This window comes from Crocodylus siamensis, chromosome 15 (assembly GCF_052110815.1).
Source record: "Crocodylus siamensis isolate JL-2025a chromosome 15, ASM5211081v1, whole genome shotgun sequence".
NCBI lineage: Eukaryota > Metazoa > Chordata > Crocodylia > Crocodylidae > Crocodylus > Crocodylus siamensis.
Window position 1 is genome coordinate 4508273 of NC_143409.1, and position 144179 is coordinate 4652451.

Sequence of the window (144179 nt, forward strand, 5' to 3'; positions counted from 1 at the left end):
AAGCACCCCCACCACCCTTTTGATGCTGAATACACAAGACACTGCAGGTGTTGTAATTAGAGCGGCTTCCAAGAGCCACTCGAATTAAAGTGCCCCTCCCCTCCACCCCTGAGCATGCCTGTAGGTGCCTTAAAGACTAATGGTTTCCCTGCAACTCTTGTAGTGAACTCTGGAAATGTGATCTGTCTTGCTTTTAAAGCACTTCCCTTCCAATCACCACATGCAGCCCCAGTACATGCAAAAACGTGATCAGGGAGACAACAGCAGTTTTCCTCCCCTTAATCGTTTTCCTCTGAATCCTCTACACTTGGCTGCCGTTGGATACAGGATACTGAGTGCATGGACCAGGGGACTCCTGCATTCCTATCTCTCTGGCTTGCTGCTTTGTGTCATTTGGCAGAGATTTACCCTTGAGTTTCCTGGCTTGTATTGTTAACAACATTGTCAGGAGCACCTACAGCTGAGGCAGTACCTTTGGAAAGGTATTTATCGATTGTAATAAGCAGCCAGCCTGCTGCGGGGGGGTTGGCACCACACCAGCTAGCCCATGGCTGTTCGGACATGGCCCATTTGGCCATTCTCCTTAGAGCGGGCAAGGGGAAATGGGTACTGGTGGGGCCAGGAGACAAGCTGCTTGGGCTCCACTGAAGTACACCTCGTTATTACCCCCTTTCAGTGTATTAATTGATTGAAGGGTTGGACACTGCCGCCTTCTAACACGCCGGCTCTTCCGCATTCAAGGAGTGCAATGGGAGCGCTGCTGAAGGGACGCATGTTGGAGTAACTGTTGCAGGACTGGGCTCTGGCTGCCCATAAGGAACCAGAACCCCTTCCCTCCTTCCTCAGGACCACCCCGCTGCTGCATTTCATTACATCGTGTTTCCGAAGCCAGCTGGGTGGATCAGGCATACTGCTGTAGTTCGAAGCGTGCCGAAAAGCAGTCCAGGGGAGGGGATTTTTGCCGTGGGAAGGCAAGAGCACCAAAGATTTTCCGTGACCCGCTAGGCTTCATCCGCATCAGCATTGTCAAGCAGCACTGGGAACTGAAAGACGGTGGGTAGCAAAAGCAAGTATTTTGGGCACTGGCAGCGCTAAACCGCTGACTTAGACCATGACTGGCCTTTTGCATTCCCTCTAATGCTATTTTGCCTGGCCAAGCTTGCCTGGACTAGCAGCCCTGGGGCAGACTCCATCCGACTTCTCCAAGTTGAAGTCACAGCGTGTGCTGCTCAGGCCGCCCCTTGGAGGCTTTTTTTTTTTGCCTTTGTTGTTCAAACGTGCAGTCTTGACTTCATCCCAAAAAGGGCGCCGAGCTCCAACCGGTCGCTGTCAAAACAACTCCGCTGGGGAGATAAGAGAGCTGGGACTTTGAAGAGGCTCCTTCCTGCAGGCTGCTCACTATCTCTTCAAGACGCTCGTCAGGCCCTCGAGGAAGGGCAGCAGACGCATGGAAAGCCAGGAGCCAGCCCCTTCCCTAAGCCTCCCGTGACATCACAACAGACTATTTAGCAGGCTTGTGAATCCCAGATAAAACACCAAGCGATTACTGTCCAGAGGAACCTCTGGTTTCTATCAGCGGATGGGGCCCGTTCCCATCAGGGTGGAGATTCATTCATGAAAGTGCAAGGATTTCTGCCCATCTCCCCCAGATCCCTCCATTTCTCTCGGATTTCTGTCCATTCCCGCCTCGTTCCTCCAAGCCACCTTCTCCTGAATCAGATTAGGCTGAGGCTTTGGAGTGCTCCCAGCTCCAGCCCAAGAGAAAACGAGATTATAAAGGGATGTTATTTATTTGCTAGGTTTCCTTTCCAAACAGCTCAAATCTGCCTTTGAGGGAAGCCTCCCCAAACAAGAGCTGGCAATTGGCAACCATCTGGTTTTTTTCCAGAGGGGCCAATTCAAGATATCCTTTTCCCTCTCTGGTTCTTGATTCATCTTGAATTATTCACGTTCCAAAGTGATTTCTGGGCATGAGTGCAGGACTGAATCAGGGCCTTGCAGCTCTCTGACCACAGCCCAAGCATCCAGCAGACCTGGCTCTGCTAGCCACGCAGTTACGCTAGCTTTGTCCCTTTTATTGGATGGGTGAATCATCTGCAAATCAACCCCAATTTCTGCCAATGGGTTCATCAATCAGAAATGCCCAGTGGCTCGTGCAGATGAGTAACTTCCTGGCTGTAGGCTGTTCAAAAGAAAAAAAACAACTTTGCTTTGAACCTCCATCGCTTCTTGGTTACTTCCGTTACGCCACTGGCCACCGTGGTGAGTTTGGCGCTTCTACTCCTCGACTGGCTGCAATTTTTAAGCAGTGAAACATTTTTCTCTAAAATACAAATGCTAAAAAGCCCCCTTTTAGGACAAACCCTCCCCCCGTGATGCTAGGGAATGTGGGAAGCGTTTCACCGAGGTCATTAAGGTCCTCGTGATCAAGGAACGATGCCATGCTGAATGCAACACTTCCTTCCCAGAGCAGCATTTTCCTGGCAGAGCCTGGCTGCAAAGCCTGTTTAAACTAATGCCGGACCAGGAGCGACAGTCGGACTGTGGCTGGCTGCTGGTGAGAACGGGCCACAACATCACACGTTTTATTACGGGGAACCTACCTCTTCCTGCCACTGTTTCTTGTTGCCGCAAAGTCTCTCCTATTCGCATACCCTCCACGCGCTGGGAGGAGGCAGGGCCCTGCCACCAAACCCACTGCTGCTGCAGCAGGTGACCTGTTCTGCTCTGTCCCGTCAGCCCCTGAGTTTGCCCAGGCGGGGGGTGACAGGAGAAGCCAGGGCCTCATCCCTGCCTCCACTGCTAAAACAGCAGCAGGCCCACCTGCTCACGCGATACTGGACAGGGGCTCAAGCCCCAACACTTAGAAACCTTCCTTAGAAAGCAGCAAGATGATCACGGGACAGAGGTTGCCCCCAGTTCATCCTCACGTGACGAGAGGGAAGATGACGTAAGAGGTAAAAGATGGGTGCAGCTTTGGCACCCTGGGGGTCTAGACACAGTTTGCTGGGGGAACAAGAATAATACTGGCCTCTCTGCAGCCTCCTTTTCAGCCGGGAGGGCGCTCAGCATTTCCTTATTTTAAAAAAACCTGAGCAAATAAAACACTGGAGTCAGAGCAAGTAACAAAATACAGAGGTCTGAATTGAAAAAAAAAGGAAAAAGAAAAAAAAGCCATGCAAAGAGCCTCGGACTAAGCGACTTTCTTTTGCTGCAGCCCATTGTTAATGCAAGGCCTACTGTCCCTTTCCCATGCCAGTGAAAGATTTGCCTGGAGCCGGCCAGTTCTTTGTCCCACTGTGCAATTAATACAGCTTCCCTCAGATAAACACGGGCTTGTTTAACTATGTCTGTTGATAGGTCCCAGCAAGGCTTGATAACATGGATGGTCGGATGTTGTCAGGACGAAGGAGTCAGACATGCTGGCAACAACCTTTTCCCTTTCAAAGCACACATGTTTAGAAAAGAAAAGGGCTGAGGCCGTTAGCTGCAGAGAGCGACTGAAATCTATTAGGAGCATCAAACAGGAGTCAGAAAGGTCCCAGGGAATGGGCTTGCCCAGACGGAGCAGGAGCCCTGCCTTCTTCCCACCCAAGCAAGGAGCCAGGCCAGTCTCCCCACGCTATCCGGACCTCACGCCACCAGCCCTGCCAACTCCCAGAGGCCTGAGCCCTCAGCCAGCACCCCTACCCCTGCAATCAGAGGATTGCCTTCAAAATCGTGATACTTTTTAAATCAAAAACAAGGAATTGGAGGGTCTTTTCATTGCTTTTTTTCAGATTTTTAAGCTTTTGCCTACTGTCAGTTCACTTTTTCAAAATCCTCCCTGTTGACTGCAAGGGCAAGTTGGTTGCTTGCTTTATCAAATGAAAGCCAAGGTGAACCAAACACCTCCAGGCCTGATGCTCACCATCAACTATCCAGGCTATCGAGAGTCGACAGTCGTACACCATGCGCTGAAGCTCATTAAGGGGCAGTGACGCAGGAAATACCCATCTCAGAAACAGATTGGGCTAGGGGCAGGGTTTTTTTAACTGGACTCAGATGAGTAAGTTTTAACACACAATCTTTACAGCCCCCGCTTTCCAATGAGCCCAGGGGGCCTGCCAGGGAGCTGACTGTCCTGCCTTGTTCTACACGACCGCACAACGTGGCCTCTGCTGCAACCCAGAGCGCTGTCAGGGGCCTGTCCTCTCCCACCGTCCGTCCCACCTGCACCACACAGGGAGGGGAAATGGGGAGAGCACCCTCCCCATGTTTTAAGTACAAGAGGATGAGCCGGACTGGCGGGGTGCCCTAATAATGCACCTGGGGGTAATCAGAGGGCTCAGTTTATAGTGCAACGATTGTCCTTCCTGGTGCCTGTACCCGAGGGGATAATCAATAAAAAAAAAAACCCTTTGTCTTCTTTTTATGTTGAGTCTGGAAGAGGTTTCATCTCCCAGGTGCTGAGGATGGCTGGTCTCAGGGTTAAGGAACTCAACTAGGGGCTTGATTCAGTTTCTGGCTCTGCAACAGATTCCCTGCATGGCCTTGGTCAAGCCACTTAATCTGGGTTCCCCTCTGGTATAACAGGGATACCCATCCTCCCTTCTGCCGGGCCACACAGACCATACGCTCTCTGGGGCCTGGACTGTTCCCTGTGATACGTAAGCACAGAGGCAGCACAAAGGGAACTTGGTCCCACTGGAGGCCTGTGGCGCTAGTAAGTGAGGGTCGTTAGTTTACCAGCAGTACAGCGAAAATAATATTGCAGAGCTCAAGTAAGGGAAAGGCCAGAGCCTGGGTTAGGAGGAGAGACCATCCAACCTCATCCCTGCACACAGTCTTCTAGATCACAACAACTCTCCGGCGTGACACAGAGGCTGGAGTCTTTCCACAGCTTCTCCCTATGATTCCCTCAGTTGACACGGGGATAATACTCCTCAGGATACCGCGAGACAAAGCCAGAGCGGACGTACCATGCACAAGGTGACAGAATTAATGGTCAAAGTGCCTACAATTAAGATCCTTATTCTTGCAGGTAATTGTCTGTGATGTGGGGCTTTTGTCTATCCCAGGTTACGTTATTAAATGCCAAGAATGTCCCAACCACGACGTGAAGGCCATCTCTGTCTGCAGTCAAATGACCGTAGTATGTGCACTTACACGCACATGCATGTTGCTCATTGCTGTGCTCAGTCACTATAGTTCACTGCAGGGTAATATGTCTGTGCCCAAGCACTGACTAGTTTACTTGGTCAATGGGTCATGAGCCTTTAATGTTCCCTACTTAATAGCTCCCTAAGACCACGAGGTTGTTCTGCTGTTGGCCAGGCCTGCGTGGCTTCCTCCGACCAAGACACTGCACCCTATGGTGCACTGCACTATAAATGCCAATACAGGGTGAAACCCACTCAGCTGCCCGATGGGTGAATTTTCTGGAGAGGCAGTGGGGAAGGGACTCTATGCTGTCCGGTATCTGATAATCCCTTCCTGGCCCAACATATCCTGGCTGTCATTCGCCTCCAACTCTCTCTGTTTAGAAGCACAAGGAGGGAGTCTCTATAGACCGTGTCCCATGGCACAGAGAGACTTGGGCTCCTGGACGGTCTTCACCTATCCTTTCTCTCCAAGAATCACTCGAGCAGGCAGCAAACAGGGGTCTCCCTACCTGCCGAGGCAAGCCTGGCTCATTAGATATTATAACCCAGGCTCAAGCTCTCGATGTTGATCAGCCAGACAGTACAGTATATTCCTTCCCTAGCACCAGGGGCTTGTGTTCTCCTGTCTTCAGCCCTTGTGCTTCAGTCTGAATATTTTACTCATATATATCCTTTAAGCTGTCCCTGAATTAAGCTGTCCCTGAATCACGCTGAAGAGATTAGTCTCTTTTAATAAAGTCCTCTGATCCTGTTTAAATTGTTTCACCAGAGAGGAATGAAGCAAGGTCAACGAAGGGAGTGGTAAGAACCACCGTGCTCTTCTTACCACACATAATTACGAGGAAGTCATTACGAGGAAGGCCGGGGGGAGGGAGGGGAAAATGGCTGACAGAGTCCTTTCATTGATCAAATTATTTTTAGAAAACAAATTTCCCTTAATGGGTTTCTGGTTTCAGCAAGGATCGCCGCCAGTGCCAATGTTTACTATTCTGAGTCACGGCACCGAACCTCGACGTGGCGGAAAGTCTTGTGAGCCGCAGACAATTGTTCCACTGAGCAGTCTGCCGGGCCGTCTTGGCAGGCGCTGCAGCCACGTGCTGCCCCACGGACCCGAGCCTCTCCGGACGCCGAACCCGGCGGTCGCTCCTGGCTCTGGGTCTGCGCCTCGGTAGGGCAACCGCCTGCTTTCTCGCTGCCAAAAAACCATGTGGGGTCCTCATCAAAGACGATGCGCAGGGAGGGATGAGTAACTTTTCGAGGGAAGGAAGCGAGGCCACTTTTCATCTCGCCTATTTATTTCTGCTCTTCCCCTGTGCCAGTTTTACCCCTGCATTTTCCCCACAACCCTCCTTTTCCAGGTTGCAAATTTTTAATTTTGGTAATATTAACCTAAGATACGTTTTCTCCTCGTGGCTGAGCTGATCGACACCAGGCTACGGCCCCAACACTGTTGCTCAGACTGTGCCATACTAAGAGGGGCTTGTTATCGTGATTCGCCTTCCACACAAGCTTCCTTCACACTGGGGGGGTTCCCCACAAGAGGTGTATGGTCCCCCAAGCCCTGCTCTGGAAGAAGAAGTGGGTACAAAGATCTGGCCCACTCAATTTTCTTCATTAGCTCCCCACTTCCCATCCTTTCTGCTTCTCTTCCCACACTTTCACCTGTCAGGAAGGTGGAAAATATAAGCAGCTGCACCTGCCAAGCCCCAACCATCACGGAAACCACAGTCAATCCCAGTCTAACTAATTGCACCCCTCTGCAAAACGCCAATTAATTCTGCCCCCCACCCAGCAACTGATGCAACTGGCACAGCGCCCCTTCCTTCTGCACAACCCAGCATGGCCCTGAGGACGGCCCCCGCACAAGGCAAGTCACCACCATCGCGGGCAGACATCCCCTGCCCTCAGGATTACGCACATGGTGACGAAGGGCCTCCACATTTCATGGCCTTTGCTAATGCTACAGACCCCTTGTCACACCCGCACACAGCCTGTTATAAATGAAACGGCCCCATCACACAGAGCTGCACCCAGTGGGTACAGAACTCCCCACCGACCCACACGGGCCCCTTCCCAAGTCACAAGCCACAGCCACACTCAGGCCCCCCCATACCATGGACTGATACATCTTCCTTCCTATCCCACTGACAGCATAGGATCATCTCCAGCCTCCGAGCTAGTATCTCCTGGCCTGCTCTGAGCTCGTGCTCTCCAGCCCTAGCATTCAGCAGGGGCACAGGAGGGAGTGCTTGCTACCTGTGGCACAGCCTGAGGAGCAGCTTCTACATGGATCAGCTCTGATGGGGATGGGGTTCAAATAATGGCAGGCTGGCAGAGGTGCCAATACAGAGCACCCGCATCTTGGAGCTGTTCTGGAGCCCTGCATTGCACTGAAGCTGAATGCCCAATAAAGTTCAAACTAACCCAATTTCTTATGATCTTGAAAACCAAAGACCTGCTCCAAAGCCCATTTTCCTTGGCTTCAACAAGCTAATGACCAGGCCACAACACTGCAACCATTTTTTGCCCCTAAGGAACCAGACCAAGACTTTGACCAGCGCCCCTATTTATTTTCCACTGAGCTGAGTTTGCGTTTAGCAGATTCTAGGCCATTTTTAATGTCACTTGAAAAAGCTCAGTTATTCAAGCCCAGAAGGTGAAAAATTGAAAGCCTACAGATTATAAAAATCATGAGATAAGACATGAAACATCATGAGATTTTCTCATTAAAGATAAATATGCCATTCTTTTTCCTTGCCCTCTGGTTTCTGAGCCATAAGGCTACATGGAAGGTACATTCTCCTGCTTTTCTGCACAACCACAAGGAGTAATAGTGGCTCAGTGTTGCCAACTCTTGCCATTGTATCACAAATCTCTCTATTTTTTCTGCTTTTTTTTCCCTACAGCACAAGCTGCTGCTGAAATCAAAACATTACAGGAATCTCTCAACCTTCCTTTAACAAAAAAGGTATGTTTTAGACCATCTGAGTGACAGAGGGGCTTGAGAATGGGAGACAAGTACTGCTGAACTCAAGTGGCAGAAAGCCTTAAAGACAAAGGAGAACAACCCCCCCCCACCCCCCCCAGGCCTGTCACCTTTAAGACTCTCATTGCTTTTAAACCAGTATCATCATTTCCAGCGTCTGAGTTTAACTGCAGAGGAGAGAAAGGCCCTTTCCTCTCTGAACGAGGCCTGGGATCCTCACATCACAGTGTGGCTCTGGCAGTCGGAGCTTGAAGAACAGCACCGGATACTGCAAGACTGAGAATGAAACTGGGACTTGGCAACGCTGGGTTTGGTGTCGGTGCAACAGCTGGGGCAACATTATGATTAAGGGGACAAGTCTGCTCTCAACAGGCATCTTTTTTAACCAGCCCGGTGCACATACCAGGGGCTCCTGGCACCGCTTCAGCCCTGCCACAAGCTCCTCTGGTGCCATCCTGCCTACCCACTCCACCTCAGGGACTTCCTGCAGACCAAGGAGAACAATGCAAGGTTTGACAGACCAGGCTGGACCACAATGCAAACCAAGCTGAGGGGAAGGGGTGTTGCTGTCTGGAACAGCGACGGCCTGCACGTGTCTGCAACGGGAGCCTCGACACAGACTGGGAGCTCCCGCGTCCCGAACCGGCTTTGACACCAACCCACGGCCCTTCCCCTCGCAGCTGCTGCTTGTCCATCTGTAAAAGGGGCTCTGTAGAGAATGAGTGAATGGATGTTTGGTCCATGGAAGTGTACCTCCAAACTACTGTGAAGCTTAATTATACTACGTAAGGACTCCTTTTTTCTTGTTAGGCACGAATGCAGCTTAGAGTCCTGTCTGTCTCCTGGTTGACAGTCGGGAGGAACTCCCACACATTTTCCTCCTTTCACTGAAGTAACCGGCAATACTCATATTGATTTCGATGCGAGCAGGGATCAGTAAATTTCTTCCTATGCCACAGGATTATTGAGCGTCTACATGTTCATTAATGTGCTTTTCCTAACGCGCATTAAATTTAGTACCTCCATTGTGAAGTACTAGAAAAAGGCATTTTAGCTTATTTTAATGCACATTAGCAAAAGTGCATGGTTTTTCTGCAGTGCTTTCATGCACATTAAAATGAGTTAATGCGCATTAAAGCACGCATGTAGATGTGCCCAGTGTGTTACAGGATGCTGGCCCTCATCTGGTTTACCTAGGCAGTCAAGCTCTGAGCCTCCAGCGCTGCTGCTCTGGTTCCCCACGTACTATTACTGCTAATGCCATGATGGCACAGACTCAGCCCATGAGGACAGCAAGGCCAATCAGTTCTGCCAGACCTTTCTCAGGCTTTCATTGATGGTTACCAGTGATCTGCAGCTTCAGCCCAGAGCTGTGTGGAAGGCTTTTATGAGACCAAAGCAGGAGCTGAGAATTCATCATGTACCAAGACAAATAAGTGTGTCCTTGGCTCATTGATATGTGATATCCTTATATCTCATCCATTCTTTTCACATCCAAGGAAGCTGAGTGGCTCCAGAGAAAGGACGTTCCTAGACTCACTGCAGGGCATGGTATTCATTAATGATAGAGTCCCATAACTCTGCCCTGGCACCATCCTGAGGCTTGAATGCAAATGAGACCGATGTCCCTAACACACTGTTTTGATGCTGTAGCAGAGGTTACAGCCAGCTCTCTTTAAAACAAAGTTTTAGGATAGAGGGGATTTCATTTTATCCAGTACAACTTAGCAGGGACAGAATTACTGGGCAGATCCTCTTCCTCCTCCTGGAAGTTCAGGGCTCTGCAGGATCCAGCCTTCCCAGGGCGCTTGCTGCGGAGCTGGTCTCTGATGTGCTGAGCAGCTCTGGAGGGAGGCTGCAGGGGAGAGGCAGGCAGGCAGCTCCAGCAAAACAGAAGCCTTTTCTATTGAATAAATATAAAGATACTGTATATGAACAAAAATGAAACACGCTCCACAGAGGATTTTAAAGCGTCCAAAAATATTCCCGCAACCTTTGCCAAAGTTAATACAGCCAGACTTTCCATGGAAGGCATCGTTGTGCATGGGGGTTCACGGAGGCTACACGGTTTGAAGGCACAAATAGCAAGGAGCTGTCCCCTCCCACACGCCCGCTGCCATTAGGTAACAAGTGGCCGTTCTCTTTTTCCATAACTTTCCACCTCCTCCCTGCAAAAGGTAGCAACACTAGACACAATTCATCCCAGCTACTCCCTGGTAGCAAACTGGAGCTTGTGTTTACTAGAAGGCCCCTTAAGAGGACTTTGAAGGCTATTTACATTTAGCCCTGACATCAACAGATGTGCTCATGGGTTTCTACACTTTGGAGAGTGCGCTAAGCCCCGCTCTTCCTCTGCAAAGCAAAATGAATACAACAGATCCCGTAGTGAGTAGGTTGGAAATACGCTGAGATGTGACTGCTACCAAGCACTTTACTGCATCTGTCTTGGAGAGCTGGAAAACAACCTCCTTTTCTAAGGTCCCTGCTTTCCAACTAATTATCCCTAAAGCTTTGACTTGTAAACACCTGACCTAATTCTTTCCATGGGCAGTGGCGCTTTTTAATAACAAAAATTCTTCAAAAGTGTCTTTATGATGCATCATACTGTGCTACCTTATAAATACACGAGCCAGCCGAACATTACTGTGCAGCCAGAGCGGCTTAATTACAGAGTGCTCGTCATTAGGGATGGGCAAAATAAGCAACAGCTAAGTCCTCCAAGTCCTTAGTTTTCATTCAGGTAAAAAATTCCTGCCGAAGTCAACAGCAGTTTTGCCTGAATTAGGAAGGCCCCGACCTCAGGACTTGTCCCATGAACAATACTGTGTGTGTATGTGTTTCCTCTCCCCTGAGATGCTCAAAACTCTCTGCAAACAGACGTTAATTAAGCCATACAGCACACCAGCTTCTATGGTAGGATGTACTCAGCACCTCAGAAACATCGAGTCACTTGTCTAGATGCCTCATGTTTGCAGCCTAGGCATAGAAATATTAGGCTGAATCACTAAGCTCAAAAAAACAGCATGGCAAGCCAGCGGCAGAGCTGGGTAAGGAATCCCGATCTCCCTCGCTCCCAGTCCCAGGCAGGATGTTATTTTGCCTCCAAAAGCAAAGATGATTTCTTTTTGGAAGCATTTGGAGCTAGTCTAACTAAGCTCAGCAGCGGCAACATCGAGGTAAAACAGCTACTAAGCATGGCCACATGAATAGACAGGCACAGGCCTACCTCGGGGGGGCATTTTGGGAAGGGAGAGGCACAGGCAGGTCAGGGAGCAGCGGAGGGGTCAGGAGCAGGTAGGTATCCCTGGACACCGGACGAGAGATGTCACTGTGCCAGCCTGTGTAGGCAAGGTGTCACGGCCACCCTGACCAGTGGAGAAGCAATGTCCCAGCATAAGAGAGGGGATCCAGAGGCTGGCCAATGGCAGGGTTGCAGACACCAAGGGAGCTCTGCAACCCCTCGGTATCTAAAGTCTCCCTGGAAGGTCACTAATGATGTCTGAAGAAAAAAGATTGAAGACTAAGCATTCTGGGGACAGAGGAGGAGAGGCCATTTCAAGGATTATGGCCGTCGCTCTGGAAAGAGCGATAGTCTCGACCGCACACAGGTGACGTAAACGCTCGCTGCGAGGCCCAAGGCGCACGTTCGACAGGCGGGCGCCTGCACGCTCTATCACGCTGGAGGAAGTCGAGAACCTGCGTTTCTCCGCAGGACGCCCTTCGCCGTTTAGCCTTTCCCAAGAGTATCAGTTGTACATGCTGCTCCGTGCACGAACAACAGTGATGGGAAGAACGATCTCCCTGTACCCTGCACAGGGCAGCCCCTGCCAGCAGCCTTCTCGGCACCCGACGGTTTGTGTTCCCTGCAACTGTGTATAACTCATTAATACTCTAGCCAGTTTGAACAGCATAGTCCTCGGGTTAATCTGCTTGGGATGAATAAACCTCCGTTTCATCCAGGCAGCTAATTAAGGTGGTTTTCTTTGAACTCGTTTTAATGAATTTCTTCATATCGTTCAAAGCTTCTTTTTTGGAGCTGCAAGCATGGCCAGGTTATTCCTGAGAAGAGGCCAAACATGTTTTTGAAGGAGTCCTATGCTCTGTGGGCCCAGATCTGCCTTTGTTTCAACATTGTGCACCTTTACCTTTTGAAGACTTCTGGAGAAAACAACTATTTTGTTTCACAGATTTGCCGCAGCCTCTGAAGACTTTGGTGCAACGTAGAACAAGCTCAAGAAGGAGCCCAAAATAAGGAATAAGCATGCTTATTATTAGCAACGGAAAAATATAGGTGTAGCAGGTCTGCTGCTCTGAAGTACCGTCGCTACCACCGTTTCCCTCAGATGAATGTATGTACTTCCTAAATGCTTTCCACAGCCTGGAGATGTTATGCCAACATGCACCAACCTGGAGCCTGGCACCCGGAGCAAGGGTATGGCACTGTCCTTACAATAAACCCCCCCGAGCTATAACTGAAATAGATGGAAATGTTTCGAGATTGGCTCTCCCAGATACTTTCAGCGGCTAATGCACCTGAGAAGCTGAGCATGGTTCTCCCTTGACTTTTCATGGCTCTTTTTTTGATAGTTTCCCCATATGGGGAAGGTTACGAAGCCTGGCAAGACTGCAGTTGAGGAGGACTGGGAAATATTTTAGCTTATTAGCTTGGCTTTGTTACAAGCTGGTTTGGACTAGGGTCTGTGTTTGATACTGTTACGTGAATGCTCATATGAAGTTGTTTTTCACTAAGCTACACAACGCCTAGGAAGACAGACACTTGGCTTGGTACAGATCTCCCACTCCACTCTCTTGGTGGTCACTGCTGAATCCCATGCCCCCAGGGAAGGCACACATGGCTTTCACTAAAGAGCCCAGGCTTGCAAATTACACCTTTCCCCCAAGACACTACGCTTTACAACTACCAGACTCTTCTCTTTTCCACCAATGGGAGGCTGCTTCCAAACCCAAGTCCCTGGGCATATGGAGTGCGGATGCTGCATTGCTGGGCTGGCTTGAATCAACCCTTTAATGAATCCTTACTCAGATGAAATGAAAAACCACAGGCCCCATCTCTTCCTTAAGTCCCTCAACGTAAATAAAATAAACACTCAGTAAACAGTTCTATAAAAACCTATTTCCAAGCATCTCATAGGTATCATTCAGAAAAAAATGAGGACTATGAACCTTTTTTTTTTTTTTTAGTAACCAGCCTGTAATAGCAGTAGGCCAAGGTGGAGTTTATTTATAAGTTCAAGTTTATGATGAATCACAGGAGGAAATGCATGCAGACTGGAGACAAAAGTCTGCAGTTGCTAAACCAAATAGGAAATGCTCTTCAGATCTGCCTCTTCAATTGGCATCCACTCCCCTTCATCTTTTTTATTCCATTTAGCATGCCTGTTTATTTCAGTTGACTTTTGTTTGCAAAGCTGGATAGGGTATCTGAATTTTTTCCCTTTATACACAAAACTTCTCAACTTTTCAACCCCCAGATTTTGAACAATAGAAATCATATCACCTTCCTGGGTGGAGCTATTTACTCTCTTGAGGGAAAACAAATCAAAACAGAGGGTAGTGTGGAACAATCTGTTCTTACGAGAAGTTTAGACATCCTAATGAGACCTCTACAAAGATACAGCCTGTGAGGCAGCTATCTTGCTTTTAGTGAAAAATCTACATTTATGCCCCACTGCATTGTTTATTTAATTTAAAATGTCAAGATATGTATTTACAAGATGTACTTTAAGGTTACAAAATTATAGAAATTAATAAACCAATTAAAAATAAATGAATTCCATTTAGAGCTCAGTGGTAAGTGATCATTTATTATTCAAGAACTACCTAATTAATTTTATTCATTTGTCCAGAAATTGCTGGTATCCCAAGACATCCCGCCCAGAAGGCACAATGAGAGCAAACAACGCTTGTATCCTGCTTTCCACCCAAGAAGCACAAGCTACTCCGTACAGGTGGGGACATCTTTTATAGATGCAGAAACAGGGTAAAAAAGACTCCCGTTGATTTATTTCCAAGTAAATTGAGTCAGACCCATGTGATTCACCCGAGAGAATCAGTGCAAGAGCTAGGAGTAGAACCCAGGCCTCATTAGTGTACCACATCCTCTGTAATGAATCTGCACAAGCCCCGTTTCTGGCTTCCTACCTGTATAACTTCAGTGGATTTAAGCTTGATTTCCATGGGCATTGATGGATGTGAGATCAGAGTTAGGCCCATGGTTCATAAGTCTTTCGTTTTATTAGCCTGGGAAAATTTCACTTTTGGGGGCTTCCAAAGCCCACACGTTGGGTATTTGATCACCACTACTTGTTTCAGCGTTTGCATTCAGAAACCTGGCACCCGCTTCCCCTTCATGAGATGTTAAAATCCTTCCAGCCCTACTGGCTACAGAATTCACACTGCCAGTTTTTTCCAAGGGTTTTATAGAATGTGCAATGTGTGCAAAACGCGGCCGTGAGCTGTTAGCAAAATACAGGCACTGGAAATCAAAGCAACAAAAACAGACCCGCACCAAAACAGAGCAGAGCACTCCGTTCTGGGATGGTTTTGTCCACTCCTAACACTTACATCTCACTTATACAGTGCCCACTAGCACCTCTTATTTGTGCTCTCTTTGTGGTAAGTTAAGAAATAACAATAATGCAATGGAAAGATGACACAAGCAATAACGCCGTGCTGCTAAAACAATTCCAGCAACCGAGGCAAAGCTGAGGAGGACCTCCACAAGTTACAAAACCTCCCATTCTTTTAGGTTGCAGGGCACAGGACTTCTGGAGTCTGTGGTTTGCAGACACTGAAGGGATACAGTTCATGCTTTTGCAATCTTGGCCCTGTGGGATGCTCTGCCTCTTCTTGACCTTAGGAGTGTGGGTCTGGCTGTTTGAAATAATGCTTAAAAGGTTTGGCTTATTCCAGAAGATATTTGGCGTGGCGAAGCTAAGCTTACCTGTGACCAGTGTAATGCCTCACCGAAGGCAGTAGGAGTGTTTTGCCCAACTTCAGTACCCACCAGATCTAGTCTTTGCAAGGAGAGGGAAGCGAGGGTGGGCTCAGTGACTTGCATAAGCTCTCTACAATCAGTGGCCCCAGTGCACCGTATTCACAGGAAGGGCTTTAACACCGAATACAGATTCTTCAGGGACTGAGCCCAAGCCAGTGCCAAAGTCAAATACTCCTGACTTCAATGGTCGCTGGACCAGTCCCTTTACTTGTGGGTATTTGGAGAAATCTGAATGTTTCCAAAGTGAACAGGGACATAATTAACTGAAAGCAAGCCCCCAAACTAAGGAAAAGCAGCAGTCTTTCATTACTGGAAACTGGTGAATTTGTCCAGAAATTTCTTAAAATAAAGTTGTCGCGGGGAGAGAGGCTTGGGGGACTACTTTTGGTGCCCCTTTTTGACGCTGAGAGGAATTTGCTGAGTGCCTTTTTTTGTGTGAGACCAGCTTAATTTGAAGAAAAAGTTATTTGATAAGAAGAAAGCAGCTGAAACTTGATGAGTTTGCTCTAATGCAGGACTAATGCTCAATTCCAGGTATATATATGTATTGGTTTAAAGGCACATACCGGTCTGTCTAAAGCTGTGATCGCTGCCCAGTTTATAACACCTTTGTGGCTTTTAGTTTCTCACCCAGAAACATCAAAGCAGAAGACGGGTAGCCAAGGAAAACTTCATTGTTAGTATTAACTGGATCCAAGAAAAAGATTTTTGGAAGTTTGAGAATTTTTCACTTCACGGCAATTGTTGATTAATGAACCTCAATGGACTGCCGTGTAAAAGAGGACTTTGTTAATAAAATATGCTAAGCAGTTCAGGCAGGGTAAGGAGATACTTGCTTTGAACCTAATTGATATAAAGTACATATATAAAACAAGAGCTGTGAAGATGAATTTATTCAGTGGGGTTCTGGTTTTTTCCCAGTTGCCCCAGGCTACTGCCACAGGTAAAAAAAACCCAGTGACTGAGGACAGAAAAAGAAATTAAAGACTCTTGCTACAGCTGGAGATATCTGGGAAATGTTTAGAAACAGATAGTTAAGAAAGGAATAGCTGTTTCCCCCTCCACCTCCTCTTCTCTTTCCCTCGTACTCTATGCATGGGAGTAACAAAGGGCAGAGTGTCTCGTAGTGGCAACAGGGGAATGGGAGTCAGGATCTGAGTTTCACTCTCCAGCCTTCCTGCTGACCGGCTCGGGCCAAAGCACAAAACCTCCGAGCCTCAGTGTAACCACCTGAGATATGGGTTTAGTAACAGACCTACCCCGTCTGGATGTTCTGAGGCTTCGTTAGTATTTACAAAGTGCTTGGAGTATCTCAGATGCTGCTAGGAAACTGGTGATCTGGGTTTGAGGCTATTCATAAAGAAATGGGACGAGAGGGAGACATATTATGTGCAGACCTAGTGCCCACTTGGTATTACCATCTCTGAGGACAGCATCAATTAAATGTCCAGGAACACCTCAGCACATGCCCAAGGGGAAGAAAAGGGCTCCAAAGTACATCTGAGATGAAAATGGTAGGAGCCACCACCTACCAGGAGGCAGTATGGGCCAATGGTTAGGGCACTGCACTAAATGCCAGGGAAGCCTCGGTTCTATTCCTGGCTCTGCTGTGTGACTTTGGGCATGCCACCTACCCTCAGGGCCTCTCCGTCCTGTCCCACTCCACCAGTGGGCTCTTTGGGGCAGGTGCCAGCACGCTCCCAGTGAGACCTCCTATAGACTATTGTCACACGAACCACACTGACCCTGTGCTGGACTTCAGCTAAGGCCCCTCCCAGCCAGCTGGAGCATGCTTGAATGCTCAGAGCTCCCCCTGCCAGAAGAATCAATCCTTTCCTTTGACTCATTTTCCACCTTATTTTGAGGCGAACAATACACAGAGGGAAAGCAGGATTTTAACATGTCAGTGAAGGGCCTTATAGAAAAAGAGGTGAACTATAGTTAGGGAGCCAGCATGGCATGCAAGAGGAAAGGAGGTAGCACTCAAATTATGGGTGCAGAAAAATGTCTGTGCACTGCTGGCTGATCTCTTCGGTGTTAAGTCTTCATTTGTGAGAATGGGGAAAAGAGACTGATGTTTGTTGCAGAACACCCTGGCATGGCTCTCAGGACCAGGCGCTGATGGTGGGCTTCTATTAAATCTGGTACGTGTACCCTGAGCCATGTGATAAGGAGCACTCTCCAAATCCCCACTCAAAACAGCTGTAAACCATCATCTGTACTATTAAACCCTCCTGGATCTGTAACAGATTTCCTACCCTGCTGGCTCAAATGTTCAGTCTGAAATGCTTTTCCACAGCTCAGTGATTCTCAACCAGGGTGCCACATTGTGCCTCTCAATATTTGCACTGTTAGGTGTGCAAACACGATAAACCCGGAGATTTGAAATAGCAATCCATAGCGTCAAAACCATTCTGGCCGGTGTGGTCTGTGAGTTTTTTGCAACAAAAAATTTGCTCTAGTATTTTTCTGTAGTCAAAAGATGAGTGAAAGGTAAAAGTTGGCATTTCCCGAGGGGTGCTTCAAGTCTAACAAGGTTGAAAACCACTGTCCTAGCTCTTATCTTTCATTCAGGATGGAGGTCTGAATTTAGAGCAGATCCAAAAGAGCATTTACCCCAACCCATGCTGCAAAGCATCTCTGTATTACCACGCCCGTGAACTAGAGGTGCACTGATACATCAGTCCTATATCATAGTTTCATAGTTTCATAGTAGCTAGAGTCGGAAGGGACCTAGGTAGATCATCTAGTCCGACCCCCTGCCTTAGCAGGAAAGAGCACCGGGGTCAGATGACCCCGGCAAGGTGCTCATCTAACTTCCTTTTAAAAATCCCCAGGCTAGGAGCCTGCACCCTAGCCGCCCTGACTGTGAAGTAGCGCCTCCTAATATCTAATCTAAACTTACCCTCCGCCAGTTTGTGACCGTTATTCCTGGTCACTCCTGGCAGCGCACGGGGGAACAGGGACTCCCCCAATACCTGCTGATCCCCCCTGACCAGTTTGTAGCAGGCCACAAGGTCCCCCCTTAGCCTTCTCTTGTGGAGGCTAAACAGGTTCAGGTCCCGTAGCCTCTCCTCATAAGGCCTGCCCTGCTGACCCCTGATCATACGAGTGGACCTCCTCTGAACTCTTTCCATATTGTCCACGTCCCTCTTGAAGTGTGGCGCCCAGAACTGGACGCAGTACTCCAGCTGCGGCCTGACCAGTGCCGCATAGAGGGGGAGGATCACCTCCCTGGACCTGCTCGAGATGCATCTGTGGATGCAGGACAGGGTACGGTTGGCCTTCTTGACTGCCTCCCCACACTGCCGGCCCATGTTCATCGTGGAGTCAATGACGACTCCAAGATCCTTTTCCGTCTCCGTGCTGGCAAGAGGGGAGTTCCCCAACCTGTAAGTGTGGTGCCGGTTCTTCCTCCCCATGTGCAACACCTTGCACTTATCAGTGTTAAACCCCATCCTATTCTCATCCGCCCACCGTTGCAACCTGTCAAGGTCAGCTTGTAGCCTATTGCACCCTTCTAGTGCACCCACATCCCCCCACATCTTAGTGTCATCAGCAAACTTGAACAGGGTGCTTTCTACCCCCTCATCCAAGTCACTGATGAAGATGTTGAACAGTGCAGGCCCGAGGACCGAGCCCTGGGGGACCCCACTGCCCACATCCTTCCATGTCGAGAAGAACCCATCCACTACCACCCTCTGGGTGCAGCCCTCCAACCAGTTGGCGACCCATTTGACCGTGTGGGCATCGACACCACAGTCTCTCAGCTTTTTGATGAGGACAGGGTGAGAGACAGTGTCGAAAGCCTTCCGGAAGTCCAAAAAGACTACATCCACAGCAACCCCTGCGTCTAATGATTTGGTGACCTGATCGTAAAAGGCCACCAGGTTGGTCTGACAAGACCTGCCACTGATGAACCCATGTTGGTTGCCCCTGAGCATGCATTCCCCCGCAAGGCCCTCCTGGATGTGTGCCAGGATAATTTTTTCAAAGAGCTTACCCGGGATTGAGGTCAGACTAACTGGCCTGTAATTTCCCGGGTCCTCTTTTTTTCCCTTTTTGAAGATAGGGACCACATTGGCCCTCTTCCAGTCCTCCGGCACCTCGCCAGAGCACCACGAGTGCTCATAGAGCCGCGCCAGGGGTCCCGCAATGACCTCAGCCAGTTCCTGTAGAACCCTAGGGTGAAGATCGTCCGGACCAGCGGACTTGAACACGTCCAGCCTCTCCAGAAGTACCCTAACTAACTCCTCGCTAACCCTTGGCCCAGGCGTGTCTCTCTCAGGGCCCGAGGGGGGCCCAGCAGGGAGGTGGCTGAACTGGTCCCTACTTAGGAAGACAGAGGCAAAGAAATCGTTAAATATGTTAGCTTTGTCATCTGGCGTGATGACTAAGTTGCCCATCGTGTCCTGCAGGGGCCCCACATTACCCGGGACCCTCTTTTTACCCCCTATGTATTTGAAGAAGGACTTCTTATTGTCCTTGATCCGGGAAGCTAGTCCTATCTCCAACTCTGCCTTGGCCCTCCTGACTGCCCCCCTACATCCTCGGGCGACTATAACATAGTCCTTCTTGGCGATGACCCCATCTCTCCATTGGGTATATGCCTCCCTTTTAGCAAGGAGACATTCCCGGATGCTCTTAGTGAGCCATGGGGGTTTATGTGCCCTCCTGCTCCCTTTGACCCTTGTTGGGATTACCTCCCTTTGGGCATGGAGGATCGTCTCCTTAAGGAGCAACCACTCACCTTCGACATCTGATTCCCTTCCCCTCTGGGTCCTCAGTGCTTCCCCAACTATCCTCCTTAGCTTGTTGAAGTCAGCCCTCCTAAAGTCTAGGGCTGTTGCCTTGCTGCAGCCCTTTGCCACCTTACGCTGGATGGTGAATTCCAGCAAGCGATGATCACTGTCTCCCAGGTGGCCCATCACCCGCAGCCCCCGGATCAGCACTGATATAAGGAAAAGTGACAGTATTGGCAATCGGCTTTTTTTGGCTGATGTGACTGATAACGCGGCCGATAAATGCCCTGTGCATTCACAGAGCCCCAGTGCAGCACGCAGGCAGCCAGGAGTGCAGCCCGGCAGTGGGTCCGGCTAGTAAGTCTGTTGTGAGGGAAGGGAGGGGGAAACGCAAATCGAGTCCCCCACGGTGAGGGACGGAGTGGGACTGGGGCAGGGGCTGGTGCTGTGCAGCTGGGGTGGGGCACAGGACAGAGCCATGAGCGGCTCATCGGGGTGTATAGAGGGGCGGCTCTCACCACTGTATGCACCCCAGGAACGCATGGGAGATGTGCTCCCACATCTGCGTGTGAGATGAGAGCAGGCTGAGACTAAGGGCTGTGCTGGACTCTTCCCAGCAAGGAGTTGGGCCAGGCTGTGCTCCGGATGGGCAGCGGCAGCACTGGAAGGGGCATTGGGGGGGCTATGACGAATTTTGGGGTGACTTCAGCCCCCCGCCATAGCCATTGCTGCCCACCCCATGTGTAGCCCTGGCCCAGCCCCAGCTGGGAAAAGCCTGACGCAGCCCCAGTCCCAGACCACAGCAGCAACCTGCCCTTACCCCATGCGCAGATCAGGGGGCACACGCACCCCTTGCCCTCCCAGGGTGCATGCAGTGTCAGGAGTCGCCACCCCCGCGCCCCCCCGGATGAGCTCCATCCCCCACTCTGCTCCAGCTGTGAAGCACCTGCCCCAGCCATAGCCCCACTCTCTCCCTCACCGCAGGAGCCTCGATCTGCACCCTCCCACCCCTTCCCCTACAACAGACTTACCAGCTGGGCACTGCTCTCCGCGCTGCCTGGCTGCATGTTAGAATTGGATCAGTATTGGCCGATATGGCTTGCTAAAGATTGGCCGTCAGTATGGGCCCAAAAAAACCTCCATCAGTGCACCCCTCCTGTAACCCCTTTTAACATGCATCCTTTTTCCACCACGCTAAGAAGTATGACTCATGAACAGGACCATGTCAATGAAGCACGGCTGCAATGGTGGGACAAGTCAGTAGGAAGCATAAAGAGGCAGAGGAAATGCTGGATGTCAGCACCAGTCCTGCTGCCCCTGAGGTCTGTGGGAAAATCGCAAGGGGTTCAGCAGATGCAGGACTTGGCCTTGAGACCAACTGGAGATGAGGAGAAACCTCAGCAAGTGAAAAGTTATCACCTTGCTAATGTTTGTGCTGCAAAACTCACAGAGTCAATGCTGCCCCATCAGACAGTCCTGTCTGGGGAGCGGTGCTCTCCGGAACCCGGGAGGAGCAGGAGCGTGGGAGGCAAATGTTACGATCACCAGTTAAAACTGAAATATGAACACCTCTAGGTTTGCCTTCTCCCAGCTCCCAAACCTGCAACACACGGGTTCAGTTATGCTTAATAAACCAGACTTCACTTTCCATTTCCCTGGAATTCCTGATCTGAGCAAATCCCTCCTTTAGCAGAGGTTTTTGCATGCAGTGAGGTAACTGGACTTCTAGCGCTCTGCTTTTAGCCCAGCATTCCTGTTTGGGTTTCCATTTTTATGCCCACAAAAATAGATGTTGATCCAATATGCAAACACTGTGTGCACAAGACCAGTCTTCTATAAAGTAACTGAGTGGCGTATGAAGACGCACTTAACCTTGTGAGCACAAAACAAAGCTGCATGCAGAACAGTTAGTTGCGGTCTACAACCGGAGATAGGCAAAGTCCCAAGCCAGTTTGGTCCTCCAATGGCATCTAATACCAAAGCAAAACTGTGGCTCCCACCTAAACAAGGATACAACATGGAAATTCTCAGACTATACAACACACATAATATTTCAGATAGTTACATACAGACATCAGTCTTTGCATCAAAAACCCAGGCACTATAAACATGGCTAAGTAGCCTTCCACTGTGTATGCCAATGTTTTAGGCATTTGTTGGCACAGATGTGGAATTTATTTAGAATATGGCCCTGCCAAGCCTTTTATCCTTTCCTTTATGTATTAGCAAAAGTACATGCATGACTACTTTTCCAATTGAATGAATGTACTTTTTAGCATCTTTACCTAAATTATTCTAGTCCACAGCACTCAAGCCAGAGGAACAGCAACTGCCAGCAAGATATGAAAGTATGTTTAAAAAAGAAAAAGAAGAGGAAGAGTAGACCATGGGGATTACGTAAGAACCCCAAAACTGCAGATCTTCAATGACTGCCCTTAGGAAAGCACTGGGTTCCAGCAGTATTTGAGGAGCTGCCTCCTGATAACGCAACTTAACCTCTTCGATGCACCAACTGGAAATGATAACATTTAGGAAACAAAGCCCAAGGATTTGCTACAAGCTACAAGCATTTTTGCCAAGAACCAAGGAAAGCTTAGCCATTGAATGGCTTATCCTCTGCTTCAGACTTCTCAGGATCAGACAGGAAAAGCCTTTGGCAATACTGGTCAAAACCCCAGAGACAACTTCTAAGCCAAGAGAAAGGAACGAAAAGGATTTGATATTTATAGGACACTGAGGACCTGCTCAAGCTAGTCAGCACTGGGCATATCCACACAAGATGTTTGCTATACAGTAGACTACTTAGGTGCTCAGTAAATTAGACTGGAGTAAATCAATACATTGTTTACTCCGCGGCAGCAGCACACGTGGAGACAGTGCCCTAGCCGGCTGAGGCGCAAGGGTGCTTCAGTGCAGGGACTGCCTGCCGGCTAGCCTCGCACTAAAGCACCTTCGTGCCCCGGCCAGCCCCTCTGCCACACACTGAGCTGGGAGGGAGCAGCCCCAGGCTGGCAGGCTGACCCTCTTGGCCCCTTGCCAGCCGGAGCTGGTCCAACCCGGCTCAACATGCTGAGATCCAGGGCAAAAATGAAGATGAGGCACGTGGGAGCAATCAACTCCGCAGCAATAAGCTCCAGAGTTATTCATGTGCGTTAACTGCACATGTAGAGGTGCTCACTGAAGCATTTCTGGTTGAAGCTTCCCCACCAATAACCTCCTATCTTTAGACCAAATTCACAGAGGATACTAAGATGATGGTATCCAAGGCCCAATTTACAAAAGACACCTGTGTCAGCTTAATTCCAGTGCAGTGGGAGTGTTGTACGTGGGGCTAGAGTTTCACCAAAAGTGGATCCACAAAGGTGGCTCCACCAATTAGACAAATTCTGTGTTAAACCAGTTCAGTTAGATCATGAAAATGTTCTTAGGTAGATAAGCACCACTTGCACCCCAAGCAGCCATATGAAGGTGTATTTTAACTCTCATCTTCTGTAACACTACTGCTAGCTGTTTTCTCTGCTCTACTTCTCCTAGATAGCTTCTAGCCCCTCTCTTGTAGCTTCAACATCGCTGCATCCCCATCAGAACAAAGGCATGTGTAACCAACCCAAGGCAAAAGCCAGTGTGGACAATAACAGTTGTAGTTTTAAACACATGTGAGCAAGCAGCCACATTCAAGCTACAACTGTACCTTCACTGCCCAAACAGTGGGTTTTCACAATGAAGTGATGAATGCAGAACACAGTCGCTGTTATCACAGCGTACCCGGGGGGCATTCACGATACCCCCATTGAATGGCTGACCTTGTTTAGCTGCAGCATGATAAGAATCGAACACCTTTCCCCCACAATGATTTTCCAGTGAAGCCATAAACACACAATAGCCTTACTATAGAAGCATGACTTCTTTGGCACGAAGGGCACAGCCTTGAACTGCCAGGTTCATGCCAAGATTTAACACATTTCTTTATCTTTTTTGCCCTTCAAATTACCTATGATTCATTGGTTTAGGCATTAAGCTAATGACCACACGAACCCTGAGAAGGCTGAACCACCAAATGGGTTAAGAACTAATAACTTGATGACTAAAATCCAATAAAGGGCAGTAGGAAAAAGAATTTAATGTTCAGTAGATAACAACTGGTGTGAGAGATCAGCCATAAACCCATTGACTGGTGGCAGAATTAGCTCTGTGATTGACCTCTGGGGTGAACCAACACTGTAAAAAGGATGCCTGCTTTCAACACACAGGTCACTCTAGGCAGACAATCTCTCTCCATCACAGTTAGTGCCATGGCTTAGCCCAGGCCTCCCCAACTTCTAAGCAACTGGGAGACAAATGCCCCACGGGCTATTTGGTGGTGAGCCATGGGCTCCAGGGCACATGCCAAGTAGACAAGGGAGCCCACCTGCTGCATGGGTGCCACACATGGGTACCCCATGGCTTAGCTATGAGGGCCCCACAGCCCACATCCTTTCAAATGGATTTGGATTGCCAGCTTGGGACCAGAGAAATAAAATATATTTCATGATGGAGGAGAGACTGTGATCCTGTTATTAGGTGCTGGACTGAGAATGGGTCACTCAGATCTGCATCAATCTGCTGTGTCACCTTGGCACTTGGACACGTCTCCTATCTGGGCTTGTTCTCACTTTTGCCTCCCTTGTATAAGGGTAGGTTTACATGCCAGACTGCTCAGTAGTGAACTGGACTCAGTCTGGCCATAGCTGGCTAATCAACTCTGTTTCTTAGGCAAGTTTTATAGGCTGCCCTGATTATCAGGCTGCCACAGCTTGGCTGTTATCAATGCCTAAGAGAGGTCATTTAAAGTTATCTTGGGTATCTCTACACTGCAGTGGCTGAAGCACAGACTTGTCCCAGGTGGTGCTTTCTTAAGAGCAGGGACTGTTTTCTAGTATGTGTTTGCTCTTTAGACAACTGGGCCCTGATCTTGGTTGGACCTGGCAGGTTCCTACTCCAGAATAAATACGAAAAGCCTTCCTATTATTTCTCCTCTCAACTGAAAGCTTCTCCATCAATGCCACCTTTGCTAAATCAGCATGCAGCCAACTGGCAACGCCATACTTTCTCTTTTAACATAACCCTCTTGGAAACATACCAGCTGGGCTGCAGAAAACAACTTCAAAGCAAAGCAGTAAAGATGGAGGGAGGCATATGCCAAGCCAAGAATGCTTTACTTAGACGGGTTAAAAAGAGGTGAGATGGGTGGGGGGGGCGAGGAGGGAAAGGGAAGAAATACCTTCAGCAAACTTAGCTCCCAGTGTTTTAATGCAAAGACACCAAATAAATTAAACAAAAATGTGGGAGCCTGAAATGCACTCCTGCTTTATTTATCCATAGAGAACTGCCTACCTCTGGGGAACCGCAGGCAAACTCTTAAGACACTTGATCCAAACTCCTCTCTAGCTCAGCCTCACAGAGAGTGCAATGGCACTGCAGAAGACAAAAGTTCACTCCTTGCTTTAAGAGGGATTAGAAAGCCCTGAGGAGCAGAGAGTTGGATGTGCTCCTGTGAGTGTCCCATTATGCATTTCCATCCTTCACCCATTATAGCCAGCTCTGACTCCTACTCCTACCATCAAGTTGAAAGCAAATGGGAAAGTTATTCAAGAACTTCGTCCAAAGGAGGGCCACATGTCTGATTAGAGGTCTAGAGACCAGGCCATACGAGGAGAAGCTGAATGACTTGGGCCTGTTCAGCCTGGAGAAGAGAAGACTAGGAGGAGACTTGGTGGCAGCCTATAAGTATATTAGGGGCATTCATCAGGGCTTGGGGGAGGACAAGAAATAATGGGCACAAACTAATTGTAGAACGCATCAGACTGGACATAAGGAAAAACTTCTTTACAAGTTGAGTGCCGAGGGTTTGGAACGGGCTTCCCCCCCACCAAAGGTGGTACAGTCACCCACCCTGGCGATCTTCAAAACACGTCTTGACACCCACCTTGCCCCCAGTGGTCTCTCCTGCCCAAGTGCAGGGGGCTGGACCAGATAATCTGTAAGGTCCCTTCCAGCCCTTAACGTCTATGTCATCTATAACTAGAAGAGACTATCAACAGGGGAGGATTCTGGCCAAGGCAGCATCCCTCGCTGACACAACAAAACACTTACCAGCTCTATACCTATTCCATTCACAGACCTGGCTAAACAGAAACCGGGGCAGGACTTTCAAAGTGCCTGCTGTTGTGGTGCTGTGAAATCTAGCCTGTTAAGAGAGGCACGTGATAGCGCCAATCCCTTCTCCTTTCAGCACAGAACATGCCAGCCGGCAGTTCCAGGTGTTCAGCAATAATAGTGCACTGCTTCAGTCCCAAGTAACACCTATAATTTGAGTCACTGGGACATTTCCTCTGGTATTTAAAAGCACGTGGAATGGAATGTGAAAACCCTTCATCAGCCGCAGACAGGCCGGCCTCGCATGCTAGAATTGCTCAGATGGGCGTTAAAAGTCTTCCAGAAAAATATATCGATACCGCCCAGTGCTGGCACCAGGTGGTACTGGAGACCATTAATGCGAACAACTGTACTTTGCCCCTGCCCTGCGAAAGAATCCCAAGCCAGGAGCATGGCAATCACACCACTATAATCCTCGCCTTCTAGCTCCAGTGCTGTCCTTTGAAGAGGGAAGGGAAAGTTTACCTGTTGCACACAGGTGAGCCTTTTTCTATTAAGGACGCACTGAGCACAGGTCACGTGAGTTCCCTTCTTCTCTGTTTTTGTTCCAGTCACCCCTGAGAGGATCTGAAGCATATCCAGTTCACATGCAGCTGTTGTTCCATGAAGAAGTACTGATATCTTTCCATGTACCACGGGCATGGATAGAAATTGCCAGATCCTGTGTTTACTGTGGGATTTCTATGCAGCTACAGGAATCCCTGTATTTTATAAGAAAGCAGAGTGGCCTACAGAAACATTCTTAGTGGCCTTTTATTTATACAATTAATGGTCAACAGAACATAATGTACTTTTATATACTCCCCCCCCCGCCCCCCGAAGCAGCCTGCTTTGACAGACAGTTTTGTTCACCAATCTCCTGGGGTGCGTTAACCTCTGCAGAGTCCACGGCTGAGCTCAGAATTGGCATCGTCACCCTTTCTCCTGCACAGAAAAATCAAGTGAGCTCAACACTGAGCCTCTCTTCACTCTTAGAAGGATTTCTTTGAACTGCAGCACGCTGCACAGCCCTACAGCCCAGCAGCAGTTTGAACGAAGGGTGATGGCCGCAGCCTTGACCGACACACCAGGGACCGTACGGGCCCCTCCAGAGCTACAAGAACTGCTCTAGCTGGAGCTAAATCCCCCAGAGTCCTTAGCTTGGGCTGTAAAAGATCAGTCGCCTTAGAAGAACCAGACTGAGGAGACTTTATAAAGGCAGGGGCTGGCTGGAATGATGGCACCAGTACCTTCTGTGTACAGCACGTTTCAACGGTACCATACTGCTCTGGGATCTGCCATAGCATGCACGGTGCCACATGGAAACCCCATCGGCAACGGGAGACGTGAACAAGAGCTAAGCAGGAAAGAGGGGACAGAATCGTGCCCTGAGTTGGTGAGAAGAGAAGTCATGGCTGCACTGGTTCGCTAGACCAATGGTTCTCAATCATTTTAGACTCAAAGCACCCCTCAGGAAATGCCAGCTCTTAGTTTTCACTCATTTTTTCACTACAGAAATATAATAGAGCAATTCTTCTGTTACAATGAACTCAGAAAGACCAGAACAGGGCAGCATGTTTTTAACACTATGGATTCCTGTTTGAGATCTCTGGGTTTATTTTGTAAATTATGTTTGCACGTCTAACAGCTAGCGCTGTTGTGTGGCTCCCTACAGCACCCTTGAAAGGATCTCAAGACTCCTCAGGGTACCTGTAGCAAAGTGTGGGGTCCAGGGATGGCTGCAATGCCCCCTTGGTGACCATGCAACCCGTGCTGTGCTCCAGCTTTAGGGTGCCCTTCCCTTCTCTCCTGCCATGCCTTGATATATTTGATCAAAAGGGAGGCTCCCAAAGGGTCCTAGAGTAAGCCCCAGTTCTTTTAGCAGCCAGCAGGCTCCTCCCAGGCCCCACTGGTCTCTTCTGAATCTCACAGGCTAAGTGGGACCTCTTGATCCCTTACAGGCTATTCCCAGCTTCGACGTCCTTGACAGCCATGTCCATGCCTCACAGTTGTTGTCTGCCCAACAACAAGTCACCCTTGTTGGGGTCTCGACCTACTTGGCCTCCACCCCTTTTCTTTTGCTGCATTGCTTAGCTCAGATCCACTGCATCCAATCCAACTCCTGGGCTCCAACACTTGACCGCCTAACCTGGCTTTCTCTTTGCCCTGTCCTGGGCTATACACTTGCTGAGCCTGCTTAGGCTCCTGTGCCCTGTCCCTTCCACGCACAGGGACCCTCCGCCCCAGCCCTGCTTCTGCCCTTCCTGGGCACAGGAGCTCCTGGCCCTTGCCTAGCTCCTGCCCAAGCTAGGCTTCAGCCTTTCTCTCTTTCTCTCTCTAGGCTTCAACTTCCCTCTTGGGCCATCCCTCAGGCAATCCACCATGGCCTCCACTCACTCCCCTTTCAGCCATGCTCAAACTGGTGCAAACTCAAACACAACATAAGAGCATTGGCTGCAACTTAATTCTAAACATCACAGGTTGTCTACTAAAACCCCCATTTACTCTGCATCTCTGTCCCCTACCACCACTCAGCTTCTTACTTGTGGTTCCCAGGTTGGGATGGTTCTTAGGCAGGCATCCTGCAACAACCACCTTGCAGCAGGGATCCTTCCCCTTTGGCCTCCAGGGCCAGGTTGACTGCTCTTTTCTGGTGAGGTTCCCTGGGGTAGCTGCAGGTGTTTCCCAGTCTAGTTTACTGGCCTAATTCCAGGGTAACTTACTGCTGCTGATCACTGCAGCAGTAGTAACCTGTCTCCTAGGTAGGGCTATTGTAGGTATTTGGAGCAGGAAAAATCCTAGGGACCAGCTAGAGAGCAGCTGCAATAAGCAGCCTTCCCCTCCTGAGGATCTCCTTGCTGCTCTTTCACCCTTAAAGTAACAGGAGCCCTAGGCTCTTTGCTACAGCACCATGAAACCCTGGCTGAGAATCACTGCACTAGACCCTGCCTCTACTCCCCATTTGCTGGTTATGTCACATAACCGTGTTAGGAAAGCTAACCCTTGTCTTTCTAGAATGATACAAGGTGTTGACTCTGTGCCAGGTATTGGTCCTAGACAAGTCAATGGGAGCAAGGTTTGACCTTGCAAGCAACAGAAGGAACAGGGCAGGTGAATAAATCTGGGAGGTGGCCTACAACCTGCGATCTCATTCAAAACCCCGATTTACGTAAGGGTTAAGCCAGTGTATGGGTGTCCACATGAGGGCTCTGGATCACTTTAAGGGGAACAATTTGAAATGGATGTAGTTAAGCCATTGAACATTTCATAATGTAGACCAGACCTTGCATTTTGAGCAAATTCAACCTCTTTTTGCGTCCGCTGGTTCTAACAGCGCTTCTCTCCACGCTCTTCTGGCAGACTCCTGCCTCCTGAGGTTTGTGCTGGAATGCAAACAATTCATTTCCATGCAATTCATACATTTTAAAGCTTTGCTGAGCTATCCCCAAAATAACCACTGATAGTAGGGGGCAGGCACCCTGAAATGATTAGGGTCATTCCTGCTTAGCAAAAGATAAGAAAAATAAGACCTTTGGTAAGAAGAAAAGCAAAGCTGATGGAGGAAGGATAAGCACTAAGGGAGAAGAGGCACGCACTGGAATGACCAATGGTTGAACTGAATGCCTCCGGACTAGTTAAATATAAAGTTACATCTGAGCAAAATGCTGAAGACTAGAAAGTCTGCATTGTTCTTCATTGCAAAACACACACACATTTTTGCTTAACTAGGGGCATTCACATTTCCCTCCTTTCTTCTTTCAGTGTCTCCTCCACCCTTGATTTTGCTCCCCTGCAAGCTAGGTTCACAATGGTAAGCACCAAGGGGCATTCTGGTTGTGCTGGCCTTGGTTCAACCATGCCCACACAACAAAGCACTTAAGCCCTACTGGGTGCATCTACATGCGCTAATTAGTTGACTAATTACCTCTGCAGTAAAGTGTCACTGTCTACATGTGTGCTGGTATTAAGGCACAGTAAATTAATTAATGCCACTGTAAGATAGTCCTATTAGGGACAGTACTATCTTACCATGCAGTAATTAAGTGTGATGAAACACACCTGCAGCCAGTGACAGGGGCTGGCAGGGGTACAAGGGTGCTAAAGTGCAGGGGCTGGCTGCTGGCTAGCCATATGGCTTTGCAGGTTCTGTACCCTCGTGCTCCAGCCAGTCCTCCCACCACGCAACCCAGAGCCTAGTGCTGACCCTCCTAAGGCTGCTCTGGCCTGGCTCAAAGTCCTGCTGTCCTGGGCACACGTATAGATGCTGTGCCCAGGAACTCAAACAGCGCAGGAGTTTATTTCGTCCCATTAACTGCACATGTAGATAACCAGGCATGTGTACTGGAACTGCAGCAAAGCACCTCCGTATGCACTTAATTCCATCTCACGAAGACAGTGAAACCTGTACACTGACTCTGTGCCCCTGCTCCTTGAAGAAGCAACATCAACCAAGAGGCTTGTATCTCCAGCAATGTCTGGAGCAACATAGTATGTTAGAAGCATATGTGTTCACTGGTCTACAGATACAGTGAGCAGCATTAAAATTTCCTTATATATATTGCCCTTAGTACACACAGTATCCCTGGGGTCTTCCAGGAAATAGTGATACAGCACAGTCACTGACGGGCATCATATTTATGTATTTTAACACTGGATGCGTCTCCACACAGTGAAGGATTAAACCATTATAAAACAGGACTTCCAATAGTTTGGACATTCAGTGCTTTTACACTGTGAGATTTAAAGAAGTTTCCCAAACTGGATGTCATGACCACTACAGCAGTCAAGAGGTCAGTCCAGGCAGGGAGTTGCAATTAAAGGACATTTTCCACCAAAAAAAAAAAATCTTTAAAATTTAAATGTATATACAACAAATGCAAACAAGTCCTTTGACATGGGGATTCTTTAAGTCTGCCATAACGCTGTAGCCTGGGAACCCATCAGTGATTCACCCACAAGACAGAATGGGAGTGTTTTGCAAGTGCTGCAGTCCTTCATATTTAAAGTTTCTGCCTTTTGACATGTGATTAGTCCTTTCTTCAAGTCTGGTTGTGGTTATAGAAATTTATCTGCTTATGGTCCAGATCTCAGGTCTTGGGAGAGGGGTTTAAGAATCATTTCTGAGACTAAAAGGGGGTCTTTTAGAGTTTTACACACTTGGGTTTCTTTTGGTAGCATTTGCATAATGTGCTAGGCTGCTGGTATAATGCACAGCAACGATGGAGCGGGGAGGTGTTAAGAAACTGTATTCTTAGCTAGTTATATTAAAAACTGAATGAACCAAACTGGCATGAGGAACACACAATGCATTTCCTAGACAGTGTTCAGTGAACCACCAGAATAATAGACACTTCAGACCTCCAGGTCTTTAACTGCTCAGGAATCAACTTCCAACAATTTGGTTTATTTTATTTACTTTTGGGTACTTGAATTTCCCTCATTTTGATCTAAGCCAGCAACTGAGAAGTCTACTTTCTAATCATTACAACTGCTGGGCTCCTGGAGAGCATTTTAGTGGATCTTGCAGCATTTCTACGAAACTTGGTGCATCACCAGTTCATGCTTTAATAACCCTGTTTAGAGTTTTATATAACTCCCTTTGAGTCTTATGGTTACACTGCATCTGGCATTAAGCAAAGGAGGATGAAAGACAAGTAGAGTATAATGGGATGCTATTGGCCTTGAATGCAGTCTGACAGCTCAGTACAAGCCTTTAAAAAAAAACAGCACTTGGGGATATTGTAGGAACTGTAAGCTGCAGCAGAGTACTGGGAACAGGAGCAAGAATAAGAGTGACCTGTCTCTAATGGGACGAGAACAGCAAAGAGCTTGCTGTTGGATCAAAGGGCACAGAAGGGGCAACAGTATGCTCCAGGAAAAGAGAGAGACTAGGTGGGAATAGGGATAATTTTCAGACAGCAGGAGCAGCCTGGAGGTCCTGCTGTGAAGAGAACCAGCAATGCTACCACACCCTGGAAAGCTGCTTCATCTACCTAAGCAACACTGGAGAGCGAGGGGGTAGGGCTAGAGGGGAGAGCAGGATTTGGGCACCCTCACACTGGCCTGCGGCCAGGGAACCAGCCGCTCCAAGGGAGACGGAGAAGGAAGCTGTTTGCTTTGGACGTTGCTCCTCGTTATTTTGCTACAATGCTCCAGGAAGACACAGCAGGGACTGAGCTGACCAATCTACTGCACTTTTGCTGGTCCTCTTGGCCTTGTATTACTCCAGTAGGGAAGTTTTATTTTTATATATAGCTGGAGGGCTAAATTAAAAATCTAGTGAAGGAGGTAGAGAATGGGAAGCCATTGTTACCTGGAGCCCAAACCTCATGAAAATGCAGGCAGAACTCCCCTGGGGCTAAAGTCAAATCCCCAGTGAAATCCAGCACGGAGGCAGAAGAATCTGTGCAGCTTTCCAAGGTGCTGCTGTCTCTGTACAAACACAAGGCTGTCGATGTACAACTTGCCCTCCCACATGGCATCCACCAGCACTCCTCACTGCTGGCCCTGGCACCGTATCAGTAGGAGGCGTGGATTTCACCCACCAGAGAACAGCAGTTGTGCCTGGTCCCTGAACGTCTAGCTGGGAAGTGGGTTGAGACTCTCCAATGTCAGGTGCACTTCCCACCTATGTCAGGCTGGGACTGGTTCTCCTAAAAAGAAATTCCACCAGGCCCAAACATGGGCATGGATGCTCCAGAAACATCTTCAAACTCTCATGCTTCCACGTAGGAACCACCCTTCCACGTAGGAGCCCACCCTTCCTTTGACTTCTTGCCCCAGAGCCTCACACAGGTGATGGATGCAAAGGTGGCAAGCCACTCAACGTGGCCTGGTCGCACTGTCCCTATGGAGTGATATTAATTGTCCCTGCACTGCTTCTGTGTAGTGGTTCCAGCTGCTGTTGTTCTCAGTGCACCTTTTCTCCCCACTCCCAGCTCCATTCCAGATCCTCAAAGCAATATAGAGCTTTTAAAGTTACTCTAATGCAGCTTTTGAGCATGGCAAGAATACCACTGGGTTGCCTGAGCCTTAAAACGTGCAAGTTTCTCAAGACGTGGAATCATGGGAGCAGAGGCTATTTACTAGCAGTGGGTTCTGCTTCATGCAGAACAGTCTGGACACTGACTGAGGTCCCTCCCTGCCCGCCGTAGAGTCTGCAGGGCTGCCAAGAGTTTCCACATGCTAACTCAGGCTTGCTAATATCCTGGCATTTCTGAATCAGGCAGGAAGGGAGGCGCAGAAGCTCAGAAAAAATAGCAAAACTCCCTTCTGCCTTAAAATCTCTTCATAGGTCAATTGTGGTGTGTACCTGCAGCATTGGAGGTTTCTTTCTATGAGAAATAAAAGGATCTTTCAATGCAAATCATGCTTAGCGCTCCAAAACCAACAAGTGGAGGGAGGAAGTTCTAAGATGGCAGATATTTAAAAGCTGAAGGCAATTCCCCATCTGCTACTAACGTGTGCGTTGGTAAGTGAGGCCAGATTGTTGATCTAAACTGAAGTCTACAATGTCTCTTTAATGGCCAAGTTGTTCAGCTCCACACAAATATCCTTTTCTGTGTATTTATGTGGAACAACACTGATACCCAGTGGTTGAGTAAGTTAATTACATTGGAGTGAATGGATATTCCCTTAGGACATCGGGAGGGCTCTGCCCCAGGGCCTGTTTCCTGTTTCAGCCGGGACTCCGCAAGCAACGGGATATTGATTTACTGCTACGTTTGGTCGCTTTTCTAGCAAGAAGCACTGTAGGAAATGGTTTTGGATGGAGAATCCACTACATATTATCATTGTTTTACAGAGTCAAAACATAACTTAAAGCAAGGATTTAATTCTTAATTATTCCAGCATGTTATCTGAATTTGCTTTGGCTAACAAATGTAACAAATGGCAGCTTAAAAAACAAACACAAAGAGTCCAACCTTGCTGTAATCGTATTATGCTTTTTTTTTTTGTGGCCGTTTCATGCTCCCAAATACCAGATTTACAACAAATTACTATGTTTCAGCAATTCTTTAGAGAGAAAAGGGATATTCAAGTCTACGTTGCTGGCTGAACCGGGTAATTCACAAGACTAGACAAATCTGGCTTACTGCAAACCTCGAACAAGAGAGAAATGTGCTGCAGTCGGTGAGAACAGTAAGATTTATTTTTCCATCAATACTTCTTTTCTTCCCAAGTATAGCTGATTTGAAAGAATTAATGAACAGACGAAACAAATCCCTGTATACCACAGACATTACACAGGGTACAGATCAAGCCTCGGGAGGTTAAGCCAACGGGCGAAGGTTGGAATTTATCAAAACACGATAGAATAAACTACTTAATTATGTTAGGGTGACTGCCAGAATGTAATCGCCCTAACAGCGCAGAGCATTAGAGTGCTTCTCAAATTGGCAGGAAGGCCGTGGCAGTTATGCTTTGCACTTTTATCTTTTAACTATTAATTTGGAGAAATCTCCTAGATAGAATTAGGTATCTGTTACTCCAAAGCGCTAATGGTTGTGATGCCAGAGGCGCTCTGCACTGACCCCTGATGAAACATGCCCCGCACTGCTGTTCCAGCCTTGGCAAATAACAGGAGCCCTGAGCTGGCCTCTCTTGATGCTGCCAGGCTCGAGGTGCTACCCTCCGCCCACAGGTATTCATCACAACACTGCAGAAGGCACTGTGCAGCAGCGTAGGAAGCTATGAAGGATAACTGGACAGGTTATCCCGAGGGTCTTGTTATGGTGGTGGTTTTGATGGGACTGCTCCAGGACAGGCCATGGCTCTGCAAAGGGCCCCCAGCCTAGAAGTGGGGAGGGTGCGAGTTGGACAGCCTTATGGGGACATAACCCCTGCCTCTAAGCCAGCAGAATGGCGCCTGCCCACCTCCTCCTCCTGCCTGGGGACGGCATCGACACTGCTGCACCGCCCAACAGAGAAGCACACTGCCCTTACGCGACCAAGCTGCTCTCCAGGTGGGGAACGCATATTCCTAACGTGGGCACAGCTCAGGAGAGCTAAGCTGCACTCTGTACCCACGGACTAACTCCCACCCTCACAAACAAGCCATGCCATACAGGTACCAATGTGCTTCTGCTAGCATAACTGCATCTACACAGGCAGCTTTTGCCAGCACAGCTGCGCCAGTCAGGGATCACACCTCACACCCATGACAGATACAGCTGGGCTGGATGAGGTCTGCTGTGCAAACATGGCCTCAGTCTAGGTTCACTCCAAAGAAAGTAGTATCCTCAAAGCACCTCAGACTTTGTCTACATGCACAAATTGAACTGCAACAGCATCCAGTTTAAAAATGCTAACAGCGGGGTAGCTTATTCCTGTAGAGGAAGGGGACTAGACTGTATGAAGATACGGTACCTTTACACCACAGTAGGGGTTGCACTGTTACAATTATATTAATTGAAAAATCACACTGGCATGGCGATGCCCACATAAAAGCTCTAAAAGTCAATGAAACTTAGGCTCCTGGCTCACTTCTGGTATGTCTGAGTGGCAAACTTTAAATGAGCTACCAGAAGCAGTGCGGCCACAGAGGCCCAGAGCTCAGGACAGGTGCTAACAGCTGGAGCATAAGCCGGCTCCACAGGCAAGGCCGGCGGTCTCACTGAGGTCCACGTTGCCAGGGTGAGGCTGTTTCTGGTAGGGGTGCGGGGTCTTTACACTACACCAAAGTCTCCCCATGAACAAACCATAAAGCACTTCTGGAGAATCTGATTCTCCTTCTGCCCCTTCTTACAGCAGCTCCTGAACCACTGATGGGGTCTGACTTAGAGCCAGTAAGGGGAGCAAAATGTCTGTCTCCTACCCATGGCCCTCCTCCCACGGCCAGCTGCACTTGTGTGGGGCGGGGGCTGGAGGAGGGGAAGGGAGAAGGTACATGGACTCCATGTTAGCGCACAGCTGGGCAGCTCGCGGGGTGGTTCAAAGCTGGCCGTGCAGCTCTGTTCCGATTTGTGCATTTCCTGTCCTCTTTACACATCTGCGTTACGCTCCTGTATCCATTTCACTAGAGTTTCAAGGGCCCAATCTGGATCCTGCTGAAGCCAATGGGAGGGTTGCTATTAGCTTCAACAACAATAGGACTGGACCCACAAATGCTCTGAACATAACAGCAGAGGCAGACAGATGCAGGGGCCCAGATGGTGTGCGGGTAGCATTCAAGGGCAGCAAGTCATGCCCCTCCCCAGCTCTTCTAGGCTGCACCTCAGCGCACAGAAAGCTCTGGTAACAGCAGGCGCAGGGGCTAGGAGCACAAACTCTTGGCTGTAGTGCTCCTGAGCCACAGTGCACTTGTGGGGGAAAGGCAGCACACTCTAGCAGAGATGCTCACCCATGTACCTACCATGCAGAGGCGAGTCCAGCACGCCTGCCCTGAGCTCTAATGCAAAGCACATGCAACTCCCGGCTCGCTCAGGACTCACTGGAGGTTTGCCCGGTGCTCTCGTTACAGTGGTGTGCAAAGGCCAGCGAGCTGCAGGTGTGCACCTCTGGAGCAGGTGATAATGCGATTATGAGAGGCCCGGCGCAGAAAGGCTGCGTCCATATGGGCTGAGGTATTTGTCCCCCAGGCACTATTGCTGCACAGTCAGCAGCGGACAGGGCCTTTAATGTGAGTTTCAGAGAGATTTAAGAATGCGAGCGCCTGTTCCTGAAGAGCCATCGAAGGACCCACAAGGGACCTGGAAAGGGAGCAAGGTTTGCCCACCAGCAGTGTAGGGCAAGATTGAGTCGCTACCGATAGAGGGTGAATACCACAGGTTACACCAGGTTGCTGCAGCTTTCTCCCTGGCCCATGGGTGCATGCAGCTCCAGACCATCCCCACACAGGCCAGGGAAGAGGCAGAGTTAGGTCAGTGAAGGGATGTGCTGATCCAGCAGCCAGAGGTCCTGCAGGAGACTGAAGCTGCCCACAGGAGAAGGCAGCAGTGGGAACCTCTGGGCAGCTGGAGCTCACCATGGGCAATTCATTCACACTGTAACTCAAGTCTGGTGCTAGGTCTCCACATCTTGGCCTCGCTGCTGCTCTGCTGGTGGTTGTGACCGCTCTGCAGGGCTTGCCAAGGTAGCTGAACTTTCTTGCTCAGTTGGAAACTTCCCCTCTTCTATGGTAAGACAACTTGAAATTGCACCGTCTTCTTTCTGCTTGCTTTGCCTTCTAAGTCCCTTTCATAAGGCGTTTAAAATGATCCCGTTTCATACCTGAACCTGTCTACGAAACTTAACACCAAAGACTAAGGGCCTTATTTAATTACTTTTTTTTCCACCAGTATAAACTGGAGAAAGGTAATTTCCACAGCTGTATTATTTACCCCTGATTTTACTAAGGCTGCTTTTACAGCAGGACTAGAGGTTAAACCCACTGTTATTTCCTACACGGCCTGGCTTTACTGTATACTACAGTGCATAGTATTCATTTAATCCAAGCAATAAAAAGATATACCAGCAGCACTGTTTTCCAAAAGAGGAATTAAAAAAAAAATAGAGAAGAGAAAAATGCTTTAAATCCACTAAGTCTGTCCCTGGAAGGAAAAACTCAGCATTTGGATAGTTTTTTTCAAGAGGCAATCAGTAGAAAAACATTATGTAAATGGCTAAAAATACCAGTCAACTGATTTGGGGCATTGCTCTAAAATAAATAACCCATCTGTGTAACTGGGACAAATACTGCCCAAGTGTTTCAACTCAAAGAGACCAGCTGACTCCCAACCCCCTATTACCTGGGGGTGCCCCCAAAAGCCTGCAAGCCCTTCAGGGAATAGCTGATCTTAGCCAACGCTTTGCTGCCTGCAGAAGGTAAGGCACGGTCCAATCCACGACCAGGAAGAAGTGGCAGGAAATGACAGCGGATAGTAGGTGGCACCCAGGAAAACTAGCAGGTCCTACAAGAGGTGAATTCCCAGTGAACCCAGCAGCTGCTCTCTGCACATCCCTTTTGCTGCAAACCGATCCAATTGATCATTAAACTGATGTGCTGCACGCTGCACTCGAGCCAGCCAACGCTGTGGGATCCAACATGCCTGAATGAGAGAAATCGTGGTATCTCCACCCTTGGGAGTTTTCAAGAGCTGGTTAGACAGACACTTGGCTGGGGTGGTTTAGCTAGCCTCGAGTCAGGGGCTGGACTAGATGACCTTGGAGGGCCTACGATCTGAAGACTCGCGCACGTTCAGAATGAAGTAGCACGCTTGCCCATCAGAAGAAATACCCCACTCCATCCCAATGTTCAACGAGGGGCAAATGGCAGCTCTCTCTGTCAGTTGGTGGTACAGGACTGTGCTCAGCCGCGTGGACCCCTGGCCAAACATCTCATGCCTCCAGTGGTGCCCCATGCTTCCCGCTGTGTCCTTTGTAGGCCTGCGCAGAGGCGTAAGAAGACCATGGCTCCTTCCCCTTGACACCGGCTCTAGGCTGACAGCAGAGGGAGAGACGTCACTCCCTTGAGGAAGACAACAGTAGGTCTAAAGGAGAGGTTGCCATTTCTTTGTAATCCCTCTGCAGTTTGGGGGCCATAGATACTTAGACTTTGGGGGAGGGAGTGGGAGTGTTCCCAGGCTTGTGGGGGGGGGCAGTTTGGGGGCCATAGATACTTTCCCTTTCTGATCCGGGGAGAGGGGATGGGGGTATTGCCAGGCTTGCAAGTTGCTGCTTCAAGAACTGTTTTGGGCGTCTATCAGCAGCAAAGAAAGCTCACTGCTTTTAAAAGCTTACACGCGGGAAGGAGCTTTCTTGGTCTATGCTTCTTTACAAAAGAGTTGAGCTACAGCTGGCAGCAGGGATGAGTGGTATAAACAGATAGAGTGTAGCTGTATAAAAAGCACACGACACGCTGGCCTGGCACACTTTCTAATAAGATCTCCCACAAACTGCGTCATAATGTCAAGAGGATTTTATTCCCTGTAATTGCAACTGTGTTCTTGTCTGTGTTCCCCGACCCGCCCTCCTGTGCTCTCTCCTCTGAAATTCTTTTGTTCAGCCTAAAGAGACGTTTCATTAAATGAGAAATAATTTCTGGGAGTGGTAATTACAGTCTCCCTTCAGACGGATGAGAAGTGGCTGTTCTGTTTTCCTTTCCGTTAGCAAAAACAAACAGAAACACAGTGTCTTTCATTAGGTGTCAGATTCAACCGCCGCTGCCATTGGAAAGCTTCAACGTGTCGGATCTAATCAAGCTCGATTTTTGTTCTCCAAAAAAAATGACGGGTGGTAAGCGGGAGGCAAAGACTTGTGTAGCGAAGCACGTGGTCTGCATACAGAACAAACTTCGGCTGTAATAAGCTGCCTGGCGTTCAGTCTTCTCCTCCGCTTTGCAGGGAGTTTGCTGCACGTGACGATGCCAGAAATGGTTCCATGTGGCAGGAGAGAAGAGGCAGGGCCCAGCTCCCTATGGCAGTCCTCCGCCGCTTGACGCCGCACGTCCTTCGCCTTCCTACACCTGGAATCCCCCAAAACCGACTCAGCTCCAGGGTGACTGTTTGCCTTGCCTTTGCCAAGTCATGCAAACTAGCCTGGTACATGTGCGGGGCTTGTTAGCGCAAGAACTGGCTGCGCTGCGAGCTTGTGATGTGCTGCAGAGTGGTGCGTCACGAGATAGCAAACAGCAACGATTTCCAAAAGCAGCTAAAGATTTTAGAGGCCAGATGGGAAACCCCTCGAGGCCGCCAGCGTTTCAGAGGCAGCTGTCAAGTGCTTTCAAAGTATCAGGCTGCTCTAGAACGTGCCTCTTTGGTGCGCCCGGGGCGGCAAGGCTCTACAAATGGCTAGCTAGCTTCAAAGCTCTGCAGATGGGAGCACTATGAGAGCTCTCCCATCCACAGCAGGGGCTATTACCATTGCAGGAAACATATTTGTTCCCAGGAGAACCAAAATTCTCCATGCACCTTTAAAGAAGTGCAGCTCCTGCTTCCTAACTGTGTCAGCCCAGCTGGGACAATGCCCACATTTACTCTTTGACCGCTACCTGGATACTTATGTGGCCTGTATCACCCAGGTACCTTGTACTGGCTTGTGGATTTTACCCACACAGCATCTTGTGAGGCAGGGAGACTTTATAACCATTTTACTCTGGAGGACTGGGACCAGCGTTGGCTCCACGTCTCATGGCTGGTACCTATTCATCAGACCCCCCAGCCAAGTGAAAGCAGAGCTGGCAAATGCAGCAGCCCTTATTCTTCCATGTCCAGCCAGTCAACTTATGGCTGTCTCCTACCTAAAGGTCACCATGAGAGGAAGGAGGAGGAGGATGCCCCACCAAAACCTGACCCAATTAGCATCCTGCATGTGGTATGAATTCACCCTGCACTGAAATGCTGCCATCCCCGCAGAAGAATGTGGCAGCTCATGGGAGGAAGAACAGTCCAGCTGTCAGGTGGACTAACCTGGCAGGTCAAGGCCTTGCTCCTTCATAAACTTCCTTTGTGACCTCGAGCAAGTCACTTCCAGTCACACAACATCCTAGAGAAGGGAGCGAAAAATGTCTCCAATCCAGTTGCCTGCACAGGACAAATTTTAAGGATTTGGAATGGAATCACCTAGTTGGGAAAGCAGCTGCAACACTGGGATTAATGCCTGAAGTGTATATCAGAGCTCTTTAAAGGACACAAGCGCTCAGCAATGAGACTTACATTTCAGCTGGAAGAGGGTCAGCAGCTGAAAAGCAGCAACAAAGTCATGCTTGGGCCAGTCTGAAGGATGCTGCTGCAGAACGTTAGTGTGAAGGTTTCTTAGCGGCCGCCTACAACCCGCTTGTGACGTGACATACAGCACACCCATCCCTACTTCCAGGAAAGATTAGACGGGGCAACGAATGGGTGAACCTGGGGATCTGGGAGAGAAGTTCCATAAACCGGCTTGACATAAATCAGTTAAATCTGATACTACATCCATCCAGGTTTATCTTAAACTGGTTTCAGCCACTTTGAAAGCAGTTTATACGCACTGAACTTCTGTTCTGTTAGGCTAGGGACAGAAGTTACATATAAACCAGTTTAAGTGATCAGAAACTGGTTGAAACCTGTAACAGAACAGAAGCTCAGTGCACATAAACCAGTTTCAAAATGGCCAAAACTGGTTTAAGATAAACCTGGTTGAATGTGGTATCAGACTTAACTGATTTAGGTCAAACCAGTTTACGAAACTTCTGTCCTAGATGCCTTCCTGGTTCAAGTTAAACCACAGTCCCCCCTTTGCAGCCCTCGGCTGTGCTGTGCTGTCTGCTCCAGAGAGCAGGGCCGCCCCCTCCCGCCCGACCCCGCTCTCGAGCCAGAGTAGTGAGGGCTGGCTGACAAGGGGACAGGGGTGGGAAACCCAGTTGGGGATGCAGCCAGGTCTGCCGGGGGGGAGAGAGCCCCTGCCAGATGTTTCTCCTCTGAAGGGGACAGGGGCATGGGGCAGGGCATGGGGTGGGGCGGAAAGCCTGGGAGGGGCTGCCGGCCACTGCAGGCGTGTGGCTGCATTTTCTGAATCAAAAGTGAATGTCTGTCCACTTGTTTTCCAGTTTAATCTCTGCAGCTGAGACTAACCCACAAAGACTAAATCAATTCGGCCTCAGGCTTTTTGACTGTCTGTACTTAGCCTCAGAGGTTAAATTGGTTTCTGATTGCTTAAACCGATTTATGTGAAACTTCTGTCCCTAGCCCTGAAGATCAGCTCTGGGGTGAGAAAGGAATCATTCCCAAACCCATCCATGAAGTCCAAAATCAAGGTAACTGCCTGCACCATACAGACAGAAATAAAATACATGAATAAGCCGATCGGTTCAGCCTGTTTATGCTCCACCAGCAAAGTTCAGCTGATGATTTCTGAAGGCTTTTCTGAATTCACTGGCATTTCTAAGTGCTTTACAGCACTGTGTGAGCCTTGTTACATAAATGCCATGAGTCATTTGAGAGCGAATGAACATTTTTAATGAAGGCGCCAGTGCATCAGTACTCTCTATGGTCTGAACAAGTCGGATGGTTCGAAGCAATTATATCCCTTGCAGAACGTGTTCCAGAAAGGAGCCACTAGCCAGTGGAACTGGGTGGAATCCCACTGCTCCGAAACAGATTTCAGTTCAGGTTGCAAGACACACAACGAAGCTGCCTGCTCGGGGTGCCAATGTAAGTAAGCTTCCTCCGTTGAACGAGTGGTTCCAAGCCCCCTCTTCGTGTAAAGATGGGGGGTGTTGCTTGTTTTCTTTGAAAACACATTCTCCCATTTCAGACTATGAGCAGCATCTAGAGCCAGATCCTCACCCTGCATAAATTCTCAATGGCGCTATGCCCACTTACACCCACGGGAGAACCAGCCCACAATAATTAAGCCAACCAATATTTGGCATGAGCTGGTGGCACGTTGCTGAGTGATGCCTCACTGGAGCAACTGGATTCCTGCTGTCAGACACCAATATGTCATCCAAAACCAGGGAGCTCAGAGGAGCGTGGGGACACCGACAGTCACAGAAGCGAACACTGAAAGAATAGCATGGCACTAACTTAAGGGAAGCGTGTGGTACAGATCCTGGGCTTTCTGCATTCAGAAGCAAATAGATATGTTTGGAAGAGAAATCTTCCACAAGCCAAGGTGTGAGATAACAGCAAGAGGGCCCAGGGTAGCAAAAGAAGTGCCCAAAGCTAGTGCCATTGCCTATCTTTCCAACTCTGCCCCACCAAACACAGAGCTTGTGGACTTTACTGAACAAGAGGCAGCTCTGAATCACCCTGCCCTGGTTTTAGTCATGCCCTGGTCTTGGCAAAGTCAAATCCCAAGCATCCAAGTGAGGCCTGTCTTCTCCCATTCCCTTCTAGGTAGCAATGGGCCTGGATATCAGTTAGTTTAACCGTTTGTGCCACGTAACCTTCCACTGCCCCCTCCAGAACTTGAACCCTGCATCTGTTCTTCAGCCAAGCAGCTGACACCTCTAAAAGCTCTGCACAATTAAACTTTAAAAGAAAAATGCTGCCTACCCTGCTGGATTATTTTTCAAACTTTTTTTGAAGTTAAAACTCAACATCGCTCTGCCTCCATTCCAATAGATCATGGATTAAATCAAGAGAAGGAAATGTACGGCTGAACAGTCAAGGAGACTGACACCTAGTCAAACAAAAACACCCTGGAGCTCTGCATTGTCATCAATCACCTCCCTCCCCACAACTTTCTCCTTGCAATTTCCAGTTTCATGCCCCTCTGGTTGTCAGGGAATTTAGTACCAGTAACAAGCACTTCACCCACTGTCTCAGCAAGGAAAGCCCAGCCACTCCAAATTTCAGTGTATTTATGCAATCCAGATTGGCTCCAGGCCCACGAGAGCTTTATTTATCCAATGTCTGTGCTGCAGGCTATGAATTCATAGCAAAGGTATTATGAGAAGACAAGAGATGGAAAGGCGGGGGGAGGAAGAAAGAAAGAAAAAGAAAAATTCAGTGCCCCAAAGTTTCGCTTCGCTTTCGGCTTTCTTTCGGAGGCAGGCTAAAGCAGGGACAGCTCAGTTTTATTTCAGACCAGACAAAGTTTCACCCCTTCAAGGTAGCATTCAGTTAGCCTCCCCTTGATCATAAAGTTGGGATATGGAGAGGACAGGTCCTCAGATACAACATTGCACTTTGGCACTCCATAAATACTGCTGGCCTTAGAGAGAGAAAGGGACCATGGATTGTCCTTGGGCACATCCACACTGCTGTCTCTCCTGTGACAGCAGCTCCTGTAGACAGCTGAGCTGAGCTGAGCTAGCATGGGTATCACCAGGAGCTGAACTGGGCAGCACAGAGTTCAGCAAGGAGAGCGGGGCAAAACCCAGCTTAGAAGAGAACTGATACTAGGGTCTACACTGAGGTCTGTGCTGCAACATCTCCCCTGCCTCTGGTACCCAAGCAACTGATTTAAGCTAACAAAGTATGTCTACCCTATGCTGCAGTGCAGAAATGCTTTTGCTGTTAAGGCATTTTGACTGGCGCTCAGGAAAAGCTGAGTACAGCCAGGAACCATGTAATTGCTTGGGCAGGCAGTTAGGTGTTTGGTTATTAGACAGTTGTCAAAATAAGTGGCCAGACTTAAAGGCTAAGTACAGACAGTCAAAAAGCCCAAGGCTGAATCGATTCAGTCTTACAGGTTAGTTTTAGCTACACAGATTAAACTGAAACAGAAGTGAACAAGCATTTACCTTTGATTCAGGAAATGCAGCCACTTGCCTGCAGTGGCTCAGACCAGAAGCCAGGGGTGCTAGAGCATGGCTCTTTGGCTGTGTGTTCACTTCCTCTTCCTGTTGCTGGGATATGCAGTCCAGAATTACAGTAGCAGGACTCTGCAGGGTTGCTCATAACTTCCTCTTCCTGCTACCTCTGGGATTTGTAGTCCACAGCTGTAGCCAACAGTAAGTTTGCGTGGGGAAAGAGGTGTTTAATCCCTCTCCCTGGCCCCACACCCCTGCTGGGGTTTGTCAGGTGGTGGGGGAGGGAACAACAGTTCGCCCCTGCAGACTGGGCTGCATCCCCAGCTGGGCTTTCCCCCCTGCCACCCTCTCATCAGCCAGCCCTCACTGCTCCAGCTAGGAAGCAGAGGGGTGGGGCTAGCCCTGCTTTCTGGAGCAGACAGCACAGTCCAGCCCAGGCTGGAAAGCATACTGGGGGACTGTGATTTAATTTGAACCAGGATGGGGTCTGGGACAGAAGTTTCATAAACTGGTTTGAGCCAAATCAGTTAAGTCTGGTACTGTATTCAACCAGGTTTATCTTAAACTGGTTTCAGCCATTTTGAAACTGGTTTATATGCAGTGAGCTTCTGGTCTGTTACTGGTTTAAACCAAATGCCGAACACTTAAGCTGGTTTATGAGTAACTTCTGTCCCTAGCCAAAGAACTCAGAGTGAGAAAAGCTGATATCTCTGACAGGACCAGTCACATACAATGCAACAGCAGCTGCTGGGTTCTGACTCCTGGACTTCACTCTCTGCCTAAGTTTCCCTGTGCATTTTACCTTGCACTAACCTTTTGCTCTGTCTTTTTAGAATGTAAGTCCCCATGGCTAGGGAATACCTCCAATTTATAACCCCAGTACTGTCTGCTTCTAATGCACAACCCTGGTTTTGTTATACAGCCTCACACATGGTGGAGCCCTGAGTCAAAACTTCTTGGGTGTTACCATGCTACTACTAATTCATGGGCAACAACTAATGGTGCTAATGGCCTCATCCCAGTCCAACTTTGCAAAAAAATCTGTGAAATTAAAAAGAAACTCCATGATGCTAACCCATGGAAAGGACCTGAGAACCTTAAATCAGTGTTCCTATAACAGTTACAAGTGTTTTTAAGGTCACTTTTAAAGTGGGAAGATGGCTCAAGCCACTGCTTCATGCTGTGCTGTTGGAAAAAAATTAATGTTTCCTAGAAAGAAAACCATCCATGTAAATTGGATAGGTACACAAAAATGTGTGGATTTCCAGTCTCCATACACCTAGAAGGGGAATACTCAGAAAGCACCACAACATCCACAGCATTAAAGATATTACATGGAGCTGAACAAATGCTTTGCAATGAGAAAGAGAAGGCCTCCGATGCACACTCACCCAGAGTCACTAGTGGTGATCTCCATGGCTAGGGGCAGACATTCAAAAAGCCTGAACCTGAATTGATTCAAACTTTACAGATTAGTCTAACCTGCACTGCTTGAACTGATTTGGAGGTGGATAGGCATTCTCTTTTCATTCCAGAAATGCAGGCACATGCCTGCAGTAAGTCAGGCTAGAAGCCAGGGGGCACTAGAGCAGCTCTCCCTTCCCTTCCACAGGGCTGAGCTGAGGGGGTTGTGGTCAGGTCCTAGCAGGATGCTCTGATTAGGGAGACCCCCCCAGGACACCAGCAAGGAGGTGATAACAGTGTTTATCACCCCTAACTGAGTGCTTATCCATCCATTATGAACTCTCATTATTTCAATCTCTTCTTAAACAACTTTTTCCAAGGAAAGAACGGAGGGACATTACCAGTTACCTGCTGATTAGCTCCAAAAATCCCTAAGCCAACACCGCTGTCTGCCTTTGTCCTGTCTGCCACAGCATGGACTGTAGCCAGCATGTGGTATGCTAGCTAATGCTGAGAGGTGTCTGTGTGAGGCAGAGGGGAGGAGGGGATCCCTGCTTGAGCAGGAAGTGGTGGGGCAGGGGGAGCAGGAGAAAGCCAGGCAGACCCAGCTGTACGTTCAGTCTCTGTCTGAGCTGCAGCCAGGGAGCAGAGGGGAGGGGCCAGCTCAGCTCACTGGAGCAGAGCCCTGCCTGGCCCAGGGAGCATGCTGGGAGGCTGGGGGACTCTGATTTAACTGAAACCAGGAAGGGGTCTGGGACAGACTTTGCATAAACTGGTTTGACCCAAATCAGTTAAGTCTGATACAACATTCAACCAGTTCAGGGTTGGGTTTCAGCCATTTTCAAACTGGTTTATGTGCACTGAACATCTGTTCTGTTACAGATTTAAACCAGTTTCTGATCACTTAGAGCAGTTTATGAGTGATGTCTGTCCCTAGCCCATAGGTAAAGAAGGAGCTGCTGGATCTTTCTAAACACAGTTCTGTTTCCCCACAATTATTCCTCTGGGGCTGAAGTTTTTGGAAGTGCTCAGAGCACTACCACGAGGATACAGAGCATATGAAGTGTCCAGATCCCTCAGGGCCGCCACTAACATGTCCCCGGTTGACGCTGCAAACGCCACTTTGAACCCGATTTGCGATTGCAGTGCCTTCATTTGCCTATCCCTAGCTTTGATCATTCTGCTGTTTCCTGTTGTTTTTGTGTTGCTGGTTTTAAATGCAGTTCACAATCCGTTACCCGTCTCTGGAGCAACATAGGGAAACTTTGTTCTACCTGTGGAGAAATTGGTAAAATCCTGCCTACAAGCATTCCTGACTAGACGTTATCTGATGAAAGATACTCGCCACTGAACACAAACTGCTGAAGAAAACCCCCTTTGTTAGTCATTAGCATTACCTCATGCTCCAGACTACAAAACATCTCCTTCCAGGCCCAGATGGTTCAGAAACAAAGTTACCTTTACGGTTGTCCTACTTGAGGAGCAAAATATTAGTGCCTATATGTTATTGCAGAAATGAAATTCAAGTCGTGCCTTCATGCCTTACTAATCTGACCCGTTTTTGTAAGCTTCAGATGGGGGGATGGGAAGTGCAGCGTAAGGGACATGCATTGCTGAGGCCTTAGTAATATCCGTCAGTAAACCTGTAATTAGATAGGGAGTAGTATTAATCTTGTGCATTGCCTGAGGGACATTGCCAGCATCCAGCAAAACCTCTATTGATGAGGAAAGATTCCAAGCATGCCTGTATGAAAAATGAAAGAAATGAAGTATTTACTTACTGTGCCCTTCTCTCCGCCACTCCACTCCTAACCAAGAAACACTGACAGACAAAATCGACTCTTAGCACAAATCTCACAATGTAAATGGTATCACAGACAAGCTTTGGAGCTCTTCCTTACCCATCAGTGGTAACGGGTCTCAAAAGAAACCCCTCAGGTTGAGGTACTTTCAAATAGAGATTTTTTTTTTTAAACTGTGTTCCTGGATAGGAATGGTTAATCCGCATGAAGAATATATTTGGTCAGCTGCGACCATGGACTCCTCATTCTCATGCATGATTCATAGTTCATATCTCATTAAGCTGGCATCAGAAACATGATTTACGGCTGATTCTTTCTCTGTAAACTCCACCCTTGCTGTTTGGGTAAAGCAGAATAAAATATTTTTACACAGATGTAGGAATTTTTGCCAAAGGATGATCACAATTACCATTTCTTATTAGACCCAGTTGACATTTTTAGAACAATTTTTCCCCCCATACAAGTGGGCTTTTATCAAAAATGAAACTTCATTGTTTTACCTGTTAAAAATATCTTCATCTTCCATGATATTTTTTGTAAGTTTTTTTTTCTTTTTTTTTTTTTGGCAATACTCTTCATGGTTTTGTTTATGTAAAAGCTTGGAACAAAAGGAAAGGTTGTAATTGGAAAAGGTCCCTAACCAGTTCTGTAACAGCTTGATGACATTTGAATTGCATCACAATTGAAAACATTCATGAAAAAAAAACGGGTTCAAAATTCCTGTCTGGGACTGGTTTCTTCCCTCCCTCCCAGATTTAAATCTCATGGAGAAAAGGGTTCATGAGAGGTACAATTACAATCACGCCTGCCTATGACCTTAGACCAATACAGCTACAACCAACAGCCCAGGTAACCTGTCTGCATTTTACCAGCTACATTCTTCTATCACCAGTTCAACGTTCACTCTTTCCCCCCACACCTACCTGTCTCACGCCTATTGTCTCCCATCCCTCTGATCCTCACTGCCTGCCATTTGCATTTTCACAGACCTGCATTTTGCATATTGGCTTCTATTCCACCAATATAGAGCACACAAACACCAGCAGACTCTCCCTGCGCCTGAAGAAGGGTGTTTGTGCCAGAAAGATTAATTTGCCCGGCACTTAATTTATCCCAGATTATATTTTTACAGGCTAGGGTGCCGTTTTGGACCCCCTGAAGTCAACAAGATGCCGATCCTAAGGAGGTCAGGATTTCTCCCTAGCATGAAAGTTAGCACTGTTCAGCATCTATGTAATGTGAACCATAAGCAGCAATCAGGAACCTAGGGCTTGATCTTGCAAGTGTTTGAGCAGACAGGTCCCATTCCAGTAAAGTATTTAAGCACACCCTTAAGTTTATGCTCTTACTGGTTTCAAGTTATACTCCACAGGCTTGCACGTAAGTCTCCTCCTGCTCGTGTCCAGCAAGTAGTGAAAAGACATCATTCATTTGCACCAAAATTGTCCATTTTTCAATGTCAAAGGGGGCAAACAAAAACACCACCAGCTTGCTTCAACTCAGGACGGAAAGCAGAGCTGCCTCTTCCCCTGTCCCTGGTAGAATCTCATCCCGTAGTTCAGAAAGTCACCGTTTCCATTACCTTCCAAGTAAAAAGTAATGGGTGTATGACCTGGTTATTAATACAGTGCAATCTGCCTCCAGGCCCATTTGTGGGATCATTGCAAGTGGACACCTACCATAAGGAGACACAATTACCATAAAACAATGCATGGCAAAACAAAACTGAAACTAAAGGGGCCAAAAAAAAAGTATTTTCTCCCATGCCGTAACAGGAGACGTTCTGGAGATCCACACTTCTAGTGGGACCCCCCTGCTGAGGCTCCCCTGGGACAGTTTAACCCTAAATGTGACTTGCATTTGACTCTATTACTCACATCAGCATGTGTGCTTCTATTTGGTGTCCAAATACTGTAGATCATGTCTTTAACTGATGTGCAGTGGCCTGCAGTTGCTCTGTATGCTCAGATGAGCCAGGTGTATGTTACATAGTTTAAAATATCTTTGCTATAAAAAAAGAAGTGAGCAGAATCAATCCAAAAGTATGAGCGTAGGGCTAATGGAGCAAGCAGGCGTTTGCAATCTGGACCTCACCATTTGGGATTTCACCCTCTGAGTCAGGCATGGAGGTGATTGGAGGTTCGTTTTCCCTTCCCTGTCTCCCTTGTGGGGCAGCAATCACGTTGTCAGGGTTAAGAGCTACCTGTATCCTAGTCCCAGTTTTGCCCCTCGTTCCCTGCAGGGCTGGATTAACTCATAGCTAAACTAGGCACGTGCCTAGGGCCCCCAGTTGTGCTTATTTTTCATATTATAATTACTGAGTGAAAAAAGTAAGATAAATATATAGTATTCAGTAGGGGTCCACAAGTTTGTTTGCCTAGGGCACACTAAAGGGTTAATCCGGCCCTGCTTCTCAGGGTCACCTGGCACAAGGGATTTAAGTGCCTCAGCTTCCCCATCCAACAAGACAGGGGTGCTAATGCTTGTAAGGCAGTCTGACAGCCCTAGATCAATGGGCTATGTAAGCACTGTGTGAACAGCATTACTGTGGACACAGGAGAAGAATGGAGTTCTGGCATCTGAAATGACTCATGAAATCATGGCCGGCCTCTCCAGGAAGAGACACTAGAGTGAGCTAGACATGCATGCCTGCCTTGGCTGTGCACTCATATACCTTGCTCCCTAGGTTGCACAGCAGGCAGCTACCCAGGCAGCAGTGAAGGTTTCCCCAGCCCTTTGCAGGCAGACTGTAAATCCCTATACCAGTGCCTCTCTGCTTCAGTCCAGAGAGGTCTACTACAGCTCCGAGCCACAGCACTAAAAACATCCCACAGCATTTTTCCTATAGGAAAAACATCCACCTGGGGTCCCTGCTATACTTGGTGCATAAGCCTTTATTAGCAATACAGCCAGAACAGAGACAGCTCACTGGAAACAAACATTTGTGCTCAAAGACTTCAGCCTCTATAAATATCATCCTTTAAAATTCCATATGCTCTCCTATCTTTAAAGGCCTGCATTGTCCCTGGAGTCAGTGTGGTAAGAATCTAAAATTGATCTTACTACTTAAAGCCTTCCACATCCAATTTACTGTCCCATATTTATACAGAAAGTTATTTGGGGAATCTGATCCACTAATCATTCCTGCACAGCTCTAGGATGGGGGAGCTGCTGTGAAGCACAACAATAATAGTATGCACCGATATAGCCTGGCTTTTCATCTGAGGATCTCAAAATGCATTGCAATTACAAACATGACTGAGCCTGCACAATGCCCCTGAGAAGCACAGTAGGTGAGGACTCATTCTGTGACTAGGGACAGAAATTACACCTAAACCAGTATAAGTGAATGGAAACTGGTTCAAATCTGTACCATGACAGAAGTTCAGTGTACATAAACTGCTTCCAAAATGGCCCAAACCAGTTAAAGATAAAGCTGCATGGAGGTAGCATCAGACTTAACTGATTTAGGCTAAATCAGTTTATTGAACTTCTGTCCCAGATTCCCTCCACATTCAAGTTAACTCACAGCACCCAAGCATCCCAGGATGCTTTGCACCACCCTCGCAGGTGGGCAGGTGGGCTAGCCTTCGCCCAGCTGTCTGCTCCAGCCGAGCCAGGAGGTGTGATGTAGCCCCCCCAGCTTCTGGCCTGGGCCACTGCAGGCACATGACTGCGTTTCTGGACTCACTCATGAATGTTGGTTCACTTGCTTGTCCATTAGCTCAGACTAACCTGCGAAGATAGAATTGATTCCGCCTCGGGCTTTTTGACCGGCTGTACTTTGCCTGCGTCCCACTGAAATGCATCGAAGTCTCAGGGTGGAAAGTAGCAGCTGTTCAAACATGCAGTGCAACACTATGCAGCACAGGAAGTAGGGGAGAATACCAAAGCACTTGAAACTGCAGAGGGAATATAAGGACCAGAATGCAATTCCTTGCATTGAAATGTGCAGGGCAGCAGTTGGATTTTGAGCCGCTAGTGATCGCAAGGACCTTTCACATTACAGTGGCTCCCTATCACTGGGCCCAGAAACTCAGGACAACATACAGTTGACCTTACGCATGTTAGCCCCAGTGAAATCAGTGGGACTAGGCAGCAAGAGCGAGGGTGAGAATATTGGGTCCCCAGAAAGAGGTGCAACCTCTTGAAATGACCAGACCTGCTTCTTGCAGCGCGTAGGTGCTGTCCAAAGGGGAGGCTCAGAACAAACCGCTGAGCTAGCCTGACCCTGTGTGGCTCCTTCAGTCCGGACAGAAAACATCTAATGCTTCCGCCAACCTGACACCAGTGACTGAGCTGGAAGGAAGCTTGTGACAAAGCCCATGACAGCCGGTATGCCTCCCCCCAGTTCCTGGCTTGAACCCTCTACTTTCAAAGCCCTTCTTCAAAAGATTTTCAAAGCAAAATGTGCTCCTTCTCATCCCCTTGGGTCTGCACATCCTATGTACAGATATGTGAGTAGCATCACTGGATGGCATGGCTCCCCACAGATCCTGCTATGAATATTGTCGGCATCAGTCTGCATATTTTTATGCTCACCGTTACAGTTTGAATATTTGCACTGTTGCTCGTATCACTCTCATCGACTCTCGTGGAAGCCTGTTCACTAAGTGGAACATTCCACCGCTTTAGCAATAACATTACATTAAGATTTTGCTCGAGATAGACAAATCAATTTAGAAACAGCCATTCTGAGCCTCCAATATAACAGGGTCTTTAACTTATTCAGACAGTCTAAATTATTAAGGGAAAATATTTACAGTGATGGAAGGCTAAACCTGTCTTTCCAAAGTCTTAGTAAGTAGAACATCAGTTGTACATTTGATCCTGTCATTTGATCGTTGGCAGTGGCTGAAATGTAGTGGCACCGCTCATATGAAAGGAAGGGAAAAGGAATGACAAAGCTCATCTAGATGGAGAAATTATTCTGGAATAAGAATGTGAATTTGAAGTGCTATCGCTAGTGCAGAGTAACTCCTTGTATGGGCATTCCTGCTGCAGCATCAGACAAGTCCCTCATTCTAGTATCGGCTCATCCCCAGAGGGAACTATTTGAGAGTATCTGTTGAGGAACAGCTTATTCCGCAAGAGCTATTCCAATCAATTTCCCCATGTAGACAAGGCTTTCGATGGATGGTTTCTGCTTGAGTGATTTCATTCCTCCAGCAAAGTGTATTTTCAGCTCCCAAACACTTTAAGCCACTCAGCCACTCCTTACAACTGAATCTGAACTTAACTCTGGTTTAGTGTTGAAACTTGAACTGCAAAGCCCAGCCTCCCCCAAATGTGGACACCACACCCTGGGCGGCTCTCACGTTCACAAGACCTGATCCTGTGAGCTGCTGCAGTACCTCCGTGCCCACTGGCTCCATAACACTGTTCAGGATTGGGCCCAAAGCTGCCCAGCACTGCATTCAGAAGCAGCAGCGTGGGGCATTCAGAGACATGGGACACGCACGCCAACTAACTGCGTTCACAAGCCCTCCTAGAACATACAGCCATTCCTTTCTTCACGACTGCCACCACCTCTGTGCCAGTTATGCTACATATTGGTTTATTTTAGGAAAGGGAAGCGAAAAAAATAACATTCATTTGAAACTACAGGAAGAAGTTTAAGTAGGAAGAATGCAATTATCTGAGCTGGAATCTGGCCAAGAGACAAGACCAAAGAATTCCTATGCCAGAAGCAAAGGACCATGGGAATAGTATTGCCCACAAGTCATCAAGCCTTCAGTCTGATGCCCCATCCACAAAGCAGTACTTCTGGCCGACCCATGCTTTCAGGAGAGCCTCTTATTTTTCAGTCTTCCCAACTGCCTGCACAGACCGAGTTGAATTCTTCAGATAACCATGCCACAAATGGAGAAGTATTAAACCACAGAGATCTATTTTAAATTAACAATCAACCCACAAAACCAAGGAAATACTCTAGCACCGAAACCCCAGGCTCCTTTTTCCCCAGAGCTCCATCCACAGTGGATGCTACACAAAAACCTTGCTCATCTTGCTTGGGAACGGTAACCATCCCACCCCCTTTCAGCTGACCCCTTGCAACCTTCTGCAGCTCCACCACAGAGCATGGAGGTGGGTGGATACAACCACAACCTGCAATTTTCCGGCACTGGTGTTTTTAATTTGGTTCATTAGAAGTTAGTTTTGAAAACAAACGGCATCTTCATTTGGTTTCTCCAGGCATTTTAACTGCCTATGCGTTCTTCCAAAAATCTTCCCTTCCTGAGAAAAACTGGGCTGGCTTTGGGAATGCACACAAAACCATGGGGAAAGCAGGGCCAAACCTACGGCTAAGGGCTCACACAAATGTCCACCAGAGTCCATGAGTCTTTCCATTGACGTCAAAGTTTCAAGGTCTTGGTCTGGATTTGCTAGCAGAATATGCCTGTAAAAAAGTTCTCTCAACAGAAGGGTTCAATTTCAGGACTTTCAAGCAGCTCCCAGCAGCCCTTGTCTAAACCACCCATGAGATCATAAAATTATGCCACCACCTTATTACATCATCTCAGTATGCAAGTGTCAGCCAGGAGAAGGAGACCCACACTGAAAAGGCTTTCGGTAGCCATCCAGTCTCACTCCTTGATAACCAGGTGAGGGAGCAGGGAGGAAAGGCAAAAAACCCATTTCAGGGGAACTTATCACCTGTAACATGAAAGTCTCCTCTACTCCTTTTTGCATAAAAGACTCTAGGGAAAGCAAAAGACTCACAAGACAACATTAGTGATTCACTGCAAGTGAAAATGGAATAACCAAGGTGGGGGGCAACTTTTACTTAAGGCATTTCTTATTTTGCATTTTGGTAACACCTGTGCAATCTTCGTCTTCTCATGTCCTGACACCATGTTCAAATTTGAGGCAAAAATCGGGCACATGCTATTGCTCGAGCTGTAGCCTTAGCGAGGTCCTTGTTGGTGCATGGTTCCCCCCCATGTGAGAAGGACGACAGCTGGAATTCATGCAAGCATTCTGCAGGGAGACACGCGCAAGTGACCACTGCCACACTCCCACCCCCGCCAGCTTAGCTGCCAAGGAACAAAGTGGACATAGCTGACTCCTCCACCCCCAGCATACACTGGTGGGGACCCACACACCCCCTTCCCTCCTTGCAGATGGGCAGCGTAAGGGCCACGTGCCAAAAAATGCGGAAAGGAAACGTAATGGATGCCAGAAATACATTATGCTTTTTAAAACACCATCAGGAGTCAAAATTTTCCCACTATCTAGCAGGAAACCTATTTCCTCACAGGGGTAGGCAGTATCTCAGAGCGCAATACGTCATGTGTTGGACTCATTTTAATGGCTGCAGCAAGGTATAGTCATATAAAACCAAGGAAATGGCCCAAGCTCAGGTTACTCGCCCTCCCCAGGCAGCTCTAATGTCTGCAGCACCCTTCTCTCTTACCTCTCCTCGCTAAACAGATACATATTTTGTGTGCAAGAGGCACTCTTTCCCCTCCTGGCAGTTTTCATGGCCCCGTGCACCTTTCTGGTCCATAAAGCACTTGGCCAGAGGCTTCCATCAGCAACAGCCACAGAAACCTACTGGTTCGGGGTGGGGTTCTCACGAGCCCTCAGCGCTGGCCTCGCTCAGCTCCCGTGACCTCAGTGGGGACCGAACGAAGCCAAATGGAGCGCACTGGAGAGCTCCACCCAGAATTGATCCTCTGACTCTTTGACGCTGCACAAGAGGCAGCCGAACTGCAAACTACAAATGCCATTTCTAGGGCACTGGGCAGGGTGGAAGCATAGTCTTTTATTCAACGGGCAACGTGTATTAAAAAAAAGACATTTTTTTCCAGCTTGTAACAATTAGATCAACGATTCTCAATCCTGGTGCCATGCACCCTTGGGTAAAGGTGCCATGTAATATTAGTACGGTTAGGTGTGCAAGCAAGATAAACCCAAAGATTCAAATAGGAATCCACAGTGCCCATAACATTCTAACCTGCCGTGGGCTTTCCCCATTTTTTAAAGAAAAAATAATGGAGTGGTTATTCTTACATAGTAAAAAAAAAAAAAAATGTTATTCTTCTACAGTCAAAAATACAAGTGAAAGCTAAGAGCTGGCATTTTCCGATGGGTGCCCTGCAATCTAACAAACTTGAGAATCCCTGAATTGGATGCAAAGAACACATGGACTTCATTGTGAAAAAATATACGTTTGCGTATGATGCGCTTTGAATACAAAGAGATGTAAAACAGCATTATAAAATAAACAGAGCTCAGCCAGAAGAAAAGAGCAAAAAACTAAATATACAGTGAGTAAAGAAACTAAGCCAAGGAAGTAATACTTCAGAAGAACAGTCAAATGAATGCTATACAACAGTACAAGACAAACATTTCTCTCGTTCAGTTCCTACCGCTGATGGTAAAAGAAATTCTTTTCATTCCCTCCCTGTTTTAGATATAAATTTTACAGCACCATACAGTGCTTTCCATACAGGTACAAAGACCTTCCCCTAAATGTTTATAATTTAAATATAATGTCCACTAAAAGGGAATAAATTCAACCCCCTTGTAAAAGTATCCTTTTAAAACTGCTAGCACTGGTTGAAAAATGAAACTCTGAAATGTGGTTTTGTCCTGAATCGGGACAAAAAGTTAAGATCTTGGACTTTGAGTAACTTTCAAAATGCTTCATTTCACTATGTCCGTATTACACTCCAGCAAAATGAAATATTTCAATAATTTCCTTTACACTTCTTTGACAAACATCCAAACGTTCCTGAAAAATGCCTCAATTCCATTGAACCAGTGTGCACGGACAGAAAAACTGCTCCCGTCTCAGTTCATTTCTGAACCCAGCAGGTCTAGGCCTAGGTTCTTGTTGTGTTGGCTGCATCCGTCAAGCGCTGTAGATGGGGAGTCCTCCAGTGGAGGCCAACACCTCTTTCGTTCAAATACTTTTTCACTGCCTTGCTAGAAGTAGGAAGCATCTCGTAAATTCAAACCAAAGAAGGAAAGAAAGAGTCACTGGGGCTTCACAAAGCAACCTGCAAATAAGGAATGGGGTCATTTCTCAGCACTCGTCAGGTCCTTCAGACCTTTCAAAGGAGCAAAAGAAGAGCTGGAGGCTATCAGGAGTGTCTTCCAGTAACACATGCCTTTGGAGGGAACCTATAAATTTTAGGCTGGTTTTATTTGAAGGAGAAAATGCACACAAAGACACTCCCTTGATCAACATAACTTGAGTGGCTTATCTTTAAATCAAATCCAAAAGCTCCCAGGCATGCATCTTTGAAATCTGAGCTTTAATGGCATTAAGAGACTTGGAGACCACTGGATTCAGCGTCAGACCCTGAGAGGCAAGACTTGGACCTAATTGGTTGATTGTATCCAGAACAGCATTTTTGTTTTAAACTTGGGGGAGGCTAGAGAGCGAAGGGTCAAGCAGGGCTGAGATTTATTTACTGGCACTGAATAGTAAACATGAGGCCTGGGGGCTGATAACAACGTGGCCCTGACAAAGGCCATCATCAAGGAAGAAAGCTTTCGGTTGGGAACTTCCTGCTTCACTAAGTGGGCGCCTAGCAAGACAGTGAAAATCTTTAACCAGAACTGAAGGAACCGGGGGCAGTGCACTCTTGGGCGCGAGGAGGTGGTAGCTGTGGGGAAAGCAGAGAGGACAAGGTACTAGACAGGTTAATTCCCACAATAAGATGATGCCCAAGTAGCCCAGAATTTCCCCCGGAACGGGCAGGCTCTGACCGGCTGCACTTACACCCAGGTCCCAAGCCCCAGGTTAAAGTATAAGGAAATCTGCAGGCTGTGCCGATCATCTCATTGACCAAGTACTCTAAGCACAGGGAACAGCTCCCTTTCTCTTTGTTTCGCGGTATACATAAGCAGTAAGCCATGCAAGCTGAAGGAGAACCTCTACGGTGACTCAGAGAAGAAGTGGGCCCACCAGCCGTCACGAGTCAGAGGGCCTGTCCTCTTCCTGGAGAGCCTTCCCTGTTCCCATCACACATGGGGAAACTATTTTCTTATTGCTATAACCATTTCCAGGGCTGAGGTGGTGAGGGACTGCATATAACCTCCACAAGCCCTAGCTCACCAGCCTGAGATCGCTCTGCAAAGAGTTAGGATTAACATATTTTGATTCTTGGTACTTTTTAAAAGAACAGTTTTCTCATCCCACATCACTTGCATAAACATTTAAACAATTCAACACCTCTCTTGAATACAAGCCCTTGCTCCATCTTTATAATGGGTCAAGGCACACCTGGTCCTCATTTTCAAACCATGGCCTATCATGACGCACCAAATACCCAGTGCTTGAAGAATACCCTTGGAAAGGCATGTACATCCTTTAGCGTATTTGAACAGTCACATGCAGACAGTCCTAGGAGAGCCCTCAGGGCTGAAATCTGAGGACCCAAGGGTGTCATTCTTACAAGTGCAAGAGTAGGAGAGACATGTATCCAAAATGCTGGTATGGGAAGATTCATAATAGACAGGTTTTCCTAACCCCGTTGGTAGACTGGCATGCAGTTGCACAAGCAGATATCACAACTGGGCGCACGCAGAGCCAAACGGACACCTAAGCAGTCACTGTAGGACGCTGTCACAGGAGTTGCTCAAGTATTCATTGTAGCTGCATACAAAAGGGTCTGGAAAATATCCCCTTAATACTTTAAGTATGTAGAGTGGGGGGAAATCATTGTACTTCTTGTGGTCTAATCCCCTCCTGCCTTGCTTTATGTAGGGGTTTATTTGGGCATCTTAGAAAGTTCCACAAAAGAGAAAGAGGTTGCTGTTTTCATGCCCCAAATTCAGAGCTAACAAGGAGGGCAGGGTCTTGCCCAGTACACTTTGTGGGGACTGTCCCAGCACTTTTTTCCATCTGTGCTGGCTTTCTCCTCTTCAAGAGAGGAACAATGTCAAAATTCATGCAGCGCCTTTTTTGATAAACCCGCGTCCCAAAACGGGCACTGGTTTATACTTTGTATAATATTTGCCATTTTTATTAACATTTGATGAAAATGTGCCTTGGCTCAGAGCCCAGAACGAACAACCCACCTGTCAAAAAAGAAGAGGCCCTTATACCCATCGCTTTCCATGTGGCATCTAAATGAATCATCCAGATTTGCTTTCTCCACAAAGAGATCTAAATATTAGATTCAAATTCAGTGCTGCTAAAACTATTTATGGGTGCTCCCACACAGCGAACAACCAGCTGTCCCGCTGAATGGACCGCAGTGTAATCTGTGAAATGGATTAGCCATCTTTACAAGTCATTTAATGTAGGTTGCCCGCCTTTCCTGCTGAAAACAGGTGAAAAGCGTGCTTGTTTGTACCAATGTACCATGAAAAACAGCCTCACAAAATCCTGTGCGATACAGAGGGCAAGACCCTGCTGGCCTGGTAAAACGGCAGTCGAGTACAGTCTGGTGTTTGTGCCATTCATATCTGAACAGAGAAGCAGAAATCCCTGCAACTGCTGCTGATGGTTAAATTTCACTTGTATTTCATCCATCTAGTTTATGACCTCAGGTGCCTTTTTGGGGCACGGGGGAGGCTGAATAATTCTCTTGCACCTAGTAGATCTACTGTGTTTAAATCACTGGTTTAGCTGGCAGCACTGGCACTTCGGAAATCCATGCAGCAAGGCTATTTGCCTAGAGAGAGGACTCTGCTAACTAAATCAGAGAAGTTAGAGATGGCAAAATCATTAAGCTGATCTCATGTGTCCTTCTGCCAACACAAGGCTGATTCCTAGGGTCTGGTTTCTAGTACACTGTCCAACCCAGAGCAAGTACAGCAGTTTCTTCTAGAGCAAGGGGGACAATTTCATAACTTAAACCCCAGGAAAAAATTTACACTGCCGCAATGCTACTACATTAAACCAAAATTTAACAGCTTAAACATCAGGCAAAGGCATAGCAGTACCACTCTGCACGGTGGCAAATGGCACCATAAAACAGGACTCCTTTAAGAAAGACAGTAGAGGTTTTACAGCCTGGCTAGGGCTTTGCTGCCTCAAGCCTTCGAACGGTGCCTCCAGGGACGGCTGCGGGCAGGAGGAGCCAGAGGACACTTCAGCATTTTGCGACCCAAGAACTGCGTTCCTGAGCACGGCAACAATGCGCGCTGTCTGCCTGCGCCGCTTTCCCATAATAAAGATGGCGTTGACAGGTGCTTGAGGGCTGTCTTCCTTAGTGAAAGACGAATGGAGATGGGGTGGGGGGAGGGATGTCAAGCCCATGCTGTTTCTCCTTTAGAGAAGGCCACGTGCAAGGAGCCAGAGCTGTAACACCAAAGGCCAGGCTTAAACAGGGAGCTGCTCTGTTCAAACATACAATCGCCCTTTTATAATTAAGTGTTTTGACATTTTTTCTTGAACATTTATTATCATTTGTTATTTAAAAAAAAGAAAAGAAAGAAAGGCAAAGCTCCCTGTTAGAGCTGTCAGCTCTCTGTGCATGGGATGCGCTGAGCACGGTCCCCACAGCACGTCTGCATTTCATGTGATTAGATGGCACGTCAGATTCTGTTTCTACGGGGGAAAGCATTGAAGTTATTGAAAGCCTCTGGGGCCAGATGTCCTGGGGATTCGGGGCCGGGGTGGATGGCTTATTTACAGTAGCCTCATTGACTTTTGCAGCGGTGGAAGAAAGGAGTTCACTGATTACAGCTCCAATCCAGCATGCAACCACCCTGGAAAGAATTGGGGTAGAACTGCACCCGTGAAGTTTCACTGGTGTCTGTCTGCAGCGAGTATAACCATTTGCTACAGGCAAAAGACATAACCTGCTCCCCACTTAATCGTGAGGTACTGTATAGTCACCTTCTGGATACAGCTATCCTGAGACAGCTGCACATCGGGCCACTCCTGATCCTGCCGTGATTTACATCAGTGTAAACATGTCCTGTGCATCCAGGTCCTTTCATAGTTATCTGCACCAGCACAAGAGGGGGTATAAATTGTTCTCAGATCAGACTGGTCTGGTTTTATACTCATTTTACACTAGTGTAAATGCTGACACAGGTTCAGAGCAACAGAGAGTGAATCCAGCCCTCAGAATTGTTCTTTATTAGTTTTCTTACTCTCCCACGGAGATGCTGTGAACTCTAGAGCTATTTCCTGTAGAGCTGGTGGGGGCACAAGGGAGGAACAGAGTTCAGACTTAATGGCATAAAGTAGCATTTCCAGTCCATGGAATTATTAACTATGTTAGATACAAAAGTGAACCACTCACCACCCTCTCTCGCTTCCTTTGAGCACCGTTTTACTCCATTCACATAAAATCCCCACTGCTTAAATTTCTGACACTGATGAACTACATTTCGCTGCAGGGTTTAAGGCAAGTCCAGGCCCGCTCCTACATACATATTACCAAATGCAGTAGGCAGCTTAAAATAAACTTTCCCATAATCCTTCTAAATCTGTCTAGTTTCAGAAAATCATTCTGGGTGGGAGAGCAGGGAGGTCACTCTTGGTAATAATGGCTGTCAATAAGCATTGGCAATCTTGGTCACCTTCTCTTTGTCTTCTCCCTTTCATCCCCTTGCCCTCCCTGGCCCTCACCATTTTTACGGTGCTTCTATCCAATTTGATAGTAATGATTTTTATGCACCTGGAAAGCACCCTGCATACCAATAAATAGTAGCAATACTGCATCCCCAAGTGCAGGATATGGTGAATATGTGCAGTGAGACCAGGAGGAAGTGCTGCTTGTACAGCCATGTGCACGTCAGACCAAATGGAAAATCTTCTCTCATCTGCCGTAGGGAGGACGGCCCAGCCCACTGAGACAAGAAATTGAGGGGAGGAGTATCAGGGGTCCCAGTGAATCAATCCATTCTTGGCTCCATCCTGCACTCCTGGCCCTGCCATTTTCTCATGGGGAGGCTTTAAAAATAACCGTTACAGGGGGAGGCTGACAGCATATTTTAGTACATGGAGAAGAAACACAAAATATTCTTATTGCTTGGGTCTGTCATGTAAAGGATTCTGGGAGGGGACAGGGGAGCCTCTGGCTGTCCAGAGGAAGGCGCAAAGACATCTCTGGAAAGCCAGCCTTGCACACCGTGCGAGACCAGCAGCAGGGAAGAGCACCAAGGCTCATTCCTCCATGTGGACCCCACAGGATTCGTCCACCCATTCAACTCTACCAGCCTTCCCACTGGCCTTGCCTTTTGTCTAAGTGGAGGGTTGTTTTCCCCCCTCTCCCCTCTAAAAAACTGTATCGCCTTCAGAAATGAATTCCCTTCCCCTCAGAACAGCACCTCGAAGCTGAAAAATGATGACGGCACGCCTCTATTCCCTTCCTTCACACCCAGCGATTAAATGCTAACCAGTGGCAGGATGGTTTTGTGGTAAGGATTAGCCACTGCGGCTCAGGAGGCCTTGGCTCATTTTCTAACTCTTCTATTAACTCTCCCTACAGAAGGGATCTTGGACAAGTCACTTAGCACACACCTACGTCACCCTGGCACCCATCCTGGCACAGATGAGTCCATGCACGCCCCGTCCACCTGCTCCCGCTCAGACTTTCCAAACCTGGAAATGCACTAGTGAGGCTGGGATGATTGTGCCCAGCAGCCACCCTCCAGCACACCAGAGACTGAGGCCACATTTCTGGGTTCGGAGCGTGTGAGCAGTGACTGGTGTGGTCCGGGGGTGTCTATAGACATACCCCAAGTCTCTCCCTGCTTTGGTTTCCAACCTCCAAAATGGAGCCAGATATAGTCCATTTATTTGCTTTGTCTAATTAGATTGGAAGCTCCTAAGTACAAGGGCTGCTAAGGTATTAAAGCAACTATTACGCTGAAGTCCTGATCTTGACTAGGGCTACAAGGTGCAACTGTACAGCACGACACTGGGGGGAAGTGGCTGTATTCTGTTAGCAGGTCCCTGTTTAGTTTCTTTTATAAGCGCTGGAAGAGCAATGCGCAAGGCCATATTGCAGCAAGTCCCACGGCATGAATAACCCTGCTAAGAGCATAACCGAGGCTCTGTTGTACTATTGCGCTGCAGAGCCAATAAACTGAAACAAAATTAATGAAATCACTTAACCAAAAGGAGCTTTCCCAGTCCCGTTTCATTAGACAAATGGAGCTCAGCTCTGGTCTCAAAAGCAGCAATCATGCTACGGTATTAATAAAATGAACTGCAGCCAGCTCAGTTTCACAGAACAGCACTGAAAAAAAAGCCCCAGCTAACAAAGTAAGGAAAAATGTGTGTCATGTACTGATACCGCTGACAAGGAAAACAGAGAAAAAGATTTAGAGAGCAAATTCATTAAACTTTCAACTTGCATTCCATCCTCCTGGAGTCCAACCCCAATTGCTCTCTGAATATGCTTTCTCATGGAGCAAGATGAAATTTAAGATTACTTTTAATTACAAAGGGTGTGGGAGAATGTTTTCACGGGAGACACATACTTCTGCGCCTCCTACCCGAATGGATTTAAGAGGCTCACAGCAAAACACAAATAAACTGATTTATTAGCATTAGGGAATCATTGTGTCAGCCTGAGATTTAATTTCTTTCCTTTTACTGCCGTGTATGCATCTTTACAAGTTCTAATTGGAAATTAAAATGGCAGAACTCGTATGGGAGGAAAGTTTACTACTACTAATGATTTTCAAAACCAGGTTGCAGGAAAACACGGCAGGGTGAAGAAGTGTCTTCTGCATTAAAAAATAAAGTGCAGCTTTTCAGACAGATGAGCATGCAGGTTTGCTGGTTAATCACAGGCAGACAAGCTTATTTGGGTAAATCCGATATCTTTTATCAGACCAACTCAAATAGTTGGAAAGGTTCTTCTTAGCAAGCTTTTGGGCACAAATGCCCTTCGCCAGGCTGAGGAAGCATCTGCAGAACTGGTTAATCACAAGTACTCTAAGCATTGGTCATATTTTCAAAGTGACCTCAACCTGGCTTTTCTTTTGGTATGAAAAATATTCATTTTATCATTTGCACACACTCGAAATATGGAAATAACTGACATAGACAGATATGCAAACAAAAGTACTTATATGCACATCAACCAAGAACACAGGTCAGACTCTCTCCTCTGATCTGGGTTCTTGGTCCCATTCCTTCAGGGCAAAGGGAGCAGGACCTCTGTCTCTAATCAGCTGACACATAGTTGGCATAAAGGCTAGGGACAGACATTACACATAAACCAGCTGAAGTGATCAGGAACTGGTTTAAACCTGTAACAGAATAGATACTCAGTGCACATAAACCAGTTTCAGAATCACTGAGATCGGTTTGAAATAAACCTGGTTGAATGCAGTATCAGACTTAGCTTATTTGGGTCAAACTGGTTTATGCAATGTCTGTCCCAGACAAGTTCAGTTAAATGTATATGTGCAATAAAACATTTAGGTTAGCAACATTCCCCGCTGGGCAGCTCAGGATCGGGGGGAATGATCAGAGCACCTTGCCAGGCCTGGCCACACACCCCTCAGCTCAGCACTGTAAAAGGGGAGGGAGGACTGCTGTAGCACCCCCTGGCTTCTAGCCTGAGCCACTGCAGGCATGTGCCTGAATTTCCTCAGTCCAGGGGGGATGTCCTTGCATTTACAAAGTGATGTAGACTAGCCAGGTTAGATTAACCTGCACAGATTGAATCAGTTCAGGCTCAGACTTTTTGAACGTCTGTCCCTAGCCAAAGAGTCTTAAGTCTGCACCCTTTATTTTTGGCTGGTGTGCGAGACCCACCAGGTGCATATATTGTTGGTTTAATCCCCACTCTGGGTACACCATGTTGCTGCTGATCTTGGTGCATCTTGCTATTACTGAAGTACACCACAGACACTGCCCATACCAAACATGCTCCAGGACCATGGTTGTCATGGGTGACTTCAATTACCCGGACATCTCGTGGGAAGATCACTCAGCAAAATCCGAGCAGTCACAAAGCTTCCTCTCATGCGTGGATGACCTCTACCTGACTCAAGAAGTCTATGGGCCAACGAGAGGCAAAGCGCTCTCGACCTGGTACTGGCTACTGGGGATGACCTAATCGGCGACCTAGTGATCCATGGGAAGCTGGGTGACAGCAACCACGAGCTGATCACCTTCACCATCCACTGTAAAGCTGGCAAGTCAGTCAGCAACACAGAAGTCCTTGACTTCAGGAAAGCCTACTTTGACAAGCTCAGGAGGCTTGTCAGTGAGGCCCTAAGGGACCATGACCCCAGGGAGAGGGGAGTTCAAGAAGAGTAGTTGCTCCTCAAGGGAACGATCCTCAATGCACAAGCTAAGTCTATTCCATCTCGGAGGAAAGGTAGCAAGAGGGCACAGCATCCCCCCCTGGCTCTCCAGGGATCTAGCAGACCTCCTGAGGCTAAAAAGAAATGCCTACAAAGGATGGAGGATGGAATTCACCTCCAAGGAGGATTATTCTGCCCTGGTCCGGTCCTGCAGGGAGCAAACCAGGAAAGCCAAGGCTGCAACTGAACTCCAACTAGCTTCCAGCATCAAGGACAATAAAAGTCCTTTTTCAGATATGTGGGGAGCCAAAGGAAAAGCAAGGGCAACATTGGACCCCTGCTGAACCAGATGGGGCAACTGACAAATGACGCCCAGGAAAAAGCCAACCTATTAAATGGGTACTTTGTGTCCATCTTTCATCAATCCCATAGGATGCCCATGCCTGCTACAGGACAGGGAGGTCTGGGTAAGGGAGATCCCCTGCCCTCCATCAATGCTGATCCCATGAAGGAACATCTTGAGAGGTTGGATACCTTCAAGTCAGCCGGCCCTGACAATCTGCGCCCCAGGGTACTGAAGGACCTGGAGAGTGTCATAGCCCAGCCCCTGGCACGGGTCTTGGAGAGCTCCTGGCACTCTGGTGAAGTGCCCGAAGACTGGAAGAAGGACAATGTGGTGCCTATCTTCAAGAAAGGGAGGAAAGTGGATCTGGCAAACTATAGGCCCATTAGCCTGACTTCTATCCCGGGGAAGATCTTAGAAGTTTATTAAAGAGCCCATCCTTAATGGACTGGCCGAGGCCAACATCCTGAGGGATAGCCAGTACGGGTTTGTTGCAGGTAGGTCTTATCATAGAATCATAGAAGTCGGGTCGGAAGGGACCTTGTAGATCTTCAAGTCTGACCCCCCGCCTGGGTGGGAGAAAAACTGGACTCAACTGAGTCCAGCCAGGTAGGCATCAAGCCTCCTCTTAAAGATCCCCAGGGTAGGAGCCAGCACCACTTCCCTAGGAAGTTGGTTCCAGCTCCTAGCCGCCCTGACTGTGAAGTAGTTCTTGTGGATGTCTAATCTAAACCTACTCTTCAATAATTTGTGTCCATTATTCCTTGTCATGCCGGGGGGCGCTGGGGGAAACAGTGTCTCCCCCAAACCCTTCTAGTCCCCCTAGTGAGTTTATAGACAGTCACCAGGTCCCCCCTCAGCCTTCTCTTGTGAAGGCTGAACAGGTTTAGGTCCCGCAGTCTCTCACTGTAGGGTCTGCCCTGTTGTCCCCGGATCATGAGGGTGGCCTCCTCTGGACCCTTGCTATGTTGTCCACGTCCCTCCTGAAATGGGGTGCACAGAACTGGACTCCGAGATCCCTTTCTGCCTCCGTGCTCTCAAGAAGGGAGTTTCCCATTCTATAAGTGTGCTGCTGGTTAGTACTGCCCACGTGCAGCACCCTGCACTTGTCAGTATCGAAATGCATCCTGTTTATGTCAGCCCACTCCTGTAACCTATCCAGATCTCGCTGCAATCTTTCCCTCCCTACTAGCATGCTCACCTCACCCCAAATTTTGGTATCATCAGCGAATTTAAACAGGTTGCATTTCACCCCGTCGTCCAAATCGCTGATGAAGAAACCGAACAGCGCAGGCCAAGGACCGAGCCCTGGGGGACTCCACTGCCCACTTCCCCCCAGGTCGAATATGACCCGTCCACTACCACCCTCTGAGTACGACCCTTGAGCCAATCTGCAATCCATCTGACTGTGTAGGCATCAATGCCACAGTTGCCCAATTATTTAATGAGGATGGGGTGGGAGACGGTGTCAAGGGCCTTGCTGAAGTCCAGAAAGACGACATCAACGGCGACACCTGCATCCATTGCCTTTGTGACCTGATCGTAAAAGGCAATCAGGTTGGTCTGACATGACTTGCCCCTAACGAAACCATGCTGGTTGCCCTCCAGCATCATCCCTGAAGCCAGCAAATGTGCTCCTTGAGGATCTTCTCAAAGAGTTTCCCTAGGATTGAGGTAAGACTGATGGGCCTATAGTTGCCCTGGTCCTCTCTCTTCCCTTTTTTGAAGATGGGGACCACATTAGCTATCTTCCAGTCATCTGGCACCTGGCCCGAGCACCACGAGCACTCATAAAGCCGTGCCAAGGGTCCTTGGACCCATATTGTTCAACATCTTCATTAATGATGTGGACACTGGAGTCAGGAGTGGACTGGCCAAGTTCGCCGATGACACCAAACTCTGGGGCAAAGCATCCACGCCAGAAGACAGGAAGGCGATCCAGGCTGACCTGGACAAGCCCAGCAAATGGGCGGACGAGAACCTGATGGTGTTTAACACCAAAAAATGCCAGGTTCTCCATCTTGGGAGGAAAAACCTGCAGCACCCTTATAGGCTCGGGGGAACGTTTGTTCACCAGAGCGCCCCAAGGGATGACGAGGTCGAACGGTCACAAACTCCTGCAAGACCATTTCAGGCTGGACATAAGGAAGAATTTCTTTACTGTCCGAGCCCCCGAGGTCTGGAACAGTCTGCCAGCGGAGGTGGTTCAAGCACCTACACTGAACACCTTCAAGAGCAAATTGGATGCTTATCTTGCTGGGATCCTATGACCCCAGCTGACTTCCTGCCCTTTGGGCGGGGGGCTGGACTCAATGATCTCCTGAGGTGCCTTCCAGCCCTAATGTCTATGAAATCTATGAAACCCAGGAGATCGCCACTGTTTTCTGTTTTAACATCTGCCCTGCACCCTGATTTCATGTTTTATAAGTTAAAAGAAACAAGACTGTGAACGGCTAAATTACTCAAACCTGCTCTAAAACTTCTTTTCCTTTACAACAACAAAGTATATACTGCGCACACAACTTCATGGTTTGCAGTTCAGAAAAACACAGGCCTTTGTGGCCAATAATGGGAGGAAGAGCTGTCAAAGGGATTTAGTATAAAGGCTCCCCCTAAAAATGATTTTTCAGACCTAAGACCAACTAAGTGTGTTGCTTGGAAGGCATGTATGTGCATCCTAAGGGAAGATTACAGGGGGCTGGGAAGACCTGAGCCCTTATGAAACATTTGCAATGGCTAATTGCACTTTTGCTCTATATTGCCAAAAGGAGCCAACTTGTCCACGTGCATAACCCCAGGCATAGGTTCTGTTAGCTAAGACCCACTTTATATCATATACCCTGGCAAGGACCTGGAGCTTGCCTACAGAGGGAAAACGTTCCATGACCTAATACTGTGCATCTTTACTATGTCTGGCTACAGCGATCCTAAAGGAAACATCACTTTGCTTCCGTAAATTTAAGGTCAGGGCTGAGCCTTGTCTCTACCCTCACAGTCATGGAAAAGAAAAGTCACAGACTTCAGACAGAAATAAGTATGAGGCCTGAACACTGAGACTTACACTTGGCATCCCAGCAGATGAAATAAAATAGGTATCTCAGCTCATGCATCCTAGCACAGGAAAGTGCCTCAGATGCTGCCCCCTTGAACTGAATTCCTTCCTTGCAACTGAGATGATGATGTTATTTTCATCTTAATTAGTTTTGCAGGCAAGAGCTGGGCTTGCTTTGGTATTAAGTGGAATTTAGCTGGGCGGGGGGTCATGAAACCAGGTTCTTTGTTCAATTACAATTTTACATCAGTTAATGGCGTTTTTCTTGTTCATTTTTCAAGAGTCAGTAAATTCATTAAATGCCTTTCAGACCTGTGAGGAACCCACTCTAGCTTGCAAATTATATGTCCCCATTCTCTGATATTTTTGGGACTGAATTTGGACAGGGGACAACTGACCATTAAAAGCTAAGTGCTGCAGTGTATTTTTAGCCTTCAAAATGGCTAGTCCGTGTCACTCCTCACATTAAAGAGCTTTTGCAAGGTAATCCTTTCCCTTACAAGCACCTTAACATCCATCAACTTTGAACCACCAAAATAGTACAGAAAAGGCTTTGCAGCTGGTGAGTGAACGGCAGCCCCCTCCATTCAGCACCAGACAGGTTAACACCACGCAGCCGCCTGAAGAGCCTCAGCACAATGGAGCGGGTAAGCAGTCATTTCACCACAAGCTTAAAGAGTAAAGCTAGCCCTCGGTATGACAAGACCCCAGTCCCGGCAAGTGCCAGCTAGCAGGGAACAGTCAGTGGAAATGGAGATTAGCCCCAGTGGGCTGGAAGGAGGATGGGTGCGCTCTGGAGGGTCGATGCTGAAGGAGTGGGAGTTTCAGTTCTGCTCCTGGTACTTGGGTTCATTACTCCCCACCTACAGATGAGGCAGCAGCCCCTTCTCACACAGCCACCTTGCAAAACTGCAATGCATAATGCTTCACAGCAGGGGTGGGCAACGCACAGCACGGCCAGCCTCCGCGTGTGGCGCACAGCCGACCAGGGAGAGGACAAGCAGCACAGCAGCAGATAGGGCAGGGAGCAGGAAGTGGAGCAACATGCTGGACAGGGAGCGCAGGGAGGAGGCAGAAAGCAGAACTGCAGCTCAGGCAGGGGAGGGGAACCGAGCGGCCCTCAGGCGGGAGAGGGCGCAGAGCTGATTCGTGGCATGCCTGCTAAACGGTTTGCCCCCACTGCTTCGCAGGACTGCAGAACCTGCCCAGGTGACAAGTGCAGGCACTGGGGCAAAAGGGCACAACTTCCTCTTTGTGGTCATTATTGCTCCACCACTGTGGGCAGAAATTGGCAGGTGGAGACCCCCGTCCCCCCTGAATAGCCAGGGTGAGTGGGGAAGCATGCTATACCAGGTAACAACTTGGCACTTCATTACTGCTCCTCCCCATATCCCAAGCTAAACAAGCTCTCCTGAACCCCAAACTCCAGGGCGGTCTCCAAGCCATGACACCTTCCTGGGACTCCTTCTGGGCCATTGCAACCAGGCAGCCGCAACTGAGCTGAGAATAAACTTCCCCTCCCAAATGGCCCTGTATCAACTGGGGCCCGTGGGACAGTGTGTAGAGTATAGTGCTGCATGGCAGCTGTAGAGGTTTATGGAGAAGGCTGGCCATACTGAAACATGCAGACACTGACCTTTCCATTTAGAGCATTAAACAATGTTACCCAATAAAACGTCTTTGAAAAAAAACCCAACAAAGAAGATCCTAGAGGCAGCTGTATTTTGTTACTAAAAGCAACTAGGAGAGTAAAGTTATGGCCAGTGCATCCTTCAAGGAAAGCTCTGTCTCTAGAGAAAGACAGAGCATTGCTAAGCTAATCGCGGGGGTCCCATCACAAACAAAGTCCCTTACTGCATAGCAGGACATCTCTACAAGTAGATGCAACGCCTATCGTGCCGGCACGTGGGCCGCTGCACCGACGCGTACGTTTTGAGGTCAAAAAGGATCGTTCGAATCATCTCCTCCGATCTCCTGCATACATAAGCCTCGGAATTTCCTCCACTGCATCTCCTACTGGTGGGTCCATGATTTTGTCTGAGAGTAGTATTAAGTTAAAAGGCATGTAGTTATCTCAATTATCATTTTAAATCTTGGGTGTTTAAGCTAAGCAGCTTTTCTTTAACATCCTCCTAGGTTATTACTGGAATAGAAACTATTTCATTACAGCTATATCCTGTAAATGCTATCCAGCATTTTTCCAAGAAAAGAAAAATAATTATGAAATCCCTCTGCCTTTTCTGTACCAGTATTAACAATTCTGTCATCCCCATTTAGCATGCTTTTGCTCGAGTTTTATTTGTTCGATTTATTTTAAAAAGTTCCTTATTATTAACTTTATTGGCTATAGAGTTAATAATAATAATTTTTCCCCTTCTATCTTTAGCTTCTCTGATGAACCCCATATTTTACCTTTTTTAGTCATTTTTATCTATGTCCCTCTATTTCACTTTTAAACTGCTGCTTGCCCTTCCCCTCTCAGCCAGGATGTGTTAGGATTCTTAATAATTTTTATTTGTTTGTTTTAAATTTACAAAACTTTTTTTTTTTTTGGACATTGCAGGATTCTGACTAGGGCAGGGAGAGGGGAGAGCATTTATTGAAGTTTTCTTAAACAGCCCCTAATCTTCATTCGCATGGTTTGGTTTAAAATTTTTCCTTTTAAGAATAATGCTTATAATTGATTTCATCTTTAGGAACCTGGCCCTTTCAAAACAGCAAATATTACACATTTGATGTCTCCCAGTGGCTTCACTAATGTGGGTTGCTTTGACAGAAGGAAATCAAATAGATTTATCTGCAATGCCACATCAGAAGGTCTTATTTCAATTCTTTTCTGCACTATTTGCTAAAGAACTTGGTTATCACATATAAACAGGCAACATCACCATCATGCATATATTTCTTTTCAAGTCTTCCACACTTTAAAATGGGAAGCTGTGACTTTAGATTGGTCTGGAAAGAGGAACCAAAACATTGAAACAACATTGCTCATTTTTTATTTTACTGTAGCATGTACATCAGGGCCCGTTTGCTCTGCATGGATAAGCTTATAGCAGGAGACAGTCTGGGTCTCTGCCCCAGAATTTGCAATGCAAAAACCAAAGGTGGGAGGAAGGCAACATCATTTTGTAGTTTTCCCAGGGAGACAGGGAGTGACAAAGTGGTTTTTCCACAGCCAGAGTGTTAGATGGGCTGGAACTGGACTTGGATATCCCAACCACAGTCCAGTACTTTGCCTATTAAACTATTCTACACGTGGAACAATTATCATACTAGCCTACACACAGCATTAAATAGCCAAAGAAAAGGGACACTTTTTAGTCAAGGCAGCCTGCAAACTTCTACAAAAACCCCGTTACATGAGATGATGAAGCAATTCAACTGAAACTTCTTATAAAACTAGCAACACTGTAAACCCACTAGAGAGCCTGAAACACTTATTTGCTGGAATAAACACAGTCCAATTCAAAAGCTGATTTCATTTTAAAAAAATAGAGCTCCTTTAAAATGGGGTGAAGTCTTCTGGCCTCCTTGAGCCAATAGTTCATATAATGTACCACAGCAGAAGATCTCCGTGTTCCTGCCAAACTTGCAGCCAGAATAGTCTTTTACTGGTGAGCGTTTAACATTACAGCCCTGTGAGAGAGCAGGCATTTCCCATGATATATGGGTAATAATTTTCTTATTGGCAAGGTCATTGGAAAATTGCAAAATATTTTGCCTAAAACAGAGGGAGTTTCAGCCTACTCCTTGAAGGAATGTGCAGGGGGAAAAAGAAAGAGCAATGACAGAAGGCTATTCTGCCATTTCCAGGGTTTCTCTCTGAAATACAGCCCTTTTTGTTTAAAAGAGCTCGTGTGCGATAGCCTGCCTGCAGTTGTGTTGGAGTGACTGATAGGAGCAGTAACTGTAACAGCCAGAGTCAGCTCTGTGCTAGCCTCCCATGCCTGCCCCCAGGCATGCCACCCTGCTCCCTCACAATGTCAGGGCTGGAGATGCAGATAAGGTTGGAAGTTAGCATGAGCATAGGGACACTGCAGCATTTCTTTAAAGGTCACCTTGATCCCCCAAGGCTGGATCATGGTGTAACGAACAGGGGAGACGGGTGGAACGGGCTCACAGCAGTGCACGCACTTTCCAGGCCCCTGTGGAGGGGGGAATGCATGTGTGGTAACACTAATGCAGCAAGAGCCCATACCACTCCTTGCATGGAGTGCCCTACCTGAACACTGCCCCTGCTTACAGACCCAGCTCTGTTCTGCTCTTGCTGCAGCTCTGAACCTCCTGGGGCATGTGAAAGCAGAGCCTGAGGGCTGCTCTAAATTCAAGCCAGCTGCAAATGATCCCGGAGGCTGGAACAGCAGCTTGCGAAGTGCCTGGCAGGAGTGCTCTCCCGCGGCCTCTCTCCACTCCCAACAGACGGGAGCGGGTGAGACCCCATAATATGCTTCCTGCCATCAGAGGCTCATCTTGACACAACCCTGCTTTGGAGACTTACAGGCTAAGGACAGAAGTTACTTATAAACCAGTGTAAGTGATCAGAAACTGGTTTAAACCTGCAACAGAACAGAAGTTCAGTGCGCATCAACCAGGTTCAAAATGACTGAAAGTGGTTTAAGATACACCTGGTTTCAGGGCCATAGCAGGAGGCGGTGGTGAGTTGGGCCCCAGGGCAGCGCAGCCCAGGGTGGGGTGGCCCTAGGGGGTGGGGGTCAGCACCCACCACCTCCAGCCCCGCACGGGGGCTGTGGTTTGTAGGCATACCGCAGCTAGAGCGCAGCTCCCCACCCTCTCCCTGTGGCGGGACCCGCATCGGCACTGGGCACTGATCAGTGCTCCTCCGAGAGACTTGGCCCAGGCACTGTGGCATGGGCCCTGCCTGAGAGGATCTTTAGCATGGACTGGAGCCAGTGCCATGTCGATGCCTGTGCCGCTCCCACCTGCAGTGGGGGGATTAAACCCCCGCCTTCCCCTCAGGCTGCCAGCAACTGGCCATGCCCCCTGCTCCTGCCAGTGAAGCGCCAAGCAAGTGAGCAGGGGTGGGAGGGCTGGGGACCCCTGGCAGGGCTGCTTCCACCCTCCCCCTTTAGGCACCCCACAGCTGGGGACCCTGCAGGCAAGGGTGGGGGTTTAAACCCCTCCCCAGTCATACTCGGGCCTGCCAGGGCCTGACCACCCCCACACCCTCAGCTCAACTTCCCTCCAGCCTTCTGGCCACTGCAAAAGGAAAGAGGGGCTCGCTCTAGCACTCCCCCAGCCTCTGGCCTGCGCCACTGCAGGCATGTGCCTGCATTTCCAAACTCAAAAGTGAATGCCTATTCCCTTGCTTATTGGTTCAATCTATGCAGGTTAGACTAACATGCAAAGGTTGAATGAATTCAGGCTCAGGCTTTTTGAATGTCTGTACTTAGCCATCATGGCATTAGAAAGGGATTCTGCTGCCAGTAGGGAGCAAGGCAGCCCAACCGCACCCTCGTATCTGGCTTCGAGTCAGAGGAAGCTGGGCAGATCTGGATTCCTGTCTTGGGAACAAAGGTAGGTGACACCTGCAATCCAGGCTTGGGAGAGCACAGGGACTACGTCCTCCTCGTGTTTCTGGGAGTGCACTCCAGCTGGGAGAGGGTGCAGGGAGGTGGAAGAGACTGGCCGTTCTAGGCAGGAGAGGATCAGACTACATCACACAAAAGGATGGCACAATATTTTCTCCCCACGCCCTCAAGGAGCTCCCGCAGAGGTGCAGCTCCCTGGTGCCTTCCTCCCAAGCCAGAGCAAAGTCCCTTGGGTTCAGGCTGGCTGCACACAGGCTAAAGGGTTGATCAAGAAGTATAATCATGCCCTTGCCGCTGACTCCTTGATGCTGCCACGGTCAGATTTATAAAGATACTCATTTCTTCGTAGATTCCCAAACTGAGGCACCCAGAGGCTGAATATCCAGCAGCAGCTCACTCTGCACCTCTTAAACAATGATGATCAGACCCTTTCCACTGGGAAAGCAAATTCATACTCAAAAAATAAAGGCAGAGCCCTGACTCCCTTCTCCAGGCCTGTCCATATTTCCAGAGACTCCAAGCAAAGGCCCCCTCAGAACTGTGCCCGCACCTTCCCATGCAGCCCTCCTCAGCTGAGGGATCTCCGTGGCCAGCTCCTCCCAGCCCTGTGCCCAACAGGTGCCGAGACCCTGTGTCCTAACTCTTGCCCCTGCCCTGGCGCTCCTCTGCTCGCAGGCGGGAGGCTGCACCTGCCGTGACCTGCAGCACAGGGCTAGGAGACTGCAGGTGACCCACCGCTACAAGTCACCAGACTCTGTGGGCCCACACGCTGTTTCTAACGCACATCTGCCCTCCAAGCCTGTGTAACCATGATCCTCACTAAAATGCACTATGCCAATGCCTGGTATGACCTGGCACAGCAAAGCTATTATCTAGCCCAGGGCTGTCCAGTTGTTAGGTGGCCCTTGGCCCACATTAATGGGAGCTACACCAGTGGGGGAAACGGGCCACAGGGCTGCATGCCCCACCAAATCCCCTCCTTTTCCCCCTGCTGCACTGCACAGCCCAACACAACCTTAGCTGTGAGCTCTTCCATTTCTCCATGCCACTTGGGCACCCTGGGCTCCTTTGGCACTGATGGCTGCACCACACTACACTGCACTGCCCCACTCTCTGGGGCAGGGAAGGGAAGCCAGGAGGCAGGGGGGAGCCCAGAGACTCTGCAGCCAGAGCAAGAGGGGGAAGCCACAATTAACCCCTCAATGGCTACATGCAGCTCTTAGGCCACCAATTACGCAGCCCTGATCTAGCACATTTGTCCATAACAGGAGCAGGTTTGGAGCCCCAGAGCATACGCAGGTTCCAACAGAAAGCAGTTACAGTTATCATACGTAGGTAACATCCGTGTCAGCGAAAGCAGAGCCAAGGCTGGCAGTGGCCTGCATTTCAGCACTGCAAGCTACCTGCCTACCTATACAGCTTCCTTTCTGTTCAAGGCCCAAACATAAGATGTTTTAAACACTCACTGGGAAGCAACATGCTCCATTTCCATTAGCCACTTGCACTGAATTAGACTCAGCCTCTGCATCACAAAAATATTAATCACATTAGATGAAAATGATTGCCCACGTTATAGCCAACAAGCACTAGTCTGACATACAAATCCATTTTGTGGCCTTTGCTGTACAACATTCTGAATGCAAATTGCAGCGTCAAATGGCTTAAAAGCTTCAAATCCCATAATTCAAGCCTTGGTCCAGGTGCCTAACACCTCAACCAGAGACATTCAGGTTCAGGGGATTCTGCCACAAAGGGCGAAGGGTAAGGGAAGTCTGTCATAGCAGGGAGTGGAACGCCCTGTCACAGATATCCTCCGCTAAAGCAAGGACCATTCACGACACTAATATATGGGTGAGACTCAAAGCTGCCTGGCAGCGCTTTTAAGTTGTGTCAGAGCCAAAGTAACCAATCCCCAGTTAGAAAGATCTTCCCAGCTGCAACGCTGGGCATGCATTAGCCATGCAATACTGAACTTTTCTTTTCTTGGTTGGGAGGGATGTGATAGGGGTGGAAGGGTTGCAGAATCTATAGCTCTGTGCAAATCCTGCCATCCAAACCTAAGTGCCTATATGGCTGCTTGGAACAGAAGCAAGTCCTTGGCCCCAGCCAAAGGTATGCATTGTATTTCATGCTGACAAGTTCAGCTGTTTTGAATGCAAGCTGGGAAGGAAGGTGCAAAACACAGTAGTGAATCATCTAGCTCCCAAGTAAGTCAAACATTCCCCGCCTTCTGCCTCCTTTCAGACCAGCAGGTAACAAACTTCATCTGGTATGAATTACTTCACACAACTCGCACCCCAGCATTTTGGAGCTGGCAGAGCTTGCAGCACTGTCTTCATAGCTTGAGGCAGAAGTGTGGCTCTATGGATCTCCAACTATTTGCCTGAAAACACTCTCCTTGGATTTGTGTTTCTGCCATTTGCTTGAATAGCTTTCATGAAACACTCACCCCATGTTAGTGATTCTGCTGTGCAGAGCTATTTGTGCTGTCTGGCATTCGAGTCTGACTGCAAAACACGTGCTCAGGAGTGGTCTCTCTTCCCCTCTCAGTAGGTCAGATTAAGTTCCTCAAAATTTTAGAGGAACTTAATGACGCTGCTAGGCCAAGGTTTAAGTCAAGAAGGCAATTTTGGAGTGTGAGAGAAGAGCTGAATGACTAGAACTTTGACATCAAGGAAAAATGGATCCAGCAATGGGACACAAACGACATCATAAATACATTTCTTATCGCGGGCCCCACACCTAAATCCCCTGGCTTTGCTTTACCAAGGTAGAGCTGGACAATGTTGAAAAGGGTTCATACTAGACAAGTGTAACATGTCAGGGTCCCAGGGGTGGCCATGATGAACCCAAGTGGCTCTGCAACTGTGCCTTGCACAGCCCATAGGGTACTCTCCCCATCTTTCCTGCCACACCTTGATGGAATATAAATAGATAACAGTAGATTGCCCTGGACCTTTGCTAGGCCTCGGTCCCTGGTCTTAGGCTCACTGGTTTTAGCCTCCATAATCTCAGGCCCCTGCCTGAGCCTCTGTAGTATGCAGTGCCAAACTGGGCACCCAAAGCCTTATGGGCTTATTGGGTGGCTCCATAATCTCCCCTTTACCACACCCCATGCCTCATGGGTGTTACCATTACTGATGCCCCTTTGCTGGGGCCTCAGCCTCTGCCCCTTCAAACTCACTAGGCCTACCAGCCTAGGCCCACTAGATAGGACCTGGCTTCAAGGTGCTAGCTTCCCTTGTCCACTCTGGCCCTTTTGCACGTGCACCCTTGCTGGCACTGGGACCCTGGCCCCTCTATGCATGCACTTTCGCTGGTGCTAAAGCCTTGCGGCTGCACCTAGCAGAGCTCATGGCAATCAAGTGTCCCCCTGAACACCAATGAGGCCTCCACCTCCCCTACAGCCTCTTCCACAAACCACCAGTTAACATAAATACAAGCCCCGGGGCTATAACACAAAATAATAGCCTGCAGCAGCCCTCTGCCCCTTTAAAAATATAAACATCTACTTAGCTCAGCACCCCAGGCACCCTTGGGCAAGAGCTGCTTCCCTGGGGGCAGCCAGGGCAAGACTGCCCCAGCTAGCCCCAGCTCTGGATTTAAATGCTCCCCTGGTGCTGCCTGCATCTGGTCACCTGACTGGCTGCAGGTGCTGGCTAATTACCTCATTAGCCAGTCACTCTAGCAACCTGCAGCTGGGGCACCCCCACCACACCTGCCTGCAGAGCTCCCTTCCTAGGCTGCTTCCCCCGGCAAGTAGCAGAGGGCCTGGGGCTCTCTGTTACAACCAGGTAGATGTAACTACCTAATGCATCAGTGGGATTTTATTAAAGACCCTATGTGTGAGTGTGGCAAAATCCAAACTATAGCACACGCCACAGAGGAATGTCATATTTATCAATTTAATGATTGCATTGAAGACCTGCACCAGGCTATCAAGGATGCTTTGCAATGGCTATCAAATCTAAAACTGTCACTCTAGCCTTACCCCTCAGTGCCACTGTTTATAGGCTGCTTGTTTATAGCTTATCCTGTCATTCAGTTGAATAAATAAATAAGTAGGCGAGAGGCTGGTTTTAGCTATGCTAGTATAAATCCATGCCCTTGTGGATCAACCACCAGCAAAAATAATATCCAAATTAGGCTCAATGCATTGTATTTATATCAGTGGGAGATGCACACGTGCATATATATACCCACCCACCAGCCGGGCACAGAAAGCGTAGTCCCTTACAGCTTTCACTTAGAATACTATCCAAGGCTTCCAGTGACCCTTCCATTTGATAAGCACTTAATATTCCCTCCAGACACCTGCAAGGAAACCGACAGAAGACTGTCCAATGATAATCAATACTGAATTACACCACTCAGAGGAGAGGTTTGCTTTCCTTTTCCTTAGCTTCTTTACTGAAATATTCATCTGCAAACTGTCTACCATCTCCTTTATTGAAGCGTAATCTCATGGTGCGCATACTTCTGCGAGGACAGGATCCTAATGAATGGGTGCTGTTGCCATTAATTCAGTGTGCACAATCTCACTTCCCTCTGGAATGTTTTGTTTTTCTGGGAGGTAGGAGGGAATGCCAGCTCCTTATCTTGAGGCTGATGCCTTCTCCTGCGCCTAACATATCACTGCTCTGTCATCCTATATACATGTAGTGCATCACGTGCTAGTCAGCTGGATGAATGCCAACCCCACATTAATTCAGACTCCTTGTTAACTTCAGTGTTGCACAAACCTTGGTGTAGGAGCTAATGAGAAATCAGAATCTGGCGCCACGGCTGGAATGAAATCAAACCTTGAAGCTCCTTTCCGAGCCATTATAACAATTACAGCGTGGAAAGTGAATTTAATGGCGTGGAGTGCTTAATTGTAATATCAGTCACGGCTTTGATCCAGGCAGCTCCTGCCATTACAGAACAAGGAAACTCCCTTAACAATTTTTAAAACTGCGCAAATGGTTGGAGAGGAAATTTGTTTTATTTATGTTATATTTGAAAGGTTTTTTAACTCATGCGCAGAAGAGCTTGGAGTTCTCTTGGTTGGCTTTGAAAAGGAATAGCGTCATCGATGGGAAACAGAGCACAGCTTCGAAGACGGTAAAATCATTTTGGGGGCAAACTGAGTCACGGTGGGCTGGACAGATATTGGGTATTAAAAATAATCACCCAGGCTGGATTGCACCCATAGCCCAGCCTTCAGGAGGGGTGATGTGCACTCGGTGCTGCTTCAGGAGGAACCAGATTTCAGACAACCCTGCCTGAGGCATTTTTCTTTCAGAGCTTCTTTACCCCCAGCTCCTGGGAGAAACATGCTGTGTAAGTCCATCGTCAAATGCAACATGGACGGGGACGGGGCATTGCTGAGACTAGGGGGTCAGTGGGCACAACTGTTGGAGGCCTCAAATGCCTCTACACGAATGCTCGAAGTATGGGGAAGAAGCAGGAGGAACTCGCCCTCCTCCTAGCTGTCACCAGCCCTGACATAGTGGGGATCACAGAAACGTGGTGGGACTCATCGCATGACTGGGCGGTGAGTGTCAAGGGCTATAGGCTGTACAGGAGGGACAGGATAGGAAGGAAAGGTGGAGGAGTAGCACTCTACATCAAGGAGGAATATACTTCCTCGTCAATTAGCAAGGGGGTAGAGGGGGGGCACTCTGAGGTGCTCTGGGTTAGAGTAAAAGGCAGTCCAGGGGATAGAGACTTAACGGTGGGAGTCTACTATAGACCTCCCAACCAGGGAGAAGAGCTCGACCAGGAATTCTTAGGTCAGCTCACAGAGGCAGTGAGGGCTAAGGATGTGGTCATCATGGGGGACCTGAACTTCCCAGACATCTGCTGGGAGGAGCAGTCAGCCAAGTCTGACCGCTCACGTCGGTTCTTAGCCAGAGTGCAGGACCTCCATCTAACCCAGGAGGTGCACAGCCCCACCAGGGGAGACGCCTTGTTGGACCTGGTGCTGGCCACGGGTGACGACCTGGTGAGGGGGCTGCGGGTGATGGGCCACCTGGGCAATCCAAGTCACTGATGAAGATGTTGAACAGTGCGGGCCCGAGGACCGAGCCCTGCGGGACCCCACTGCCCACGTCCCTCCAGGTCGAGAAGAACCCATCCACTACCACCCTCTGGGTGCGGCCCTCCAACCAGTTGGCGACCCATTTGACTGTGTGGGCATCGACACCACAGTCTCCCAGCTTTTTGATGAGGACAGGGTGAGAGACAGTGTCGAAAGCCTTCCGGAAGTCCAAAAAGACTACATCCACAGCAACCCCTGCGTCTAATGATTTGGTGACCTGATCGTAAAAGGCCACCAGGTTGGTCTGACAAGACCTGCCACTGATGAACCCATGTTGGTTGCCCCTGAGCATGCATTCCCCCGCAAGGCCCTCCTGGATGTGTGCCAGGATAATTTTTTCAAAGAGCTTACCCGGGATTGAGGTAAGACTAACTGGCCTGTAATTTCCCGGGTCCTCTTTTTTTCCCTTTTTGAAGATAGGGACCACATTGGCCCTCTTCCAGTCCTCCGGCACCTCGCCAGAGCACCACGAGTGCTCATAGAGCCGTGCCAGGGGTCCCGCAATGACCTCAGCCAGTTCCTGTAGAACCCTAGGGTGAAGATCGTCCGGACCAGCGGACTTGAACACGTCCAGCCTCTCCAGAAGTACCCTAACTAACTCCTCGCTAACCCCTGGCCCAGGCGTGTCTCTCCCGGGGCCCGAGGGGGGCCCAGCAGGGAGGTGGCTGAACTGGTCCCTACTTAGGAAGACAGAGGCAAAGAAATCGTTAAATATGTTAGCTTTGTCATCTGGCATGACGACTAAGTTGCTCCGTTCAGGCCAGGTGCACACTACTCCTAAAAATCAAGCACCCTCCCACGTGGACATGTCATGTATTATCTCTACCTGCCACCCATCCCCAGGATTTAACAAAGACATGCTCATAAGAGTATTTAGCCCCTTCCCCTTCAGCAGATCTTCAGAATATCAGACTTATAGGGCAAGACCACATTTCATTGAGCCATACCTCTTAGAAGGAAAAAGTTTCCTCCCTCTGGGAGCACAGCTGATCTGACAAGATAATTTCCACATGGGCCGGGAGCACAGGACTGAGAGTCCGATGCCTGGAGTGAAAGCTGAGAAGTCAGGAACTGTATTCCTTCCCGAGCTGGGAAAACACCCACGCCCTGTGGGACTGGTCCAGAGCCACTCCGTGAGCCAAGGGAAGGGTGGGAGTAGAATCAAGGGCTTCTGAGCTCCCATGGCCATGGCCAGGCCAACGGGTCAGGCTTCCTCTGAGCAAGCCACTCATCTCCCAATTGCTTTGGTTAAAAAGACTGGAGCCTGGTCTTAGAGAATGAAAAGGTGTGGCTTGACCTTGCAGGGTGATGCCCTTCCAGCTGCCTTGCAGGGAGTCACCTGAGAAATGAACGGATGCAGCCTGAGGCTAGATTCACGTTCTGTGGATCCTCCTCAACGTTTCAAAACCCCTATTTAGACACGGGCCTCAGGGCAGCAACAGATGCAGGGGCCCTGAGGGGCACAGAGCCAGCATAGAAGTACTCCGGCTCAAAAAGACCTGAAATTTCTAAAGGCCTAACAACCCATCTCATCAGGATACATGCGCCCATGCCCAGAGCCTGGAAGAGGCCATCTGGCCTGACCAGTTGATGAAATGTTCCGTATTGGAAGGGGGGAAAGTCCTCAAACCTTCTCCCATGCTCTTCAGCAAGAGACTTAAGCTCTGAAAGCTTTTGGTTAAACTTGTTTGTAATTCTGGCTGAAAAAGTTTGTTGTCTTGGGGCAGAGTCACTCATAATGAGGAGCTGGTATAAGATATTTGTGAATTTCTAGACCCAAATGCTTGGACTAAGTCCCAATAAGGTTCTGAGGGAGCATACAGTATTTTAGACATTTTGTTCGACCTAACCATCTGGGGCCCACAAAAATGGACCTATCAAATTGGAAGTTAGGGCTAAACACCTCTCAAGGTGATGGTAAACAGTAGCACGGCACTGCTGAAACCACCATCCCCACTATAAGTCTCACCTGCCAACACTGGTCATGCTTGGATACCTCGTGCTCTTGTGGTTTTCATACTTGGCGTAGTTGGCGCACGGGAGCTTTTGTTCTCTTTCCAGCTCTGTCACAGGGTAGGATGATCGACCCGCAGGCCTGTGCTTCTTTTTCTCTTCCCTCCTTGTATTTGTTTAGCTTACTTTAGTCTGTAAACACTCATTGGGGTAGAGACCAGGAAAAACTAGTCCTCCAAGTTGCTACCATAAAGATGATAATAGTAAAATGACTGTTTCCCCTTATAAAGCATGCCAAATGCAGGGAATCAACTCGTCACCATACAGGAAACCCAGTCCTAGTTGTCATTATTTTCTACAAACTGTCCAACCTTTTTTCCGAGCAGTTACCATCTTGGGCTGCTGAGTGTTTATACTTTATTTCTCAATTCCCCTTCTCTCTCCACTCCTGTTCATCTCCCTTTTGTGATTTTCTTCTTAGTAAATATTTCTACATTGGAAAAGTCTAGCCAAAAGAGATCTTTAGAAACAGAGACAGAGAAACAGAGTATCAATCATTTACCTTCAATTCTCCAGGGAAGAGGTGGAGAAAAGGAACAGCAAGGTAAAAAGTTAAAAACAGCAGAACCACAGCAAAGTGCTCTTTGAAGAGCATCCAACTTTATTTCTTCCAGTCTTGAAGCCCTTGCAACTAATGCCAGGGCTTTAAAAAAACCAAAAAAAACCCCTAATTCTCTTCCAAAAGTGAATTTTTCAGAGTCAAGCCAAACTACTTGATGCTAATTTGGTTATTTGGCAACAACACAACAATGCTAGTACCTGAACAACAGCCATCTGCATCTAAAAGATTTCGGTCAGGTCGTTTCCCAGGCCAAGAATTACACAAGTTACCGACACGATTAAAAGAAGAAAAAAAGCCTGTTATTTTAAATGTCTGCCATGTAACAAAGCATTGCATCACGCTGGAAATCTGCAATCCTTGTACTGACAGAGTATCTTGTAAAGGAACATCAGATGAGGTAACAAAAAGAAAAAAACACACATTATCTGTATAAACATTTCAGAGGTCAAATATTGCCTCTCATTTCCTGCCATAAATGTCCAACTCAGACTGTGGACAGACTTCAGAAAGGCAAGATTGGGATGTCATTTTTTTGCTTGTCACATACAAGATAAGAGAGCTATTAAAAATATTGCAGATTAGTCAGACCATACCCCGATTAAAAATGCCTCAACAGTACCATTGCACAACCAGTCTTGCACTACTGCCCCAGAAATGGGACTACAAGGGGCTCTCTCTCCCGCACACGTTCACTCTGCTGACAAGTCCCAGGGTAAACCAGGTGGCCTGACAACGGTACAATGCAAGGGAATATAGTTCCCACCCTTACATCTCCAAGCCGTGCAACAAGGGAAGGTCCCTGAAGAGAATACTCCAGCCACAAGCTCCTAAGGTGCCCCTAAAATAGCTTTTCTGTGTGACCTAGAGAGCCTGGGGGCAGACCCTGGTGCAGAACCAATGTTGCCCAACTCCCAAGCCCGTGACTAGCCTGCAAGAGCATCCTTCTGTCTGAACCTCAGCTACTGGCACAGTTGGCTGCATATGCTGCTCAGAGGTACAAGAATGGGTCCTGCTATGGGCAAGGTACACTCTTCCCTGCCCTCCTACTCCCAAGGAATCAGTTGAGCTGCTACTAATTATATTTTGGACAACTGAAAGCTGAGCCTTCAAATTATTGGACAGTGGTTTAATTCAAAGCCTGATAAAAAAAACCCAACGTGTTCAAAGCAGGAAGAGTGACGTTGGGAGTGTTTCTTTGTAGAGCACTCTGTAATAGAAGAGGCGGCTCTGTATGGGACGCTTTTACGAACTGACCCAGACATAGCTTGGACATTTCCTTCCCAATTTAAATGTTTTTGACCATCCTGTGGCAAGCAGACATTGGCACAAAACAGAGGCACCCTGACACTCAAGGAGGGAGGTACCTCTTGTAGACATCCCCCATGGGCACATCCCTACCTGCATAGGAAGGACTTTCAGGACCACATCTTCCTTGTGCAGCTGGCCTGTTCCTTTGGCCCATGAAGACAGGGATTGAGGCCAAGGCATCAGTTCCCACCCCGCCACCCCCATTCCTCTTTGACAACGTAGTCAAACACTAAACACTGTACAGAGGGAATCATCTGCATGCAATGGCCTTTCACACACTCCTCCCCTCTCAGCTCCTTCTGCTTAAAGGCCTGTCAAAATACAGCCCTTTACAAACAAGGGCAGTTGACAGATGGATGGGGCAGGCATGGGTTGTCTTTACTTCCAATTACATAGCTATTGACCAGCATCAGGCCATCCGCTCCATACTATGAAGCTGAAGATGGATGTAAATTAACTAGACCCTTTTCTTTTTGCTAATTATATTGTTCCTCCTTATGTTAGATATGAGCTTCTGCATAGAAGAGTATGAGACAGAGACAGAGAGAATATACACTTCCATGGGCAGGGAGTGGGAAAAAGGAAACAGCACAAAATTTCTCTAGTGGGGGTAGGAAAAACAGAAAACCCCATCATCTAGTGAACAGTGGAAGCATCTACACAAGATACTTACTGCATAGCAGCCTAATAACACTGTGCAGTAGCATGCCCATCAAAAACTGTGCTAATAAGCTACTGCTCAGCATTAGGCTACTGCACAGTAATAGTCACCCAAAAACTTGCACTGCCGCTACTGCGCAGTAAATGTAGATACTGCGCATTCAGGCAGTACTTCATTAAGGAAGTACTAAGCAAAATGTGCAGTAACTACAGTGTATTCATGAACATTTAGACACACCCAGAGAGGAGCACAAATAATAAAACTTCCAACTTCTTTACCTCAATGTGAATTTGCCAGAGCTACTTACAAGCAAATGATTCCTACAGATTTACACAAATTCAGGTTCAAACCAAACCTGGTTTTTCTATGGTCCAGTTTTCCTGTGGAGTCATAAGCAAGGCTGGAATACGATTTCATCATTTTTGTGCTAATCTACATGGATTAGTGAAGGGTACATTGGAACTGGGCACAGTGGATTTATGGAAAAATGGAGTATTTGTGTACCAATAACATGGCTGAAACTCAAAATATCCCAGCAAACCTGAACAGTGGGAGCAAAACAGGGCCTCTGCTAGTTCTGATTCATGTCAAAAGTTGCAGGAGAGTCTAAGGAACATATTTGTTAAGGAAAACTCTGGGAGTGACAGCAGGCTACCAGCATAAAGAAGTGCAGGACACCCACCAACTTTAATGAGCTATTCTGCACGGAGAATGAAAGCAGTTTGTGGCATTAAGATGATAAAGCAGCTCTCTAGGGGATCTCGCAGGCAAGCGAGCAGAAGTAATACCGCAACTGTTAGTTATCCTGCTGAACACAAACAAACTGACCGGGGCAATCCTGAGATTGTATCATTAAGCACTGTGGGTGGTTTACATAGTATTAGGGGTAGCAAGGTTTCCTTTTCAAAGGAAGCGTTAGGACCTGAGACCAGCAAAGGAAACATATACTAGAACACGTGGGAATTTCTAAAAGACCCATACAAATCCAGTACTGACTTCTCATTCCCAGTCTCCGATCACACAGCAAGAGCGAAGCCCTCCGCCCGTGTTACAGCTTGCAGGTTCGGAGGGTGGAACACGTTAACGCTTCCCAAAAGCTTGATACTGCTCAAATCTTTACACCCAAGGGAACATTGTTCAGCGAGGCCCTAGCAAATGCCCGTACCGTCCGTGTTGACGCCAGTGCCAACGCACATGATGACAGGCCAGTGTCAGAGCGCATTTCAAGAAGTCAGCTCAAACACAGGATGTGCGAAGGAAACATTTTCCCAGAATAAGCGACAACAGACTCGGAGACCTGAGTCTGCAGAACCACTAACATAAAAAAAAAAAATTAAAGAATTGTGGAAATAAACAGAGAGTCTGGAGAGGTTTCGGACGAAGCTGAAAGTAATCCTGAAAAGGAGCACTGGTCTGGGGCCACGCTGTGTCTTCACAGAGCCTGAGAAACTCCACCTCAAACACAGGGGAATGTGGAAATTAGTACCTCAGTAGGTTACCTCCGTGTTACCAGGCAATAACCCCTCTAAAATACACCACTAGCTTTCCAATTATCTAGACATCAGGAAACTCTCATGAGCAAGCATGGAATAGCCTTGCTTTAAAGTAGGCTGATTGGCTCATGATGAAGGATAATTGTTTCAACTTGAAATGCCATCAGATTTGCCAGCTTGTCTGATCTCAGCCTTATGTGAACGTATTGACTTGAGCAGATACTTAAATGCGTCTACACGATATGTGTCAACCCCAGCCGTGGGTTTCCCGTGGACTGTTCTGTCAGACTGACCCCGGGCCGGTATCCTGTTCTCAGCTAGGATCCGACTTTACCCCATGGGAGTTTGGATCCAATAAGCAGAGCTAAAGCTGCTCCTGCTGAGAAGGGACCTTTGCCACATATGGCACTAGGCTAACTTCTGGCTATTCACATTAGAAGTATAGTTCAGCTGACTAGTCTCCACCAAGTTAAGTTTTAAAATGCAGTTCTGACAGGAGCCAGAGTCGGCATCCCTCTAGTAATCAGTCAGATGGAGTACCTGGTGCCCACAAGAAGATGTCAAAATGGTCACACACAAAAACCCAAGTTAAGAGTTTATAAAATCCTGTCTAAGTACAGAAAAGTTAAAGCAAAACACTGTCAAGAAAACATTTCGGATTCCAATCCCAAAACCGTACCATTTATTACGAGGCCTTTAAAATTGACAATGAGGGAATTCTTCACTGTGGTCTTGCCCTCGCTTTCACCCTACAAAGTAATGCTGTATGGAGGCAGAGTAAACACTATGTGCTGTATTTTCCTAAATAAAGCAAAGGAAAAAAACAAATCAATGTCTATTCTGCTGCCAGCAGATATGGAGTCAATTAAAAAACTAAAATATACAATAACTTAACTCTTTACACAGCAGTCCACACACATCAATACCAGGAGTGTCAGCTAACTTTCCATCAAAATGTTTCAATCCTGTGGATTTCTGTAAGTTGAAGCTTCCTTTTCCTTACTTCCAAAACTCTGCGGGTGAGTTTGTCGCTTCAGACAGTAAAGGTCTTCCAGGAACAGCCAAACCAAAGCATTCAGCAAATTTCCTGCCCGATGCTTTGTACATCAGATGCACCGTCATGTCCAAGATCATTCCCAGGAGTCATTTTACATGCAGTATCAAGCCAGTGATATGCCCACACTCCCAGAAATTGCACCTTCAAGCCACTGATAGATAGCCTTTGCACATGATACAGGACCAGAAATGCAAGTAAATACCTAGTTTTAGGCTGAACATTTCCTGTCTTCTTTTAGATTCTGCTTTGCTTTTAAATGGGCTCACGAGCCTCATGTTTCTCCTTCATGATTTTATCCATTGTCCCTCCTAGGATTCTGAATTACTGACAGATAACTCTAAAACCAGAGGCTGTCACATTCTGGGGGGACGGGAAGAGTAAAAGAAAAAATATGAACCTGAGTCAGGTCTCAGGACAAGGGGAGCGCCGAATGGACCAAACCAAACACTGTCACCTCTCGAGGGGTTTGAAAAATGGATCCATGTGCAAATTTTGCACTAGGAACTCATTTGCAGCTGAAGCTTGCATGCACCATATTCACTGTCTGATGCCAGAAATTCCCAAAGTAATTCTGTCAGCCTGAATGAAAAAGTTGTTGCTCCCATGATTTATTCTGGTCTCAGACACAGCTAATCAGCTCACACATGCTCTGCTGTCCTGTAGTTGCATGCTGCAGCAACCGAGCAAAATTTCCACCTGCAAATTTTTAAACAATTTTTTGCAAACTTGCCCTTTCTAACTCATGAAAGGCTCCACTGATGTCAATTTTTTTGACTCGCATTTTCTTCAGAGTTGTAAAAATGAGTAGATAGCGGAAGTGTCATGTGACACAGCCTGACCTGCAGCACATAGACAGAAAATGACCGGCTGGGTAATAAAAGACTTGTGAACTGACTTGCTGAAGGTGACTTTCACACTCCCTCTTGTTTGCCTGTTTTCTGAGAAATATGGGATTGCATCTCAATGTCTGCAGCAGGAGCAACTCAGCAACTCACAGCCCAGTATGCTGTAACCCAGCCACCAGTGCCACAAGGCAAAATCACTTTCACAAACCAAAGCAGAATGAAAGTCCAAAAAACCCACAATGATTTATTAAAGCTTTAAGCATAACGCACCATTCTCTTCCAATGAACCAGATAAAACCCATTTATTGTTCCAACGTGTTACTATGTACACCAAGCTACACTCTACACGAGTCAAGCCCCCTCAACCTGTCCGAAGTAAGAGCATTTGAACGTGTGGGGCAGTTAGAGAGACAAATCTACTCCCAGTAAACAGAGCCACGGTAATAGTTGTCCAGGCACTGCTGCAACACAGCAGTTGCTCCACTGCTTCACAGGCTAAAAAAATCATGATGTATTCTTTACGTCAGCTCTTTGGGGCTAATAGGGGTGCTCTCTCTGGCGTGTGTGCATACACAGCTGGCGGTGCATCCCAAGGTGCCGCTCCAGTTTAGACAGAGAAGAAAGACACCCCTCACTCCGTATTACAGTCTGGGTACGCAGGCACCCCTGGATGGTTGTGGACTCCCAGCACAACATCCAAAAAATCTACATCATGGATGACGTTCACCCCAAACGCTGCTCTTCATTTCCCGTTTGGATGGGATTTTGTCAGAAAACCTCACCCCTCTATTTTTTTTAAGCCATATTCAGGCAGAGTGAATGACTGCTTTTCCTAGATCCATATGTAATGAGTGCATCAGTCCCCTGGGGCCTACCTAAGTGAGGAAAGGCTGCCAGGCAAAACCATTCCTGAAGAAAACCAGACTTTAATGTAATTTAACGGAGTAGAAGTTTTGCATTCTTGGAGAGTTAAATAACCAGTAGAAATAATCATAAATTGATCAAGCTGGGGCTCCTTTTTTTCCTTTTAAATGCTTTATGCTTCCAGTGTTGCTTACATAGTAACCAGAATCAGATCAGAGGGGATGATAGAGCACAGGAAGAATACTCCAGCCGCAAGCCCGGGAGTTTACGTAAGTCCAAGAGTCAGACCACGTGCTGCAGAAAATCTGCTAGGGGCAGATGCCATAGTCCTCTTTGGCGTATGCATCTGCTCTGCTTTCTCACGGTGGAGATTGGTTGAAGATCCCCTGAATCAGATTCTTAGTTCCTTGAAGGCCAGGACATTTTTAAATTCCATCCCAAGGATTATAGCCTCTCCTTGCTGCTTTATTGTTCTTAGCCATTATCTCTGGCAAATACTGTATCCACGGGGAACTCTCACACAACCAGTCTCATTATTTCATCTTCATTCAACCTTTTCAGAGGCCTGTTGGACAACACTTCTCAGAAAGGTGTACATATGCCTACAGAACCAAGCACATTAACACTTGTCTACTTTGGTGCATATTTTATGTATTTATTTATTAGTTTTTACGTGGGATGGGAAGCATCTTTTTTATTACTATTGTTTGCTTATCACTTCCCATTCTAAGGTTTTGCGTTGCCAAATTTTAGTCATTCGGGATGAAGCTTTCCATAACAGTTGCATGTGTCAGGATGAGTCAATTGGAAAAAGAATGGGACAGGGGAGGAGGAGAAAATAAGCTTTCAAGTGTTATGGCTCCAAAATGAAGCAATACTCTCTTAATGTAGGGTCTTTTGTGTATAATATAAATGGGGTTATTCTCCTCTCTCAACTTCCCACGCCTGTTAGAACACAGGCTTTTTCGGGTGAGGGCTGTCTTTGCCTAGAGCAACAATACCCAGAAAGCACTAACAAATGGTTTAAGTGTCACTGAAACATATTTGTGCATGCAACAGCTGAGTGCTCATGTTTATAGGAGAATTTGGGGGCATTCAACATTAAAACAAGCAAACAAACAAAGCTGGAGTTCGGTCCCTGTTGTTCTGAAGGCTCAGCTTTCTAAAGCCTTCTATTGGGCACATGCAGTCCCTAATTTCTGATGAGAACTGGCTACCCAAAAGCCCTCCAGAATTTTGAATATGCCAACTTAAGAAATATTTTTTGCACTGGACTCATGTTGGAATTTAATTTAGATAGATGTAACTCTAAAACAGTCACCAGAGGAGTGCATTAGCTGGTTAAAATATACCATTTTTTGCTATTCTACCAGGTTAAACCTGACACTGTGTCATATCCCTTTGACGTGGGAAGCATGACATGTTTTCTCAGCACCTCCATCTGGACTTGCTGCATGGTCCCTCACTACAAGGCCTCAAGCAGTGGCCGCCCGTGGAATGCACAGGACATACAGTGCATCCTGAAGGGTTACAGGAGTCTTCTTTTCTTTCCCAACGAAAAGCTGCCAAAGTTCAGACCTTGCTTTTTGTTTTAATTTTATTTAACATTTTACTTGCAGCCAGGAAAAAAACATAATTGTTATGTAATTGTTGGGCAATCTATACACCAGGTCAGATCTCCCGGCAGGCATCTCATCTTCCACGACCGAAATGAAAGACTTCCTGTGGGACCCCAGAGGCATCCATACATGATGCCAATGCCCTGCATGCATGCAATGAATTTTGAGTCTGAGTTGACTTGAATGACTTCAGCGTGGTTATCTCAAATCTCTATTACACTATTCCCCAATATTTATTGTCAACAGCGCTGAGATTAGAAGATGCTTTCCTCCCATTTCAAAACTTAACGGCCCATTGACCACATTTCCTCCGAAGCATAACCCCTGCCTCCCGCGATGCTGAATCTGTGCCATGCTAATGAAAAGCCTTCTCTTTCAGGTCAGCATCTAGAATGGAAATGATTTACATCACAGGCACTGTGCAGTTTGACTCACTAAACGTATTTCTTTAGTAATTAGAGATACAAACTACAGTGAGCCCAAATAATAAGCTGACCTGCTGGATACTTCTCCTTGCAATTTTTATATATCCTTTCATTAAATGTACTTAAGGCTAGAGTTCTGGTGAAAGCAAAAACTCCCCTGGTAGCCACAAGCCAAGGACAACAACTAACACTTTTGTTAGTAAGTCTCGAATAGTCATTTTTGCTTCCAAGTTAATGATGTCCGCCAGAGTTACTACAGCAGCAAGAAGGGAGAGAAAATAAGTTCAATCCACTCTGTCCCAAAAGAAGAGTTCCTTTTCCCTCGCTTCGGAAAGCGCCTTCGAACAGATCCTTTTGAACGTCATATTTTGCAACGTGATTATGGCAGCATCACAAACAGAGAAGTCAGCAATGAAAAAACAAGATCCTTTCGACTTCCCTCTGCCAGTTCTAGAAGATTAGGGGAACTGGTTGAATCACAGTCCAGGAATTGCTACCCTTCCAGTGATGGGAGGTTTAAACATAGGATGGGAATAAACAAGTAAATCTTATGGAATATGACTTCCTTGTGCTGACACAAATTTCTGTAATATTTATTACTGAGATGCAAGGTGTCATAGCAACCTGAAGGAAAACAAATCAGAGGGTTTTTTGAAAGAGAGAGAGAGAGATCTGCATTTTGTGTCCACATTTAAGCAAGAACAGTCATATTTCAACAACATAGCCAAGCCTATAAAAATGCATTTTTCTTTCTTCTGACAATATTCATAGGACAGGCAGTACTCATTGCATATTAAAACATGCTGATAACCCTGCCATGCACTGCTGAAGGGGTTCATATGTTTGCTTCAAAAGCATTATATCCTTTTGCCTTTAAACCACCAGCATCTTCAAAATAACGTATGAGTAGTGGGTTTGGTCGCTGGTTTTTTATAAAGACACAAACTGTCTCTGAGGTACAACACCTGACAGAGACCTGGCCATTTCAGCACAGTGCCGTCGCGGTGGCATGGCAGCAGGTATGGAACAGGAGTGTGTGGGGAAGGGTAACCCAGAACGTTTTTGCAGCAGTTAATGAGGCACACGTACTAAATTTAGTGTGACATGGCTACCTACTCAAAGAGTTCAAACTAATACGGGGACTAGATCAATAATGTAAAAAGCTAGTAGTTTCCAAAAAATGTAACCCACAAGGAATTATTACTAATTATACACAGACACATGCACATTTATATAATACTTTTCACCCAGAGATCAAAGACTTTCTACAGGCCTATTTAAAAGTATCACCTAGTTTATGCAGTGTGTGCCAGAAACAATCTTCTCCCTCTTTGCCTCTATCTTTTTTCTGAAATAATACTCTCAAGAGGATGTCCTGGGCTAGTGCAAGTATTCACTTATATTAGAAACAGATGTTTCACTCTGCAGGGGAAAGCATCTCATTAATGGTCATCAGTGGGGGAAAGAATCACACAAATAACCAAAAGTCAGTGGTCGGTGCCACTACTCTTGCCCCTGAAAAGTTCCTTTAATTTCTTGTTGGATAACCTTGGATATACACGTCTCTACCCAAGTGATATTTTAAACATGCTCTTTCATCCCAGCATATGTAGTAGGTTATATTTCCACCCACTGATCATATAAATGCAGTCTTCTGGTTTCCTACCTTGTGGCATTCCTATGGCTATGATCTCTACATATTGAATGACTACAGTTCTCATATCCATTCCTAAACACAACTCAGGTTTCACCCACTCCTTTACTCAGATGTTTTAAAATTTGAATGGTGGGAATTTTAAGACTTCAGCTTTCCAGTTATGTAGCACTTCCACATACCCAGGTGGAGTTGTTCAGCTGATACAAAACAATATCTATTTTTGAAAAACAAATCCAACTAGTTTTGGATTTCCCTAGGACGGGATTCACCTCCAAGGAGGATTATTCTGCACTCGTCTGGTCCTGCAGGGAGCAAACCAGGAAAGCCAAGGCTGCAACTGAACTCCAACTAGCTTCAAGCATCAAGGACAACAAAAAGTCCTTTTTCAGATATGTGGGGAGCTGGAGGAAAAGCAAGGGCAACGTTGGACCCCTGCTAAACCAGATGGGGCAACTGGCAACTGACGCCCAGGAAAAAGCCAACCTATTAAACAGGTCCTTTGCGTCAGTCTTTCATCAGTCCCATGGGACGCCCATGCCTGCTCTGGGACAGGGAGGTCCGAGTGATGGGGATCCCCTACCCTCCATCAATGCTGACCTCGTGAAGGAACACCTTGAGAAGCTGGATACCTTCAAGTCAGCCGGCCCTGACAACCTGCACCCCAGGGTACTCAAGGAGCTGGCGAGCGTCATAGCCCAGCCCCTGGCACGCGTCTTCGAGAGCTCCTGGCGCTCTGGTGTAGTGCCCGAAGACTGGGAGAAGGCCAATGTGGTGCTGATCTTCAAGAAAGGGAGGAGAATGGATCCGGCTAACTACAGGCCCATTAGCCTGACTTCTATCCTGGGGAAGATCTTAGAAAAGTTTATTAAGGAGGCCATCCTTGAGGGACTGGCCCAGGCTAACATCCTAAGGGATAGCCAGCACGGGTTTGTTGCGGGTAGGTCTTGTTTGACCAATCTCATTTCCTTCTATGACCAGGTGACCTATCACCTGGACCAGGGAGAAGAGATTGATGTCATATATCTTGACTTCAAAAAAGCTTTTGATCTGGTATCCCATGATCACCTCTTGGCCAAACTGGCCAGTTGTGGCCTTTGCTCCACCACGATCCGCTGGCTGGGAATTGGCTCCGTGGTCGGACCCAGAGGGTTGTGATTGATGGCAGTCACTCATCGTGGTGCCCTGTGACCAGTGGGGTCCCTCAAGGCTCTGTCCTGGGACCCATCCTGTTCAACATCTTCCTTAATGATGTGGACATTGGAGTCAGGAGTGGACTGGCCAAGTTCGCCGATGACACCAAACTTTGGGGCAAAGCATCCATGCCAGAAGACAGGAGGGTGATCCAGGCTGACCTGGACAAGCTCAGCAAATGGGCGGACGAGAACCTGATGGTGTTGAACACCGAAAAATGCCAGGTTCTCCACCTTGGGAGGAAAAACCTGCAGCACCCTTATAGGCTCAGCAGTGCTACGTTGGATAGCACTACAGAAGAAAGAGACTTGGGGGTCATCATTGACCACAAGATGAACATGAGCCTGCAATGCGATGCTGCGGCTAGTAAAGTGACCAAAATGCTGGCGTGCATCCATAGATGCTTCTCGAGCAAATCCCGGGACGTCATTCTCCCCTTGTACTCGGCCTTGGTGAGGCCGCAGCTGGAGTCCTGCGTCCAGTTTTGGGCTCCACAATTCAAAAAGGATGTGGAGAAGCTTGAGAGAGTCCAGAGGAGAGCCACGCGCATGATCAGGGGTCAGGAAAACAGATCTTACGATGACAGGCTGAGAGCCATGGGACTCTTTAGCCTGGAAAAGCGCAGGCTCAGGGGTGATCTGATGGCCACCTATAAGTTTATCAGGGGTGACCACCAGGATCTGGGGGAACGTCTGTTCACCAGAGCGCCCCAAGGGATGACGAGGTCGAACGGTCAGAAACTCCTGCAAGACCGCTTCAGGCTGGACATAAGGAAGAATTTCTTTACTGCCCGAGCCCCCAAGGTCTGGAACAGTCTGCCAGCGGAGGTGGTTCAAGCACCTACATTGAACACCTTCAAGAGTAAATTGGATGCTTATCTTGCTGGGATCCTATGACCCCAGCTGACTTCCTCCCTTTGGGCAGGGGGCTGGACTCGATGATCTCCCGAGGTCCCTTCCAGCCCTGATGTCTATGAAATCTATGAAATCTAGTTGCACCAAAGGAAGAAAAATTAACAAAAAAACAGGATGGCTGATGTGAGTAAGTTCTGTCTATTGGTTAAAAAAAAAATTGCTCTGCTTAGTTATTTTAGATGCAGGAATAGATAGAGATCCTAGTGTAGGATCAGGACCCCATTAGTGTTCAATGATGTACACAAGTGTGAGTGGACAGCCCCTGCCTCAGAGAGTCTGCATTTTGGGACAGGGATTGTGTTGCAGGGCACTAAGGTGCCTGCTCCTATAAGAGCAGAAACTGCCTTGGGAGCGGGTCCTAAGAGCCAGACAGAAGCGCACAGGTGCGGGTTACTGTGGCAACAGGCTAATGAGTCAATTAGCCTGCGCCTGCACCTGCACCCGGTCAGCTGAACAGGAGAGGCAGGGCCCTGGCAAATATCAACCCCAAGGCTGGGACTGGAGGGGGAGGTCTCTGGCAGCAGCGAAGGGGAAGGAGCCTCCAGGGAAGAATTGCCCAGGGACTGCATGATACGCTGCATACTGGGATAATGGGGCTTCAGCTCAACAGGTACCATAGCCTACAAAGCACTTAGTGCTGGGGAAAGTTGGACTTTCAAAGGAACAGAGCACACCCTGAACTGCTTATATTATGTTATAGCCCAGGGGCTCATGTTTAAGTTCCTGTTTATAAATAGTGGAGGACTGGGCTGCATCTACTGGAGAAGGAGGAGGCTTCCTTGGGGACCCACTACAGTGTGGGAACCCCAGCGCCAGAGAAGGGTGCAGTAAAGGGGGTGAAAAGACCCCAGCACCAGTGTGGGGCATGGGGACAGGGCTGTGGAGGTAGTTTCATAGTAGCTAGGGTCAGGAGGGACCTGAACAGGTCATCTCGCCTGACCCCTGCCACAGGGGAATGAATGCTGGGTTCACAAGACCCCAGACAGGTGATCATCCAACCTCCTCTTGAATTTGCCCGAGGTAGGGGTGAGGACCACTTCCCTGGGAATTTGGTTCCAGATTTTGGCCACCCCAACCGTAAAATATTGCCTTCTGATCTCTAACCTAAACCTATTCTCCATCAGCTTATTACCATCGCTCCTCGTCACCCCGGGTGGTGCTGGGGAGAAAAGGGCTTTACCTGTTTGCTGTTGATCTCCCCTGAGGAGTTTGTAGGCAGCCACCAGGTCCCCCCTCAGCCTCCTCTTGCTGAGGCTGAACAGGTTCAGGTCCCTCAGTCTCTTCTCATAGGGCCTGTCCTGCTGCCCTCTCACCAAGCGGGTGGCCTCCTCTGACCCCTCTCCAGGCTGGCCACATCCCTTTTGAAGTGTGCTGCCCAGTACTGGACGCAGTACTCCAATTGTGGCCTGACCAAAGTCACATAGAAGGGGAGGATCACCTCTCTGGACTGGCTTGAGATGCACCTTTGGTTGCATGACAAGGTCTGGCTGGCTGCGGTCTGGCATTGGCAGCTCATGTTCATCTGGGAGTCAGTAATGAATCCTTTCCGCCTCTGTGCTTTCAAGAGGGGAACTCCCCAGTCTGTCTGTGTGCTGTGGATTCCTTCTCCCCAGGTGCAGCACCCTGCATTTGTCTACATTGAACCCCATCCTGTTCTCATCTGCCTGCTTCTGTAGTCTGTCTAAATCTGTTTGCAGCCTCTCTCTACCTTCAAGTGTGTCCACCTCGCCCCACATCTTAGTGTCATCAGCAAACATGGACAGTGTGCTTTCCACACCCTCGTCCAAGTCACTGATGAAGATGTTAAACAGTGCGGGCCCAAGGACTGAGCCCTGGGGGACCCCACTGCTCACATCTTGCCAGGTTGAGTACGACCCGTCCACCAGTACTCTCTGGGTGCACCCCATCAGCCAATTTTTTACACTTCCAACTGTGTAGTCATCAATGCCACAGTCACTTAATTTATTGATGAGGATGGGGTGAGAGACAGTGGGGAGAGATCCCATTGAGGACAAGGGGCCGAACTATAGCAAGGCTCAGGAGAGACACTGTCTGTACCATCTGCAAGGCTTGGGGCATGGTAAGAGGGCAGTTTTGGAGCCATGCATCTAGCCCATCAGTTTGAGGGTGTCCTGTGAGTTGTCCACTTTGGAGCAGGATGCCAAAGGGGTCTAAGAACCCACAAGGCCCAGCGGGATCCAGCAAGATCATGTCCACAATACAAACACGAGGGCAGCCTCCTGATTTACTACAATTCTTGCCTGCCACATCTTGCTGGTAAAGAGGGTGCCTATGGGCAGAACTGCCATGGTCAAGGAGCCCTAGGGGTATCATGTCCATCTCTGGGGACCCCATCCCCTGACAGATTGTCTTTTCATTACGGCTAGTAATGACACTTGTACTTGACATGGGAAAGTACTGCCATTAGGAACACTTGAAAGTAATAAGCAAGGGGGTACATATCTGTATAAAAGAATGATAATTTAAAAAAAATAGTGCTAGATAATGCACGTAGAGTACAGAGTGGCTCAGACCAAAATTTCAAACCTGAGCACCCACAAAGCTTGAAAATTTGACTTAAGACCCTTGTCTTCTACAGTGGGATAAGCCAACCCCCCCCCCCCCCACACACACACACACACAAGTGATTTTAGGCCTGAGCACAACAAAACCTATGGAAAGCATAGGCCTACACCAAGACCTTCAAGCTGGTTCCCCTGTCTGTGGTTCTTGCATGCAAATAGCCACATTCATTTCTAGGAATGTTGCATTAGCTTCAGCTGGCTTATGCCAGGAATGACTTTAACCCATTATACTTTAAATAACAGGAAATCACCTGCAACACTAAAGCTCCCCACTCATTTCTGCTTTTTATGAGCAAAACACTACTGGTCCCCAAAATTAAATAAGTAAATGAAAAATAAAATCTAAGAGAGAAGAGACCAAACTATTGTTAATATAGGCAGCAAAGAGCATTTGTCTTTTGAAAAGTTATATGAAGTGTTGGTTTGGCTGAACTCACATTGTCTGGTCATTTCTAGGCTCCCTGGTGAGAATATGAATGGTTTCTATTTAAAGAAGATTACAGGTAGCCATAAATTATCACCTAAGTGCCGACTGCCCGGCTTGCATGAGCACCTTGCCAGCTCTTCACATCACTCGAGGGCTGATACTTTGGCTAAAATATCTGCCAAGTCTTGGTCCATGTAAACTCCATTTTGACATGTGTTATGTTGATCACAGGGAAGCCGTAGAAAGACCTAGTTATGGAAGAATAAAGCATTTTTCCCCATCTATCATTCATACGTTTTCAGATGACTACATTCCTGCATGGCTACATCATTTTTACATCTGAGCTTCCCAGCTGTAAAGGATGCCCTTTCTCCAGCTAATGGCCATGCAATTCTGGATATACACCTGATCAACTTCTAAAATAAGCTATAAAACTAGTATGTCTTCATTATTACCAGCAATTAGCATTAACACCTGGAGTTTTTGCCTGGACAAAAAGAGGCTGATATGAAATATTATCATGTGGAGGCACAAGAAAGGGGTTTTTCTAAGTTTGTACCCAGGAAATATAGTATAAGGATGTTTACCTATAACACATGATAATATTTTATTCTTCTGTACCTCTTCTTTGAAGATAAGAAAAGTACTTCCAAAGCTTAATTTAATTAAAAATAAGAGAACACCCATGATGTGGATAAATATTTTTCAAGCAAACTTTAAAAAGTGAAGTAACTTACCAGTGTCATGCAATGGAAGCAAGTAGGGCTGTGCGAAGCTTCAGTCCCTGATTCGATTCAGCCTGATTTCAGTGGCCGAATCGCCGAATCCGAACAGAATCAGGAGACCCGTCAGTCTCTCCGAATCGAATCAGAACCCTCCAAATCAATTTGGAGAGATTCGGTGATTCGGACATAGACACAGCTTTAAATGTTTTTACTACATACCTCTAGGCAGCAGGGGCTCGTGACTGCTGCGATGCTGGGGCACATGGAGCGTCCCACAGGAGTGTGGGGGGCTCCACAGTGTGCTCAGCAGCAGACCTGCAAGTGGGCCAGAAGCACTTCCAGTCCATTTCCAGGTCCGCGGGGAGCATGCTGGGGAGCCACTGTGTGCCCCACTGGTTCAGTGACTGGTGCCTCCTGGGTCTGGGGGGGCACCTGCAGTTCCCCGCGGCTGATCGCCGAGCCAGGGGGGCAGGGGAGCGCCCCAGCTCGCTCCCTGGAAGACCTGGAAGTGGACCAGAAGCACTTCCGGTCCACTTCTGGGTTCACTACCAAGCATGCAGGGCCCCTGTGCTCCTGTGGGACGTTCCATGCACCCCAGCATCACAGTGATCACAAGCCGTGCTGGTACCTCAAGGTATGTAAAAAAAACTTTTAATGCCGTGTCTACGGCTGAATCGCTGATTCTCCGAATCGGCATCAAATCTTTGATTTGGATTCAGCCGAATCAAACCGGGGACAGTGATTTGAATCAACGAATTGAATCACTGTCCCTGATTTGGGCTGAATCCGAATCGAATAGGGCCTGCTTCACATGCCCCCAGTAGCAAGGGAGTGGCAAAGTTAGGAATAGAAACGTAGATAAAAAGTTGAACCTCAGCTCTCAGTTTATTGTTCCGCTTTCTAGAAAACAGTGTCTCACTTAGCTGGACGTCTCAGATAAAGCCAACTAAAATCACAGGGTCTGGATGCAAGTGCTACCTCTAGTCTTGCATTTCTCCAATGCCAAAAGGGTTAAAACAGTAGATGGCTTTACTTGTCAGATGTGTGCCTTCTTTGCACCAAAGTCAGAATAATGGAGTCAGTTGTTATCTCTATTTACAGGATGACAAAAACACCAAAACAAAACCCCACACAAGCTCCAACCCTGACGAACTCAGAAGTCACTAAATGATGCAGGTTAAGAGTTTGGCAGGTTGCATCACTTCTGTAGCTAATCACAATATCATACATCACATCCTCTTGCTGCAAGAAAGCTTGCCCGTTCAGTTCGCAAGCAATTCCCAGTCTGATGCCAGCTAATTAGGCCAGTGAGGCAAAGAGGTTCTTGCCTAGCTGGGAGATATATCAGACTAAGAGTAATGAACCGTGCTGCCCATAAGGCACCTTGCTACCCCCATTCCTAATTCAATTACTCTCATTTATTTTCATGTAAGTTACCAAGAAGAAGATGCGTTTTTCCAGAATCAGTGTCGTCGTTGAACTGGTCCTGGAGCAGGATGTATGAGCAAAACCTATGGCCAGGGCCAGTTCAAAGTCCACATACTCCATATAGTTTAATGAAGAGAGCAGATGTACACTGACAGCAGTATTTCTAAAGCATAAAGAGGTACCCATCACCAGACAGATATTGCAACCAAATTCTACCGTCTACCAGCTTCGTATTGCTAGCTGTTCTTACTTGAGCACCTCACGCTATTCTAGGAAGTTCACAGAAAACAAACCCATGGCCTTGCCTTGCAAACCTTGTCATCCAGTGAGGCCTGACACAATAAAAAGGAAAGAGAGGGTGAGACAAGAAAATGCACGGCAAGGGTCAGGGTAGAAAACTGCTCATTAAAGCCCACACATGTCCTGACCCTTCCATTAAATAACTGCCAATATAACACAGTCACTTCCCAGACAACCTGGCAGTCACTTTTCAGGAAGGATTAAAGGGAGAGGGAGGACTTCTCCAAGAAGGCAGCCTGCAAAGTGGCATAAGAGGAGAAGAAAAAGAAATGTGGAAGCTATGAACGCCAGCATGATGGCTAGAGTGGAACTATCCGTTCCGCAGTCACAGATCTTGAGAAAGATGGAGAGCAGGTCAATCCATGTAAGGCTTCAAACAAGATAGAGTATTCACCTCTTCCACCCACTGACCCATGAATATCAGCAGCATATTGGGGATTCCTTATTTTTCACGCAGATGCCAGAGATGCTTCCACAATTAGGAAAAGCACGTCTCTTAGCTTGTTCTTAGCTTTCACAACCTCAGATGCCAGTCAGCTCAAACCAGCTTGCAGAGAAGGCAAAACAGGAAAAACAACAAGTGTCTCATTGAAATGGGCCTTCTCCATGTTGAGCGAAAGGCCAATCATAACTTTGCCTTCGACCACTTAGGACTTATGAGAGTGTTGAAAAGATGTCATTATAAACTGAAGGCAAACAGATTAAAAAGTAACAATTTCTCACAAAAAGTTAAATAGAAAAGTTTCGTTCTATTTAACATTTTTACATGGAGTTTTCCAATATTGCTTACAAAAAGTGTGGGGGTAGCAATAAAAATAGAAAAAGAAAGAAAAAGATGGAGATCATTCAGATGTCAGGTGTCCACTGGGAAAAAAATGAACAGAATTGAAAACTCTCTATGAGAAAATGTTGATCTGGCTAAAAAGCCAGTTTTCAAACCAGTCTAGTTTTCAGCTCAGTAATAGAAAAGGCAGGTCTTTATTTAAGAAGCCTCACAGGCCTTTTCTCCACATGACCTTCCCCATCCAGGCAGGGATGTCAAAGTGCAGGAGATGCCAAGAGCACCCTGGCCTAACAAATGAAAGCAATGTATAAGCGGTGCTTCTCACGGCACCCTGCCCCCACCATTCTGAATTTGGCAGCACCCCGTCAAGAACCACGGTCATCTCAACTTACCTCCTTGGCTCTCAGCCACGTGCTGCTACCGCCACAGCCAGTAAAACTGCCCCATGCGCCTCCTGCACAGGCAGACTGGGAAGGGCTGGGGCATGTGCATGTTTTCCAGCCTCATTTGGGCTCTCTGCTGACCCTAAAGCAGGCAGGAGAGTCAGCTCGTACTGCAGCCGTTCCCCAACTGACCCCGCATGGTGTCTCCCAAGAAGAGGCACATGGGGCAGGTGGGATTGTCCAGAGGGCTTCTGTACCCGGGAGGACGGTGGGGGAAAGTGCTGGACTGGAGAGGGTAAAGCAGGAGCCAATTCTTCTGTCTGGTTTAGGGTTCTTGAAGAACCCTAATGCACAAAAAGTGCATGCATGCAATAGCCCTGTGCACAGAGCAGTTTCAGCACCTGCATCACAGGGCTTCTGAGGGGGTTTCCCAGCACCCCAGCTGATAACCACTGATATCATGTAATGTACTGAACCACCGGGTGATTCCAGAGCTCCCACTCACCCTTAAGAAGCTGTGGTCCATGCAAAAAGCACTGAGATTTACCACCCTCCCTCCAACATGCTGCACAGCACATTTAGGTACTTCCTTCCCTCGCACTGAATGTGCACCCTGTCAGCAGGCCTGTGAGCATTCAAAGGATGAAGAGACAAGCTGCCTAGGCAGCCACAGCACAGACCCCGGGGCTGCCACGCATGCCCCCACTCAACTGAACTTATGCACTTAGTGTACAGTATTTCACTGAATAAGCACAAGCGATTTTAGGAACCAGGAAAGCTCCTTCTGGCTCCATCTGTCCGCTAGCTGGCCTTGTGCACTCCCCAGGTGCAGAGGTGAGCATGAGGTAATCACACCTAGTGAATAAGACATTTAGTCTATAGGAAACCAGTGGAATTTATGCAATTTTGGCACGCAGTGCCTTTCTTCCCTGTAAGTTTAGCAGCAAGTGGCACGCAAGGGCTGTGCTAGGTTCCTAAACACTGCACGCTCTCTATATGGCTGTGCTGCTTCTCCTCCCAGCTCATACTTGCTGTGGGTGGAAACAGTCATTTTGGAGGGGGGGGGATAATGGGTACTTCTGAACGTGGGGCACCCATGCCACATTCCACTCAGGGGTCGGCTGAGCATCTTATACACAAGGACAGGCCTGGACTGAAACCAGTCAAACTTCGGAAGTTTGGTCCAATATCTGCTCCTAAAGCAGCCACGCGCTACCAGAATCCAAGCAGTAAATTAAGACTAGCTACTCCAAAAGGCATGAAAAATTTAGCCTATGGGCAGAACCTTTCACGGGGCTTCTCCTTGCCTACAAAGCCGTGCCCTTGCATGTATATTCCACCATGTCCAACCGCTATTTTAAGTTGCTTTTTTCTGACATTTGCTGCAACCTTTTCCTCTTTTGGGAAATATCAAGCTTATAACTGCTTTTAAATAATCGTGAGAAGCTCGTTATGTTAATGATGCTCAAGCAGAGTGAGGAACTAGTGGTAGCGAGAAGGAGGGCAGGTTTGGAAAGTGATTTCCCAAAGGTTCAGGAAAAAAACAAAAGGCCAAATCTCAGTCCTGACTGGTCTGTTTGTGATGGTCCTGATGGTTTCTGGCAGCATCTGAGCTAAAAAACTGCATCCAAGCTCTGTGCAGCTTGTACACAAGTGACATAGCACCAGGTAGGGAGGTGTCCTTGGAGCTTAGGGGACCTCCGGTTGAACAGGGGAGGGTTATTTTATACCTCATTCAAAGCTTGCTGCAGGGATTCCACAAAGCCAGTGAATCTCCTGAACTCCAAGGTGTTTAGTCTCCCTGCAGTGTATTTACTTAACTCCCATTTGTTTTAATGGGATTCCCCTACAAAACATAGACACCCATACTGCATGCATACATGCACTCACCCACACAGAGAGCTCACCACCTAACTGCATCTATGTAGTCCGCAGACATTTTTCAGACCCAGAAGTGTACTAATGAGGCTGCTGCAGTCTCCAAGGGACCTCTAGGTCTGCAGTGAGTCAGCGCACACACCCAAGTACGTGAGGGGCGCTCGGCCCCATCCTTACCAGCACGCCCAGCTGCAGCACCACAGACAAGCCCAATGACTTCCCCCAACTCCACTCCTCCGATGCTCCTGAGCACAGGCGACAGAACTGGCCAAGCCTAACAGAACTTGGATTTGTTGCCTGAGCCCTGGCCCCAAGGCAGTTAGCACCTAGGACCAGCTTCGTCCACCAAGAGATGTGTATCTCTAACTCCCTTAGCTAGCCTTGAAAAAATCCAGCATCTTGTTGAGTATTAGGGAATCACTAATACTCCACAACCACTAAGGGGCAGAGGGAAAGGGTGTTTCTATAAAGCAAAATCTGGAAGAAGCACGAAGAGCCCTTGTAGGACTGAGAATTCAGAAGCCAACCTTGGCTACAGCTCATCACAGCTGCGGTACTGTTTGTCAGCCAAAGGCTTGCTGTTCTCATTTTGAAGGCTTTGTAACTACAAGAACACAGTGCTTTACTGAATACAAGACTTTCATTCCCTTTGAATATTCTGCTACCATTCATAAAAATGAGCAAAGCCCCTTCAATGAATCAGAGCCTCCAATTCAGCAGAGTACAATGTATTGTTCTAAAAGTAAACACATTTCACAGTTTACTACGGTTATTCATGTTGGGTGTGTCAAAGACATGTTTTTAAAAAGCTTTTCAAGGCCATGGAGCCATTTGTCCTTGTGCTGGACAATTTTTAAATGTATTAAGTTCCCCATTCTTTGATTATGCAGTCCCCTGTGCTATGCCATACGAGCTGGACAAGAAGCAATGAACAGGTTTGCATGTTCCTCCATAAACCACGTTCCCGGCTACTTTATTTTGTTTCAGCAATGTGAAATGGTTCATACACATACAAGAGTTTATTGTAAAAATTTATATTTCCCTGGTGTCTTTTTGTGTCAACAGATGACTTTATTGGCAAGAAACGAGTTTGCAGTAACGTGGGCAAATACAAATAAATGAAACTTCTGCGGATAGCCAAATGCAGTGTGTGCATAGATTGTATCTCAAAGGATTCAAAAGCCCTTTTGGAGAACAATAGCCATTTATGAAATTGCTTTGCCTTTTGTAAGGTTAGATATCTTTAAACCTAAATTACACATGCTGCATGCTTTTCCCTTAAAGTAAAATGGGACTTACCTTTGTAGGGTCTCTTTCAGGCAAAGGCAGCCCCCCAACAGGAGTTTCCAAGCTATGTACATTTTGTGCTATGTTATTATTATTTAAATATCAACTAAAAGTAACACCATAACTGGCTTCTCATCATAAAATGTATTTTGGAAACTCTGCAAAGTTCCTTAGAACAAAATATTTCACCTGAAATTTCTCCCATGTGGGCTTCTTCCCAGTTTAAGCCCTTTGTGGGAGCCAAAAGGATATTTCACAGAGTTCACGAGATGCAAGCAATTGAATAACAATAGCTATTGCATATTCATAAATATTTCCTAATTTTATTTGGAATAGTGTAGATCTGAAGCAGTTTGTCTTATAAGCAACAGGTTTGGTTGATTTAACCCAGTAAGCACTGCAGCCTTTGCCTATTCTGGGCAACAGCTAGCTTGGAAGCTATTTGCTATGCGGTCTTTAAGCCTCAGAGTCGGGAAGGGTATAAAGCTCTGCCAATAGCACCAGACCTTAGGGAGGTTCAGTGTCACACAACTGCAAACTCCCCAGCAGCCATCTCAGTTGCCCACGTTCACTGGGGTGCATGGATGCACAAGCTTTCAGCCCTTGCCCTCTTGCCATGCAGTCTTTTAACACAGAAGGTCAAAGAAGTAGGCAAAGCAGCTGTTGTTGTGGCATGAGGATGAGCTGTGGCTACAAAAACCGCAGGCCATCCTACATCAGGGAAGGTGGGGCTCTGAGCTACAGGGACAGGTCTACCAGCTGCAGACGGCAGGCTTGGCTGACAGTGCTTGAATACAGATAACAGAGTTTATAAATACAAATCTCTCAGAGGAGAACCATAAAGGAAGTGGCTTAGCAGCAGCCAGCGATCACTTAAGCTCTCAGGCCCTGGACCTTGCAGCTGAGATTTTCAAAGCCGCTGAAGGGATTTAGACCTGCAACCCCCATTTACTTTAATTGGAATCGCATGTCCATGTTTCCTAGGTGGCCTAAAAATCTCAGCCCTTGCAGAGATTCACCACCACTGAACTGCAGCAACAACACCAAACAATTTCGAAGAGGAGATAAACATTTCATCCAATAGAAATGCCAGAGGATGGAGAGATTTTTTAGAATCTTTCGGTAACAGAAAATTATTACTCCTTGCAGACTTCTCGTTTCTTCTTCTCACCTCCCTCCCTCTTCTCTCCTTTCCCTTTTTCCCCCTTTTCCCCTTTATTGCTTGTGACAGATATGTGCATAGTTCAGGCTGATGTGTACAGTCAATAAATATGGATTTCTGATTTTTGGGTTGCATTAAAAGAAAAATCAATAAAGAAGTTAATTAAAACAAATGCAAAGAAAAAAGAAGAAACTTCAAAGGCAACATCATGGCGGCAGAGTGACATTTGGCCAGGAGTTCTGGGTTAACTCTACATGTACAAATGGTTCGGCTCCGAGCAGGCTCTTCTACTGCCGGTAATGGAAATCATAGCTAAGCACCCAGAAGGGCCACTGGATTTGTAATAACCAGCATAAACCTTAACTGAAATGATCTGAAATACAAAACATCAAAACACTGTCCTCACCCCTATTAGCCATTAGTGTGCTGTTCCGGAGGGGATGCAAGTCCCAAGTCCTTTTCTTTGAAAGGCCATCTGTACTGTAAAGGATTTCCTACAGAATTGGGAAGAATTTAGTCTCCCCTTTAGCTGAAGGGAGCGGGTAGGAGACAAGCAGACCCTATTGCTTCAGAACGGAGTCTCCTACCCCAAACCCCGTGGGACTGCCGCTCCCCACTGGTTTCGGAAGCACGACTAACATGAGCGCTTTGTTTCCTGACGGACAAACCACAGCATGTATCAGGTCCTGTGCAAGGACACTGCAGGAACCTAAACACCAGAGTCCTGGGAAGCCATCCAAAGCTGTAAAGAGCAGTTGATCACCGTTCCCACACCAAAGCTGTTACACACAAGGTCTGTGGTGTCTCAGCATTCCTCCTGAAGGCTGTTCTCATGCAGATAGAGCAGGGTGTGCAGAAACCGGTCTCTCAGCACGATGCTCGTGGAAAAAAAAATGCTAACGCACTGAAGGAGATAGCAGCTCTCGCATGTAGCACTTGGCCCGGCCAATACCTGCACATGTATTCTTCAGGCATTCAGCTCGTAAAAGCCGCCAACTTGGGGAGTAAATTCCTTCAGGTCAAGAGCCGAGCTTTTGAACTTCCCATGACTCATGCTCCATCATGGCCTCTTACTGGATCTTTGTGGGCATATTTTACCACGCCTGTAGTCTGGTTTTACTACATCTATGGGATGTCAGCTGAAGGCATTTCAGCAGCTAACTTACCTACCTGAGAAAAGGACTTTTCCAATATCCAAAATACACACTGGCACTCTTGCTGAGAATGGAAATGTCATATCCCTCCAGGCATTTGTGGCCTTTCTCCACACCTCTGAATATTCATTCACAGGAAGGCATGTTCTAAATTTAAGTGCCAATCTTAAAAATAATAATAATTGTAATAATTACTCCTCCTCCTCCTCCCCTCCCCACCCAGTTATTGCTAAGCATCCTATTTCTTTCAACTAATAAACTAACATATCATCTTAAAACAGTGAATTTGGGACTTCATGAAACGGAGATTGGCTGACCACAAAAAGTTTCAATTTGGATCTCAAAATGAAAACAAGGTTTTGGCAGCTTTTGTTTAGTTCATTAAAAAAAAACCCCAGCCTTTCACATACGAGATATCAGCATCAATCTGCCCCAAAGACTTTTAATCACAGTTGGAATAAAATAAGACTCTTTAATAGATTAGGAATAAAATCCTTGCTCTGTTCAGATATGCATATGCCCAAAACTTTTCTTTGTGAACAGATGGCATAAGGTTACAGTGTTACTCTGATTCACAGCTCCCCCTGCTGCTTGGAGAAGATATAAAAGTCACTACTCAGTTAATGGAGCGTGTTTAAAAGGCTTATGGACATACTCTAAAGTGCCTAGTGCTTTTCAGCTTATGTTTCAGGATCTTGACATTTTAAGTAAATTAACTTCTTATTAAATACATATGATGCTTGAAATAATATTAAATGATATTTTAATCTTACTTGCACCGTTGACTAATCAGGACAAAATCTTGTTTCAAAGTTTATGTATTACTAGGTAAATAAAACATGCTCTCTCTTAAAAGAGGCAAGTCAGGGTCCAAATACTAATGGCCAGCGATACAGAATCATCTGGCTCAGGAAGCAGAAGCAGAAACTCTTGGATCAGCCTCCTCAGCAAATGCCATGAAATAATAATGCTTTGGACTCAAAGAGTAAATTTATATGAGAAGCATAACGACAGAATGCTATGCAACATCTGTTTCTGCAACTGAACACAATTAAACACCTTTACAGAGAAAAATATTAATCTAAGATTGCAGGATTTCTTCAAGACAAAAAATACACATCATTCCAGCATCCCCTTATTACAGTTGAATGCATAACTGCAGTAAATGTGCATGGAAATACACCAAGCTGCACATGTATTTTCTCAGATTGAATATGCAAATAAAGTGCACAGTCTCAAGTTTCTGGAGATGTGGATCTTCTTTAACTGGGGGCGGGGTGGGATTTATGCTGCTTTACAAAACAGTAAACAGGGCCAAATTTCCGGCTGGTGTAACTCCACAGAAGTGACCCCTCAACACCAGGCTCAACTACAGATGACCTAAAGGCACCATGAGTTCGACTCCCAGTGTCAAAGACAAGTAAGCTTCTTCTTTTCATCGTCTCGTTCTCTCTGTAATGGTAACCTTCCTTGCACTAAAATATTCAAGGGTGCCTAAGCTTCCTTATCTTTTCAAAATACACCTATAATCTTCATTCTTAGGGAAAGTCATAAGTATTGTGGTCTGCAGTAAGTTGCATACCTTGCAATATGCATAAGAAAAGGGAAGTTGCTGTAAAAGGAACAGGCAAAACCATGCGTTTTCTTCTAACAACACAAATCTTATTTTAGAACTCCCTTAGATGCACACTAATTAACAGCCAAACAAGGCTTTGAATAGCAAACACTTGCATATGCAGTTCTGTAAAACTGAAATACATAAAATAGAAGTGTAAAATGATCAATCCAGAAATAAAATCTCAGTCCCTCTGGTCCGGTTTTATTTCCAAAATCTGCCTGAGGCTTTGGAAAACAGTTGTTGTAAATGAGGAAATAAAAGATTCTGCATAATCTAATTTACGTTTTGAATATTCTCTTGCTGCTAGCATTATTGCATGGAGTTACATATGGGCTTTAACTTCTCCCCAGCTTTCTATCAACACTGATTCAAGGGATGACAGAATTGATTTGCGACAGGAAGAGTTACATGTAGCTTAACCCCAGAATCATCTCTTGGGTTTAAAGGAAGCATACTGCCAGGGTTCTGGGTCTGTTATCAAAACTAAACGCCCGTGTATACTGTGTTCTCCATTTCCCTATACAATATCATTAGCATGTTTAAAATTTTGTTTTTAAAAGGACTCACCAAGGCCTGGGAAAAAATCCTGACCCTGATGAAATCCCTGGGAATTTTGTCAATGACTTCATTTCACCCTTGGAAATTTATACTTTCTTCAAACCGATATAAAGCTACTGAAACCACACATTTGTATACACAATATACACAGCTGGCTAGCTTTAATACAGGCATTTTTGCAAAATTACACGGTTATTTTACCCGTAATTAATATTTTATATAGAGACATTCATTTAGTGCTTCTCACTTCTCCAACCACCAACGCTGTTTAGCAGTGTACGTGGCACAACAATTTAGGGCAGGAAGTTGAATCAGCCTCTAATGCAAAATGATTAGTTGTGGGATCAGCACCGCCACCCTGTGTAAAATAGACAGCCCTAATCCAAGCAGCTCCCCCCAAATCACAATTGGTAGTTTAGGGTAGGGGTACTTTTATTTTCTATTCGGGACTTTGCAAGAGCCCCATCAATAAGCCTTGTCTTCAGCAGAGAAAATAAGGAACGTTCTTATGCCAGCCCCTAACATAAACTAGACTGCCTGGTCTGCACCAGAATTTTTCCTCCAATTAGCACAAATTAGGTCAGTGATTCTCCACCAAGGTGCCAAGGCACCCCAGGGTGCCACCAGATCATTTGAAAGGTGACCCCTCCCCCCCAGCAAGGAACTGTTGTAAGCGAGACAGGGTCCACCTCACACTAACGACACTGGTGGAGGCTCCCTCCAAGCCACATTGGTCTGAGAGCAAAGGAGGAAAAACAGGGGCATCCGGTTTCAATGCTACAAATGGCAAATCCACTTGCTTCGAGTAATGCCATGGTAATTCGTGAGAGAAGAGGGAAAAGTCAGTGGGGATTTTGAAACATTTGACACACGCCTTAAATTTTTAGTCTTGAAACTCCCAGCCTCGTCAACAGCAGCCACGTTGGCCTGCTGCATAAGGACAACAGCTCCAGTGCCGGGCCACAAACAGGCAGGGAAGCTCGCTCAAGTGGGAGAGAGTTACAAAAGCCAGAAGTGTCACTGGAAGCGGCTCCTGAAACTGGAGGGGACTGCTTTGCCTGAATGCAGACAGCTGCAAGGCCATTAGATGCACAGGGAAGGCAAGCCCCCCTCTCCCCAGCCCCCAAAGGGAAAGGAAAGTTAGAATTTCTCCTCTCTTTTCTTGCTTTGGCATTCTCCTCTCTCACCAGCAGCAAAGACTGTCATGAGAAGAGAGTCTTATCCTGTAAGATATAAAGCAGCAGCACATTTGGACCCAAAGCACTGTATGAATTTCTAAGCTGCCCAGGTGCTGATCCTATGTACCAGGATCTAAAACAAAATTTCCACTAAAGTATATCTCATTCTCCTCTAATAAGGCCTCTGCACTTGCCTTTTCTCTCACACCAGTGTTACTACAGCCAGTTTGGCTCCCTTGCTGGTAATACTGGTGTAGACAGGAACCCAGTGACATTTTTGCCACTGTGCTATGAACCTGGTTAGAAAAACAGGCAGCTGCAGAAATCTCATCTTCACCAAGATTGGAAGCAACTGGAGGGAATTTGAGGGCAGAGGACAAACGTCTCTATAGGCTTGAATGGAAGGGAGAGAGCATTAAGTATCTCCTAGAAAGAGTAAAACCTTCGGTGTGGCTGTTGTTTTGTAAGCTCTGTTACAAGAAGGCAGCATGGACCAGTAGCTAGGGAAACTAGACCGAGGTCAGGAGATTGAGGGTCTGTTCTTGGCTCTGCCAGTAACCTGATGTGTGGCCTTGGCCAAGTCACTTCAACCACTCCAGGCTCCTCTTTCCTCTCCTGCCTACTCAGAGTGCAAGACCTTGTGGACAGAATAGTTTATGAACGGGGCTGGGATTTCCAGGCACTACAATACCTCAGTAACAACAGGGACAGCCAGGGAGGTTTTGCACATGTGCCGACTCGACACCAGTGCATGCCAGCACTAGAAGCCATGTTCCAAACACGTGCCTGAGAGGGCCCTTGCCTTCTTCATTGTCAGCCAGGCATTGGGAGGGGTCCTTTTTTCTTTTTTCCTTTTTTCCTTTTTTTTGGGGGGGGTGGGGGGCAGGCAGGATTAAATTGCCAAGAATAACTGTTACCGCCATGCTGAAAATGGCAGCTGTAGCCCTATGAAAACAGCCCTGTCGGGTTCTGTTCTGAAGTGATGGCAGGTCTTACTGACATCAAAAGAAATGTGAGGGTTTTATGGAGGGCTGTTTGTTGATTTTTTTCTGGTGAAGTGATATTACATGGCATTTCCAACCCTCAATCCTATTAAGTGACAGAACTACCTAATAGCACTCATTAAATAACATAACTTGGTGTCAGAAATCCAATGACAAGCTTGTACATTTGAAGTGGTAGATTTATGTCTGAACAATAATGTGGTTTTGGTGGCTTGCTCTCTCTTTCTTTCTCTCTTTCAATAGGTGCTATTATTTTAACAGGTGAAAGCCACAGACCCGTGACAGGTCATGAAGCAGGTTATGGCCATCTAGAATGCAACGGACTTGACAAATGTGCACTTTCCTCTTTGAAAGCTTACAGTTTATGGGGAAGGAAGCATTAAACCCACATTCAAAGTTTCTTTACATTGCACAGAGAACTTCAGAGTGATGGTGTCCATCAGAGAGATTATCTTTATGTTGCAACATCTTTCAAAACCAGCCTCTGTCCAGGGAGATGCCAAGGAGAGCTTTCTGCAACCTAAGAGTTTAATGAAAAATTGTCCAGATATTTAAATCATCAATTGCAGATTAACCTGGAGGAACCACATAAAATGAAAATATTAAGGTGTCAAGTGGCATTGTTTCCCACTGCTTTCAGTCAGGCACTAGGTGCACATAGTACATACAGAGCCAAATGTTTTTAACATAAGAAATTAATATAAAGGTTAATAACTACCAATAGAAGAGAGCTAATGATGTTAAGTGGTGTACCTACAGTTTTCATCCCATGGGGCTCCAAAGGACTTTCAACAAATTGATAATACAAATCACAACTGCAACCCTTTCTGAGGGGAAGCATACCAGCCACTGAACAGCATCAAACAACAGAGCTGGCCTGTTCTTAGTGAGGGCAGATGACAGGACAAGGAGCAATGGGCTCCAGTTACAGAAAAGGAAGCTGAGGTTGGATATTAGGAAAAAAATCTCACGAGGAGGGTGGTGAAGCACTGAAACAGATCACCCAGAGAGGTTGTGGAGCCTCCATCCTTGGAGGTTTTTAAAGCCTGGCTCAACAAAGCCCTGGCTGGGATGATATAGCTGGGGCTGGTCCTGCTTTGAGCAGAGGTTGGACTAGATGTGACCTCCTGAGGTCCCTTAAACCCCCATCTTCTATGATTCCAACACGAAGAAGTCGTTAAAGAAAGTAAATGAAGAGTATCCTAACTCCCTACCTGCGTCCCATGAGTAAAGCTTGGGCATACAAACAGCAAAGCTAAAAATAGCAAACCTTGAATTCAGGCAAAACCTGGATATGAACATCCGTACATCTTATGAGTGGTATCGTGGGTCTTTAAAGCCCAATAGTAACAGAAGCCCATCACGCCCAATCTTATAAATCTCATTGGGGGAGGAGGGTGTAAAATGCTAGAAACCAGAATTTCCAGGCTGCCTTCATCTGTAATCATAAATTACAATTTTCCTATGACGATCAGCCAACCTTTTTTGCAAGTTTCCAGGGAAAAACAATTATATTTGACAACTTATAAAAGTATCCTACACACATACAGTCTGGGCCACATTGTGAATCTTTTACTCCCACTGGTGAACAGCTACTCACGCAAGGAGTCCAGTGCAACACCACCTGTGAGTAACAGCTCAAAGTTAGTAAGCAGTTCACAGTTGGGTCACTGTATTGTAATTTGTGCGTATAGAGCATTTTAGATATTAAGGTCTCCCATTTCAGTGCCAGGTAGTTCATTAACTATGCCACAGTAGGTCACAATAGAAAATCCATTTAATTTCTAGAAAGACAGAAGATATCCCATATGCTATCTTCAACAGCGGTCAGTACTGATCCCATTCTATTCCCACTGATACCATCGAAGAACTCACATCAACATCAATGAGAGTAGGGTTAGACTAATGCGCAGCACTTCAAAGCTTCCCATCTCACATCAATCCAATCTAGAAAATATGCTGCATTAGTGCTAGTGAACATTTAGTACAAGACAGGTGGGGATTACCTGGGACAACTATATAGCCCCTTCTATAAAAATAACTACTTTTTATTTTGCATTTTTTGGCATTTATGTGCAGCACCTAAACTTATTTCGGGGTTCAGAGGTTAAACTAAATCACAAAGGACACTTCACTTAAAGTAAAAGTATCCACGTGCATCCATGCATCAAAACATAAAAAGATGCTAATTAAAAATAATTCATGATTTAAGAGCAGGTGTGTACAAAAGATCTGTTCTCAGTATTTCAGTCCAACTGCTGGAAATTTCAACTCCCACAAGCCGTTTAAAAACAAAGAGATTTTCCATTTTCAAATGACACCATTAATCAATTTGGATGGAGTCCAACACATTGGTTACCAAAATTTGCTCACTCCAGGTCCTAAAAGAAAATAGTGGCTTAATACATACACCCCAATGTTGAGGGGCTGATTTTTTTTTTTTGGGTAGGGGGAGGTGAGGAGGAAGGAATGCGTGTTATATGCAAGAAAAAATGGTAATAGCTGCTGTGTTTGAGTAGTTTGAGTCAGAAAGGAAGAGTATTTAACAATTGGCTCCTACTGGCATACCCTAAAATAGTTTGAATCTTGATTATTAAAAGGTAGATAGATTCATAGATTGTAGAGTCGGAAGGGACCCCAAAGGATCACCGTGTCCGACCCCCTGCCCCGGCTGGAAAGAGGACTGAGGTCAGACGACCCCCGCCAGGTGATTGTCAAGACTCCTCTTGAAGCCCTCCAAGTTAGGTGATAGCAGCACCTCTCTCGGCAGCCCGTTCCAGATTCTGGCTACCCTTACTGTGAAAAACTTCTTCCTAATGTCTAACCTAAATCTGCTCTCCACCAGTTTGTACCCATTATTCCTAGGTACTCCTACGGGTGCCCTGGTAAATAGTGCATCTCCAACTCTCTGTTGTCCTCCCTTGATAAACTTATAGGCTGCTACAAGGACTCCCCTCAGACGTCTCTTGTGGAGGCTGAAGAGATCCAGATCCCTCAACCTCCCCGTGTAGGGTCTTGCACAGAGGCCACTAATCATGCAAGTGGCCTCCTCTGGACCCTCCCCAGATTCTCCGAATCCCTCTTGAAGTGCGGCGCCCAGAACGGGACACAGTACTCCAACTGTGGCCTGACCAATGCCGCATAGAGGGGGAGCATCACCTCCCTCGATCTGCTGGTCAGGCATCTGCTAATGCACGATAAGGTGCGACTGGCATTGTTGATGGTTTCATTACACTGCTGGCTCACGTTCATCTTGGAGTCAGCTATGACTCCAAGATCCCTCTCAGCTGCTGAGGAGGTCATCCCCCAACCTGTGGGTGTGCTGGGGATTCCTTCTCCCCAGGTTGAGTACTCTGCATCTGTCATTGTTGAATTGCATCCTGTGTTGTTCGGCCCATTGCTCCAACCTGTCCAGATCAGCCTATATCTGCTCCCTGCCCTCCGGTGTGTTAACTTTGCCCCATAACTTGGTGTCATTTGCGAACTTGGACAGGGTGCTCACTGCACCCTCATCCAAATCGCTGATGAAGATATTAAATAACACCGGTCCAAGGACCAAACCCTGTGGGACACCACTGCCCACCTCCTTCCAGGCTGAAAACAACCCGTCCACCACCACTTAGGGACCGCACTCTGGGTGCAGTCCCTAAGCCAGTCTGCCACCCACCTGACTGTGTAAGCACCCACTCCACAGCCTGCTAGCTTCCTTATGTGAACAGGATGCAAAACTGTATTGAAGGCCTCTTAAAGTCCAGGTAGATGACATCTGCCTCAGCTCCAGTGTCAAGGCAGTGTGTGACCTGGTCGTAAAAGGCTATAAGGTTTGTCAGACAGGATCTACCTGTGACGAACCCGTGCTGGTTTCCTTTCAGCATCATTTCCCCTGCTGAGCCTTCACAAATGTGCTCTTTAATGATTTTTTTCCAGCGTTTTTCCAAGAATAGAGGTAAGACTGACTAGCCTAAAGTTACCTGGCTCATCCCTTCTCCTGTTCTTAAAAATGGGCACCACATTGACCCTTTTCCAGTCCTCAGGGACCTGGCTGGAGCACCATGAGTGCTCAAACAGCCGTGCCAGTGGCTCAGCTGTGACACTGGCCAATTCCTTCAGCACCCGTGGATGGAGGTCATCCGGGCTGGCTGACACGTATCCATCTAGCCCCTCCAAGTGCTCCATTGGTGGTCTAGTGCCTCCCGGACATCTATCTATGTTCAAATTGGGGGACTTGTCTTGGCCAGTACTCAGGAATACTGAAGAGCTCCACCTTTTTCCCTGCGTCAGCCACCAACTGTCCTGATTTGTCCTGCAGGGGCCCTATGTTACTCTGCACCTTCCGTTTGCTCACTATGCATCTGTAGAAGGACTTTTTATTGTCCTTGACTGTTGTAGCCAGCCTAAGCTCCAGTCCTGCCTTGGCCTGCCTAACCAAGTCCCTGCAATAGCGCGCCAGGGAGATATATTCCTCCTTGGTGGCTGCCCCCCACTTCCACTGCCTTGAGAGGTGAAAGAAAGATGCCTAGTATGAAGTTACAAGGGAAAGCCTAACACAACTCTTTTTTAAAGGACAGTAAAGGAAATTAGAAGCGTCTTTAAAAACAAACAAACTGGAAGTTCCCTGATGAAGAGTCGGGAAGCTGAATTAGTCACTCCAATGAATTCAGTTCCACTTGATGTATGTCTGAACACACTTGCCATCTTTCTATCTGACAAACTAAAAAAAGGAGTGCAAGTTCGCCAGCTTTGGGGTAGGCAGAAAAGAAAAATGAAGGGACAGAGAAAAGAAAGCCATCCGTTGCATTAATCTATCCCACAGATGGATAAGGAATGTATGGATTTTCACAAGATGCTTTGAAAAGATTTAATATCTTAGGAAATAATTGGCAAGCAATTTATAACAGCACATAAAAAAATAAAATGTGTCATAGCGGGTACAATTCCACTGCCACTGATTTCAAGCAAAGCAGGCATAGGCTCAGACTCTTTCAATATTTTTAATGTTTTCCAGCAGCCTGGGTCCAAATATTACCACAGTTTTCCCATCCCCTTGCAAGCTAAGGTTATTGCATTTAATCCCTCCCCCACACTACTTTATTATGTTTTAAAAGCAAAAATAAATTTGATATGCTGAGCAAATGGCACCCGCCACTGCCCTGGTAATGACACTCTTGAGCAAATAGGAGCTCATAGGAGCTAGCCAAAGAACAACCATCTATCCAGCATGGTCCAGCGAGAGGCAGTAATTGGGCCACTCTCCAAATTTTGCTGAGGTCGCCACAGAGATGTTAGATTGGATTTGCAGTGACAAAGTGATCGCTACCCTCTCTGACACAACTCAGGGAAAATTTGCCAAGGCATGCAAGGGAGTTAAAGTGCCCAGATCCCATTTCCTTTGCACCTGGGCTGTACAGCAGAACTAGTAACTGCTATTCTTCTTTGGCTCCCCAAGCCCTTAAAATAAGACAGAACTGAAAGACTTCAATGTTAACCTCTTGCTCTTGGCTCTTGCACTAGGTGTTGAATCAGATCAGAGGAGGAAAATGAAATGAAAAGCTCTTTTCCCTTCCCCCAACTCCAGCGACAGGGAACGCCCACATAGCCATCAGTCTTTAGGATGGCTCTGCCTGAAAGAGCAGGTGACACTTCATCTGTCAATTCAAACGTGCTGCTACGTCAGTCACTGCTCCCACCCTCTACTCCCGGGCTGTGCAACTCCCGAGTTGGACGCACCACACGGCCCTCCCCGCCTGCCCCCATGAGCCACATGCCATGCCATGCCACTCTGTGCTGCATGTACCCCATGCCCACAGCACACTCACAGAGGATGTACAAGCCCCCCCCCCCCACACACACTGTATTGTCCCAGCACCCCTGCACTCTGCACCATGTGGCTTCCTCCCACTGTGCCTTGTTGTATGGTGCATTGCAGGGCACCAGCACCATACAGCATCCCTGGGTCACCCTGAACCACCTGGCCATGAGTCCCCCCACATCCACTCTGCAGGGACGGGATCAGGCAGTGGAAGCTGGAGAAGGGAAGGTGTAGCAGGGAACCCTACCCTTTTATGGACAAAGTTTTCAGACCACAGCCTGCCAGCAGAGCAGGGGTTAAAGGGTAGCCCTGCAGGCTGGTCAGCTGACTGGGGGGCTGTCACATGACCAGGAGAGAGATCAGGGCACAGCTACATAAGCCCTGGGTTAAGCTAGCCAGGAGACAGCCAGCCCAGGCTGTGGTGGAGTGTGGGGCCCCTGTTACACCAGGAGACTGGAAGAAAACAGCTGCAGGCTGGGGCACAGAGCAAAGCAATACAGGGTAAGCAGGCACACTGCCTCTATTATTTTTCTTCTTTGTTTTAACCCGGGGCTTAGCGCTTATGTCTTATTTAAACTGGCAGTTTGGGTTGGGACTATAAGGGGAGGTTTATGAAGGTCCCATTAGTACCCGAGAGGTACATGGCAATACCTTGAGCCCTGCTAGGGGAAGGCTCAAGCCTCAAACAGTTACTGAGCCTGGAGTGGCTAGCGAGAGTGCTAGGCAGCAGCCACACAGGGGCTTGGGGCCAACAGACAGGCGCCAGGGTCGTGGTGTAAATGTGAGCTAGAGCCCAAAAGTCAGGCCTAACGTAGTGAGCCTAGGCTACATGGCCTTGCTAAAGTAAAGGAATGGAGGCTGAAGCCCCAGTGACGACAGTGATATCTGTGAGGCATGGGGCACAGTGTAGGGATGGTATGGAGCTGTGCAATTAGCCCTTAACACAGGAGATCCCTACCTGTGGGTGTTCTTTGGAACAAAGACAAGATCTGGGAAGCCCTGGAGCCGCCTCCCCTTTGAGAACCAGAAGAAACATCAAGATGTGGCAGGCGAGTGAAGGAGAGACTATTCCCAGAAGTGAGTTGGAATAAGGGGGAGTCCAGGGTGCCTCCAGGGATTGACCACCCTGGGGATGGCATCCTGTTACAGAAGGGGAGCCACCTTCGTACACCCATTATACTACGTTCTTCCAGTATAGCAGTAACTACAACTGCAGCATTACATGATAAGTCTTTGGAACTGGATCCTTCTGGGCAAGGATTTTATAGCCATGTCAACTCCCAGTTTAAAGCTCCAACTGTTACAAGGGTCTGGTCACACTGGACATCCTGTCTCAGGATCTAGGCCTGCTCCCAAACGGCATATTTCACCTCTATGATTATGTACTCTATGCAGCCTCTTACACAAAGCTCCATGGATAGCCAGCTTCCTTCAGACATCATCTAAAGGGGCTACAGGTACTCAATCACCTGGGCAACAGTGATCATTGCCTGCTGGAATTCACCTTCCAGTGCAAGGTGGCAAAGGCCTGCAGCAAGGCAGCAGCCCTAGATTTCAGGAGGGCCGACTTCAGTGAGCTAAGGAGAATAGTCGGGGAAGCACTGAGGTCCTGGAGGGGAGGGGAGCTGGGTGTCCAAGAAGAGTGGTCGCTCCTTAAGGAGAAGATCCTCCAAGCCCAAAGGGAGGTAATCCCAACACATATCAAAGGGGGCAGGAGGGCACAAAATCCCCCATGGCTCACCAAAAGCATCCAAGAGTGTCTCCTAGCTAAAAGGGAGACACACACCCAATGGCAGGGAGGGGCCATCACCAGGAAGGATTATACTGCAGGTGCTCGGGGATGGAGGGGGGCAGTCAGGAAGGCCAAGGCAGAGATGGAACTGGAACTAGCTTCCCAGATCAAGAACAACAAGAAGTCCATTTTTAAATACATAGGGGGCAAAAAGAAGATTCCGGGTAATGTGGGGGCCCTGCAGGACAAGCTAGGAAATTTAGTCATCACACCAGACAACAAAGCTAACATATTTGGATTTCTTTAACTCCATTTTCCTGAGCAGGGACCAGAACAGCCACCCCCCCTCTGGGCCTCCCTTAGATCCCAGGGGAGGCACACCTAGGCCAAGGGTTAGTGAGGAACTAGTTAGGGAACTTCTGGAGGGACTGGATGTATTCAAATCAGCGGGTCCGGACGATCTCCACCCTCGAGTACTGAGGGAATTGGCTGAGGTCATTGCGGGACCCCTGGCACAGCTATACGAGCACTTGTGGTGCTCTGGTGTGGTGCCAGAGGACTGGAAGAGGCCAATGTGGTTCCCATCTTCAAAAAGGGGAGGAAGAAGGACCTGGGAAACTATAGGCCAGTTAGTCTTACCTCAATCTTGGGCAAGCTTTTTGAGAGAATTATTCTGGCACATGTCCACGAGGGGCCAGTAGGAGAGATTATGCTTAGGGGCAACCAACACAGGTTCATTAGCAGCAGGTCCTGTCAGACCAACCTGGTGGCCTTCTACAACCAGGTCACCAAATCCCTAGATGCAGGGGTAGCAGTGGACGTCGTCTTTCTGGACTTTCGGAAGGCCTTGTCATACATCCACAGATACATCTCAAGCAGGTCCAGGAAGGTGATCCTCCCCCTCTATGCGGCACTGGTCAGGCCGCAGCTGGAGTACTGCGTCCAGTTCTGGGCGCCACACTGCAGGAGGGATGTGGACAGCATGGAGAGGGTCCAGAGGAGGTGACTCGCATGATCAGGGGACAACAGGGCAGGCCCTACGAGGAGAGGTGACAGGACCTGAACCTGTTCAGCCTCCACAAGAGAAGGCTGATGGGGATCTAGTGGCCTGTTACAAACTAGTCAGGGGGGACCAGCAGGCACTGGAGAAAGTCCCTGTTCCCCTGAGCACTGCCAGGAGTGACCAGGAGTAATGGTCACAAGCTGGCAGAGAGTAAATTCAGACTAGACATCAGGAGGTGCTACTTCACGGTCAGGGTGGCTAGGATCTGGAGCCTACTTCCAAGAGAAGTGGTGCTGGCTCCTACCCTGGGGGTGTTTAAGACGAGGCTAGACAATCACCTTGCTGGGGTTGTTTGACCCCACTACTCTTTCCTGCCATGGCAGGGGGTCGGACTCGATGATCTGCTCAGGTCCCTTCTGACCCTACAAACTATGAAACTATGAAAGACTGTTCCATCTTCATGCTCTGCTGCATAAAACTAAGTTGCTCAAACTCCACAATTTCGTTCAGTTTTCTTCTGCTCCCAAGTGGTTTGGTCTAAATTTCCAAGCACTACAATGTCTGCACATTCTTCAAACCAATTCTCTGCATGACTCATCTCGACCAGGAAGGACACTATGGTATTGGTGAGAAATTGAGGTAGTACAGTGCAATAGCTCCATCCTTCTACACTTTAAAGTCGGACTTGTCTCTTGTGTTTTTTCTTATTCTTGCTGCCATTCCTAGACAACCGGTAGAAACTTTAGATTGTTAATTGAAACTCCGAGGGACACGAAAATAATACTGCATAATGTGTGATGCCTTTTCGTTTCTTTTCACTCCAGTATCGCAGTTGCTAAATACAGATGTTTTAGGTCATCAATCATGGTACAAAACAACTCAGGTTCTGTTGCACAAATACATTTTTTACAACATGATTCAAGTATTAGGCAGAAATAGTATTCTCTTTAAATAAATAGTTCTAAGCAGCAGCTCTTCAGGCCACTTTTTTTGAGTCCTATACCTCAAGCCAGTTCTAATTTAGGACAGAAAAACAGAGAGAAAATAAAAATCAAAGGATTACCAAAAAAGCAGATAGCTGGAGAGTGTTCCTGGCATTCTGGCTCACACATGGGAGCATTTGAATTTAACAAATAAAAAAAAAGGTAGGGACACACCAAAATAGAAAGCGAGGCTGTGCTCTATTCAAATTCCTTAAAAAGTTTGGTTTGGAATTGCACCTTCACTACAGCTTGCAACTCTAGATTAGACCAAGCAGGAGCAACCATTCCCAGCCAGAAGAACAATTAAACGGCCAAACCACTTGTTTATTCACAGACTCTCTGTTTTCCTGCAGATCATTTCTTCCTGGATATATGCTGCATTCTAAATCAGCATTGTATCAGTAAATGGGCAACTTCAGCGCTATTAGCTAATACCCTAGAAACAGAGTAGGAACTAACTTCTCTGCCTTCAACAGACCACCCAAATTTCTCACAAGGAAAATTTTTTACAAGTGGTTGGCACTGAAAGTATTATGAGAGACAAATCCATGGCAACAGAGACTTCACAGTTATCGTCATGTTGCATAGCAAGGACAACTTCACCTTGGAGAGGATGAAACTCATCATGCTCCAGAAAAGAACATGGAAGCATAAGCATTACCCATAGTGTCTCTTTGCTGTTCACACTATAGAGCCTGTGACACACGCATCCCAGAAAGCACAGTTCGTTATGGTACTGTCTATCATCTTAATGCAAAGAAATACAGGGACCAGAAAAAAGGAGATAAGAGGGCCATGTTACCTAGCAGCGCTGCTGTAAATACTCGGAGTTACTTAATGGTTTACTAGAACAGCATGAAAGCCCTCATAGCTGAAATGTAAATTTATTTCCAACTATGACATCATCCACCACAATCAAAAATTAAGATGAGAGTTCTGCGGGTCTTAGTCACTAGTCACTCACCAGGGAACCAGGATTTTCATATGCACGCCTTCCTGAAGGAATCCAACAATAACATTTTTCCATACAGCAGAAATTCCTGCCGTGTTCACGCCTTTTCATTTCAGTAACGCCATGGTCCAAGACGCCAGCCTCCTGTAATGAGGTAATCTGACAGTGTAATTTGTAACATTTTATTTTGTCAAAATGGATCTTGCAATTGCCATAGCAACTCAAGCAAAACAAGAGATGGACAGAGAAAATGAGCTACCATGATTCATTTTAATTCAATCGGCTTTTTCTCCACATAGGACAGAAAACGATACTGAGCTCTTTTCGGAGAATATAGGCCAAGGATGTGTGATTTGCAAACTTCCTCCCACCACCACCCAGATTTGTATGTGTTAAAACTTTAAGGTTTGTGATTCATCTTTAAACAATGTTGGAAAGGCAAGAGGCAGTAGAAAAACAGCAACACTCTAGCCAGCAGCATCTTAAGTAAAAATCTCAGCAGTCGCCTGAAGTAACATTTCTATTTTTTAAAAATTAGTTCTATTAAATTTGCCATACAAAACTAGGGCATTTAATTTCCTGTTAATAAATGGGTTGCTTGATGTTCTCCTTATAACTCAGTTGACTTGGATGGTATTGAATACATACTTGTCTTAATGCAACGGGGTTGAGGGGTGGGGTTTTCCTGCTGAAGACGGGATTTTAAGAAATTAAGTCCAGTCCTTGCAGTGGCAGGACAAGGGCAGTTTCTTCATCTCCCTGCCTAACCTGTGGCCAGTCGAAGGGTGTTTTTAATGTTGGCCATTATGTCTAGTAATTGTGAGCAAGGCTTGTTTCTGAAGATTTTAAGTAAGCCATTTGTCTAGGATGGCTTAGGGCAGACAGTGACAATCCTGCCTTAAGCAAGAGGTTGGACTAGACCAGTGGTGCTCAACCCTTTTGGCCAGCGGGCCAGATGGGCAGTGCCAGGCCATCTACAGGCCTGATCCAGCTGATGGTCCTCATCCAGGACACCGGAGCCCCACCCGGCCATGTGGAGGGGTCAAGGTGCATCCTGGCTCCAACCTTTCCCCACAGGGGAAAGAGGGTGTGGTCCAGCCCCATCGAGCCTGGTTAAGGTAGGTGGCCCGACCTCATCCAGCTGTAGGGGTGGGGGGAGAGGGTGTGACCTGGCCTTAATCTGCTGTGTGGGGCTCAGGGTTTGGGAATTTGGATGCACCCCTGGACTAGACAGTCTCCTGAAAACCCTTCTAGCATGGCTTTTCTATGATTCTGTGATTTGTGTCCCTAACATTTAGCAGCCAGATTCCCAAGATGGCTCGGCTCAGCTCCTGTTCAGCATCAACAAATTCCAGCGTTGTGGCAGAGCTCTGCACCCACAAGCTCCTATCATAGCATGTGGGTCTAACCAATGCACTGAGCTCTTCTGAATAATTGGTCTCTTGCTGGTGCCTAAAGGGAAGCCAAACTCCCCACTGATAGGGGCTGAGTTCTATGCAACTGAGAGCTGAATCAGTCCCCAAATGATAATCAGTTATTCTGCCTAAAGTGCAGCAGCAGCAGCATCTAGCAGCTAAATTCTAGCCCCTCCCTTTGGGAAGGCAAGGTCAACCTCACATTGCTGGGACCCCTGCTGCATCTCATATCAGTCTCATTAGAATATTCCCCCTTCCCCTTTCTTTAGTATTTTCACCTTGATTTTGAGCACAAAAGCAAAGGCAGAAGCACAGATTGTCAGACATGTGCACTGCCCTTCTCAGAGGGTCTATGTGCACATCTTTTTTTTTTTTTGCAAAAATATTTCTCCATATAGAAAGAAAGAAAGAAAGAAAGAAAGAAATATATATATATTCTCTCTCTCTCTCCACCTCCAGCACTCTGCCAAGTGGCCCCTGTGGTTCACTTGGCAGCTCAAAGCACACTAAAAACCCATTACACAGTTCGCACCGCACACCCATCTCCATACCCGTACGCCTACCCGCTGCCCTCCTCAGAGGGTCTACTCCTGAAAAAGTCTATGCCAGACCCCTCGCCACCAGACGAGGTCTGCCATTTCTTTCCCGTCGACCTCTTCTGTCTCCCTGTAGTACCAGTACATTTCACTTAGTCCCATTTTAATACAGCCCGCAACTGTGGGGTCTGAGTTTATGAGCAGGTTCCTGGCTTTCCACAGGGCATACCTGAAGCAGGATATGAACTGGCCGAAGCGAGCTGTCAGGGTCCCTTGCTGTCTGGTCAAGTACCCGTAGAGAACCGCTTCCCTGGCCAGGTTTCTGAAACCTGTCACCACCAGAAGGAGCACACGGACTTTCTTCCACACCTCTCTGGCAGATGGGCAGTCCCAAAAGAGGTGGTTGATTGTTTCTGCCTGCCAGCGGCAGGTCTGTCTGGAGCAGTTTGATGGACCTCTCTGCCCTGCGCTACACACTCTTCTGCCAACACCAGGTGTAGGGACATGAAGCTTTGGGATGTATGCACAGCCACTAATTTCCACTTGCCAGACAGGGAAAGCTACTTCCCGACAGACCCTCTTCTGGAAGTCCCACGACTTCAGAGCACCAGGCTTTCCTGCATGCCACAGCAGGTAGTTTACAGTCCTTAGTAAAACCCAGGACAATGTTAGTCAGATTCTTGAAATAGGTAGGAGCATGCCTGGAAAAAGCAAGACTGACACCCACCGTGGCTACATTGCTTCTTCTCAGCCCCACCTCCATCTCTGGTGACCGCTGCCATCTTCTGAGCTCACACGAGGCCTGCTTTCTGGAGAATGCTGGGCTAGACATGGCAGGTAGTTGCAGGTTGGAAGGCAGCTTGGCACAAGGTACATGGCATCTGGAGCAAAGGAAACTAAAAAGGTGTCAATTTAATGGAAAGCTGGTTGTATTAGGGATCTCTATCAGACTGTGCCTTTTCTTCCTCCATCTGCAGCTCCCTAAAACATTTTCCCTATCATCTGCAAAAGGGCACTATTTAGGATAATGGATCCTAAGTGAAAGGGAACTGACTCATGAAAGCCTTGCTCGGTCCCAGTTTATGCAAAGATTTATGCACATTTCGCTTGCTCATGTGCATGTGTGAACTCAGGGGGAGCGGGGGGATTAATCCTAAATCACACATGTAAGACTTCCACCTGTCTAAGGGTGTAAAGGCTGCAAGACTTGATCCTGTAAAGCCCCATTCCAGTCCAGGGGGTTTATGCCTGGCAGTACCGAATTCAAGATCAGGCTGAACTGCTGTGCCTGCTCCCCAGACATCCCTCGGGAACAGGTATGCAGCCCTGGCCCCCCTGGAGGAAGAGGAGGCAGAAGAACAGGTCCCCAGAGAAACTGAAGAGGCAGACCCTGAGAAGAAGGAGATGCAAAGTTCTGGTCATCGGGGACTCCATCCTGAGGGGAACTGATGGTCCGATCTGTCGCTCGGAGCCCTGGTCACGGCAGGTCTGCTGCCTGCCCAGAGCGAGGAGTCGCAACATCACAGAGACCATCCCTAAAATCATCAAGCCCTCTGACTACAAATGGTTGTGGTCCATGTGGGTACAAATGATGCATCCAAGGGCAAGCCGGATAACATCATGGAGGACTACAAGGCCTTGGGACACCAACTGAAGAAGATGGGAACCCAGGTGGTATTTTCCTCCATTCTCCCGGTAAGTGGACGGGGTAGGTGCCATGAGGCCTGCATTGACGTGGTTAACCGATGGCTTCAGAGCTGGTGCCACAAGGCAGGCTTTGGGTTTTTTGACAACAGCCCATGTTTTTGTAAGGAGAGCATGCTGGGCGGGATGGGCTTCACCTCTCCCCTAAGGGCAGATGTATCTTTTCCTCTAGGTTGGCTGAGGAAAGGTTGGGGAGATTGCGCTCTATGTCAAAGAGCACCTCACATCATCAAGGATTAGCTTTGGGCTAGAGGAGTGGTCCTCACCCCTACCTTGGGCAAATTCAAGAGGAGGTTGGATGGTCACCTGTCTGGGGTCTTGTGAACCCAGCATTCATTCCTGCCTGTGGCAGGGGTCAGGCGAGATGATCTGTTCAGGTCCCTCCTGACCCTAGCTTCAATGAAGCTATGACACTGATCATCCATGTGTGTACTGAATGCAGAGATGTTCCATCCCTAGTATAATTTCTGTACATAGTTGGATACAAGCTCAGACCAACGAGTCAAAAGCATCTCTTACAGCTCACATAGGCCTTTACATGGCTTTAGATGCCTGCTGCTGTGTTACTTGACACTGATAATTCCTGTTTTTGCATTTTAACGGGTTCTAATTTTTTACCCAGAAAGCACAAAGTCTTTGCTTCTCCTTTGTGAGAGCATCATTTTAAATAATAAAAGTTTGAGAATTTAAAAATAAGGAAACTAAGGATTTCTTCTTAATTTTCTCCATCACAAATCATCTCTTATCGGAGAAGAGGTAACTTTTGTGTGAAACCCACTCAGTCCTTATCCCTAAAAAGGGAATCAACATTTAACTGCAAAAGTTCCTGTCTATGTCCAGTTTACAAGCAATTCTCTTCTCCTCTCTGAAATGAAATCTTATATGAGTCACATTAAAAAACTGGAGAAAATTGAAGATAAAAGATTTTTCTGAAACCCCCCCCCCACCAAAAAAAAACTATTTATGTCTACAAATGGGAAGTTTAGAGGAACAAGGGCAGGAAACGGACCAATATTTAAGCTGATTACCCAAGCAAGGTCCTCTGCCTTTTCAGCAGTGCTACGGTTCTTTAGTAAAACCATTTAAATTAATTAGTTTTGTGAAGGGAAAAAAAAGATGTCAAATTTTATCTTGAGTGTTAGTGATGGATGGCTGGAGAGGGGCTTTCAGGCTTGTTAATTGGGTCTGTTTGCTCCAATGCCGCAAACACTTTGACATGAAATGTTCTAATAATCATGCAGTGCAGGTGGCCCCCGGTGTCAGCCATGTTCCCGACAGCTCCAACATGCTTGTCTGTTCCATTCAGGGCCTGCAAGACTGAGCAGACGGCTTTGGGCCTAACGGTCATTAACCCAAATGTTCTCTGTGTGTAGCCTAGCAACCAATTTAAGTAGCCAAGATCGTTAACATTTGTACCAGAAATTCACACAAATAAAAGTACTTCGGGGCCACACCGGCCTGATAGACATGGATCTTATTATGTTTTTTGCCTAATTATCAACTTAGCTGTTTCATATGCAACAGGAAAGATAGAGAAGTAACAGTTACTGCAAACTATATCGAGCATAACAGAAGCAGAATTTCGCTGGGCTATACCTACGCACTTTGCTGGGTATATGTTTATACGCACGTACTCAGTAATGCACATAAATGAACACACACAAACTGATACCATAGTGAAATAACTGTCTACCACTGTAAGAATGAAAGATAGGACAATATTACAATATTTGCAGCTAAGATGGTGACATTTAAGTTCTAATTTACATATATTCACAGAAACTCAAGAGCATATTTAGCTGTGGCTAAAGCACTGACAGTGTTTTAAACGATATGCACATAAATCCAATGTTTCCTGATGTGTATTATTTGCTGGTAGTTTCCAAATAATTAGGTACTGTTTGTGGCCACTTTCTACCAAATAAATTGCAATTGTCTATTTTGAGGAACAACAGTGATATTTGAGAAGCCCTTATCCAATTTGGACTTTCAAGCAAATGGGATTTTATAGTATAAAAGTTAAGAAACTACATTAAATAGACAACATTCATCTACACAATGTTTCAGAGTTGTGCTTAAACATAAGAAATATGCAGTGACCACTGGTAAGAAATTAGGACAGATGGAAGAAATTTAAGCATTACAAATGATAAAAATCACTTTCTCCAAACTGTAGTCCTGATCGTGGTTTTACATCTAAATCATTGTACAGAACTGGATGGAAACAAACATATTACAGACTACAAGGCATGAATTAAAGGAAGTGGTGGACAGATTTGATCTATAAACACTACCTTGGGTGGTGCAAAAGAAAAGACTGAACAGAACTGCTAGAATGATCAGCTACCAAATAGGGAGCAATGAGAACTAACACTCAGCCACTATGCAGTTGTCAAATGAAAGGTCACAGGGAATTAACTATAGTGTTTTATAACTAATATCTGCAAACTTGTCCAAACAACCCATTTTAAACACATACAGTTCTGTATCTGCTTCCTGGAAGGCAGCCTTTTCCCAAAAGCAGCAGCCTCTTTCCCCTTTTCCTTTGTTAACCCGCTCCCCACTTCAGCAACTACCTTTTCTGCCTGGTTCCCAATCTGACTTCAAAACTGCCGTATAAGAACCGTTTTAATGAGCCCTATGCAAGAGTAGGGTGCTCCATACCCAAACAAAAGTTAGTTGGTGAGTGCTTTCCTGAGCAAGGCAAGAATGAACATTTTCTCACCCAACCAGTGACTGGAAAAAAAACCCAAGAGAAAGGAGAAAATGTTGCAAGCAACCCACAGAGCAAATAAAATCAGCATAAATTGGTTTGAGATGCCTCATGGGTACAGAACACTCTGGATAACATCCATGCTGCTGTCACAGTTGTGACTGAGGGCAATGTAGACATGCCTAAGCTAACTTTATCCCAGCTGGCTTCTGTGCTGGCGACCATGTAGCCACATCAGCATGGAGGTCAGCATGGGCTACAAAACCTGCCCTGAACCAACGCACTGCTGCTAGCAGTACAGATGTGCTCACATACGTTAGCTAGCGCGGGCATGTGCACCGAAGTGGCAGTCCCGCTCCAGAGGGTGGTGTGGACGCTGTACAGAGGCCCCATCACCTATGGTCAGTTTATGCTGACAAAAGAGGGCGTGGGCTTTGAACTCCACTTGGCCAAGTTAGAGAACTGAGTTATCAGCTCAGCTGGAGCCGCTAACCCAAATCAAATGGTCTTGTTTCCACTGCTGTTTTAAATGGACATCTAATTCAAGCCATATGCGCACCCTTTTTGGCAGTGTAGATATACCCCACTGGCATTCCAGCCCCAGTTTGTTGTTCCCAGTGACAAAAATACACTTTGATTCCCTGTCCTTGCCACACAGTTCAGGTCAGACAAATAAAGAATGGAGCCCACAGGACAAATTTCAGTCCCATGGAGGACATCTTCCTTGTCCTTCAAGCTGGGCTGACTCTCTCCTCAAACACTTGCGCTGTCCTGAATTCTTCATTGTACCAAATGGTTTTGATGTTCATATCTCTGACATGTTGAGGCTGTCAGCTCTGACTTTTAGACCATTGATGGGGCATCTTGAATATAAAACTCAAGTAAAAGTCCAGATTTTATATGAAACAGTGCCTGTGTTTTACTTATGCAAATGAAATGCTAAGCCCTGCCACAAAAGTTGCCCTTATTAAATAAATATTTTGCTGGTACATGCTGTACATATGTTGCACCTGAATTGTTTAAACGGGGATTTCTGAAGAATATCTTTTAGAACTGCAGGTCAGCGAAAACTGACCTAAACTTATATTTTGCCACCTTATATTTGATGCCAAGTCTCACTGCATACAGAATGCAAATGAAACCACTGAAATCTTGTGCCAGTAGCATCTGGCTAGAGCTTTTGCCAGTAACATCTGGCTATGAGCAAGGTAGCCAACTGGCCGTTTCCTATTCTGAACTATGGAAAAATCTGAATTTTCTACTTACTTACCTTGGGGCAGAATCTGCGCCCCACTGTCATAAATGGAGGGAGGAGAAGACGTTACCAGCCCTAGGCAAGGAACAGGAGGGAGTGGCTGGCTTCACAGGAACCTCACAGCTCCCTTCAACATCACAGAGAAGCTGCTCCCTGAGTCCTCAGTGGGGATCTCTCTTCCCACGTGGCAGGTCCAGGTGATCTCTGCAGCATCCCCATCCCTCCTCAGTCCATTCCGGGGCCCCAATTTAAAGACACACATGTAACTGATGTGGGCAGGAGCAGGCATTTTGAAACAGAAAATCAAAAATATTTCATCGCGTTGTTCTCAAAGTGAAGTCTCATTAAAGTGGAGGAATTTCCACTAAACATGTAGAAGACTATCCCGTGGGAAAATGGCTGACCAGTCACTGGAGATGCCATGGGAGTCAGACACCAAGCTATATAGCAAGATCTTCAAAGGCACCTACATGTATCTTTAGGTATCTAAATACCTTTAAAAATATGACCACATACTAATATGTCTCCATGGCACCAGCTGATATTAAGCCATAACACGTAGGCCTGGTCTTGGAGTTTGATTCCCACGCAAACAATCTCATTCACATCAGTGGGACCAGTCGTGAGAGTAAGGGTTAGTCTGGTGAATGAGGATTTGCAGGGTCAAACTATTGCATCACAGAAGTAAAATCCACATATCTGAATAGATTATCAGTCAATTCCAGTTCTTCCCACTGTAGAAATAGCAACCCTGTTAAGATAAACAAAGAAATTCCCATAGGCTAAAAAGGAAAGTCTATTAACTGATTAAACATGTAAATCAGTTGATAAACTATCAAACTTTGGAAAACATTTTTAACAATGACCCTTCCTGTCATGGCTTTTATATGACTAAAATAATTCAATTTAGTGTACACACACTGCAGGAAACTGATTGGATAGAAGATGAGGCATATCTTAGATCCAAGAAACTGCAGCTATGTCAAGTAAGCAGACATATATAAACTCAGAACACTAATGATTAACACTTTTGGCAGTGCTTTTCTTGTGGTGAAAGATTCTGGATAAACTTTTCAATGACCCCTACATTTCTTAGGCACTTTTGACATTTTTAAGCATCTATGAAAAAAAATCAATCAATTGTACTCTAAGCATCCAGTGTATTAATTGTGGGAAATGAATAAAATACCTATTTTTACAAATTGCCCCAACAATTTCCAGTTGAAGTTTAAGATCTGCAGGCAGAGGAGGAAGCATCCTAAAAAAATACTGTTCGTTGTTGTGAGTGCAAAATAAAGATTTGTACATACAACTGTAGTTACTAGGCTTGCAAAAGCAAGATCATGAATAACAGGGCTCATATTATGAAAAATATGGACCATCTGTTTAGCACAAGGTTTTTAAATTTCATCTTGAAGGAAAATCTCAGACACAGCACTCCAAACCATGTATCCTGCATTGGAAGAGATGAGCACATGCACCTGTGTGCATGCATGCATGCATGCACACATACTTTCTTTGGGAAAAGATGCATCAACTTCCTTTCTAGTGCTCAGCTGGACATAATAAGATGAGGACTCAAACATATCCAAAATGTTCTGGAGGCTAAGCTGGAAGGTTTGAACAGAACCCATTCTATTTAGACAAGGAATAGCCAGAAAGTTCATATAACAGCTGAACTTTCCAAAATTCAGAAGTATTCAGATCCAGGGCCTGGCTTCTGACCATATCGTGCAGCATTTAAAACGCCTTCTGTTCTTATGTACTAGGTATTAGGTCAAATAAAAATGACCACTGCTCCACAACATATTCAGATTGCAAACCTCTGCTTCCACACAGGTCCTCGCAAGGAAGAGCATGTCTAAACAGCTCAAGACAGCAGCAGACTCAAACATGTTTTCCGTTCCATACATGCTACCTCCTAAACTGAAAGAAATGTAGCCACATTTGCATAGTGCAGCGAAGGGTGTGCAAGGGCACACGAGTGTGCTGTGAGAATGGTGGAAGTGTGCCATAAAAAATGTGCCGGATGAGGCCCCGTCCGGGACAACCTCATATGGTAGGATTGGGCCCGTAGACTAGGTCTGGCCTATAGTAAGTGAAGTGTGCTACCAACTTTAATCCAGAAAAAAAGTGTGCCCAGGTGTCAAAAGTTTGGGAAACACTGGCATAGTCCTAGAGGCAGGCTAATTAGTCAAGATTGTATTGCTGAGGCAGTGCTAATTACCCTGCCCAGAGTGCTACAAAAGCACTTATTTCACTTTCATCTCCAGAAGTACTGCTCACAGAGCTGTGCGGCGTGTCTCAGTGCACTGCTGCCTGGCGCTGCTATTTTGCAGTCTAAGCATGTCCTTACTGACTTACAGTTATCCTTTCCCTTCTACCTAAGGGAACAAAAAAAAAACAAACTAAAAACCAGGTCCCAACAGTGCCAGCCAAAAAAGTAGCCAAATCCTGCACACCTTCCCCGAACACTTAAGCTTGTACTCACACAAAAATCAGTGGCAGCTTTGACATGAAATATTTTCCTCAGATGAAGGGTGTTTGTGCCCAAAAGCTTGCAAAGAACAATTTTTCCAACTGTTTAGCTGGTCTAATGAAAGATACCACATCTACCCAAAGAACCTTGTCTGCCTTCACCAGAGGAGGAATTTTTCAGAGAGCTTAATTCCAATCCCAGCTGAGTTGCATAGAAAGTTAGTAAGACCACTGCCATTTTGCTATCTGCCTTTGCAATGGTCTTAAGAGCGCCCAGTGCTTATAGCAATGAATCTTAGGCATATCAGGAAAGACCACAACATGTTGAACTGGGTCAGAGCAGCCCCAGCTAGCAGCAAACCCCAGGGGTCAGCCTGCCAGCCTGGGGCTGCTCCTGCCCGACTCAACATGTTGCAGAGGGGCTGGCTGAGGCAGGAGGCTAGCCAGCAGACAGCCCCCATGCTGAAGCACCCTCGTGCTCCAGCCAGCTGCATCAGCATCGACACGTGTGTTGCTGCAGAGTAAAAAACTCGTATTTACAAGTACTGCCCTGCTGCGGAGTTTACTAGTTTATTGCAGCCTAATAGGGCCACACGTGGAGATGCCGAGACATTTGCTGTGAAGCTAATTAGGCAGCTCCGCAGTAAATGTCTCATGTAGGACTGGTTGAACCCAGTAAACCCAGGTGAGGACTGGTGCCTGGGACTATTTTTTGAGAAGGCTCATGGAAGTTCGTTGCTGTGTTTTGTTCCAAAATCGAGGAGAACTTGGTAGCTCAGGTTCCTGCCGGTCTTCACTTGTGCAGGAGAAGAAACCAGAGCTCCTCAGTTCAGTTCAAATGGATCCAGCTGCAGAATCAGGGCGCTTGACCCTTTTGGATTTGTAACACCCAGACTGCCCTCTACCTGTCAGGGGCCAGGAGGATTTTCTAGGCCTGTGGAGCGGACGCCGAGATGGAAGTTGTGGAACACCAAAGAAATGGACCATCAGACTGGGCTCTCACTTCCCGCCTGGTCCAGGCACTTCCTCCTCCCTGCCTAAGAACTGGGTTCTTGGCACAAAACAAAGCGGGAAATACATTTTTCCTTTGACTTTATTCTAATCTGAAAAGGTTTCTTGAAACAGAATTAGATTGAAAAGCTTCCAGGCACAAACAAGATGCTAAAGTGAACTGGATTCCCTTTAACTTGCTGAGGCGAAATTTAGCAGTGTCGGGTGATGTGGATGCCAACAGTTTTGGGTGCCCAGCTTGAGATGCCTTGGAGGGATCTGTTTTTTCAGACAGAATAAAGTGTTCGGCGCTTTCTGGATGTCAGATCCCTGCAAGTCACCTGACATTGGGGCCTTAATATTCATTTCCCAAAAAAAGGTTTATTTCCTGGCAATAGAAACTTATCAAAACTGTAAAGGTATTTATGAGACCTACCATTTATACAGTCTTAACCAGAACAGCTTCTTATTTCAGTGAAAGGTGGTTGGTTATACAGAACATGCAGGCTATTTTGTTGTTTCACAGATTGAATCCAAGCGGAGCTGTTAGCAGAACTAAACAATTATGCTCAAGTTTATGCTACAGCAAAGAGAATTGTGCTGCAGAAAGCTTTAAACAAATACTGAAAAATAATACTTCTGTATGGACCTAGCTATGAAAGCAAAGCATAACAATCATTGGGTTCAATAAATACAGGCATACAATACATGAGAAGAACCAAACAACACCACACTTTAATTGTGGGGTTGTAGGCACCCTCTACAGACCTTCTGTCTCTCTCTATAACTGACTGACTAGCTGCTCCCTAAATGAAGGACCCTGTCCCAGTTTCATGAGTCTCCTGTTAGAGCTCATTTCTCAATTCTAACTTCTGTCACTACACAAAGAAGCTACTGCAACAGGGACGGATAGTCTGAATGCTACCAGGAAAACAAATATGCACGGGGGATTAAAGGCACCTCTGTAGGCATTTGTGGTGGAGTTACTCCCTAAAGGAGTTTGACCATCTGCAAAGTGAACAAGTCCTTGGGAAGGAGTGACAGTTCAGCATGACCTGCTGAACTAGCTCACCCAACGGGCACACTGTAATCCGCTGAATCGGCTGATACCACCAGAGTGCTAGGTGACCATGCAGGGGGCCTGCAGGACGCCTACAGCGGTGCTGCAGATCTGCATCTCCTGCAAGGCAGCCCTCTATGGACACCGGCTGTTGTAAACCAGCAGGGGAGAAGAGACATTCAGAATGAACCGAGTTGCCTTGGTGCTTGAAGTGACATTTTGCTTAAGTTGACAGCAGCATGCTCTTCTATGATTAAATCCCCCTCTTGCTGTATAGCTTTGAATTAATAAGTGATTAAAGTACTGAAGGAGCAGAAGAAGCACCCGCCACATTAAAGGCTTCCTGTCCAGCAACAAACCCCCATGCTTAGTCCAGGGAATCTAACGAACGACTTCTTATTCCAGTCTTCTCCCTGCAATGGCATGTCAGGAATGTCCTGGTACTTCCCTCAGCCAATTTCTAATGTAGTTCACATGACACAGACTTCAGAGCTATACGGTTTGCACTGGTTGAGGGGCTGCCCCGTACACATAATTCAGCACCACGCAGCCACTGTTAACGAAGCTGCAGATCGCCAGGTACATGGGTCACAGCACGTTCCACTCAGACGAAGATGCAGCAACTTGCCGTTCCCGTGTGCCACGCACTACTAGAGATTATGGTGCATACTTCAGACTGGGAGAATCGTGGGGGTTTCAGTTCACTCCCAATTCAAAACACATAGTTTCAGGTCAGGCCCCAAAACAGAAGTTTTCTTAATTTTGAGAAAGTATATTTAAAATGTAAACAATTTTATAAATATAATGATAACTTATTTATATTAATAAATGTATAATTCGTAATACACATGTGAGCCAAATGAAGCATATTGTTAGCGAAATTAAAAGTTTAATTTTGACTGTAAGCCATTTTTGCTATTTCTGGATTTTTTAAATAAATTTCACAAGTAAAAAAAGGATATTTAGACTCAAAAAATCAAAATGCTTTGTTCTGAAGATGTTACAGCAAAGTTTTTTAATATTTTTAGAATGAATATTTTTGTTGAATAAACCATCCAGCTAAATCAATAAGAATTCATTAAATATCTAAGTTTTATCAGATCTTCATTTTGCACCAAAAATTTGGTTTAAAAGAATTTTACTCAGTTCTACTGCAGACATCCATGGTGTAGACTGGTGTAGCCTATAATAAGGAGGTGTGCAGAAGACAGTGCAGCCAGGAATGAACGATAAGCATTGTTAAAACCATATGGAAAGACTATTGACAAAGTTCAGTGTATTGAATTGGTCTCTGCCTTTTATTTGCAATAATAAAGCTGTCAAGCAGCACAGAGCAAGACAGCCAAGAGGCTTTAAGATTCTCCGACTCATCTATTAGCCTTTATAAAGAAGGCACAGTTGTGCTTTGTGTACTGTTGTCAGCTCCAGTTTGTATTTAGGACACCAGAAAGCCTTCTAATATGGCTCCAGGCAGCAGAGCCCCTCTGGTGGGCTGCCCTATAAAATTATGAAACATGCAGCCCGACAGCAGGGAAGTAAACTGATGCACACATGTGCAATCACTGAAAACTGCCCCTACTGTTAGTATGTTTAGAAAGACAAGGGCAAGTCATTTCATCTCAACAGCTTTCATGCATGTCTGCTGGCTAAATCACAGTGTACCAAGTTGCTCCTGGTTGGATTAAGTCTATGAGCTAAAGGAGCACGATGGGTCTGATCCCACCATGCTGCTCTGTTGCTTCAAAGTGCCAAACACCCAGAGAAGTAGTAGGAGCAAGAGCAAGCAAACAGCTCTATGCTGCTTCCAGCTCCTACTACTTCTCAGCAATGTCACACCTTCCCTCTCAGAAGAGAAGACACAGGGGATTTGACACTGCAGCAACGGAGAGCTCAGCCTCATCGTGGAAGGAATTTACCCTGCCAATCCAATCCAGGTCTCATGGTGTCAATCCTGTCAAACAAAGCCTGAAAGGGGGAGCCATCGCTCTTCACTAACACATCAAAGCGGTAAATGGTAGAAGATACAGAAGAATTAAACTAAGCTGAGGGACAAAAACAGTAGGGCTGTGCAAAACTTTGGCAGCCGTTTCGTTTCGGGGGTTTCATAGTTTCATAGTTTCTAGGGTCGGAAGGGACCTGAGCAGATCATCTAGTCCGACCCCGCGCCATGGCAGGAAAGAGTACTGGGGTCAAACGACCCCGGCAAGGTGTACATCCAGCCTCCTCCTCTTAAAGTCCCCCAGGGTAGGAGCCAGCACCACTTCTCTTGGAAGCTGGTTCCAGACCCTAGCCGCCCTGACCGTGAAGTCGCGCCTCCTGATGTCTAGCCTGAATCTCCCCTCTCCCAGCTTGTGACCGCTATTCCTGGTCACTCCTGGCAGTGCTCTGGGGAACAGGGACCCCCCCAGTGCCTGCTGGTCCCCCCTGACTAGTTTGTAACAGGCCACAAGATCCCCCCTCAGCCTTCTCTGGTGGAGGCTGAACAGGTTCAGGTCCCATTGCCTCTCCTCGTAGGGCCTGCCCTGCTGGCCCCTGATCATGTGAGTGGCCTCCTCTGGACCCTCTCCATGCTGTCCACGTCCCTCCTGAAGTGCGGCGCCCAGAACTGGACACAGTACTCCAGCTGCGGCCTGACCAGTGCCGCATAGAGGGGGAGGATCACCTCCCTGGACCTGCTCGAGATGCATCTGTGGATGCGTGACAAGGTGCGGTTGGCCTTCCTGACCGTGTCCCCACACTGCCGGCCCATGTTCATCTTGGAGTCAGTGATGACCCCAAGATCCTTTTCTGCCTCTGCACTGCTGAGAAGGGAGTTCCCCAGCCTGTAGGTATGGTGCCAGTTGTTCCTCCTCAGGTGCAGCACCTTGCACTTGTCAGTGTTGAATCCCATCCTGTTCTCGTCCGGCCACCCCTGTGACCTGTCTAGGTCCGATTGCAGCCTATTCCTCCCTTCTAGCGTGCCCACATCCTCCCACATCTTAGTGTCACCAGCAAATTTGAACAGGTGCTTGTTACCCCCTCGTCCAAGTCACTGATGAAGTTGTTGAACAGTGCGGGCCCAAGGACCGAGCCCTGGGGGACCCCACTGCCCACGTCCCTCCAGGTCGTCCACCACCGCTCTCTGGGTGCGGCCCTCCCGCCAGTTGGCGACACATCTGACTGTGTGGGTGTCGACACCACAGCCCCCCAGTTTCTTAATGAGAACAGGGTGAGAGACAGTGTCGAAGGCCTTCCGAAAGTCCAGGAAGACGATGTCCACTGCTACCCCTGCATAAGATGATGTCCACTGCTACCCCTGCATCTAAGGATTTGGTGATCTGGTCACAGAAGGCCACCAGGTTGGTCTGACAGGACCTGCCGCTAATGAACCTGTGTTGGTTGTCCCTAAGCATTTCAACACCCAAAACACCGAATCCAAATCAGAACGGGAGACCAAGAAAAAGCTCCGAAACTAAACAAAAGCATCCAAAACATTTCAGAAAATTTCAGTTTCAGAGCCCGGCTTACAGGAAAACGGAAACTATGAAGAGGGAGGGGGAAGAGGGAGCACGGACTGCTCTGATGTTGAGATCTGGAGCTGGCCACTGTCTGCGATCTGCCCCTGATCTGCCCCTTCCGATCCCAGTGCTCTGGGGGAGGGACGGCAGCCTGCTGTCATCCCGCGTGCAGATCCGGGAGCCTGCGTCCCCTGAGAGGAGTCTGGCACAGCCCCGCAGCCCTCCCAGGGGGTACAGCTCCCCGGATCTGCATGCAGGATGCCAGGATACTGCAGCTGCCGGCTGGGGCCAGTGCCACCACCCGAGTCTGTTCGACACAGCCCGCGCCAAGTGCTGGAAAGAACCCAGTGCTGGCGCTGGCGCTGGCCCCAGCCGGCAGCTGCAGCTTGCTGCCATCCTGCGCACAGTTCTGGGGGCCTGCACCACCCGGGAAGAGTCTGGCACAGCCCTGCAGCCCTCCCAGGGGGAGCGGACCCCCAGATCTGCAGGCAGGATGACAGCTGCTGGCTGGGGCCAGCGCCAGCACCAGTCTTCCTGGTCCTCGGTGCACGCTGCGCCGAGTGCCAGTCCCAGCCAGCAGCAGCAGCCTGCTATCATCCCACGCCCAGATCCAGGGGTCCACACCCCCTAGGAGGAGTCTGGCACAGCCCCACAGCTCTTCCGGGGGGCACAGTCCCCCAGATCTGCATGCGGGATGACAGCATGCTGCCGTGGCCGGCGACTGATATGAGTTTTGCTTTGAACAGTTTGAGGTGCCGTTTCACAAAACCCACTGTGCCTATCTCCTTGAAACTTGGCAGGCTTCATGCTTTCAGAAGGCCTACCATCCCTGCAATTTTCATCGTAATCAGCCAAAACATGACAAAGTTATAGGTATTTTACTGATTCCCCATTATAGTCCATAGCCGAATCTCCAAAACAGTGTTGAAATTCCAAAACAGTTTCAGCCGAATCAAATTGGGGCACTGATCCAAAACACTGAAATCGAATTACTGTCCCTCCGAAACGGCCAAATCTGAATCGGAACAGAGCCATTTCACACAGCCCTAAAAAACAAACAAGTACCAAGCTGGCCACGATCAAAGCGGATGGAAATCAAAAGGTTTCTGACCACCAGAGGAGGCAGGTTCTCAAACAGCTTTCAAAACAGCAGCAGAAGAAAGGGAGAGAAGGGTCAGAACATCCCAGTGATATTTAAGATGAAGCTTGGTTAGTTTACAGACAGGATTTAGGATCTCTGTAGTAGCAGAGAACTTGATTTGATCACCTACAAGGTCATTCTCAGCCTTACATTCCACATCCTAGAGCCTCAGTGCTTCTATTTAATGAGAATCAGCCTTTTCTAATGTATAAAGTTGTTTTGATGCTAAATGAGTGTTATGGGGCAATAAATGCTTCAGAAAGAATATACAAGTATGCTCAGATTAGGGACTATTCACATGTCACAAATGCTTGTTGGTAAGATCTAGAAAACCCGCAGCAGATGGAGTAGTCCCACATCTATTAAGACTATTGCACAGTTCCACCAGAACGAGTTATATAATCCTGAATTATTTCAGCACCCAGTAAAGTACCTCTTTGAAGGGGCTGTTTTTGGTAGCCCTGTTTAACCTCCAAGACTGGGACTCGAACATAAGGTCAATATTTCAGTATATGCTCAGTAACATAAGGTCATAAAGCTCTGTTCTTAGATTGTATAAAGAATTATTCGGATTTCGTGTGGGCCTTTTTATTTCTATATCTGTTCCTATGTATTTTAAACTGTCTCCTTCCCTTTCACCATCTTGCTTTAATAAATGTAGCCTGGGGATATGTTTGAGCTATGGGCCTGACTCTTCACCTAAGGTTACAGTAGTTCCTGATGACAGACAAAGAATTAAAACATACACATTCATAACTCGGGCTTTCCAGAAAGACGCATATAAGTAATTTTTGTCAAATTACCTTCAGAAATGCCTTAACTTGAAGGCATCTTCATTGCAGAATGCTGAAAGACATCCCCATAGAGCCCTACTGATAACACAGGTATAACCAATGGCAGGAAATGGCCCAAAGCGTTTTCTTTCTATTTCCAGTCTTCATGCCACAAACCACGGGCATAAGCAGCTCCATACTGCTGGCACAACCCAGACATTGGGTCACGCCAAGAACAGAGATGTCAAGAGAATAGCTGAGCCATTTTGTGATCAAACGAGTTTGGCTAATTGTTACATGTGCTCACTCCCAAACCAACTGGGAGAGCACAGAAGACCATCCTGAAGGCATAGAAACCACGGCCACCCACCTTTGAGTCCTCATCCCTGCTGTGCCATACCATTCTTGAACCTCAGCTACTGTTCAATGATCAAAAAAGGCCAGCGACCATGGATACCCACCCCATGTCACTTTTACCAACCCCTGCAAGAAGAGAGGAAACCCTTTCTGGGATGCAGTCCTTGACAGCCATTCACCACCTCCAAACCAGGCTGCTGCAAATGCCCCACCCTGGTCTGAGCCTGAAATCTACTGGGAAGTGGAAGTTGGCCCAGAATGTAGCAGCCCATCTATTGGTGGTCCAAAAAGTCAAAACTCCTAGATCCATCCTGCATTGTGGGTGAAGGCTGAAGGCTAAGCCATTGATGTATGAATACCCCAAGGAGTCTGAAAAGGTCTTACCTGAGACATACCTCCCACCCATGCCACGCTGACAGGGTAGGGAACAGTAGAGGTGCATGTGAAGGTAGAAAAGAGAGGCAACTGCCAGCAAGGCATTTACTTTGGCATTTACTTTGGGTATCCCATATATTTGCAGCCCTTCCCACTGTTCCCCTTCATACAAAGTCAACTTGTATTCCAAGACCTTCCCTATCAAACAGGCACCTGAGCAAAGCAGAGGTGGCTAGGAGTGAGGAACTTTTGGCAAGGACAGAGACTGATTCAGACCTCTGGTAAGCTGATTTGCCTAAGAACAGAGGTCCAGCTATGTGGATCAGGGCCTAGGATTGTGCAGCCTAAAGACTGATTTTGTTGGGACAGGGGGCAGAAGTTGGTGAACCCTGATATTTTGGTTCAGTGAAGATTCTCTAGAGGCCATGCCAGGATGGCTGGGTTTTTTTGCATGCATCACCCCTGAAATCCAACTAAACAAATCCTTTAGCAAGCAAAGCCTCACTTGTGCTAATGCGTATTAGGGAGAGTACAAGCTTCAGTTCTTCAGAAAGAAGCACAGAGGGTAAGCAAAGCAGCAAGGTCAGCTAATGAAGTGTTCCTGCCTATGGACTCAATGGAAAGGTGACCAAAGGAAGGAGGTAATCTGCTACCTCCTGGTACATGCGGATTGATGATGTTCTATCTATCACCTGGCCACTAGCTTCTGCCAACAATGCCATTTCTGGAAACCTCTCCTAGATCAAGGAGCAGATCTGTGGGGGGCCTGCAGGGGAGATCAGGCTCCGGGTCAATCAGCATGTGTTCATCAAAGGCAGGTCCTGCCTGACCAACCTGATTGCCTTTTATGACCATGTAATTAAATCCTTGGATGATGGTGTCCCCATGGAAATAGTCTTTCTAGACTTTAAGAAGCCTGTCTCTCACCCCATCCTCATCAATCAATTAAGTGACTGTGGCATTGATGCCTGACAGTTAGATGGGTAAAAAATTGGCTGATGGGCTACACCCAGAGAGCAGTGGTGGACAGGTTGTACTCAACCTGGCGAGATGCGAGCAGCGGGGTACCCCAGGGCTCAGTCCTTGGGCCCGCACTGTTTAACATCTTCATCAGCGACTTGGACGAGGGGGTGGAAAGCACATTGTCCAAGTTTGCTGATGACACTAAGATTTGGGGCAGTAATGACTCCAAGATGAACATGAGCTGCCAATGACAGACCGCAGCCTGCAAGGCCAACCATACCTTGTCATGCATCCAAAGGTGCATCTCAAACCAGTCCAGAGAGGTGATGCTCCCCCTCTATGCAACTTTGGTCAGGCCGCAATTGGAGTACTGCATCCAGTACTGGGCACTGCACTTCAAAAGGGATGTGGCCAGCCTCGAGAGGGGTCAGAGGAGGGCCACCCACTTGGTGAGAGGGCAGCAGGACAGGCCCTACGAGGAGAGACTGAAGGACCTGAACCTGTTCAGCCTCAGCAAGAGGAGGCAGAGGGGGACCTGGTGGATGCCTAGAAACTCATCAGGGGAGATCATCAGCAAATAGATAGAGCCCTTTTCTCCCCAGCACCACCTGGGGTGACAAGGAATGATGGTAATAAGCTGATGGAGAATAGGTTTACGATAGAGATCAGAAGGCAATATTTTACAGCTGGGGTGGCCAAAATCTGGAACCAACTTCCCAGGGAAGTGGTCCTCACCCCTACCTCGGGCAAATTCAAGAGGAGGTTGGATGGTCACCTGTCCGGGGTCTTGTGAACCCAGCATTCATTCCCCTGTGGCAGGGGGTCAGGCTAGATGATCTGTTCAGGTCCCTCCTGACCCTAACAACTATGATACTATGATACCATCTGCCCATCAGAGAAGCATGCACAGAAAGAGAAATGACCTAAATAAATAATGCATCAAGGCTCTGCTTGTGGCTTGCCTCTACCCTCATCAGTAGTTGGGCTTTATATTTGGCATCTCTGTTAATACCTTGTAGGAATGGCATCTTTCCTCTGCTGGTGTATCTAGCACTTTGCCCCTTCTGTCCCCAGCAGCTCTGGCCCTCAGACACATCAACCTGGAGTGCAAGAGTTCATGTTACAAAGTAAAAATAGGATGTTTAACATGAGTATTAAAAAAGAATGGAGCTGCATTTCACGTGGAAAGATAAAAAATTAATTATCCTTGCATGAAATAAGCTCAGTACCCAGCCTTGGCCCGTTTGCTCAGACAGCATGAATGGGTGGGCAAATTGGGGAGGGAGCAGGGGGTGTTAAAAATGCTGGAGGGGAAGGAATGGAGTTCTCCCCCCACCCACAGGCAGGCCCGAGAACTGCAGCAACTTCCCTCTGAGCAAATGCAGGACCTATAACCTCTGCACAACCATCCAAAGGGACCCCAGCTGCTGCTTCCATGTAATGCCAGGTTGAAGGTGACTCCAGCATTCCCCACTGGCCTAGGCAGACTGGAGAGGAGAGCCACTCCTGTGCACACCACAAGGGGAAGATGTCGGGAGCCACATGCCCAGCACTCCTGCGTGTCTCGGTTTTGCCTTCTCTAGGAGGGTGGGATTCATCCTCAGAGATTTGTTGCTTCAACTCTTCAAGGAAATGGATAGGACAGTGTCCCACATGGTGTGTCCTTGGGTTTGCCATCCAACAGACCTGTTTGGTATTGTGTGAAACATAACAACCTGCACTAACCAACCCTTGGGGCATGATGGCATTGACTGACCGTTTCACAGAACATTTTGTATCTGAGCAGTGCAGGGAAACATAAACAGATTCCAGATGCAGAATGTAATTTTGTCTGGATGGCAGAATGTTTCGTATTGTTTTCTATAGGGAAAAAAAATCTCCATTTAAGTGGTGGAATTTCAGTAAACTATACTTTGGGTTCCAGCCCAGGAATAGTTACACTTGGCAGTTTAGAGGCATGGTTAAAGTATTCCAAGATTCATAAATCCTTGAGTCTAATTTGGAGAAACTTTATTGTTCTAGGACTGATGCAAAGGTGCAAAGCATGCATCTAAAAAGGGGTGCTGAAGCAACCTGTGCCAAGCAGGGCAGTCCTACCAAGCAGGTTTTAAGGAAAGCAAATCTTGGTCTTCCAGCTTTCTACCTATTCAGGTGCTGTCCCCATAGAAGAACAAGTTCTTAGTTGGAGCAGGCTCTGTGGCACTAAGGTTTGAGTTGCACCTTCAGAGCTGCACTAGCCCCATGGGTAGGGAGAACAGGAAGGGATGTTTCCTCCTTCTCTTTGCTATCATGGCCCAGCAGGGTATGGAGGAGCAGAATGGATGCCTGTAGACATGCAATTAGAATGTGTCAAAGCAGATGGAGTCTGCTGGAGCATTTTAATTAGAAGGCACCAGCATGCCTCACATTTCAATGTCCCACCATCCCTGAAAAAATCATCACATTTTTACTTAAAAACTTCCTATGACTGAGTCTTCACAGCATCCCACATTTCAAAATGGCTACAGAGGTGCTTTAACTAAAACCTGTCCAATGAGCTTTAGTGGTCCAAGAAGCCAAAACTCCTAGATCCATCCTGCATTGTGGGTGAAGGCTAAGCCATTGATGTATGAATGCCCCAAGAAGTCTGGAAAAGTCTTACCTGACACATACCTCCCACCCATGCCATGCTGACAGGGTAGGGAACAGTAGAGGTGCTTGTGAAGGTAGAAAAAAGAGGCAACTGCCAGCAAGGCATTTACTTTGGGTACTCCACATATTTGCAGCCCTTCCCACTGTTCCCCTTCATACAAAGTCAACTAGTATTGCAAGACCTTCCCTATTAAACAGGCACCTGAGCAAAGCAGAGGTGGCTAGGAGTGAGGAACTTTTGGCAAAGACAGAGACTGATTCAGGCCTCTGGCAAGCTGATTTGCCTAAGAACAGGGGTCCAGCTATGTGGATCAGGGCCTAGGATTGTACAGCCTAGAGGCTGATTTTGTTGGGACGGGGGCAGAAGTTGGTGAACCCTGATATTTTGGATATAAAGTATCCCGACAGCCATTTTGAAATGCAGGATGCTTAATACACATGACAGTGAGGTGTTTTAATTAGAGCAGCTCTCTGAGAACTGCTCCAATTAAAATGTCCTTCCATCCCCTCACAGTGAGCACGTCTCTAGGAACCCTTTGAGATTAATCAGACTCATTAGTAAAAATGGACAAAGCAGCATTGCCTCGTGGGGCAAAGGAGACTTCTAAGGGTGGAAGGAACCCCAGGAGCTTATCTTGTGCAACCCCCCTGCTCAAGACAAGTTCACCCTTGTCTAAACCATTCCTGAAAAAATCAACACATTTGTACTTAAAAACTTCCTATGACTGGGTCTTCACAGCTTCTCTGAGTAATCTGCTTCCATGTTTAATCATCCTCATGATTACAAGTAGAAAATTCTTCCTAATGTCTAACCTGAACTTCTGCTGGGGTATGTTAAGCCTATTGCTTGTTGTCCTTTCCTTTTTGGTGACAGAATAATTGATTGCCAGTTTCTTTGTAACAACCATTTTTGTATTTAGAGACTTATCAAATCTGCCTTCAGTCTTGCCCTCTCCAAACTAAATACTCCGAGTTTTTCCAACCTTTCCTTGTGCCTTGTGTTTTCTAGACCTCTGATCATTTTGGTTGTTCTCCTCTAGACTCTTTCCTATTTGTCCATACCTTTCTTGAAGCACAGCGCTGAAATCT